Below are 144,179 nucleotides of genomic sequence, written 5' to 3'. Positions count from 1 at the left end.
GAAGTCATTCTGCTTATCATTTCTTATAACACAATAATATTCCATCACTGTCATATATCACAGTTTGTTCAGCCATTCCCCAATTGATGAGCATCCCCTCAATTTCTAATTCTTTGCTTCTACAAAAAAAAGATGTTATAAATATTTTTGTACAAGTAAGTCCTTTCCTCCTTTTTTGGATTCTTTGAGATAAGACCTAGTAATGGAAGTATAGGATCAAAGTTTTATACAGTTTTATAGCCCTTTGGGCATAGTTCCAAATTGCCCTCCAGAATGGTTGGATCATTCACAACCCTATCAGTAGTACATTAGTAACCCAGTTTTGCCACATCCCCTCCAACATTTGCCATTTTTCTTTACTGTCAAATTGGCCAATACGATAGGTGTGAGGTGGTATTTCAGTTATTTTAATTTGCATTTTTCTAATCAAGAGTGATTTAGGACATTTTTTCACATGATGGCTTTGATTTTAGCTTTGATTTCTTCATCTGAAAACTGCTTGTTCATATCCTTTGACCGTTTGTCAGTTAGGGAATGGCTAGGAATATACTTTTAATATAAACTGAAAAAGTCCTCAAACTAGATAATTTAAATGTAAATTTTCTTGGCATAATATATATATTTTTGGTTAAGCAGATAGAAGAGGTACAGGGGTAAAGTACTAGGCCTGGAGTAAGAAAGTCATGATCTGAAATTTTGCCTCAGACACTTGGTAACTAGGTGACTCTGGGCAAGTCATTAATTTATTTAAATTTAATTATTAAAAAATCCTTACCTTGTGTCATAGAATCAATATGGTGCATTGGTTCCAAGGCAGAAGAGTGGTAAGGGCCTTACCACTCACATGGCTAGGAAGTATCCCAGGTCACATTTGAACCCAGGACCTCCTGGTCTATAGGCCTGGCTTGCAATCTACTAACCCACCCAGCTGCTCCCTGGGCAAGTCATTTAAATTTTGTTTGCTTCAGTTTCTTCATCTGTCAAATGGGAATAACAGTAATCCCACCTCCCAGTATTGTTGGATCAAATTAAATAATATTTGTAAGGCTCATTATTAACCATATAAATGGTAGCTATTATATTAGCTATTATATTACCTAAATAAGTTGGCTGATTATATGTTAAATGGAGGAAATTTTTTTTTTTAATGAACAGAACATGAATTGTAACATTTTTGGGTTTTTCTTTTGTAATTAAGTTTTTATTTCTATTTTTCTCACGAATTTTGAATACTATTTATATCAGTTTAAAAATTGATGCTTAAGAGATTCACAATAATTAACAGAGGGATCTTAGAGGTCACCTTTTAGAGTGTAATCCTCCAGATAAACAGATTCTGGGAAACTGCATCTTCCCAAAGATCACAGAACTAGTCAGTGGCAGATTCAGTACTAGAACCTAACTTTTTATAATATATTGCAGTTTTGTAAATTTCATCATTCTGTAAGTTCAAGATTCATTAAAGTTGAATATCTTTGTGATTCTTGGTTGCCTTTAAAAAGTTGGGAAAGTGGTAATTTTTTAAAGCTTATAAGAACTATCTAATTTTCTTTTTTAAAGAACTCCCCCACCCCCTTTAAAAATATTTATATATATAAAATTTTATATATAAATATTATATATATTTTATAATATATATTTATATATAAAATTTTATAAATATAAAATTTTAACTGCCCAGTAACAGTCACTTGTTATAGAGCATGACCTGTAAAGAAATTTCCCAAGAAAAAGTTTTAACAAGACAACAAAAAACACACTGGCTACAATAGATATAGGAGGAGCATTGGACTTTTCTGTGACCTTTCATATGATCATCCTCTTCCATAAATTCTGCTCTTTTTTATGCCGCTACCTATATGGCTTTTTTCCTTTGTGTGCTTGGTCTGATTTCAGCCACTTGTACAGATTCTTATCTTCTTTATACTGTAATCTGGTATTAAGGTATTAGAATCCAGTATCAGTGATGAGACTGAAACATGAACAACTGATGGCAAATTATTTTGTACCTATTCGGTGTCCTTTCAGTTTTATCTTTTAGTGCTCTTGACATGATCTGATGAAGCTACTCTCTAATGCCAATCGTTTTTGAAGGCTTAGTTTTCCTTTCATTGTTTTGGGAGGCATTTTGTTTATATTCTTTTCCCACCTTTTTCCTTTACATTTTGCAGATGAGCTTGTAATCTAAACAAAAAAAAAATATTGTTTGACTAAGAGTCTGAATTATTTTGGATTCTGGATTTGGATTGGAGTTCTGGATTATTTTGGCCTTGTTGTGGCAGCTGTTTTATGTCAGTTAAATTTTTATAGGAAATTTTGATCCAAATTATTAATATATTTGCTATTTAGAAAAATTTCAGGTGAGATTTTAATCTGGAGTCTGTGAACTTGCTTTTTAAATACTCAGATAAATGTATTCAAGATAATTAGTTTCATTTGTAATCCTATATATTTTATTTTATGCATTTAGAAACTGTTCTGAGAAAGTGGTCCATGAGTTTTACTAGATGAGTCAAAGGGTCCATGACACAAAAAAAAAGATTAAGAAACTCTATCTTCAGGTTTCTTAAAAAGGTTGGTTAGGAGCTGTTATCATTTACATACAGTACCATCTCATCTTCCTCCAAATTTAGCTTTGATTTTGTTTTTGATTCAAGTTAATGGACTGAAATGTATCAAAACAGCTAATATGTAGATGACTGCTTTGTTTTTTATTTCTTTGTAATTCCTATAGCTTCTTGCATAGTGCTTATAGAGAGCATGAGCTCAACAGATATTTGTTGGCTATCGTACAACTATACTTGACTAAAGAATAAATTCATAACAATTTTCTAATCCACATTTTTTCTAACCTTTTTTGATTATCTCCATGTTCCTTGGATTAGATATATAAGCATTGATTGTACTGTGGCATTAACTTTAGACTATTCTCATTTACTAAATTGGTAGCTAAAGGGAATGTTGTAGATACAGTTTTTTTAGATTTTTGGCAAAGTTTTTTTTTTTTTAAATAAAACCCTTACCTTCTGTCTTGGAATCAATACTGTGTATTGGCTCCAAAGCAGAAGAGTGGTAAGGGCTAGGCAATGGGGGTTAAGTGACTTGCCCAGGGTCACACAGCTGGGAAGTGTCTGAGGTCAGATTTGAACCTAGGACCTCCCATCTCTAGGCCTGGCTCTCAATCCACTGAGCTACTTGCTGCTCTTTTGGCAAAGTTTTTGATAAATTGACTAAAAAATCTCTATCCAGCCTTCTTGCTTTTGACTCTCTTGAGTCTTTTAAAAAAAATATTTTTATTGTCATGCCAAACACATTTCCATATTGGTCATTGTTGTAAGAGCCAGTCATACATAACCAAAGCCCCAGAATAAAACCATATATTCACTGATGTGAAAGAACTTCAATAGTTCTTTCTCTGGAGGTAGATATCATTCTCTGATTTGTCTTTTAAGGATTGTCCCAGATCATTGCTGAGAGAGTAGCCAAGTCTTCATAGATGATCATTGTGCAATTTTACTGTAATTGTGTATAATATTCTCCCAGTTCTGCTATTTTGCTCTGCATCAGTTCCTGCAGATCTTTCCAGCTTTTTTTCTGAAATCATCTTGCTTATCATTTCTTATAGGACAATAGTATTCCATTGCCAACATATACCACAATTTGTTTGATGGAATTCGCTCATTTTCCAAATCTTTGCCACTACTGCTATAAACATTTTTGTACAAATAAGTCCTTTCTTGTTTTTATTATCTCTTTGTGCCACAGACTTAGTAGTGGTATTACTGGACCAAAGAGTATGCATAGTCTTATAACCCTTTAGGCATAATTCCAAATTGTCCTCCAGAATGGTTGGATCAGTTCAGAACTCCACCAATGTGCATTAGTGTCTCAGTTTTGCCACATCCCCTCCAACATTTTATCACTTTACTGCCATATTGTCATTTTGATAGTTGTGAGGTAGTACCACATTGTTTTAATTTGCATTTCCCTAATCAAGAGTGACTTGGAACATTTTTTTCATATGATTATTGATGGCTTTGATTTCTTCATCTGAAAATTGCTTGTCCATATCCATTGACCCTTTGTTAATTGGGGAATGGCTTGTATTCTTATAAATTTGACTTAGCTCTCTATAAATCTGAGAAATGAAACCTTTATCAGAGAAATTTGTTATAAAAATTTCTTCCCAGTTTTTTGTTTCATGATTAGTTTTGTTTGTACAAAAGCTTTTTAATTTAATATAATCATTTTTTATTATTCATTTATATATTTATATATTATTCATTTTACATTTTAGAATACTCTATCTCTTGTTTGGTTGATCTAATCTTAAATTATGAATTGCCTTCTGGACAGTTTGAGCTGACTGCCTAGGCATCTCAGACTCAGAATATCTAAATCAGTACTCATTATTGTTAGCACTTAAATCCACTTCCTTCCACACTTCCCTTTTACTATTGAGGATTCACTTATCCAGTCACCCAGGTTCAAAACCTTGTCATTCCTGACTTGTCATTCTTATTCTACATATCCAGTCAGTTGTCACATCTTGTTTCTACCTTTGTAGTATCTTTCCAATGTGTCCTCCTCTATCTAATCCTCTACCACCTTATTTTAGACACTCATTATCTCTCACCTAGATCATTACATTAACCTACTATTTTCTTTTCCTATCTCAAGTTTCTTTCCATTCTTGTTTGTCCTCTGTAAAGATACCAATGCCAGTACCACTATCCTCTATACAGTGATTTTCTTGCTTCTCAGATCTGGACTTGTCATCTCTTCCCCACTACTCAGTGAATTCCAGTAACTCCCAAGTGCTTCTAAAATCAAATGAAGGTAATATTTGTAACATGCTTGGCACAGTACTTGACATATAAGTAGTGCTTAATAGATGCTTGTTCCTTTCAATTCTCTTCTAGGATTTAATATAATCTCCTTTGGTGTTTAAAACTCTTTCCAACCTGGCACCTCATTAGATATTATTTCCCTCCATGCATTATACAGTTTAGACATATTGGTCTCCTTGCTCTTCCTCACTTATGCTATTCCATATTCCATTTCTATGCCTTTGCATTGACTTAAAATGCTTCTTTTAACCTCCATGTTTTGGAATCATTGGTTTCTCTCAAAACCTGGCACAAACTCCAGTTTCTCTATGGAGCCTTTTTGTGTCTCTTTCTAGTGACATCCATTCCAAAATTTCCTTTTGTATATATTTGAGAAATAGGTATTTTTGTAGGTGTTGTTTTCCCTGTTAGATTATAAACTCTTTAAAGGAAGGTTTCACTTTTATCTTTGTGTTTCCAGAGCTTAGCACAGAACCTGTAATATAATAATACTTGATAAATGTTGATTGTGGAAAAGATGGAGAGACTTAGGTTAGAAGATAATACTATTAGATTTATAACTATTTAAATACTCATCTCAAAGAGTAATAATTTATAGTTCCATGCCAGTTTGGAAAGAATCTTTAAGTGGAGTATCTCAGATATCTATGCTTAGGTTTATGTTAGTAAACATTTTATTGATGATTTGGATAAAGGGTTAGAGGATATTCTTAATTTCCAGATGACAAAAAGCTACAGAATGATGATCTGAAAGGTCTTAGATAGGCTTAAATTCTGGAATGAGTCTAATACAGTGAGATTTAATAGGGATTTGTCCCTGTTAAAGTGTAAAATCTTACATTTGAGTTCAAGAAATTGACTTTATTAGAACGATGGAAGAGGCATGGCTTGACAGCAATCTGAAAAAGCTCTGGACATTTTAATGAATAGCAAGCAAGTTCACTATGAGTTGATAGGCAGCCAAAAAACGCTTGCTTTTTTTTTTTAAATTTTTATTTGGTCATTTACAAACATTATTCATTGGAAACAAAGATAATTTTCTATTCTTCCCTCCCCAACCTCCCACCACCTCTCCCATAGCCCACTCCCGATTCTTGGTATCACATGTGTTCTTGATTCAAACCCATTTCCATATTGTTGGTATTTGCATTAGAGTGTTCATTCAGAGTCTCTCCTCAAGTCATATCCCCTCAACCCCTGTAAGCAAGCAGTTGCTTTTCATCGGTGTTTTTACTCCCACAGTTTATCTTCTGCTTGTGGATAGTGTTTTTTAGATCCCTACAGATTGTTCAGGGACACTGCATTGCCACTAATGGAGAAGTCCATTACCTTTGATTGTACCACAGTGTATCAGTCTCTGTGTACAATGTTTTCCTGGTTCTGCTTCTCTCGCTCTGCATCACTTCCTGGAGGTTGTTCCAGTCTCCATGGAATTCCTCCACTTTATTATTCCTTTTAGCACAATAGTATTCCATCACCAACATATACCACAATTTGTTCAGCCATTCCCCAATCGAAGGGCATCCCCTCGTTTTCCAATTTTTGGCCACCACAAAGAGTGTAGCTATGAATATTCTTGTACAAGTCTTTTTTCCTTATTATCTCTTTGGGGTACAAGCCCAGCAGTGCTATGGCTGGATCAAAGGGCAGACATTCTTTTATCGCCCTTTAGGCATAGTTCCAAATTGCCCTCCAGAATGATTGGATCAATTCACCAAAAAACCCTTGCTTAATCTTAAATCATATTTTCTAAAATATATTTTTCCATTTTCTCCATATTCGCTTCAGGACCAAAGTTACCAAGTATTTAGGTATATTTTGACTTAAGTTTGGAGTATCCTTTGTGGTTCTTCAAGGAATTTCTGTAGCTTTTCATCCTCTCTAAAAGATGTTGGCCCATAAGCAACAATTATTTTCAGGATGATTGTATTTTTTTTTAAGCCCTTACCTTCCTTCTTGGAGTCAATACTGTGTATTGGCTCCAAGGCAGAAGAGTGGTAAGGGCTAGGCAATGGGGGTCAAGTGACTTGCCCAGGGTCACACAGCTGGGAAGTGTCTGAGGCCAGATTTGAACCTACGACCTCCTGTCTCTAGGACTGGCTCTCAATCCACTGAGCTACCCAGCTGCCCCCCAGGATGATTGTATTTTAAAACCATTGGTCCTCATTATTTCAGGTGACATGAATTAAATTGAAGTAAAATATGATATTTAGGGAAATCAGAGTAATGTAACATATATTATGAAGTATTTTTCAATGACAGCTCTTTAGACTCTCCCTCCTCACTTCTGCCTCTTGGAATCTCTCATTTCCTTCAAGACTTGGCTCAAAAATTATCTTTACATTTGGCCTTTCCTAGTCTGCTGTAGCTGCAAATATTCTCCTTTCTCTCCCTAGGTTGCCGTATATCTATTTTGTGTGAATCTTCGTGTCTGTTTATTTCCCCATTAAAATGTAAACTCTTGTAAGCAAACTGTTTTGTTTTTATTTTTATGTCCCTAGTTCTTAGCTTAGTGTTTGGAACATAGTAGGTACTTAATAAATGCTTGGGTACTGATCTTTCTATCAGCATTTAACTTCAGAATGCACATATGCTTTATATAGCACATATAATGTCTTTTGAACTGTTTGCTTTGAGTGCCATGCTTATGCTTGATACTGTATACTATAGAAAATTCTGAATGTTCTGATACACTTACTGTATTCAAGTCCACAACCTCAGTGAATTTTTATTCAATTTCAATAGATATTAAGTGCTTATAGGGCCGCTATGCTAGGTATTTGGGGAAATACAAATTTTAGATACGATGTCTTCATGGAGCTTGCAGAAAAATTAAGGTATAAGACACAAACTTAGATAACTATAATAATGTACAATATTGCCTGGTATATGCATTTTAACGGTGCAAAGCAAAGTGCTGTGTGAGGACTATAGGGGAAATGGGGAGGTCACTAGTGGAGATCAGGTTGGATGGATATCAGTGGATCAAGGACAGCTTCATGAAAGATGGGTTTTGAAGGTTGTATAGTAACTCATTGTGAAGATGGGAAGGAAAAACATTGTAGGCATAAAGAACAAGGTGGGAAGGTTCTGGAAATGTTGATTAAAACTGAATCAATTTATGGAAGGCTTTAAATTCTAAGAAAAAGTTTGAATTTTACTTGCTGGACAGTAAGGGAACCCCCCCCCCTTTATGGTTTTTGAACATAGGAATAATAATAAAAGTTATTATTAGAAAGAACATTACTTTGTTATGAAAAAACTTGCTAGGAAGTTAATGTATTTGTCTAGGCAGGTGGTAATATGGTCTTAAATTAAGGTGATAGTAGAGGGATAGAAAAGGAGGGAATAGACTAAAGAGAAGGGATGGCAACAGGAAGGAGAGGTATCATAAGGACTTTATTTATTTTACTATGTTTCATTAAGAGCAGAAGTATAGGTCAGAGAAAGGGTTTCTTATTTTTATGCTGTCTCCTTTAAGAAACCACTGTAAGAGGCCTAGGTTAAAAGAGAGAGCTTGGTGAAGTTCTGGGGCCACTCTCTCTGACTTCTTTGGGAACTGTTTGCTGGGTCATTCTCTCAGAGAAAGTAAGATCTTTTAGTGACTTTTAGACCATTACTTTGAGAGTTTGAGATAAACAGACTAAGCTGAGGTGTTTTTACTGAGAGCTTTTCTCCTCAGAACCTGAGGGGGAGCCAGAGAGAACTGTTTGTGTCTAACTGAAAGAGGCAGTTGGATTTGAGTGGAGAGAGAAGGAGCAGTCAGAGGCCTTGTCTTCTCTTGACTTGGGAGAGAGAGGAGCTATATCAGTTTCTCTGTGAAGATTTTATATATTACTTTAGGAGTTCATAGCATAGTTTTAGTTAGAAAGAAATATTATTAAAGATAGCTTAAAGTAGTTTAAGGAGGTCTATCTTGGTAGACAAGAAGAGGCTGCAAAGATTGCAGCTAGTTTTGGGGGTGGTTATTTAGACATTTTAGAATAAGGTTAAGAGATTCCTGTCCTATTCCTAACTTCTAGTTTTCCTACCTCCTATATTCTTTTCCCTACATCTACTAGAAATAATAAATAAATAAGAGTTGAATTAAGCTGCTTCTGGCCTTCCATCCATCACCTCCAAGGTTAAACCCTTGACAGCTTTACTAACCAGCTATCCAATATTCAATACCTATTATCGATATGCCAATAATAGATCATTTATACTTATAACAGCATGAGTTTCAATATACCAGCTATTATTTACTTATAACAGAGGTGAAGGAGAGGGAATAGACAATAACATTGATGTTTCAAAATGAAAAACTGAGCAAATTGTAGTGCCACTGAAGTTGATGAAGTCAGAGGATGGTCAGTTTCATGGAAAAGAATAATTTCAGTTTTGAACGAGTTCCATGCCATCCAGGTGAAAATGGAGGTCTAGAATTCACAAGAGAGGTCAGGGTTAGAAATAGCAGTTTTTGGAGTCAGCTGCATAGAGGTGATAGAAACCCTGGCAGTGAATACTGAGAATATACCACCTAATTGTCCTTCTAGTAGAGGAGACAATAATTAGGTATATACAAGATACATACAGAGCAGCTATATGGTGCAGTGTATAAGAGTGCTGGGTGTATATAGTCATCTTCCTGAGTTCAGATCTAGAGCTTCAGACACTGCCTTAGTTTCTTCATCTGCAAAATGAGTTGGGAGAAGGAAATGGCAAACCACTATAGTATCTTTGACAAGAAAAAAATTCCAGATGGAATATATAGTAGGATATGTTTGTGCCCTTTTTAATTTTCTTGTTTATTTTAACTCATATGCTATTCTCATTTGAATATCTTTTTCACTACTTGTAACTTGGTGATTTAACCAGAGCTGTCTTATTACTAAGATGTTTATCTTAATTGACCAATAATTTTTTCTTGGTATAGATAGAGTTACACTTATGATTATTAGATATTTGTTATTTTAATTAAACAAAAATTTTAAAACTATATTATTTTATAAGCTATAAGCTTAAGAAAGTTAGATTGAAGATCTTACACTGTGCTTGTGTGCTATATTATTAGGTCCAGTTTATGATTCTGTAAAATTTTGGTAAAGTTAAGAATAATTATACTGTATAATTTCACTGATCCTGCCTAATAAGAAAATATAGACAGAGAAGTACCTCACTGGGTTATTGTAAGGGGGACACTTTGCAAACCTTAAAATGTTATTTATAAAAATGTGAGTTGTTCTGAAATTGTCAGGCTATTAAAGCATATGGCAATATACAGAGTGTTTAAGAAAATGTCATCTTCAAGAAAAGATGTCATAGCCATTAATACACTGATTAATTTAGTTGGCATACTTAAAATTGAATTATTTTAAGATTTTGTAATAATTGCTATTTTTAGAGCATCTACGTTTACATCTTCTTTGCATAGTCAAGAAAAGTTTGTCCCCCTCCCCAAAAGTAATTTCTCTTGAATAAGTTAGTGTGGTTTAGCATTTAAGTTTTCTTTGGGGATAGGAATTGACTAATAGTTTTGTTTCACAGTCTAATTAGATATCTATTTCATCTTTCATGTTTAATTTATTAGTACTACAATGAGATTAGTTCAGATGAAATACAGTAGTAGTACAGGCAGGTTTAGCTTTCAACCTACTTTAGAACATGAAACCTAAATACAAACAATTCAAGAGGAAGACCCCTCCCCCCCTTGTTTCTTTTGTGGGCTTTAATTTGTTTAAAGTTGCTAGGTTTTGTTAATTTTGATATAATCATTAAAGTTCTTTTTTCAGCGAAAACCATACCTTCCCTTCAAATTAATATTTCCATAGATACATTTGTTACTGGTCAGAATTTATGGAAGAACACCTTATTTGAAAGTATGAAGGATAAGGGGGTAGCACTGTTAATAAGTAATTACATCCTTTGATACTTTTGTGTAATTTTTATTGGAAGTTTGGTTTCTCCAATTCTAAGGACAGATCTTGTTGAATGATTAAATTGTTTTTAGGTGGTAAATTACATTTAGGATGTACCAAATGAGAAAAATTCTAAGGTTATAGTTATTAAACCTAATTAATTTCCAGGATATAGTTTGATTTCTCAGCATTATTTGTCTATAATCTGGAGAAATTTCCTAACAATTAGAACTGTCTAAATGTAGAATGTGTTATCTCAAGAAGTGTACCAAGTTCTACTTCCTTTAAATTCTTTAAGTAGAATGTTGATGGCCACTTGTCAGGTATGTGGGGAATCCATTCAAATATATGAGTTGAGGCCCATAGATAGCCTTTGCAAGCCCTTCCATCTTCCAAATTCTGTGATCCTTAGATTCTTTTGTGATAAATTATGAGACATTTTATTTCTGGATATACTAAAATAATATTTAAGTATATTTCCACCCTGAATTGGTGAACAAATGCATTCGTTGTGTTTTAATATTTTTCTTTAAAAATATTTTATCTTGTTTTAAATGTTATTTTTAATGTTCTTAAAAATTTTATTTTAGTTCCAAACTCTCTTCTTCCAGCCTCTCCCCTACCTATTGAGAAGGCAAACAATGTATTAGTTATACATGTAAGATCATGTAAAACATATTTCCACATTAGCTATGTTGAAAAAATGCAGGGACAATAAAGTGAAAAAGTTATACTTTGATTTGTATTCAGAGTTTATCTTAAAAATAGATTACAATATAATTGGTTTTAATGTTCTCTAAGATAAACATTTAAAAAATAATAGTACTATGGTCAGACAGTTGTTTCGCAGCATGACACTAACAAATACTGTATTTTAAGCTTTAATGAGGTTGCTCACAACTAGCTTGATTATGCAAAACATATAAAATACAGAGACTCAATAGGAGAAATGGAGGTAGGAAGTTGCTATATTTTTTGTTTTTTAAAGTATTGAGAGTGTAAGAATTGAAATAATATTTCTACCCAGATATAAAGCTTATTAGACAATCGGTTTAAATCTCATCATTCCTATAAGTAACCTGACCATGTGGTCCCTAGCCTGCAAGTCTCTTACTCCTTCCCCCTTCCCCCTCTGCTCTGTTCCTGAGTCTCTTCTCTGTTCCCTTCCCGCTTCTTCCTCTCAAGCCCAAAACCTTGACTTTTATTGTCGTACAGCACATAGAGGGATGCAAACCTGGCACAACTGTGTTATGTCAAGGAATGTTTGATGGACAGGTCAAGCTACTCAGGAGGGGGAGGGAATGAACTTCCTTGACACAATCCCCCTGTGATCCTTTGGGAGACCTGTCTCCCCAATGGATCATTTAAATATAACTATCTTATTACTCTAAATGTGTTCTAGCTAGAAGTACATACAATATTGCATTTTTCCAAGAGGAAGTTACAATAGTTAGAGGTGAGAGTAAAATACAAAAACTGATTGATAGACACATTGACAAAATGCCAATTAGGGGGCAGTCCCCTTTGGCCTAAGAGTTTACATTCAGAATAAATATGTTCAACTCCCTTCAGTTCAGTTCATTATATCCCAAAGTTCATTTTGTATCTTTTGATATGGGGTGTGTGGCTTCTTTGGGCATCTTTACAGCACCTTCTCCAAAAGGATTTGCTCTCTTGTTTCAGGATGTTGGCAAGTTTGGATTTTTAGGATAATTACACAATCCCCCCCTGAGAGGAGGGTGTTGACCAACACCAGAATCACACCAGGATATATGTCTGAGTTATGAGGTATATGAAACAATTGTCAAAAGAAAAACAAAAAAACAAACCATCCCCCCCAAAATCCCAAAATAAAAAACAAGAATTAAATTCTGTATAAAAATGATTAGTACAGGAATGATAAAAAATAAAATTTAAAAATCTTATTGCATAAAATTGAGTAAAAACTAAACCTATAACAGGTTCTTGAATCACAGCAATGCTCTGTTAAAATGATGTATGACCCACAAGCCTGTAGGACAATAGCAGCAACTCAGTACTTTACCCATTTGCAGCCCGGACTACAGAAAATTGCCAAACTATAAGAGAGAAAGGACTAAGTTTCAGCAGCAAATGGGAAAAATCATTCCCTGGTCTGATTTTACCGTCACTGTCAGAGATAGAGGGAGCCAGGATGATAGCCAACCTGAGGTACTTGACTCAGAATATTGCACATGGAGTGTGGTTTAAGGGAGTCCTGCATCTTAACATATGTCAAGTGCTGCAACCTCAATTTGCACACTAGGTTCAAGTCCTTTTGTATTGGCATAGAAGTTAAACAGCCCTCCCTGTACTGGGTTTTTTGTCTGTTTTGATTTTGTGCTACTTGGCACTATATAGTGGCTCTTTTTTCCCTTCTCTTGGAATCGGACATAATCTTTTAATGAAGTCCCATAACATTTATCATTAAATGGCAGGTTTCCACAGTCTAAAGCTTTTGGGTATGCATAGTTACTAGGGCTAATAGATACTGTAAACTTATACTGTAAACTTTATCCTTCAAGGCAAAAAAAAACATTAAAACTGATTTCATGTACTTCAAGTATCACCAAGGTTAGGAAAAAGAAAGAAAAAAATCAAATATCCTATTACAAACATAAAGAGGGAAAAAATTTTAAAAAATCATAATTTCACAGTTCACATTCCATGTGACAATGTGTTAGCCAAGCAGAGACACAGCACAAAAGGTGCTCATTCAAAAATGAAATTTAACTTGGCCAGGATCCACAGTGAGTGTACATAACTTTTTTGCCAGGTAAAAAGCCTTTTAAAAACAGTAGTACAACAACTAATACAGATTCTAAAAATTCCCAAAATTCCCAAAATTATGAGCCCATTTAATTACAATAGCAAACAAACCAGCTATCATTAGGATTCACATGAGTTGCTGTGTGACATCCAAAAAACCTATGACCATATGAATACTTGTCACAAATTCTACAGATTTAGCCAATCTTTCAACCTTGGATGAGATATTTTAACAAAGTCTATTATTACTGTAATTCTAAAATATGGTGGAAGAAAAACCCAGAAAAACCTCTGTACTGTTGATGAAAAATTACAAATATAAGAAATCCATTTCGAAGCTACTAGTCTTCATAGGAAAAATCATTCCCACCTACTGGATAAGATTATACTACATCACAGGTTAACTCAACCACTTGGGCCCCTCCCTCCCTCTTGGTATGTAACAGTGTAACAGAACTGTCTCCAATATATCCCAACAATTTTTACGTGGAGCCAAGGACTAAAAAAAGGTATGTCATCCATTACATTTACAATAAATGCAGAGATGGGAAAATACAACAATGTCAATGCACTCTACTTCAGCTACAAATGGACCCTAACCTCTTGTTACAAACAACTCAAGAGGCAGGCAAATAAATGATCATTCAGAGAGGTAGGGATGCTCCCAGATATTTGAAAATCATGCTCATTAAAATTAACTTAAATTATTAGACAATTCAATTCTTCAAAACCATTATACATGTTGAAACCAGTTTGATGAAGTCCATCCATCATCATATATGTGACAATTAGCAAAGGCAAAAAAGGAACAAAATGCTGTTCATAGGCTTTTAACAAAGATATTCTTCAGTACAATCATAGGGGAGGTACAGATAAAAATAATGTAACAGAAAATATCAATTTTGATAACTCATGAAATGGTTAGTAGTAAATTTATATACATCTTGTTTTTAGAATTGTGGTACAGAGACTTCTTCATTCTGAGAAGGGGGACAAACTGAAACAGTTAATATCTATAAGGCAATGAGGTCTGAAACGGCTTAAAAATTCATCTCCAGACTCTTTGAGGTTCCTTCCCCTCCCAAGTACCATCATTCATCACAATCCCTTTGTCCACAGCTCCGGGGTCCCCCATACTGAGGGGAGTTCTCACACTGAGTACAGATGTTTGGGTGTGAGTTTTGATTTACCTCATTTGAATACCTATTCCTCCTATCAATATTACTATTCCTGAAACTTCTATTCCTATTTTCCTGATTCCTCTTCTTACAATTCATAATTACATGACCCACTTTTCCACAAAAGTAACATGTTAATGGTTGTTCTGTGGATTCTTGTAAGGGAGTTATGATCTCTCCTTGCTTTACCTTTACAACTGTTTTTGTCAATTCTTTTATTTCCTTCCTCAATGTCTTTACTAAAGTAGCATTCTCTTTATCCTTCTCACCTTGTTTGGAAGTCAGTTTCTTTATTTCCTTCCTTAATGCTTCCACTAAATCAGTGTTATTGAAACTGATTGTCTACCTTTTCTAATAACTTTATAAAATATATATCTTGGTAGAAATATTATTTTAATTCTTACAGGAGCAAGAACAGAATATCAAATTGATGGAATTCAGATCACTGAATTCATTATTAATTTTTACCTTTGGGTTACCTTTTTAAAATAATTACAAATGTTAAATGTAGCAATGCTTTTTGTTGTTCTTCAATTTTTCAGGCCCAGAATAAAGAGACAAATGTTTTAGCAGCTGCAAAAGTGATTGACACTAAATCTGAAGAAGAACTTGAAGATTATATGGTTGAGATTGATATTTTAGCATCATGTGATCATCCAAATATAGTCAAGTTGCTAGATGCCTTCTATTATGAAAATAATCTTTGGGTAAGTATATTGTTATTTCATTGACATTTTCCTACTTAAGGCTTACAAAGTTTAAAAATAGAATTTATAGATCTTAACCTTTTTCATTGTAATTGATGTGACTGAAGGGAGAGTTGCTATAATTGTAGGGTGCTAATAAAATGTAAAATATGCATATTTTCAGAGTTAGTGTATACATTTTTTAAAAAACCAGAACTCCTAGTGAAATTTTTCAACCAGTATAAATCAAAGGTAGGATTTGAACATGTGTCCTTCTAAAACTACAGCTAGCACACTGCATTATGCTGCTTCTCAGTGTTTGTAAATTTTGGGGTTTCATAATGATTATTTTAGGTTAGACTTTTAACATGAACTTTTAGGTAAACCTGGTGCATTTAAATTTATTTTAAGTGTGGTTATGGGGAATTTTATTTATGTCTGTAAGGAAGCTTAAAACCTTTATGTTTCTACTTTCCAATTCAGGTCTTACTCTGACAAGCCTATTTATTCTTCTTTTAAAAGTAGTTTTTAAAATTACTTAAAATTCACAATAGTTTATTAAAATAAGGAATGCTATTCAGAAATTAGTTTCCATAACTCAAGAAAAGGTAAATCACTAATTACCTAATATATAATTCAATTTCAAAGTTGGATATTTACTTTGAACTTTCCTGAAAGTTGGTAATGATTTCCCATTATTTCTTGCTCTAAATTTACTTCAAATAAAACTTACTAGGAGTGTTAAAAGAGTTGTAATATTCTAACCAAACTAAATTTAATACTCGGTAAAATGGATATGTAATATTTGGATTTTTGTATGTGTAATTTTTAAGGAATAGTAGGTTTTAAATAATGATGTATAAGGTTACTTTTGACAGAAGCAGTGCTCTATTAGTGAAAAGAGTACTGGCATAGTCAGTCAGAAAATCTGGGTTGTTAACTTGGTTGTGGGTATTTCAGCAAGTCATTTCACTTTCTTTTGTAAATGTAAAATGAGAACCCTAGGTAGATGAGATGACCTTTTAATTTTTCTCCTTTAGTGCTATTACTTAGCTCTTGAAAATCCTGGTCTGAGACCAATAATTAATTTAATCAATACTATTGTTTTAAATGCAAATTCTTCTTAGAGATAGGTGCTAATGAATGAGGAAAAAGCAAGCTAGTGAGAAGAGCCCAATGCCTGGCACATAGTAAGAGCTATATAAATGTAGCAATGATGATGATGATGTATCTGAAAGACTTGAATTTCAGTCTTACCTCTGACACATAGACTTTTTGAACATTGATAATTATTTGACCTTGGTTAAGTCAGATAACTTCTCTAAGCCTATCTATATCTAAAAAAAGAGTTGGACTAAACAGTTTTTGAAATGCCTTCCAACTCTAATTGTATAATCCTATGATTTAACTGGTTCAGGGAACTCCTGTGTGGAAACTCTCCCCCCAAATTCATAATAGTAACTGTTAGAGTTGCCTGGGTCACTGGGAGGTTAAATAATTATCAGTAATCAAGCAGGTTGGGAATAGCCTAGAACCTCATATCTTTATTTGAAACTATTAGAAAGGGAATGGGATAAGAACAGGGCCTGTGATTTCATTGGTGTAAGAAACTCTTGAGTAAAGAAACTTTACCTGTCTTTACAAGTTAACATTTCCTGCAATTTATAGCCTTAAGGAGTTGCCTTGAGCTGAGAGGTTAGGTAACTTGCCTAACTGGCCATATAACTAATATGTCTTAGAGATAGGACTTGAACATGGGTCTTCCTGGCTTTGAGGTCAGTATTCTATCTACTGCACCATTCTAACTCACTAAAATAATTTTAGCAGCCATGATAAGATTAGTTTTCACATTATTAATGTTCTAGTTTCTGAGTTTTATAAATGTTAATACGCAGGTATCAAAGTTTACATGTTAATATTATTAAAAGAACAAGAAACATTTAATCAACCTAAACATGAACCATTCAGTTAAAATATCAGTTTTTTTAAACAAGATACTAGTATTTGAAAACATTTTCAAAAGTCTTGTGATTATAACTTTAATGGAAATATGTATATTACTATGTTTTCTGTATGTGCTTTCTTGAAAGTTTAGTGGAATTATAATTAAAAAAATGTTTTTGTGTTAATAAGATTGTTTTCTCTTCTAAAAGACTGATTTGGCCTTTTTGATGCCAATGATGACCATAGCAAAGTTTATGATATGAAAGTCTCATTCTAAATTTTCTTATTAATTTTTCAAAACTTAGTTTGTATTTTTTATCCAATGAAATTTCAGATCTGTATTCTTTTATTTATATCAGATTCTCATTGAATTTTGTGCTGGTGGTGCAGTAGATGCTGTGATGCTTGGTAAGTCAATTTGTTTTTTATATTTCTCATTTTTATTTGTTATCATTAAATGTTTAATTTAGAGTTAGAGAATGTACTTCACATTGGTTTTTTCCTATCATGTCTATAGGTCAATAAATATTCATTAAGCACCCACTGGGTGCCAGACAATGTACTAAGCACTGGATGGGGATACATAGAAAGGCAAAGGATATCTCTCACCTTGAGGAAATCACAATCTAATAGTGAAGACAATATGTAAAACATTATGTGCAAATAGGTGTTATGCAGGATAAATAGGAAATAATCAACAAAGGGAAATCATATGAATTAAGGGAAAGCAGGAAGCATTCCTGTGGAAAGTAGACTTTTAGCTGGGACTTAAGCCACAGGAGGCAGAGATGATACAGGACAGCAATGCAGGGATGAAGGATACCCAGTGAAAATGTTCAGAGCCATGATGAATATACTGTCTAAAAAACAAGGAGAAGGCCAGTGTCACTGATAGAAAGATTCTTGTTGGGGTGTGAAGTTTAAGAAGATTAGAAAGATAAAGAGGGATTGTGTGGTTATGAAAGGTTTTGAATTCCAAACAGATGTGGCTATTAGGAAGTTTACTAGAGTTTATTGGGTATGGGGTATGTGATATGTCCATGGTTTAGGAAAATTATATTTATATATACATGTACATTTACGTACATAATTTGAAAAATCTATCACTGTAATTACAGTATGAATTGGAATTAAGTACTAAAAAATACAAAAATGCATTTTGTACTTTTCTCTTATAGAACTTGAGAGACCATTAACAGAATCCCAGATACAAGTAGTTTGCAAGCAGACTTTAGAGGCATTGAACTATTTACATGAAAACAAAATTATCCATAGAGATTTAAAAGCAGGAAACATTCTTTTTACATTGGAAGGAGACATTAAATTAGGTAAGTAGTTCATCTAAATGTCAGTCAAGTTATATATTATATATTTTGTGCTCTGAGTGCCTTCCTCCTTAATATACTCCTTTTTATGATGTGTGCTTTTTAATTTTAGTTTTTAAATATTCAAAACTACTTAATTTTTCTTAAACTTCATTTTTTCACCTATAAATAAGGGAACAGACTAGAAGATCTGTAAAGTTCTTCTTAGGTCAAAGGAGAAAAAAGCTCTGGTTTTCTTATTCTATGATATATACAGTTTTTTACTTAATTTTTTTTCCTAACAGTTTCTTAGGCAAAAATGAAATGTTCAAAAAAGGATTAGTTTTCACAATTGTTTAGTAAGAGGAAGTGATGTGACTTTTTGAGGATTAAAAAAGAAAAGGTAAAAACTTATAAAAGAACATGTTGGGTTTTTTTGTTTGTTTGTTTGTTTTGGAGAATTTGTTCTTTATAGAAAAAATTTGTCAGAGTGAGGGAAGAAAAATTACGTTTCCTTATTTTCCTGCCTTTTTGTTTTAGGTCTTCTCCTTCTAAGTTCTTTGAACAAAATAATATTATTTATAAATCCAGTCATACATGCCTTCCCCCCCACCCCCCCAACTAGTAGAGTTGATTTTAGATCTTTTTTTAAAAATACTTTTTTCTCAAATGTGAAAACAATTTTAACATTTCTTTTTTAAAAGTTTGAATTCCCAATTCTCTCCCTCCCTGCTTTTCCTTCTTTTTTAGAAAGCAGATAAGCAATTTGATATGGATTATGAATTTGCAGTTATGCAAAACATTTTATTAGCCATGTTACAAAGAAAACATAGACCAGAAAATCTTCTAATAAAGAAATAAAGTAAAAAAGTGTGTTTCTATCAGCATTCAATTCCTATAAATCTTCCCAGGCTTTCCTGAAACCATCCTGCTCGTTATTTCTTATAGTATAATAGTATTCCTTTACAATCATACGCCACAACTTGTTCAGCCATTATCCAGTTAATGATGGACATAACCTCACTTTCCAATTCTTTGCCACCACAGAAAGAGCTATTTTTGTACATCTAAGACCTTTTTCCTTTTTCTTTAATTTCTTTGGTGGTACAAGACCTAGTAGTATTGGTCTTGCTGGATCAAAAAATAGAGACAGTTTTATAGCCTTTTTGGGCATAGTTCCAAATTCCTCTCCAGAATGGTTAGATTGGTTCCTATCTTCACTAACAGTGCATTAATGTCCCAGTTTTTCCAGATTTCCTCCAACATTTATCATTTGCCTTTGCTGTCATATTAATCAATCTGATAAGTGTGAAGTGGTACCTCAGGATTGTTTTAATTTGCATTTCTCTAATCATAGTGATTTTGAGCATTTTTTTCACACAACTCTAGGTAGCTTTGATTTCTTCTGAAAATGCCCTTTGTCAGTTCTCTATTTATTTGAGAAATGAAGCATTTATCAGACAAACCTGCTGTAAGTTTTTTTTTCTAGTTTCCTGCTTTCCTTATAATTCTGGCTGCATAGATTTTATTTGTTCAAAATCTTTTAAATTGATGTAAATTTAATCATCATAATTATTCTATTAAAATATTATGTTTAATTATTATAATTTCAAAATGATCCACTTTATATCTCATAATACACTTCCTTGTTTGGTCACAAATTCTTCCCCTATCAATAGATCTGAAAGATAAAATATTTCATGTTCCCCTAATTGCTTATGCTGTTATCCTTCATATTTAAATCATGTCTAAATCTTGGTACACAGTTTGAGATATTGGAGCTGAGAAGTTCTGGGTTCAAATTTGGCCCCAGACATTTCCTACCTATGGAACTCTGGGTAAGTCCCCAATTGCATAGCCCTTATGTTCTTCTGCCTTGAAGCCAACACTTAGTATTGATTTCAAGATGGATAATAAGGTTTTTTTTTTTAAACCCTCACCTTCCGTCTTGGAGTCAATACTGTGTATTGGCTCCAAGGCAGAAAGACTGGTAAGGGCTAGGCAATGGGGGTCAAGTGACTTGCCCAGGGTCACACAACTGGGAAGTGTCTGAGGCTAGATTTGAACCTAGGACCTCCCATCTCTAGGCCTGGCTCTCAATCCACTGAGCTACCCAGCTGCCCCCTGATGATAAGGTTTTTAAAATTTATTTAGAATTTTAAAGAAAGGATCCACAGGTTTTGTTAATCATTTGGACATTTTTTGAGCAACCTCATTGATGATCAGGTGATTTAATATTAAAACAACTTACTAGTGTTATTAACTCATATTCATCAAATTGACAAAAATAAAAACAAGGAAACTCACTGGAATAATCTATGATTTAATTAAACTTGACAAGAACAAATATAAATGAATTTAATAATCCTGAAGAACAGAATACCTAACATATGTGACCATATAAGAAGAAAAATGAATGAAACCGAATGGACAAATAGCACATAGCCTTAGAGGAGTAGATTAGAAATTATGTTTGTTAAAGTCACTTTTAGCAATTTGCATAAGCTTAGTTACATTTCTATTTAATACAAAACTTATAATTTTTGTTTCTTGGGGAGAAAGATAGTTGGGCCAGACGCATGTAGAAAACTCCCTGTATATCATATTACTCAGGTTTAGGTAGACTTGTTCAGGTTTAGGTAGACTTGTAAACATATAAATGAAAATATATGATAAAACATTAAAATATATAATAAAATTGGTCATAAACTCTAGGACCTTTTTTCCCTTTGTCTTCCTTAAAGCTTTATAGGATGTTATTATATTTTATAACTTTTTACTTGAAATCTAATTCTCATAGATTTATCACTTTAGAATTTATCACATAATTACTCATAAGAAATAAGTAAGGAAATGACTAATCAGGCCACTAAGAATGTGTTTTAAGAAAACATTTTAATAGCTTAAATGCATTATTTTTATGTTAATAAATTTTAATATACAATAAAAATTATAGTTGGAGCCCTCTGCTGGTGAAAATAAAATGGATTTATCATCAGGAGAATTTAAAAGAATATTTTCAATAGAATTTTATAATGTAATTAAACAACATTTATTAAGTACTTAACAGGTATTCTGATGGACATTGGGGACCCCAAAATAAAAGTTTCTTTTTTCCAAAGAGCTTACATTCTATTTAGGGGAAATATGTATTCAGCTGATAAGTTTGGAAGATTGGTGGGAAGTACTGAAGGAATCAGGAAAGACCTTGTTAGGAGGTAATGTTTAAGCATAGCCTTGAAAAAGTCATATAGAAGGACTTATACTAGGAACAGACATGGCTAGAAGAGAAAGTGGGTGGTAAGAAATGATGAGCAAATTAATTTTAAAGAAATATGGAAAGGCCTATATGAAATTATGAAGAATGATATGTGAAGAATTAAGAGAACATTATATACAGTCACAGAAATTTTATTTGAAGAATAACTGTGAATGTCTACCTCCAAAGAAAGAACTGATAAACAGAAACATGGTCAAATGATGCCTTCTCTAGTGGGGGGGGGCTAGGGAAGTAGGGAGATACAAGGGAACTTTAATATAACTAATAAATTAATTTTTTAAAAATTGTGAAGGACAGTCATAAAATCAGCCTAGAAAGTGTTAGGTTGGAGCCTGATTTTAAGTGGCTTCATATGTTGGTTGGAAGAATTATAAATTCTTTAAAAAAAACTGGGCTTGTCATTTTTTTTAGTCTTCAATAACTATCATTATGTCTTATATTGAGTAAATGCTTATTAAGATTTTAAAATCATTTTACATTCAGAAGTTATATGGTTTAGATGATAAAACCAGAAGCCAAAAAGGTTATTTAAATGCCAAAGAGTGAAAAAAGTCAGATCACTTGAAGTTTCTGTGTTCTGGTTTATTCATCCATGAAATACAAATAGTTCCTATTTTTGCTTATAATTTCAGTGAGCTGAAATTGTTCTTTGAGCTGCTTGGAGAAAATAGTGATACAATGTGATGATGTTATTGAGGCAAGTGTTTATCAGAATAGTTTTAGTGGAACTCACAAAGGACTTTTATGAAAATAGCTTGTATAATTGCTATTTGCTTCATTTATTATTTCTCTCATTAAGTAGCAAATAACAAAACTATATTTTGTACCATATAGTTATTAAATTCCTGATATTTTATTTGCTAATTGTTTAGCCTTCTGATTATAAGAATTATCTATAGCATACTAAAAGTTAAAGATTTATTCTTAAATATATATTTCATAATAGAGATTTTACTTTTATGCTGGATTTGACAGTTGTCTAATTTCACAGTTTAATGCAATAAGATGTAAATGTTAAGCTTATTAGACAGATTTGAAGCAGAGAATATTTTAATCTTTTTCTTTCAGCTTCATTTTAATAAAGATAACAATACATATGTTAACTCATATGAAAGGCTGTTTCAATATAATTTTGTTTTTTCAAGCTATAAGAAAAATATTTGTTATTTCAAAGCAAGTAGAAGAATCAGTTGGTATATATTGTAGTATGATGTATTATTTTTCAACTTTACATTGACTTAGCCATTTTTCGGTTCTGAAGAGAGAATAAATTTGTTTTATTCAGATATATAAAGTGTTGGAGAAAAATGTGTTTTCTGATATTTTCTTTATACTTATATTTTAGATAGAGAAAAGCACTGAGCTTGTTGAGAAAAAAATTTAACATTTAGGATGTGTTCTAAAGTTACTCAGTGTTGGCTTGGTAAACTCTTAAAATTCCTCTTCTTTTTAATTTGTGGAATACAGTGAATTATACTGGAATATCTTTAAATCAATTAGTAACATTTTGGGTATTTATTTAAAGCGGATTTCGGAGTCTCGGCCAAAAATACAAGGACTATACAAAGAAGAGATTCTTTTATTGGCACACCATATTGGTATGTATATCTATGTATTCTATCTATAAGTTTTGTAAACTTATAATATTGTATAATAAAATAATTAGTTGGTCTTGGTACAACCCTGTTTTTCAGTCATATTATAAAGTTAAATTGTGTCTTTCCTGTTAGGATGGCTCCAGAAGTGGTTATGTGCGAAACCTCTAAAGACAGACCCTATGATTATAAAGCTGATGTTTGGTCCTTAGGCATCACTTTGATAGAAATGGCTCAGATAGAACCTCCTCATCATGAGCTAAATCCAATGCGAGTACTGTTGAAAATTGCAAAGTCTGAACCTCCTACACTGGCACAACCTTCAAAATGGTAAGGTGTTTTAAATTTATAGGGTTTTTAGGGTTTAAGTTCTTCCAAAATTTAAAGGGATATTTACAGTAAAGTTCATGGGTCAGAATTTGTGTAAATTAGAAAGTAATAGTGATTTCAACTTTGTTTCTAACTCCTTAGATGTTAAATCAATTACATGGAATTGTATATTCTCTTTAAAATGTGAGAGAATTGAGCCCTATTTAAAATTTTTAATTTTTGTGTTATGAGAGAGTGAAATATGCCTCTGACACTAGAGAAAATTTTTGAAGTGATAAGATATTGGTTCTTTTGTCCACATTTGAGGTTCTAGAAGTATGTCTTAATAGGTAGCAACTTTATACCTTTCCAACATTTCTTTTATTATAGATTTTACTCTTTTAAAGAATTTTTTAATACCACTTTCTTTCTAAAATAGCTTCTCCACACTCACAGAATCTGTTCTTGTAACAACTAAGCCAAACAAAATATTTCAATAACTATATCTGATGCTATGTAAAACATTTCACAAAATTAATTTAAAAAATTCCACAAAATGTAGTTTAGCATTTCTGTAGTGAGAAAATGGAAGTGTGTAGCATCAACATCAGATATATAGAGCCAATACTGATAATTGTGTAATGCTTCATCCAAGCCTCTTTTCATTCTAGTATATTCTTGACAAAGTCGCTAAAGTGATTTTCCTAGAAAGCAAATATGACCATGTTACTTACCTACTTTAAGCTCCAATGACTCCATATTATCTCTCGGATTAAATAGAACCTCTTCTATTTTAAATTTAAAGCTTTTCACAACTTGGCTCCTATCTTAATACTCATTACTTTGCCCTAACCACTCTTTGGGCCAGCCATATTGGCCTACTTCTTGTTCCTCATACTTGACACTCCATCTTCCATGGCTATGCCTTTGTACTTCTGGCTTTTGCCCCAGGGCTACTCTGTGTTCTTTTCACTTTAACCTGTTGAAATCCTTGGTTTCGCTTGACTACATAACTCATATGCCTCTTTATGAGACTTTCTCTGATTCTTTTAGCTACTGGTGCCTTCCCCAGCAAAATCTGCTATTTAGTATTTCCCTCTCTGTCTCTGCCTCTTCTCTTTCTCTTTCACACACCCACATTGAATATACATGTGTCTACATATTTATATTTTTTACATTTATGCCTATATAGATATAAGTTGCTGTATACATATACATATACATACACACACACACACACACACACACACACACACACACACACACACACACACCCTTTGAGGGCAAGGGGACCACTTTTACTTTTGTTTTTGTATCCCCAGTGTCTCTAGCACATTGCATGACACATAGCAGGCACTTAATAGTTCCTTGACAAATTCACAGCTATACAACTGCTGTATTCTCTTCTAGCATTGAATATTTCTACTTTCTGTCAACTTTGTCTAAGTGTGAAGTGAAACCTCAGAGTTAATTTTTATTTCTTTCATTACTAGTGATTTGAAGAATTTTTTCATATTGCTACTGATTATTTGTATTTCTTTTTTTGAAAACTGACCACTTGTCTTTTTGGAAATTGCTCTTAAACTAACTAGGGAAGTAAGCCTGTAGATCTAGAACTGGAAGGGAAATCAGGGGTCATTTAGTTCAAAACCTTCATTTTACAGATTAGGAAGCCAAGGCCCAGGGAAGTTAAGGAATGTATGTGCACACACATGCTGAGTGCCAGTGGTGGGATTAGAAATTAGGTCCTCTTACTTAAGAACCAGTGTTCTTCCTTTTCTGCTTCTCATATTTATGACACTTTCCTGTATGCCTTAGATAGCAAGTTTTTTGAGACATGCAGTATGTGTAGTGGATTCATAAGTTTAAATTCCTTTTAAAGGTCTTCAAATTTTAAGGACTTCCTAAAGAAATGTTTGGAAAAGAATGTGGATGCCAGGTGGAATACTTCTCAGCTTCTGCAGGTAGGATAAAAAGTTTGGTATGAAACAGCAAATTTCATCTTGTTCATATTTCTGTGGGGGGAAAATAATTTCATTTTCTTTGAATGTACTCTTTATCACAGTTCCTTTTTATTAAGTATATAATTGTACAATACTGGAGAACTGTTAAAAAAGGCATCACTCCTGGGATGTTTTGATTTAGTTTTACTCTCTGGTAGCCTTTCAGAACTTTTAGGTTCTTCATTTATAAAATGGAGATTATAACACTGGTACTACTTACCTCATAGTGCTTTTGTGAAAATGAAATGAGATGAATAGTTAAGTACTTAACATAGAGCCTGGCACCTAGTAAGTGCTATATTAATGCTTACTCCTTTCTTGTTAAGAAAGCACTTGGTAGACCTTAAAGTGCCAACAGTTCTGAGTTGTTGTTATTATTCAAATTAGGATTTTTGGTACTGAAAGCAGTTTGAACTTAATATGTGTCTACATAATGAAATCATATGGTTCTTAAAGGTAGGAAACTTGTGGATTTGACCTCATATTACCCACTGTGTTTATTCCAACAAGAGGGGCACAGTAGATATAAGTTGAAAATGCTAATGTGTCATTGCATTCTTTGATAGACCTTCTTAAGGAATTTTTAAAAAGTATTGTATATAACTTCAAAAGTACACTAGTACTGTTTGTTGACTTGTGCTTGATTTCATCAGTGGAGGAAGCATCCTCTCCTAATATCATTCTGTAGTAGTTCTACAACTAGGGTTTCCCAGAGCACTAGAGAAGTTAAGAGACCATGCCCTGTAACAGACAGTCAGCACATGTGAATCAGAGCCAAAACTTGAGCACAGCTGATTCTGACTCCACACTGGCTCCCTGTGGGATGGTATGCTTCCTTCTTCATCTGTGCTAAAAAAAATAAAGGATAGGGAGTGAACCTGTGATTTAAAAGGAACTTTTCCTCTGGTGAGGAAATTCCCTTACTAGTATTTGGCTATACCATCTCTGTAATTTGTAGTGTTAAGAGAATTCTTAGACACTGAAAAGTTAAGTTATTTTCCCACAGATACACTGCCAATGTGTGGATAAGTGGAGGTTCTTGAACCCAGTTCTTCTTGACTCTGAGGGAGGGCATCCTGACCCCTGTTTCTTTCTTTCTTTTTTTTTTTTAACCCTTACCTTCTGTCTTGGAATCAATACTGTGCATTGGTTCTAAGGCAGAAGAGTGTTAAGGGCTAGGCAATGGGGGTTAAATGACTTGCCTAGGGTCACACAGCTTGGAAGTGTCTGAATCCAGATTTGAACCAGGACCTCCCATCTCTAGGCCTGGCTCTCCATCTACTGAGCTACCCAGCTGCCCCCCTGACCTTTATTTCTTAAGTGATATCCAGGCTCTGTGTTAAGTACTTTACAACTATTAATCTCATATCTGTTGTTCATGACTTTCCCCCTATCTATAGTAAGAAATTTAAACTTAATAAACTTTCCAAATTTTATGTGAGAGAGATTCCCCTCCCAACCCCCCATTAATTAATAGACAACACTGCTTTGAATTTTTATTGTATTTTTATATGGCTTGGATATATTTTATTTCCTAGGGAGGAATAGTGATTGATATTTTAAGAGCTTTTGGTAAATTATCAATTTTTGAATATTTAAATGTTTTATACATTTAATACAGACTTTTTTGTAGTGTTCTTTAATGTTGTTAAAAAATAGGAAAAATATCTTTTTTAGAATTATCTTGTATATTATCCTAAAAATCATTAATTATACAATATAATTTTTGTAGCAGTTAGAGCAGTACCTTTGCACTTTATAAGTACCAAATACTTATGAAATTAATGAAAACTTAATTCATAGAGAAATTATAAGAGAAATGTTGGCTTCCTATCAGACCAAACTTTTGTATAAGTGCAACATTATAATATTCTTCTTGTAATATTTTCTTTGAAGAATAAATGAAATAGTTGCCAGTGTATTTAGATTTTTAAACAGTCCTATTTAATAAACAGTTGTTTTAGATATAGTAATCAAATTATAAAACTCTTAGTAATGCTATCATGCTTTTGGTGTATAGCTAGGTGGTTCAGTGAATAGAGAACTGGGCCTAGAATCAGGAAGACCTGAATTCAAATGTGTCTTCAGATACTTAATAGCTGTGTGACCTTGGGCAATTCACTTAACTCTGTTTCCTCATCTGTAAAATGAGCTACAAAAGGAGATAGAAACCACTCTAGTATCTTTGCCAAGAAAACTCCAAATAGGGTTACAAAGAGTCAGACCAGACTGAAATGACTGAAAAACAACAAAAATGCTTTTGATGGTATTATATGATCCAGCCAAATTATTTAATTACCAGAATAGAATCATAGAATTAAAGGCTTCTTAGAATTAGGAGTAAACTTGGAGGTCATTTAGTCTGAAACTCTAATTTTGTAGATAAGATTGAAACTCTTGAGAAATTATGCAGTTTGCCTTCAGTAACACAGATCATTTATGACAGAACTAGGATCCTAGGTTTTTATTTGCAAGTACTTTAGTTGTGACTGAGGCAATTTTTTCAATGGCAAACAGCATCCTTTTGTTACTGTGACATCCAACAAACCAATCCGAGAATTGATTGCAGAAGCAAAGGCTGAAGTAACAGAAGAAGTTGAAGATGGTAAAGAAGATGATGATGATGAAGAAACAGAGAATTCCCTGGTCAGTATAATAATGTAAAATGCCATTTATTGAAGAATTTTCCATTATGCTAAATATCAACTGTAATCTTTGTTGCAAAATATCATTTTAAAATTAATTTTATGGCAATTTTGTATTGATGAAAAATCTTGTTTAAAATTTGTTTTCTTAAGGAATGATGTAAAAATTTTAAGATATTTGCTGCAGTAACAGGTGGGCATAGTTGTGCCTTTTACCTATTAAATTATTAAAGTTAAAATTTTTCTAGCAACTTGATATTCCAAGGCATGTGTGATAAGGACACCTAACAGCCAGTCATAAAAATGATTTAAAATATAAACTTGGTCAGGATTCCCAAGAGTAGTGATCTCATTGCTGCTATTTGTTATTAACTAGCTCTTACTCTTTCTTATTGGTTGAAATAAAAAGTTAGAGATGAATTAACTTTTTTTAAAGCAGGTGTTAACTGTTTATTTCCTCATATTTTAGCTGATTAACAGCAGAGGAGAGAATGAACAGTATAATATTACTTTGAAATACTGTTATTTCCTATCTTCAGACCTGATTGTGATGATAGGTTCTCTGCTTTGTTGTGTGGAGATTCCACAAAACTCATTTTTAAGTTTATTATGAAGGGAATGACTTTTCCTTTGGATATTATCACAAGTGTTATGCTTTCAAAATGTATCTAGGAAAATATCTAAGTTAAAAAAATCTAGTATCTAGTTAAAAAATACTAAGCATCTTTCACTTATTAATATCTTTTAGCCTATACCTGCTAATAAGCGTGCCTCCTCTGACCTCAGTATTGCCAGTTCTGAAGAAGATAAACTCTCACAGAATGCTTGTGTTCTGGAATCTGTATCAGAAAAAACAGAACGTAACGCTGTTGGAGACAAAGCTCAAGACAGTGTTATTAATGAGAAAACTGTTGGTGGTGAGCCTGAAAAAATTGTTGAGAGAAGTAATGAAGACATTGCTGTTGATCATCTTGAAAATGTTGTAGAGCTCCAAAATGGGACAGGATTAATTAAGGAGAATAAGATAGAAGAGAAGGACCTATTCAAGGTAGAAGAGACAGTAGAAGTGGAAGACTGTGGGGGGGAAGGAAATGCAGTGATGGAAAGAAAAGACAGTGATCCACCTATAACCTCCAAAATAAGTGCTGATCTAAAACCTGAGAAAGAACAGGATCAGAAAGAGCATCAGTTGTCTAAAAATGAGAGAATAAAAACAATTGACATTAAAGACACTGCTGATGATATAGCAGAACTGGTTTCTGAAGAGACTGGAGAGAAAGAAGAAAATGTAAGGGAAGCAGACATTCAGGGAACTGATAGTGAAGTTAGATTTAAAATAGAAGTGCAGGATAAAATAGAAGAGACTGAATTCACCAAAGGTGAGGTGGATGACACAGAAACAATGGAAACAGGGGAAGTATTAGATCTAGACCTGAAGGCAGTTGAAAACAATGCCAAGGAAGCTCAGAATGATAATGAAAATGAAATGACTGAATTAAACAAAAAACTAAAACAAATTAAGCTTGATGTTGATCCTGAGGTTAGTGGTATTGAGGAAACCCAGGTACCAAGGATAGATATTTCTGTAGAAGGTAAAAATGAGAGTATATATGTTATGAACAGAAGTGAGGACCATTTAATCAATAGTTCAGGGGACCTCTTAGTTATTGGTGAGAAGCCAATAACATATGAAATTGAAGAAATTAAGGAAACAAGTAGCACTGAAGAAATAGAGGTCCAAAACACAATAATGCATACTGGTGAAAAGTCAGTAGAAAGTAAAACTCAGGATGCTCATCAACCTCTGCTAGACATAGAGCAAACAGAATTTCCAAGTGAAATACCCACTAAAATTGAACCTCAAGTTATTGTAGCTTCACAACCCAGTGAACCTCAACCTATTCTCATACCCAGTATTAACATTAACTCTGAAGAGACAAAAGAAAAAGGGGAAATGGGCATGCCATCCCAAGTTGAAACTTCACTACATTCAGAACCTGAGAATCAAAAGGAAAATGATACTGATTCAGGCACTGGTTCCACAGCTGATAATAGCAGCATTGATTTGAATTTATCCATCTCTAGCTTCTTAAGCAAAAACAAAGACACTGGATCAATATCTTTGCAAGTAAGTACATTCAATTATCTGTTTAGCAGATATTTAGTCTTTCACAGCTAAAATTGCAATTTAATCTCTTTTTTAATGTACAGTTGATAGTTTAAAATGTTTTATTGCTGTCCTTTGCTTTCCTATCACCTTTTTTAACTGTACCCTTTGCTTGTCCCCTGCTTATTTCTGGTAATAAAGAATAAAAAAGAAAAAAGGAGTAAAAAAACACAAGTAAAATTAAACAGCTTATCAATTGAATCTGACAGTATATGCAGTGTTTTGTATCCGTAGTTTCCCAGCCATGCAAAGAAATGAGAAAATTCTTATTAGAATTGAAGTCTTCATTATTGTTGAGACATTTCAGTCATGTCCTACTCTTTGTGACTAGATTTAGGGTTTTCTTGGCAAAGATACTAGAGTGTTTTGCCATTTCCTTCTGTAGCTCATTTTACTGATAAAGAGACTAAGACAAACAGGTTTAAGTAACTTCCTCTTGCCTAGCATCACACAGCTAGTAAGTGGCTGAGGCCAGATTTGAACTCAGGTTCTCCTGACTCCAGATTCAGTGCTCTATCTACGGTACCCTTAGATGTCCTAGAAAATAGCACTTATTATATGTAGTCATATATGAACTAAAATCTTTGCTAAAAAGAAATTGAAGGATATTCTAGCTAAGTCTTTATATTTGGTGGCCAAACCTTATCTGACAATTTTTAAAAATAGTACTCTTTCTTAGCCCTAGGACACAGGACTCCCATTTTTGTACTGTCCTGTGTTCTTCCTGTGACGCCACTTTTGGCCTGGGTCTACACTATCTCCTCCAACTTAAGGAATATAGTGATAATAGGTCTTTTTTTTTTAAACTCTGTCATTGTCTCTTAGTCTAGAGAATCCTGGACCCTAAGGATTGCAGGAGGTAGATGAGGAGATAGGGAGCAGAGAGACTACTCTCTCACTCTATACATACATATATACAGACATAATTTCCTGCATCAATCTCTTCAGGTTTCTAATGGAAGGTGAAAAGTCAGGGATATGGGAGCAAATTATTTTAGGATAAGAATGATGTGTTGTGAGCACAAGAATTTTTACCTTGGGATATGTATTACATTATCTTCATTATTAATTTTATTTAATTATGATTATAACAGACTTAGATATTATTTTTAAGTAATGATACTGATTCCAAAAACCACATATACAAATTAATGTCATGTCTCTAGTTACATGGCATAGGCTAATTTTTGTAGTTTCTTACTAATGCAATCACTTAAGGAACTGAGGTTTATCATTTGTTATTCATACTAGCAACTTAAAAATATTGCAGTGAACTTTGTTCACTGCCCACCATATATGTACTATTCAGTACTTTTTAAACAATAATGAAATCTGTTATTCAGGAAACAAGAAGACATAAGAAAACATTGAAGAAAACAAGAAAATTTGTTGTTGATGGTGTAGAAGTGAGTGTGACAACTTCAAAAATAGTTACAGATAGTGATTCAAAAACTGAAGAATTGAGGTTCCTTCGGTGAGTAGAAAATGTTTTTTTTTGTATTCTTTATGAATTTCAAAAAATTTCAATTACAACAGATTTTGAATAGTGATACAAGGAAGTCAATCTTACTTTTTCTGTTTGGAAAAGCTGTTAAGTTTAATTTATTAAATTCTTGCCATTATCTTATATAAAATTGGTTTTACCCTTTATTTTATTATGTTTTTACTATTCTTTCAATCATTATTATGTTTTGATCAGACGTCAGGAGCTTCGAGAATTAAGATTTCTCCAGAAAGAGGAACAAAGAGCTCAACAGCAACTCAACAACAAATTACAGCAACAACGGGAACAAATTTTCAGGCGATTTGAACAAGAAATGATGGTGAGCCTTTGAATTTTGTAACAATTTTTAAAAAGATTCTAAAAAATACCCTTTTGGTAGAAGAGATTTAGGATTCTGCCAGTTTCTGTGATTACATATTATAACTTTTACTACATTTTGTAAAGATTAAAATTTAGGGGAGACTGAGGCAGGTAGAAATTAGTTTCTCTCTGCAAGGAGTATTATATTTTTTAGAGGTTTATTAAAAGTTAAGGATTAAAGAAAATACAGGATAAGAAAAACATGCCTAGGCCAGAGAGGCCTAGACAAGACCTCACCTACATTATGGAAAGAGCCACATCTGCTCCAAAACAGAGACAAAAGCCTTTGCAATCAGGTTAAATCCCTTCTTGATCTCGGCCCACCTGAGAATTCAGTGAGATTACAAAGCATTTTGGGGAAGTGGAGCAAGGGCTTGTGGAGATTGAAGTCTAGAGTTCAAGTCCATTTTTTTTACATTTCCCCGTGTGATCATTTTTGGAAAAATTAATTTTTTTTCCCCAAAAGGATCATAAAAACATAATCAACTTAAAAGATTACAATAATGTGAGGATGAGAGAAAAAAAACAAAAAAAGAATAAAACCAATAATTGCTGAACGCATTGACAGAAAGCCAGTTAGGGGGCAGTCCCCTTTGGCATGAAAGTATACATACAAAAAATGTTCAATTAGCCACACCCAAAGTTCATTTTTGTGCAGCTTATGGTCTGGTCTGGAGGCTTCTTCATGGTGGCTTCTTCATGGTGGCTTCTCCAACAGTTCAGTTTCTGGATTCAGAGAAGTAGCATCTTCTTTACCTAAAATTCTTCTCAAAAGGAATTTAAATTTTACAATTTAAAATAATAATTTTTTTACATTTCCCTGTGTTGTGGGTGATTGAAAAATACAGGATCACTTAGGGATGCGTGGCTGAGGTATGAGGTATATGAATCAATTGGCAAGATTTCTGGATGAAAATATAGACTATCAAAGTCTTATGGGTAAAAATTCCAAGTAAAAGAAAAATAAATCTATAACAGGTCCTTCAATCAGGGCCCAATCAAAATGATCTAAGCAATGATGCATTTACCCAGTCAATAGCCAGGACTACAGAAAGGTACCAGACTATGAAAGACAGAAAAGGGTACCAGATTATATGAGCCAAGGTTTTGGGGATACTCGTCTGTGAGTATTTTCATAGTGAGTGTGGACACAAGGAAAGCCTATGTCGTAACAACATGTCAAACACAGTAACCTCGAGTCTTCACACTAGGTTCAAGATCTTTGTATTGGCCTAGAAGTGCATCAATCCATCCTGGATTGGGTTTTCTTTGGGCCTGTGCAATGGCTCTTTGTGTATATCTTGTCCTGAAATCAGACAGAATCATTAAGCAAAGTCCCATAATTTATTTTAATAATTAGTGGCATCATTTTTATAGTCACAAGCTTTTTAGGGCATGCATTAGCAAATGTATCTTAAACTTGTAGTACTGGAAAATCAAAAAGTTAAAGAAAATGTGCTTCAAATATAAAAAAGAAAAAAATGAAAAAAATGAAAAAGTATATTGCACATGCAAGAAAAATATAATAAAAGAGCTTTTAAAAAATTCAAAAATGTAACTTATAATCATTGACACTGTGTCAGCTAAGAAAATATAAAATGCAAGGCTTTCTCACCAAAAATGAGATCCATTTCCTCTTAATATCTGGCCATGATCATTGTGAGTGAAGGCAAATGAATTGAGCAAGGTAACAATTTTTTCATTTTTTAAAAATACAGTAGTACAAATATGTAGATATCAATATCTCCAAAATTCTCAATAGCTCAATTAATTACAATAGCAAACAAACACACTATCATATTTCACATAAGTTGCTGTATGGTATTTTTCAAACCTATGAATTGATGGATATTTGTCACAATTTTTTACAATCATAGCAAATCTTTCAACCTTGGTATTTAAACATATTTTTAAACAAAGTAAATAATTTTGGGTTTAGAACATAATCAAGAAATCTATATATCATTCTGGTGGAAGTAAAATAGTGAGCTGAGGAGTATAAATAAAGGGGTGCTCCTTTTTTGGAGGCTTTTTAGGGATATATGCCCTGAGATTAACGTCCCAACTTCCATTCACATGTGGGAAGGTTGGGGTTTATAATTGTATTTCACTTCAGGTATGGGCCTTACCTTGTGGTAGGGGCAGGCAAAAATAACCAGAGATTGTTAGGAAAAGTTCCAAAAATCATATTTAAATAACCCTTAAAATCAGTTGAGATATTTAGCACATTAAATTTTCCAAAGGTTGTTATACAATTGTAACCAGTTCTGAAGTCCATCTATCCTCTATGTGACAATTTACAAAGGCAAAAATAGAAAAAGTTTTTTCATATATGGGCTTAATTAACCTATGAATTTTTTTAATATGGTTATAGGGGAAAAGAAACAGAATTTAACAGTAGTTAACTTAGTACATTAAATGAACAGTATAACAGAATAATATTGAATCCAGTAATATATGAACTTAAAATCACAAAGTTAAACCTTAAACAAAACAATCAGGGAAAATGCAATAGAATACAGAGATTTCTATAAACCATTGGAGTCTGAAATACCTCAAAATATAGCCTTTAGTCTCTTCAAAGTTCTTTGGGGTTGGTTTTTTATTTTGTTTTCATTTTGTTTTTGTTTTGCTTTTGAATTAACTCATACCCCCCCACAACTAAACCTTGCATCCTCAGCTGGACTCAGTGTTTTTTCAACACTTTCTTCAGGGGGGATTATATTTCATAAAATCCAAGATTTAAATTTTGTTCAAGATAGATCTTCAGAGAAGAAGCTTGCTATCTCCTAAGTCCAGAGAATGAACTGTTGCAGAAAGATATCTAAACCTTTTCACTACAGGAAGATCCAGAATGAGCCTTGGTGTGCGGTTGATTGAACATTTTTTTTTAATGTACACTCTTATGCCAAAGGGGACTGTCCCCTAATTGGCTTTTGTCAATGCGCCCAGCAAAACATTGGTTTACTGTCTTTCTTTCCCCTCTATTTCCCCATATCTACGACTATTATAGTTTTCCTCTTAGAGGGCAAAATTTTGTATACACTTACAGTTAGAATTTTTCAGGGTGCAGTATGCTTATGTTAGTAATCAGTTGGGGAGACTAGTTCCCCAATCGTCATCAGGGGGGATTGTGACTTTTAAAATCTCCATCTTGCTTGGTCTACCACCCAAAATTGTGCACACCCACACTACATGAGCTTGTGCTAGTCAATGACAAATCAGAAATAACTAACTGCCCACCTGGGCCGTCCTAAGCCAAGCTTGAGCCACCATTGGCACTTGTGAGGCACAGGAAGTGATGGAGAAAGCAGCCTCAGGGATTCACTCACTTCCTGTGGACAGGGCTAGAGGGGAGTTCGTGCTAGAAGTTTGAGCAAGGTGGAGGCCCGCAGACAGCTTCCCTTCAGATTGGTCGCGTGAGTCAAGGACTGATTCCTTCTCTATCTTGGCCTTTTGGGCCTAACTCCCTCCGGCTCCCTGCCAGAGGTTGAATAACCCCTTTTTCCTTTTCTCCTCTCTCCTTCTCTCCCTCTCCCTTTTCTTACTCCCATTGTGATTAAACCACCATAATTTCCATTCTGACTTGAGTGTTTCATTTTAGGAATTTCATAAGTAAATTCCTTGGGGCCATAGTTTTAATATTATAACAACCTTCAAAGGTGAAATTTTCACTACAATTTCTAGCATATTCTTCCATCATTCCCACCCCCCCCATCATTATGAGGATTCTGAACTTTACCTCTTGTTTTGTCTTTGGCATTTTGATTTTGACTTCTGCTCAGAGTTGCTTTGCATGTAATTAAGTCACACTTGTGCTTTATAATATTGAAGCCAATGTCTCTAAAGAAGTTTTCACTGTTACAATGCTAGAGTTCATTGTTCTAAAATAAGATTTTTGCTGTTAATCTAGAGAAAAAACACTGAGAAATACATTGATTTCCATTATGTTTAATTAATTTTTGTGTTTTCTCTAAAATTGCAAAATTATTAATGTATGATAAAATTCAGTTTTCTAGTATTGAATGTATTCGTTTGGAGTTAGAAACATTTTTATTTGGGGTGTTATATCTCTTTAAAAATATTCTCTAATTGTGGTTTTTAAGATCTAATCCTTTTGCTGGAACTATGAGATAAAGTCCTATGTTTTCTAGTCATTCTTTTCTTTAGATAAGGATTCAAATCCATGTAGAAATTTGCTTTGTTTTGGTTGTAATATCAGAGTAAAGTTAAAATATTTTCTTACTGCTCTTTCACTTAATATTTGTAACCTTCTAGAAATATGCTGAGGGTTTTGAGGGGGTTAAGTAAGCATCAAAATTTACATTTATGAAGTCACCAGGCATTTTTTGGTGTTAAGCATAATTTAATTTCCTAGAGTTTTTTATATGAAAATTTATGACACAAATTACCACTGTTAATATATGACTTATTTCACTTAGTATCTTATTTTCATAATTTGACAAATGTGCAATTTTCCTTTTTTCTAAATGTGTTCTTTTCTAATCTCTATTTCTTTGAGAAGAAATTTTATCATAATGCTTTTTCCAATTACTTTTATGCCTAATTCCATAATTACTTGTTTAATTTGCAGTCATATTTTCTTAAGAGTTGTAACTTTATCATCTTTAATTCAAAGAGTAAACTACAAGATATTTCAGAGAACTTGGGCCTATGTTTGAGCATTTAGTCACTTTAGAAGTAAATAGAAAAGTTATAATTATTGTATTATTTTAAAATAGACTGTCTAGGGGCAGCTAGGTAGCTCAGTGGTTGAGAGCCAGTCCTAGAGATGGGAAGTCTTAGGTTCAGCTCTGGCCTCAGACACTTCCCAGCTGTGTGACCCTGGGCAAGTCACCTGACCCCTATTGCCTAGCCTTTACCACTCTTCTGCCTTGGAGCCAATACACAGTATTGACTCCAAGACGGAAGGTAAGGGTTTTAAAAAAAAAAAATAGACTGTGTCTAGGTGAATTCTGTCTTAAAAATTTTATTGACTAATAATTTACATTTCCAACTTTCCTTTAATACTTATCATTGGCTTTTTTTTTTGTTTTAGTACATTGCTATTTTAGCTATTTGTTTACATCAAATTTGTACATCTTATAAAAAAGTTTCATAATAAATTGCAAAGTTAAGGACCTGGTTCTGGACAACTGAACTGTTTAATTTCATAAAGCAGTAGCCAGGGTTACTGCTTAGGCCTTTGCCTGATTGCCATGTATTCTTGGTGAAATGTTCAAAACAGCAAAGATATAATTAAAAAAAAAGAAGTTATTTAAAAGTGTTATAATTATCCACGGGATTCAATATTTTGTAGAGTAAGAAGCGACAATATGATCAAGAGATTGAAAATCTAGAAAAACAACAGAAGCAGACAATAGAACGCCTAGAACAAGAACATACAAATCGCTTGCGTGATGAAGCCAAACGTATTAAAGGAGAACAAGAGAAGGAACTGTCCAAATTTCAGAACATGTTGAAAAACCGAAAGAAAGAGGTAACAATTCAAGTGTTTTGATTTGCTAATGCAATTATTTGGAAACTCTTCACATAATAGAGTCATGCATAGAATTTGAACCATATTTGGAAACTTTTGAAGAAATTAATTTTTAAAATTAAAGTATTTGACTACGATGACAGTCTTCATAGGTTTGGTGTAATGGCTATGAATATTCTGTCTTGTTTTTTTTTTTCTCTTGATTAATTTGATTCCTTTTCTTTCTTGAAAGGAAATCTATAGATGCTAATATTCCTAGATACTCTCAGATGCTTTTATTTTTCATTGAGGTGTTCATTATGTAATTTCATGCCAGAAGATTTCACCTTTATGGCAATAGTTCTGCAGATTTGAATGAAAAAAATTTTAATTGACTTAAGTTAAATATTTTTGCTAAAGTACCTAGTTGATCTACTTTTTCTTTTTGATAAAATGATGAAGAAAATTTTCATATTGCTGAATATTAAAGACTTGATTTTAAACTGAACAAAGCCAGATAGCTTGGATAAAATTTTGTCAATTTTGTGTTCAAAACATTAGCTTATATTATTGTGTATCAAAGAAATTGTTATATACTGAGTGATGTATATGTACATTTTTGGGTACATAATATCTTCTTACAAAATTCATGTATTTTAAGTTATTTTAATTGAGACTTTTAAAATCTAAAATATTATTTCTACATTGATGCTTGCTTATTTTACTTAAGCCTGTTTATAAAAATCAATGTATTACTGTGGGGTTTATGAGCTATTGAAAATATTTGGTTCAACATTGTATTCATTTTTTAACAATTTTGTTATATGTATTTTTCCTTTTTCTTGTTGCTAAACTTCTTGCATTTGGGGAGTTTCTTCCTTTTGTTGGTGATTGGGTCTTAGGGAAAAATGTTTGGAAATTTAAAATATGCCTTTGTTAAATCAGTAGCATGTGGTGATTTAGAGTCTGTTTTCTGTGGGTGCTTTTATATATGATCATTTAGTTTTCAAAGTGATATAGCAGATTTATGGTCAGAAGGCGTACACATCTCGGACTCTGAAATGATTACATGAAGGGGCTAAAAATATACAGAATCAATTAATAATTATTAACCTACTGGTATACTGAATCACATGTCTTAACAATCTTGTCAATTTCTTAAATGGTGCTAATATTTAGTAGTTTTTCATTTGCCCATTTTGTTATGTTTGGCTTGAGTGTATAGCATCAAAATTATTTTAAATGATAGAATATTGGTATTTGCACAAAAATCATCTGCTGTGCTGATTTGTAAAGCACTTGTTATAAAAATGAAATACATCACTCTTAAGATTTTGATATCTTTTGGATTTGCTAAATGAGTGTGTTAGAAATTATTCCTTTGTAATTCTCAAGCCAGACATGACATTTAATATTTTTATAAATAGCAACATATCTTTCTTTTAATTTTCCAAATTGTGGTAAGAAACATACTTCATATTTTCTGACTATTTCAAGAGAATCAGTTGAAATTAACACTTTCAGTGTAGCTTCAATGCTGAAGTTGATAATTTTATCAACTGATTGTCTTTGAAACATAATCAAGAAAGAAAATGGTATATAGGAATGGCTGAGCACTTAGTTAACTTTTATTTGGTATAAAGTTCCTCTTTGCATTCAGGTGAAGCATGCTCTCTATCCTTTCCTTTTTTTTTCCCGCCAAACTAACCTCTTTGCTAATGCATGCCGAAAGGGAACTTTGTGTAACTACTTTGATAATTGACTTTTAGCTTATATGCTCACATAACTGCTTGCTGTGGAGAAAGTATTATTTCCCCACCTCCTGCATGCTTATACACTGTAGGTTATAAATGAAGTGGAGAAAGCACCCAAAGAGCTGAGAAAAGAGCTCATGAAACGCAGGAAAGAGGAGCTTGCACAAACCCAGCATGCTCAGGTAACAGCAGCAGCTTAATGCTACTAAAAACAGAAAGCAGTGTTATTCTCACAGCCTAATGAAATTGTTTGTGAAGGGATACATTTTAACTGCCACTAATATTTTATATTGATTTGTCCCCAGGATATTTTATTATGCAAAAGTTGATGCTGATATTTAGATTTAAGTTGATAATGTGAAATTATGATTTAATAGTTGGAATATCACTAAGAAAAGACAATTTTTAGAAATTTGCAAGCTGCCAAATAATTACACATATGTGATCTGCATATTAAATATCCCAGAAACTTAATATTCAGTCAGTAATTCTTTCAAAGAATACTTATGGTTATACAATAGAAAATATGTATGAAGCTTGAATCTTTGAAATTATATCTATAAAAATGTCTTTGTTTCTCTACAGTTTTCTCAAAATCCAAGCAATATTAGAAAGTGTATCAAGTTTCTGTTTTCAGCTTGACCAAGCAAGCAGTTCTTAAGCTTAGACTAAATCTCAATATGCTGTTCCTCTGTTATGCCGAATATAAAGTGTAAGTAATCTTGTAGTCAAGAAGAGAAACACTGCTTTCTCTGCAAAAAGTGAAGAAATTAAGACCTCTTCCTCTAGGTTTTACCTAGTGATAAGACTGGGCTGATTTAGATAGGTCATTTCTTTAATTATGCCTGCCTTCTGTTTAGACGTAATGGTAGAGAAATTAGTCCTAGAGTCATAGACTCCTAGAGTTGGAAGGGCCTTATTGGCCATCGTTTGCCTAATAGATAAATTCCCAAGATTGAGAATAGTCATTTTTCAGTTTTCAGAGATATTCAAAGAAAGAAGAGGTATATAATTTAATAATCATTTAAATGTGTCTTTGGAATCTGATCTGAGTCATACAATCATAAGCAAACATTTCTTCCTTTGCCCAGCAATAGTTAGTAGTCACAGAAGTATAAAAATCATAGAGTGGAAAGGATTTGAAGGATCAAGATGTTGAACTCCCTCATTTTTACTGATGAGGGAACTGAGATATAGTGAAGTTTAAATAATTTTCCCAAGGCCACATGAAATCCTTCATTTGTATTGCTGATACATTTTCAGGAGATTGTCTTCTTTAATATTCTCACATAGGAGTTGCATTGTATTCTGATTCACAGGGTGTTGCTCAGGTTATGATTCAGTCTTTTCAGTTGTCATCTTGTACACTCTTCAACGCCCAAATGCAAGATGTAAGTCCCAAAAACCAGCAGGGTGACTTCACCTTAATTTTTTTACCCCTTTTTCTTTGACTCACATGTGCTTTCAACTGATTTCACTGTTGGTTTCCATAGTGAAAATCAAGAAGAATTATATTCAATAATATTTATATTAGTAATTGGTTTTTTAGAATGCTTTGATAACATTTGAGCTTTATAATAACCTTATATCAGGGAAGTGTTCATTATTCCTATTTTAAAGTTGAACAAACTGAGGCATAGTCAGTCAATAAACATTAATTGCCCACTCTGTGTCAGGCACTGTTCTCAATGCTAGATACAAAAACCCTTAAAATCATGTAAAAAATAAGTCCCTGAGCCTGAGACTTGAAAATAGTCCCCCTGATTCCTACTTCCTTGTGCTTGACACTATTCCATTCTGCCTCAGGTTTATCTGCTTATTAATGATTTGTCTGTAAAAAAAAAAGAAAACTATGTACATGTTAAAGATATGAATTATGCACATGTGAGCAGTTGGGTGCTGTGGCTATTTTTTCTTTGTGTGAAGTGACATTTTGTGTTCTATATTTTAAAAATATGAGTGTGGTCAGAAAAGCCAGTGAAAAATGGCAAATTTAATCCATTTATTTCTACTTCCTATTTGTTTAATCATACAGTAGTCCAGATTATAACTTATCCATATGACAAATGCAAATTAGCTGTGCAATAACATCTATTTTTTCTCACAGCCTCCAGAGAAAACTTATCAATTAATTTGGCCCTACTGTATTTTTTTTAATGTTTGATTTTTGTAATAAAAGGGGAAAGAATGAAATTTAATTTTTCAGAAACCAAAGTTGATCTTTTAGTTTTCAGTTTTAGGGCTCCTATTTAGAATTCTTCAACAGAATAAGTAAAGTATGGATGCTTTTAAGAGAGAGGAAGGGGGCAGCTGGGTGGCTCAGTGGATTGAGAGCCAGGCCCAGGTTCAAATATGACCTCAGACACTTTCTAGCTGTGTGACTCTGGGCAAGTCACTTGACCCCCATTGCCTAGCCCTTACTACTCTTCTGCCTTAGAACCAATACACAGTATTGATTCTAAGATGGAAGGTAAGGGTTTAAAAAAAAAAGAGAGGGAAAATTGTGAATCTCTATTACTTTTCTGATCATAACCATATATTTTATTCTTGTGCTTCAGTACAAAATGCTTGGAAAAATTTGTTAAAATTTCCCTTTTTGTCAATATATGAGTATCTTGTATTTTTTAATTTCTTAGCCTTTTTCAATGTAAGGAAAAATAATATTATTAAGGGCAGCCCCAATTTTTTGTACAAGATTATTTTTAAACAAATTTATTTTTCAGTTTTAGTGTATCAATACTTCTCTTTTCTTCATTGGTATTATATGTAAGTCACTTAACTTAGATTCTTTAGTTGCCGTCTTTCTTGTGATTCCCTATTCTTAATAAAATCCATCTGCCTTCAAAAATTAACCTATGCTTAGACTCTGTAGAGATTGTTTCTTTGTTATATAAGAAACAGTTCTCTTTCAGTTATTATTAAGAGTAGTGGTTAAATTATATATTCTGTTTAAAATTACATTGATTCCTTCTTCCTTTCTATCTTCTTTGTTTTCAAAGTTGTCTTTACATTTGAGAACCAACTTGGGGTACTTCATTAAACTAATTCCTCTATAATACTATATTTTTATCTTTCTTGATTCCCAGAAGAACCTTTCAGAGTTGGATGAATTATCCCTCAGGGTTTTAATCTAGATAAATAAGTTTGTAAATAGATAAAAACTGCTGTTTTGCATTTTATTGAATAGTTACATGCTTAATAATTAACTTGCATTCCTAATCCAAGGATCCAAATGTACATTATAAATATTAATTTATTTCTGAGAAATTTATTGGTAAGGGACTAAATCCCCATTTTTACTGATAAAACTTGAATAACAGATAAGTCAGGTGAGCTATTGTGGATAATTCAGTGAGTCCCCACAGTGGAGAATATGACTCATGATTCCTTACTTATGGTAAAGTTTGAAATTATTTTTGTTAAGAATTACATGTGTAAAATATTTTATTTTACATTCTTATTTTATTACAAAGAGAGAAAAACTGCATTGTTATTTACCATACTCTTATTATTAGTAATTGACTTTATAAATTAATTTTTTCAAAGAATTTCCTAACCAAAGTAAAATTTTAGTTTCTCCTATGGGTAGGATGAATGTTAATCATCATGTCTCTTAGTGCAATAATATTTTTTGTAACTTATCTTCTCTTTAGACACTTCAATTGTTAGAAGTCCACTTTGGAAGGCAGAGTGTTATATTATTGGGAATCTCTTAATCAGAAAACCCTTTCTTTTATTAAAGTTATATTATTTCATTTCTTTGGTCTAAAATCTTTATTTCCTCAATTTTTCTCCATGGGGCATCATCCCTATATCCTTTAGCATGTTGATTGCCTTTCCCTAGACACTGTAGTTTTTAAATTTCCCTTCTAAAATATGGTACTTAGAACTGAATATAATAACTATAGTTTAACACTGAATAAAGAGGAACTATCATCTCCTTTGGGCTGCTATGTAGAGCAGGGGATAGGTTGCTGGGCCTGGAGTCAGGAAGACTCTCTGAGATCAAGTCTAGCCTCAGACACTAGCTGTATGACCCTGAGCAAGTCACTAAACCTGATTACTTCAATTTCCTCACCTGGAAAATAACCTGGAAAAGGAAATGGCAAACCACTCCATTATATTTGCAAAGAAAACCCCAAATAGGGACACAAAGAGATAGACATGACTAAAATAGTTAAACAACAACAATAATTTCCTTTGATTTAGACATGTTTGTGAAGCTTAAGCTAGAATTCATTAAAAAAAATTTTTTAAGTAGCTATGATGCACTATGTATTCTAGTGTATTGTGCCATTCATTATACTACCCAACACCTTTGCCTAGTTTTATGTTGTTGGTAATTTTGATAGGTTTGCCTTCTGTCTGTCCAAAACATTGATGAAAATGTTCAACAGAAGGCCAAAAAGTGGCCATTGGCCTGCCCATAGAGAATCCCTCCATGTTGACAGTAATTCTGTTAATAAGCATGTCTACATGGAGACCTAAATACAAACAGATAAAGCAGAGGGACAACTTACTTTCTTGTCTGTAAGTAGTTGATCATATGAGTTTTTCCATAATTTAAAAAGCTAAAAGGGTTTATTTCAGTTAGTAAACATCTATGTGCCAGGCACTCTGCTAAGCACCGAGGACACAAACATGAAAAAAAGAAAACAGGCCCTACCTTCAATGAGCTTGCAATGTAAAAGGGGAGGAAACCCCTCCAAAAGAAGCTGAAAAGTGGGAGTAAATAGTAGAGAAGATACCTAAATCAGGGGCAGGGGGAAGTCAGAGAATTCCCAAAGTAGTGCAGCCAAGTAAGTAATAAGGAGATATTGGAGCTGAGTTTCTTTCCTTAAATGGAGGTTTTAGAGTTCATGGCCCTAGTTAGTCTCCAGTTAGAGAGGTAGAAGATGGTGATGAGATTAAGTATACAAAGGCTGATGGGATCTTGAAGAATTATTCTAGGTAATTTGAAAATTAGACAGATTCTGTTTTCTGCCTAATACAAGACTGTGACATTAATCATATGAGAAAAATTGAGTTGATTTACAAGCTTTTACTTTTTACTGATATGATTGTAAATGTATTTTATGTTAATGCCAATTATACAGTTGAGGTAAGAGCAAAAATAACTTTTCTGCTCCCCTCCTTTTAAAAAATCCTTACCTTCTGTCTTAGAATGAATATTAAGTATTGCTTCCAATTGGGATTAAGTGACTTGCCCAGTGTAACACATCTAAGAAGTATCAGGTCAAATTTGAACCCAGGATCTCCCATCACCAGCCATGGCTCTCTAACTACCACGCCACCTAGCTGTCCCCATTTCCTGCTACTTTAGCTTTTTAAAAAATTATATGTAATCTTAAGTCATTTAAAAAAAGTTAAATATTTAAAAATTATTTATTTTAAAACACAGACTTTTTTATTCTTTTTTTTTCAGCTCCAAATTCTTTCCTTCCTCTCCTCCTCATTTCATTGAGAAGGCAAAAAAAACAAAAATTTGTTACAAATACATTTAGTCATAGAAAACAAATTTCTACAGTAGCCATGTCTGCATCCCACAGCCCCCCAAAAAAGGCAAGAAGGAAATATACCTCATTTTACACTCTTAAGTCAATTTTCTGTCTGGAGGTGGCTAGCATGTTTATCATGGGTCCTTTGGAATTATGGTAGGCCATTGTGTTGATCAGAGTTAAGTTTTTCACAGTTTGCAGTATTGCTGTAACTGTAGATTGTTCTCAGAGTTCTGCTCACTTCACTTTGTGTCAGTTCATATCTCTCCAGATTTACCTGAACCATCCTTTTAATTTCTTATTGCAAAATACTGTTTGATGTCCTTCATTTACTTTAACATCTTCAGCCATTCCCCAGTTGATGGGCACCTATTAAGAGCTGCTATCAGTGCTTTTGTACTAATGGGTACTTTTCCTCTTTGATTTCTTTGGGGATATACACCTAATAGTAGTATTATTGGATCAAAAGGTATGTACAGTTTAATAGTTTTTTTGGTCAGACTTCCAAATTTCTTTCCAGCATGGTTAGATTAGTTCACAGTTCCAGCAGAGTGCATTAGTGTCCCAATTTTTCCAACCCCCCCCCCAATTATTTGTCATTTTTTTGTCATCTTAGCCAATCTGATGGGTGTGTGAGGTGGTAACTAATGAGGTTTGTTTTTTTTAAACTTATACCTTCTGTCTTAAAATCAATACTGTGTATTGTTTATAAGCAGAAGAGCTGTAAGGGCTAGGCAATGGAGGTTATGACTTGCCCAGGGTTGCACAGCTAGGGAGTGTCTGAAGCCAGATTTGAATGCAGGACCTCCTGTCTCTAAGCCTGGTGCTCTATCCACTGATCTACCTACTTGCCTCCTAAGAGTTGTTTTAATATACATTTCTCTATTATTGATTTAGACCATTTTTTAAATCTGACTTTTCTCTGAAAGCTGCCTATTCATCTTTTTTTGATCATTTATCAATTAGAGAATAACTTCTATTCTTGTAAAATTGACTCAATTTTCTGTGTATTTTAGAAATCAGACCTTTGGCAGAAAACTTGCTGTAAGACTCCCCTTCTCCTGGTTCCTGCTTTTCTTTTTAATTTCAGGTGTATAGGTTGTGTTTATACAAATACTTTTTAATTTTATGGAATCAAAATTACCCATTTTGCCTCCTGTAAATCTCTCTTATCTCTTGTTTGTTCGGGAATTCTTATTCTGTCCATACATCTGACAAATAATTTTCCCTCTGTTCCACTAATTTGCTTATGATATTACCCTTTATTTTTAAATTATGGACTCATTTTGAGTTTATTTTAATATACAGTGTAAAATGTTGGTACATGCTTAGTTTCTGCCAGTCTCCTTTACAGTTTTTCTAACAGTTTTTGTTGCATAGTGAATTATTGCTCTAAAAGGTGGTTTTATCAGTCCTAAGGCATTTTTTAAAAATTCCTCTTAACAGTTTCATTAAGTTAAAAAGAGGGAATTTTCTGCCTCATAATCTCCATAGAAAGGCAGATTTCTATAGTGAACTTTCTCTTGACTTTCTTTCCTCAGGGCTGGTATAGTTTTGATTGAAATTCAGTGAATTTAATTGCAGGTCATGTCAGAGATTTAGTGGTTCATATCTGTTCTCATGTGGACATGTGTGTGTGTGTGTGTGTGTATGTGTATGTGTGTGTGTGTGTGTTAAAGGATCATTGGCTGACTTAATTTATCCCAACTTTTCATTTTTCATTTGTTAGTCAGCCTAACAGATCTCTAAATCTACATAATACTGTAATTTAGCACAACTTGCTTAAGAATAAGTCTAGGCATTTAGAGCCCTCCTAAGAGCCAAAGCCTGTAGTAATATGGTTACAATGCTTTTCTTTGTTGGTTGAGGGCTAGTAACCCTTTAATCTTAATCCTTCATAATTCTTTAGGAATGATGTGGTGGGCCTCAAATCATCATCCTTGGCACATATCTAAATGACATCTCCATCAATAAAAGACTCATCTCTTAACATAATTATTTTCTTGCTAACTGTTGCTTTCTCAGGGAAAAGTTGAAAATTAGGTCTTTTAAAAAAATTAGATATGTAAAACAACTTAACTAAGAGGCTAAATTACATCTTTTAAAAAAATTTTTATAGTATACTCTGGATGCTTCATTTCTGGAAGCAAGGTATTAGTGTAATAGTACAGTCTGTGTAATTATTGGTGTGTTTGTATATTTCTAGTGTGTGCATTGGTCTTAGTTTTGAGTTTAGAATGCTATATGCATTATATTACCATTTTATTTTTCTTTCTGATTATCCAAAAATTGGATAATAAGCACATTTTTAAATGTTGAGCATATGATTTTGGGGGATTTGTATAATAATGATCTGGATCTCTTGTTAAAACATTAAAATACACAGATGTACTGTTATATTCACAAAATACTTGTTAATAGACTTTTGTATCTGATAGGAACAAGAATTTGTTCAGAAGCAACAACAGGAATTAGATGGATCATTGAAAAAAATCATCCAGCAGCAGAAAGCAGAATTAGCTAATATTGAGCGAGAATGCCTCAATAACAAACAGCAGCTCATGAGAGGTATGTAGAAATATGCAGCTTCTCTATGTAAAAATAGAAGCAATAACTATTGAAAATAATTTGTGGAGTAGTGGAGTTTTTCTTTTCAGAGAGAAGAAAGGATAAAAAAGAAAAAGTAGTAGAGAGGAGTAGAGAATCTTTTTTAAAAGAAATATTGCTAAATTTAGAATTTTTATACAAATTGAAAATTTAAGATGAAAAATTAGCTCCTTAAAGCTTCTTTTATCTGTTCATCAGCTAAGTACAGCCAGAAGCTCTCTTTAGTAGTGTCAGATTCTCTTAACATCTTATATCTTTGAATATACTTCATGACTATATAATGGGATGGAAATTAAAAAAAATACTTATTTTCTCCAAATATTAGCTATTATACTTCTTTCTCATTGCTATCTAGATGGAATTTTGGAGGGTGTTATTAGTTAACTGTTCATATAAAATTAGAATAGGATGGAAAGAAGTAATCAATTGCTAATATCTATACAACTTTGGTAATTTTTCATTTTTTTGTACTTTCAAATTTAAGTACATATAAACTATTGGATACAGAATACACATTTTAGGTGGATATTAAAACTAGAAAGTAAGAATGTTATAAAAGAACAAAAGGATTTTTAAAATTAAATGCTTATATTATGTTTTATAAAGGACAACAGTCAATAAATTCACTAATGTAAAGAGATTACAGTCTCCCACACTGACATATGAACGCACACATACATTCTCTAAATAAAAACACATCTTAAATTCACAAATGCCTCTTTTTCCTTAAGACTAAAGTTCTATTAAAAACCATAATGGGAATTTAAATATTTGGTGCAACCACTAATCTAGTATTTTTCCAACAAAACCCAAGTATTTATATCACAGAACCCAGTTTATAGTAGACATCCATTAATATACAACTGAACATTACATCAAAAAAGGTACTGAATACAAAATTTCTTTTAATTTTGGTGGTTTCTAATTTCATGGCTCATTACAAAATTTTAAAAAATAAAAACGGCTTTTAAATATTAGAAAGAAATGGTAAAAATTATTTAATAAAACTATTGAATTTTCATGTAGGGCTGAAGCACTTAAAACTGACCCCCACCATCAAAATATTTACAAGTATTAGCTTAAATTTCAAGGGAACTAGAGAATTCCTTTCTTTCCAAAAGAATATTTTTGAAAATTGTTTTCCTTTTCCAGCTCGTGAAGCTGCTATTTGGGAACTTGAAGAACGACATTTACAAGAAAAACATCAGTTGCTTAAACAGCAGCTGAAGGATCAGTACTTCATGCAAAGACATCAGCTACTTAAGCGCCATGAAAAGGTTAATGAAAAGACACTTGTCCCCTTTCTTTTTTTTGCATTATGGTATTTGAAGGGCTTTTGAATATAACTAAAGGGAAAAGGGAAAGGAGCAAGCATTTATTAAGTCCCTACTATGGACCAGGTACTGTGCTAAATGTATTATAAATATTGGCTCATTTGATCCTCACAATAAATTTGAGAGGTAAGTGCTATTGTTATAACCCCATTTTATAATTGAGGAAATTCTCTAGGGTCACAAAGTTAATAAATATGTGAGACTGGATTCAACTTGGGTTCAAATTCAGCTGAAAGTGTTCTTTATTTTTTGTTTGGGGTGAGGGTAAGGATTTTGTTTTTTACATTTATATTGATATCTTTTGTTTTCATATCACCTTAATTTCCAACTATAACAACCTTTCCTCCTTCTCTAACTATTGAGCTTGTAACAAGCCTTGTAACAAAGAGTGAGGAAAAAAAGTCAACAAAACCAAGTAGCATATTGGTACCAGGTTTTATCATTATGATTACATAATAACTGTTTTAGCTTTTTCTTTTTGTTTTGACTATTTTTGTAATTTCTAATTCTGCTTACTTCATACTTCATGATTTCTTAAACATTCTTTTGAGTGCTTTGAATTGCTTATTATTATATGTACCTGCTTAGGCTTTCTAAATGCCACATTTTAGGTTGCCTTTTTGTTCTTACTATCTTTTATCCTAAAAATTTTTTTTAAGAATTGTGGAGTAGTAAATATATCCTAATCTTGGTTGTAAAATTAATATAAGCAGGTAATTGAAATATATAATTGCATTTATGAAATATAATCTTCATTTTGCTTCCTCATAGTAGCTTCTTAGACCCTATGTTTCAAGTATTAAAAATGAAGATTTTTACTTAGATCTTATAAAGAGAATTTCAAAAATTAGTTTATTATTCACTTAATTTTAAACAATTGAAAGACAAAATAAATATCCATTCATGATTTTACTTAAAGCACCGTAACTACATTTTTGTAGTAAATTAAATTATTTTTTGTCTGATTTTTGATGGTCATTATTCAGGTTGACAAAAGGAGGAAAACAGAAACTTGTCTTTAAAGACTTTTCAGTTTGGTGAGAAAAAACATTTTTTGAATGTTTAAGTTACAAGGAAAGCAAGGGCAGGTTGGTAAAGAAATGAAGGAAAATTCAAGTATTATTTTCATTTCATTCTAAAAGATACAAGATTTTATAGAAGAAAAACCTGGCCGTTCATGTTTCTTAAGCATCTATTACATTTAAGACTTTTAGTTAAGTTAGCAGATTTTCTGATATTATATTAAAATGTAGATTTTATATTTGTATGTAGTGGAAAATTTCCCCAAATGGTTTTTTAAAAATTAAGTACACAAAAGTCTAAAAGCAAATAAAAATTATTTGACTGAGATTTGTTGTTGTTATTTAACTCCTACCTTCCATCTTAGAATCAGTACTGTGTATTGGTACTAAGACGGAAGGAGGGGTAAAAGCTAGTCAACGTGGTTTAAGCTAGGAAGTGTCTGAGGTCAAATTTGAACCCAGGTTCTCTTGTCTCTAGGCCTGGCTCTCAATCTACTAAGCCACCTGGCTGACCCTTCACATTTACTTTTGAAATCTTTCAATATTTTTTCCCAATTACATGTAAAAAGAATTTTTAACATTAGTTTCCTAAAATTTAGAGTTCCAAATTCTCTCCCTTCCTCCTTTCCCTTATTAAATAAGCATTTTGATATGTGACATCATGTAAAACACATTTCCATATTGGTTATGTTGTAGAAGCCAACATAAAAAAATATTATGAAGGAAAATAAAGTGAAAAATGTATGCTTCAGACTCCATCAGTTCTTTCTTTGGAGGTAGATATCATTTCTCATCCTAAGCCTTCAGAATTATCGTGGATCATTTGTATTGCTGAGAATAGCCAAGTTATTCACAGTTTTATCATCATACAATATTGCCTTTTCTGCAATATTGCCACAATATTCTCCCTGTTCTGCTCTTCTCACTTTGCATAAGTTCATGTCAGTCTTTCCAGGTTTTTCTGAAAGAATAATGTTCATCATTTCGTGTATCATAATAGTATTCCATTCTAATTATCTAATTATTTTTAATTTATTTTTATTTATTTAATTATTCCATTTTAATCAAATGCCATAACTTCTTTAGCTATTCCCTGTTTGATGGACATCCCCTTACTTTTTATTTCTTTGCCACTATAAAAAGAGCTGTTGTATACAAATATTGTATAAATAGGTCCTTCTTCTCACCACCCTTGCCCCCTTTAAAAAATATCTTTGAGAGACAAACCTAGTAATGTAAAGCATCTATTTTCACAGCACTATGTTAAGACCTTGGTGGGATGAGGGGGGTTAAAAATGCATATGGTTCTGCTCTTAAGAAGTATAGTTTGGCAATAAACAATATGGAAGTTTTGCATAATAATAAATGTATTACACAGATAAAATTGCTTACCATCTCCAAATGGGGAGAGGGAAGGGAGGAAAGGAGAGTTTGGATCCTGTACTTTTGGGAAATGTTTGTTGAAAATTATTATTCTATATAATTGGGAAAATAAAATATCTTTGAATTAAAAAATATAGTTTGAGAAGAGAAATTATATTAGACATACATTACATGCTGATGTGCAGTTTCAGCCCTCTGTAGCATATAGCCTACTATTTAAAACTTAAACACAGTATCATTCAAGGACAACTCTCAATTCTTCCCTTTTTTATATTTCAAATTCCTTTAATATCTTCTGTCACCTTTTCCACCTTTGTTTTCTAAACTTTGACCAGAAGTATTTCTTTTCTTTGCCAAGGCCAACTCATTTCTTTGTGGATTTGATGTAATCCTCCCACCCCATTCACCCCTATGTCTCATTTTCAGTCATTCTTTTAGCTCCTCAGTTACCTACAAACATGCCCAAGGCTACTCCATCCTTAAACAATTCCCTTGAATCTATCATCCCCTCAACTTGTCATCCTTTATCTTCTCTCCCTTTTATAGCCAAATCCCTTTAAAAAATGAAATTTATGCTTATTATTTCCAATTCTCTTATTTCTCAGCCCTTGAAGTCTTAGTTTTCTAACTGAAACTACTTTCTTGAAGGTTACCAATGTTCATTTAATTACTAAATAGAATAGTCTTTTCTCAGTTCTCTCTCTTTTTTTTTTACCTTTCCTGTAGTATTTGAAACATTTGACTTTTCTCCATTGGGTTTTTATGTCACATGGAACATTCTCACACATTTTCGGCTATTCTTTTCAGTTTGCTGGATCATTAGCCATATTTGGTTTTGATCTCTGTGCAGATAACTCTCAGATTTGTATATTCAGCTCTATCTATTCTTTCCCCTCAACTCTAGTCCTACATCACCTATTGAACATTTTCAGCTGAATTTCTGAAAGAAAATTTAAACTTTATGTCCAAAGCAGTAATTAAGTTTATTCACCCCCAACATCACAATTTCTATCAAAGGACCTCCTAGCCTACCCTTTGAAGTTTGTAGCCTCTCTCTCTCACTCTTTACATCCAATCAGTTGTCGAGTCCTTTTAATTCTTTTTGCACAGCATCTCTTATATCTATTACATTCTGACTCCTCACATAGTCATCACTTCTCACCAGGACTATTGCAGGAGCCTTCTCATTAGTGTCTAAGTTTCTAGCCTTTCTTGCCCATATTCTGCACAACTGCTAAAGTGATATTCAAGGTTCAGCTTAAGTGCTACCTTGTGTCTGACATCTGTTCTCTCCTCTTGCTCCCTTAATTGCTAGCGGGAGCGGCCTTGCTCCCTCTGAAATTATTTTATTTTTTTAAATTTGATTTAGTCAATTTAGAACATTATTCTTTGGTTACAAGAATCATATTCTTTCCGTCCCCTCTCTCCAGCCTTCTCATAGCTGATGTGCATTTCCACTGGGTATTACATATGTGTCCTTGATCAAAATCTACCTCTGAAATTATTTTAAATTTACTTTGAATATGTTTTGAAATTACTTATCTGTGTTCATTTTCTACCTTTTGTCCTTCCAGAAAGTTAGGTACTTGAGGGCAGAGACATTTCTTTCTGTCTTTTAATATTTTTCCTAGGCCTCTAGCATACTAGGCATTTAATGCATGTTGAATGAATAGATTATTTGTCCTATGAGTTGCACAAAGTGCTATAAAGTGAGTAGCTCAGAGGGGAGAAGGGAAGGCAATAATCATTTATATATTTATATAGCACCTACTATGTGCCAGGCACTATGCTAAATACTTCAAAAATATCTCATTTAATCCTCATAATGTGAAGTAGGTGCTGTTAATAACCCTATATTGTGGAGAAAACTGAGGCAAACAGAAGATAAATGACTTGCCTAGGGTCACATAATTAGTTGGTATTGGGGATCACATTTGAGCTCACTGCTGTATCCATTGTACTGTATAGCTACATTTAGGGAATGAAGTGAAGTGGGGATGAATAAGAAGAGACTCCATGGACAAATTTCTGTTCAGTCAAGGATCTTGAAGGATGGTTTGGATTTTGATAGTGTTCTAGTGAGGAGAGCATTCTTGATGGGGTGAGAAGACAGAAAACTGAAGGTGGAGATGACAGCATGATTCATCAAATGTTTGCAGAATGCCAGATAGATTACTTTGGCTGTAGCCTAGTGTATAGAGGAATAGTGAGAGAGGAGGCTATAAAGATGCCATAAGAGTAGATTGTGGAGCATCTTGAATGCCAGGTTAACAAATTTTGAATTTTATTCTGTAGATGACAGGGAACCATTAAAGGTTATAGTTGGGAGAGTGACGTGATTCTTTAGAAATATTAATCTGTTGGTAGACTGCATGATAGATTGGAAAAGGAGGAAAATCTCAGATGTTATTTGTTTGGTATAATTCATTAAACTAACAGTTGTGAGACAAATGGCACAGATGTAACTCTGACATATTCTAAGAGCCATTCAATAGAAATATAAGGAATAGCCAAGTTTTAATATGTCAATAGAATTATAGTTATATTATTTTTGACTAATGTATTTAAGGATATGTCTTCTAGAAGATAGTATGTGACAGTGCCTAAAATTAAAGTTGGTATAATATATTATTTCAACATCAGTAGATTGCATTTGAAACTTTTGTAGGAAACAGAACAAATGCAGCGATATAATCAACGGCTAATTGAAGAGTTAAAAAACAGACAGACTCAAGAAAGAGCAAGACTACCCAAGATCCAGCGGAGTGAAGCCAAGACTCGGATGGCTATGTTCAAGAAGAGTTTGAGAATCAATTCAACAGGCACTCCAGACCAAGACCGTGACAAAATTAAACAGGCAAGGAGCTAAATTACTTGCTTCAAATACTTAGGTATTTAAAAAATTAAATTAGCTTTGAAAGACAAACCATATAGTATTTATTGATACATATTTAACACCACCTTCAGCCTAATGAGACACAATCCAAATCAGTATAGATGTATAGCCATAATCAACTTCTTAGGGCTGGTGCTGTTTAAAGAAGGGTTCCTCTACCTGACCCCCACCCCCCACCTCAAGACTTTTAAATATATTGATTTCAGAAATTAGATTGGAACTATACTAATCTGGGGAATCGTGATAAAGCTATACTAAATTGCTCAAATTTAAATTGTTATATTGGCTCACTGTAACACTACTGATAGAACTTCTTATTGCATTTTCATCCATATACCACCTGGGTTCCATAGCAATTAGGAGGGTATGGGAAATATAATCAGAAGATATCAAAAGCCTTGATGTATAGGAATAAGTTGTGGAGGGTGTTTCCCATCTGAATCCAACTTTGCAGCTTCATTATTCTTCATTATTCTCATAGCTTGAAGCTGTGATAAAAGGTATTAGTCAATCAGAATAACCTGATAGTGCTCATTTAGTGAAGACTCACAAGCTATTAAATTAAATTTAGTCTGCATTTCCCAGATATTCTGATCACAGGGCAAAGTAAGGCCATTCTCCTTAGGCCTTATGTGTGAAAAGAACCAGAAATTTTTAAGCATGACTTTTCTTTTCTTCCTCCTTTATTTAGAGGAAGAAGCTTGGAAAAAATTTTCAGCTTATTTTTTAACACATAGGCATATTGATAAAGTAGTTTTTTATAAGTTTGAAAATAAATTACTGCTATAACTTTATTGTAACTTAAAATTTCCAGCTTAATTTATTAAGTTAAAATCCTTAAATGGACATACAATAAAGTAAGATGCTTATGATTCTGTTTTGCTTCCTGGCTTGTTTGTCAGTTTGCTGCTCAAGAAGAAAAGAGACAGAAAAATGAAAGGATGGCTCAGCACCAAAAGCATGAAAATCAGATGCGAGACCTTCAGTTGCAGTGTGAAGCTAATGTCCGAGAATTACATCAACTACAGGTTAGCTTTATAAGCATCAAAACAATGGGAGCTCACATAATTTAATCACTCATTTCTACAGATCTAAATGAGAAGCATATTGCCTAGTAGTAAAATAATAATATAAAGAATTCTTAAAATAACTACCTACCTCCTCTTTTCATTAGCTTTGTAGTTTTAATATTTTGTATCTCAGAGAAAACATAAATATATTTAAAATTGAACTAGCTATGACGATTGTTCTTTTAAATACGAATTTTCTGTTAAGTCAGTATAAGTTGGAATTCATTTATTACCATGTCCTTGAAAACTGTGCTCAGAAATATTCTTAGGGATATAGTTTCTCAGATTTATAAGGGGAACTTTAGAGAAGATTTTCTTTGTTTCTTACCTAGAATATACAGCTCCCATTGCCTGACTGTTGTAGTTTTTGTAGTTGTTAATGCCATTTTAGGCATCCAGTAAAAAAAAAAATATATATATATATATATACACACACACATATATATACATATATATAAATATTTTAATTAATTTAATTAAATTAATAATAATGATATATATATATATAATTGAATTGTTTTCCAATGGTTACTAAATTTTAGCATCTAGTATTGGTGATAAAGTATAAACAAAACTGCCTTCTAATTTCTTTGACAGGTTTGTAAGTTTGTTTCCTAATAGAAAAAAGTGAGAGAAGAAGTAGAATTTATTCATTCTACTTAACCTTTTTTTATATACAGTAAATGACAAATCTGACTTTTTAAGCCAGGAAAAAAAGCTTTTATTTAGGCCAGGTTTCATTTTCTGAATCTTGACCATTGTTTCTTTTTTTTTTTAAACCCATACCTTCTGTCTTGGAGTCAATACTCTGTGTATTGGCTCCAAGGCAGAAGAGTGGTAAGGGCTAGGCAATGGGGGTCAGGTGACTTGCCCAGGGTCACACAGCTAGGAAGTGGCTGAGGCCAGATTTGAACCTAGGACCTCCTGTCTCTAGGCCTGGTTCTCAATCCACTGAGCAACCCAGCTGCCCTCTTGACCATTGTTTCTTAAGAAAATTTTAACTATCTATCATTGTGCGATGTCTAATATCAAGCCAGTAATCAAATTTTGAAAACACAATAGTGGAAAATCACCTATTTGTTAAAAAATATTCTTAAGTCCTCTTTTTGAAAAAGCAAAAAAAATTGGAAACAACCTATTGGCCTAGAATATGGCTGAATAGATTCTGACATATTAACATGATAGAACATTATTGCATTATATAGAAAGATAAGTATAAGGCATACAAAGAATTTGGCAAAACCTATATGAAGTAATTGTATCAGTTGATTACAGTTGCATTTTTTTAAAAGAAGGAAAAAGGAAGGAAAGCCAATAAGTAAAAATTTCAAACAGACAGAAAAGGATAATGAACAAGCATTTTTTTTCCACTTGTTTGTCAATTCTTTTGATTCTACTTTAATAAGTGTTAATGATTGTATATTGGATTTACTTGTTACTGATTATGCTTTTAATGATTACTAAGTTTTAAAAGAAATGATTTTGTTCCCATAAAAGTTTATTGAGTTGATTAGTGTTACCTACAGCTATGCTTTTTTTTTTTTCTATATTTTCAGAATGAAAAATGCCATCTCTTGGTTGAACACGAGACTCAGAAACTAAAGGAGTTAGATGAAGAACATGGCCAAGAATTAAAGGAATGGAGAGAAAAATTAAGACCCAGGAAAAAGGTGACTTAAAAAAATAGATAAAAAGCCAGTATCCCAATTCTGTATAATTTAGTGCAACACATTTGAAGCTGAATTGGTAGCAGTTTGATAGTCATCTCACAAAATAAGAATCTCAAAAGGGAGCTCATAAAAATTTTTGTTTACTTTGATATCAAATCACAATTTTTAAAATATATGTCAATTTCACTAGCAGATTTTTGGCAAGTAGTTGTCTGCTCTTCATTCAAATATACTTAAGAATTTAATAATTTTTTGTTACTTCAGAATTTTCAATATATATTTCCTCAGCTATTTATTTAGAACAGTCTTGAATTAAAAGTGTATAATTTTGTGGTTGGAAAATGGTTTTCTACTTTAGGATTATGATGCTACATAATATTAGGTGGACTAGAATTAAGTCACTGTGGGAAACTTTCAGATATCCAAGGATGCCTGCCAGCCAATTCAGTTTTTTTCTAGAGCCAATTTAGGTGTAGGTAAACTGGTCAAACTTAGTTTGCCAGAATGAATGGTTACTTGCTATAATTCTGAGTTCGAAATCCAGAGCAAGAAAGCAGTAATATTTGTATATTCTCTAGAGATTCCAAAGTGACAGATGTTTCTTTTATCTTCCACCTGAGGCAGTGGTGAAGAGCAGCAGAAGGCTTAAGGATGTAGAGGAATGGGACTGGAAATATTCTAGGGCTGAGACTATTTCATTATTATTTAGAACAAATTCTATAAAATCACATTATATGACAACTTTTTTTTCTCCTCTGTATTCTTCCCCATATCCTCTTATTCTATACCCTCTTCCTCTCAGACACTTGAAGAAGAGTTTGCCAGGAAGCTTCAGGAACAAGAAGTGTTCTTTAAAATGACTGGGGAGTCTGAATGCCTTAACCCTTCAACCCAGAGTCGTATCTCCAAATTCTACCCAATTCCTAGCCTGCACTCCACTGGATCATAACTCCAGAAAGTATGCTTGTGTTGGTCTTTTTTAAATTTGCTATTCTCTTCATCTTTTGCCACACTAAACTACAACTTCATTGGAGAGTTCATGAAGACAATCACCTGCATCACTGTTTAAGTGGGGTTTTTTGGTTTGCTTTACTCAGAATGTTATGGTAGAGATGGAGAAGGTAACTAGGGCAGACATCATTTGCTCTGTGTTAGACAGTGTGGTGTCTTAGTTATTTCTTAAGGTTTTTTTTTTATATTAAACTAAAAACATCTTTATTCTTTAAACATTAAATTACTCATAAGTGTTAAGAGAAATAATGTTTGACATCGCAAAAAACCTGTCATGTAAAACATTGCTAATAAGTATCTTTTTAACCGAGCTTAGTTCTCAATGATGACTAAATTCCATAGTTGAAACACCACTATATAGAGTTTGGAATTTTGTGTGGTGAATCAGCTTTCATGAAAAAAGACATATAAATTACTCAATATGTTTATTTAGTAAAAGAATTTATTATGTTTTATTCTTAAATTCAGTAACAAACCCTTTTAAAAGAGAATTTTTCAACAGTTTGTGTGAAATAACTATATTACAAGTGTTCAGTCTGATAAATGAAGGTGCTTTCATTAATATAGTGCCTGACATATAAATTTGTTCACTTCTATAATAGGATTTTCTTTACTAGGTTGAGGGAGGAGAGAGAAAAGTACTCTTAGCATTAGTGTTACCATTTAAAAAATCTTGCTGCTACTAACCTTGTCAAAATTCTCACTCAAAAATATTTTGCACTAAATTGCATAAAGGTGAAAGAAAATCCTATTAAGAGTTAGTTATTCTTACAAATTTGGAAGTTCTACAAACTGAAATAAATATAGATTTAATGGTTACAGTTTAGCTTAACAGGGATAACCCATTTTCTTCAATATACTTGGGCTAATTAAGTGGCTTCTCCCTCATCTTACCAAAGTCTTCACTTAAAATACTTTTAGAGTCCAGAGACCTTGAATTATATTTATAAACACAGTGAACAAAATTAAAAAGAAATATTTTGAAGACTTTCAGAATACTCAAAAAGATTTAAGTTAAATATTTAGACCTATGTTTTTGGAATTGTATTTGGTTTCTTACATGTTACAATTTTACTTTGTTTTAACTTGTTTTAAGTTGATGTATTTTAAATTATTTGATTTGCAGTGGCTAAAATCAAACTTTCATCATGTCATTTGTGAGAAGTATAGCTATTAAAGAATTATTCAGTTACTTGCTCTTTTGAGGGTTAGATTCTCAAGTATGAGGCATATCAAGACAGTGTTATAAACTGTTCTATGGTATGTGAAAGACAAGTATGTATATGATACTTGCTTTCTGTCATTTAAAACACACTATCTTATAAGAGTCCTTGGTACCCAGTTTTAAAAGATCTATTTTCTATCTTGCTGGTTTGTATTAAATAGGAGGCTAGTAGAACTCCCAAGAGTGTAATTTCCTTTAAACATTGTTGAGATAAGGAAAAGAAATGTAAATAACAATTTCATTCTCTTGCAGTTCACTGAAAAAACTTTGGATGCAGAAGCTTACTCTGTCAGTTGTTTAAGTGATTGGAAAATGCATGTTGAATTTTAATTTTGTAATTAGTGTTTTTGATAAGCATAATTTACTTGGACTACTTTATAGCTAGCCTTAATTTCTGGCCAACTTTTTTTTAAATATATATATATATATATATATACACATATATATAAAAATATATCATGTACTGGTTGTAAATTCACACATCATTTTCATTCAAATGTGTTATTGTATGCAGAACTCTTAAATAGCTTATTCTCAAATGCTGAGATGAAAGATGTTCTGGAAGGCCTTTTTAAGCTACATCTTTATAAAAGTAATTAATATTCAGTATGAAAATGGAAATTGTTTATATTGTTATCATAAAAATATTACAGTATCATGATGTCCGATGTATTCAATGATTTATTTGAATTGGGGGATGGTGAGAGAGGAGGAAAATAGATGTGTTCACATACCACTTTTTCCTTGGAAAATATCAGTTCATTGGCTTTTTGTATTCACTCTTTTCTCAACAGAGGATATTGGTGTTCTCATTCTTTAATTGATAGTTCATACGCTAATAGTATGTTGGGAACCTAACTACTTTCCTCTGAATATTTTATATCTTCTACTCTTATTGAAGTTGCATGTTCACATTACTGATTAAGGAGATCAGCCCAAGATTATGATGGCTGACCCTTTAGGTAAGTTTGATTGTTAGAAAGCTCTATCCTGGTTGTAATGCCCTCGTTTTGTATCTCCCTTTCCACTAGATTCAGTGTTCAAGAATGAATTCTGCCTTAAAGAATGATCATTTTTCAAAAGGTTAGGAAAAGAATAGAGATTTACATGTTGGAATCAAAAGATAAGTCCAACATGAAAACTGATAAAGATCCTTTTAAAAATATTTTATTGTGTTAAGTTATAATTGAATACTTGTTTGCTTACCCATTGTTAGCCTCAACTATAAAGGTTCATTTTTACATTCAGATAAAAGATAGGGATTTTTTTTCCTCTGAGGAAAGTAGTTCTTTGAAGGCTCGGTGTGTAGTCATAACCACTTTTGGCTTGTTTTCTATGTTAATGTGGCAGAACATGCAATGAAGCCCATTAAAGAAAACCTCATCCTTATATTTTTTCCTGTATTATATAGATGCACACTTCTAATGTTCCCAAGCGGATATAACTCAGCCAATTGTGCTGAATATCTGTTTCTTAGCCCTTTAATCAATAGCTGGGGTGCAAATTGCTAAGTTAAGTTAAGCTCATGTGAATTTATGAATAAGCTTTTCTTACCCTTTTCCTTGGGGCCTGGGGAGGCCACAGGTTGGGTAAGCAGAAAATTCAGCTTTTTGCCATTTAGCTAATATGATAATCTCCCTGTAACCTGTGATGGGTTAAGCTGAGTTTTAAGTAAGACAAAAACCAGAACCACAGCTACCTCTAAGAAGTAGTGTTTTCCTCAAGCACAAAAACGCTCAGGCATACTAGGCCCAATTCATTGTAGGGTCTCCAATTTTATAAGCATCAGCAAGTTTTAGAACTGCCTTTTGTAATCTCTAAAACCCAGTTTAGCTAATAGCTCTCTCCCATACCATTCAGTGCTTAGAAGAGAAGGTTATTCAGAAAGAGCCAAATTCAGTCAAATTATTAGGTAGACATGGATATATGATTAAAGGAAAATCCAGAACTGAGAGAGGAAGTTATTTCTAGTTCTAAGAGTGGAAATCGGTTCTTTTCGAGAAAAAGGTATTTTACAGGAAATAGTATAATCTTATGAAAAGCATTTCTGATGAAGGCCCAATAACCCAACACCTGTCTTGTTGCCATGGTGATAGTGGTTTTGCTCTAGCTTTAAAGTTCTGCTCCTGAACTTAAGGCAGAACATTCCTGTAAGTTTCCATGTAGACTGCTGCTGTAGGTGATGCTGTTCTGACTTGTGATGCCATGGCTCCACAAATTTTTCAGAAAGAACTCTTGTTCCAGTTTGTGCCTCTTGTCTACTGGAGAGCAAATGTCTTTGCAGTTGTGGAATTGACACACTAAAATAAAGTCATTTCTTAATCTATTTGGGGAAGCAGTGTTTTGTTAAGAATCTCGTTAAATGGATCGTCCTATTTAAAAACTGGCTGCTTTGTTCTTTTTTCACAACTATTAGTGAACTTCTGTTCCATTGAGTTTTTTCTCCTTTGCTTATTGGCTTTCTGGGCATCATACCTATTACCCTTGTAGCTAATGCTAAGCCTTCTCTGTACTGTTATAACAGTATGTGCATACAGGCATGTGCATATACACTCTTAAGGGCCAGAATGTAAGGGGTTAAAATTAAAGGGTTGGACTAAATTTATCAGAGTGTGGTCGCCAGGAATTAATTAATTCCAAATGATTTTTTTATGGTAATTTATTTACAAAAGGAGAAAGTAAAAGTAAGAAAATCAAAGAGAGGATAGGGTAAGATATCTAACATAACACACTAAATATTTTGCTCAACTCAGACAGGGTTAATTAGTCCTTAGCTAGAGGGGCCTCAGCCTTGAGCTAAGGGCCCGGTGGTGAATAAAAGCAAGGGCTTCAGCCAGGAAACCTCTCTCAAGAGGGGAGACCTCTCCTGAGGCTAGTCCCTTCAGAAAATCTAGTAAAGGAGTCAGCCTTTCTTATTCACCCTCGTGGTGGTTCTAATAGAAGCAGTCCTCAGCCAGAGCTCCTCCAAGATCAAGTTGAAGGCAAAAGACCTTGTCACAGGAAGTTCTTGGCATTTTTAAAGACCATTTCTTTTATCACTGTTTTTTTTTGTGTCATTTTAATTTCCCACTCTATCTCACATCTATTCAGAGAATCATCTTTGATAGCAAAGGATAAGAAAGAGGGAAAAAAAGTTCAGTAAAATTAACTTGTTCATCAACCCAGTCCAACAATATATGTAGTATTCCAAACCCATACTCTCCCACCTCTGCAAAGAAGAGGGATTCTGCATGTAATTTAAACATAGAATGACTAAATCTATTTCTGCTAAAGTAATTTTATGTATATCATGACTGTTCATTGGGGAAAATCCATCACTGAGTAATTAACATCATTTTTCTTTAGCCTTGAAGATTGATTAAAAGAACTTAACATTTTGCTTCGGGAGGGAAAGGGACATATGGAAGAGGGCATAATGGGTGCTTCCAAACCTTCAAGCAAAGACTATATTACTACATGTTGGAAGAATTTTTTTCAGGTATGGTTTGGACTATGTGGTTACTGAATTTATTTTCAACTCTGAGACTACATGACAGTTTTCAGTGATTACTGGGGGCATACCTCTTTTCTTTCAGAATTTAGGACTTCTGTCTACAATTGAAAAACCAGTAACTTCTTGATGGGAATAAAGCTTCATCTTAGTGGACATCATCTAGTTTTCATCCTAATTAATGCTCACTACAGTGGGAAGAGTCCTAGATTTGGATTTCATGATTCAAGTGTGAATTCTGGCTCTGCAACTTTAATCTCACTGGACCTCATCTACAGAATGAGGGAGAAGATTGAATTAGATGATTTCCAAAGTTCTAAATCTAGGATACTTTTAAACCCAATCATTTACTGAACACTGTGTAGATAGAAACTACTCCTTAAATTTGTCCTACCCTGCATCCCCTTTTGCGTGCCTACTTTGGGTGACGGAGGGGGACAGAAGTAAAAAGGTGTGAATGAGAGGAGGTCGCTTTCTCTGGGTTGGCGCTGTGGTGGAAGATAGTCTTGAGTGGGAGCTCTGGTCCCTGCTGTGTACTTGAGAGTTTTTTTGCAGACTTTGGTGGCTTGGCAGGCTTCCTGATTTGGTTTAGGGTAATTTAGCTAGGTGATATTTTCTTTCTCCTTCCTACATTTCTCTCTTTTTACTTTATCTCCATTTTGATTAAGGTTTAATTGTTAAGAGCTACTAACAGATTCCTGATTTGAGAGTTAATTATATAAATGGTGACCACAATCTTTTAAAAAAATGAATATTACATTTAATATTTTACTTTCATTATTACAACACCAACTACAAGCAAGGGCCTTTGCAGGTCTGAATTTCTGTCTTATATTTTATTTTTCCCCAATTATACATAAAAACAATTTTAAACATATTTTCAAAATTTTTGTATATGTGATAGGTCTTCTCTTATGGCATTAAGCAAAATGGAAATATGTATTACATGAAAGCACTGGTATAACCTATATAAGACTACTACCTGGGGCAAGGGGAGTGAGAATCTGAATCCTAAATTGTCAGAAAACAATTGTCAAATATTGTTTCTACATGTAATTGGGAAAATAAAAAAGTTAAACACTATAATGGAGGAAAACCCCTCTTTAAAAAAAATTGAGTTCCAAACCTCCCTCCTACCTTTTCCTCCTCCCTGAGATGGTAAGCAATCTAGTATAGATTTTATATGTACAGTCATGTAATACATTTTTCTAAGCATTTTTTCATTTTATGGAAGAGATCTTGAACAAAAAGAAGAAAGTGAATTATAGTATGTTTTGGTCCACGAATAAGACTCCATCAGTTCTTCCTCTGGAGACAGTATTTCCATCACAAGCCTCTGGGATAGTCTTAGATCACTGAATTGCTAAAAATAACTAGGTTATTCACAGTTCATCCAAAATGTTGATATTGTGTAAGATATTTTGGTTCTGCTCATTTCTTTTTTGCATCGTGAACTTCTATCCTAAGCAAATTTTGAACTGGATTCTAGGTACTCCACTTTGGGATGTTCTACCAATTCAGTGGTTAGGACAGATGTCAGCAGTCTGATAAAACCTGGTGAAAGTTGTCAGGTCCTTAGCTACAGTACTTGTTAACACTATTAGGGAAATTGGCTCACAAAATATATTTTGAAAGGCAAGAGTGTATCCCATCTAGAAACAAAGCTTTCTTTCATAGTTAAACCCAAGTTAGAACTCCTGTTTTATACCTCTTATAGAAAATAATTTGTAATATTCAACATTCATTTTGGTCAGTGTTACTGGGATATGAGAAAGTAGATTAGCAGACCATAAACTAGATGGTGTGCTGAATTGTCTTATGTCATATAACTTCATGGACTGGTTTTTACTTAATGGATCTTAGTAATGATGCTTTTCCAGGAGATTCTTGAATTAATCTGAGACAAAAAGCAGATTATATAGCATACAATCCAGTTTACCAGAGAGAGAGGGCTTAATACCATCCATGTTTAGCCTAGTGATGGGGAAGGGAAGAATCGGCATAAAAGCTGGTAGGTTTTGATGCTCAAGTGAGACAAAATGCAAAGTTAATATATAGTGTTGGATCTGAGCATCCAACTTTTTAATTTGTATTTTAAAAAATTATTTAATTAAGAAAATGTTTACATGGTTACATGATTCATGTTCTCTCTCTCTCTCCTCTTCTCTCACCCCCCTCCCATAGCCCACATGCAGTTCCACTGGGTTTTACATGTGTATCAAGACCTATTTCCGTATTATTGATATTTGCACTAAGGTTTAAAGTCTATATCCCCAATCATATCCCCATCGACTTATGTGATCATGCATCAACTTTTAATTTCAATGATACTATTGATGTGTAGTTTTCTTGAACTAAACCTGCCTTCCAGCCCTAATTCCTTCTCACCCACTTGTCTCAAAGTAAATTAACATAGTAATTACAAGAGATCTAATTGCTCCCTTGTCATGTCCATGCTAATTCCCAACCTCATTAAAGCTCCCTGACAACTTAAAGATGGATTTGTAGTATGCCCAGGTAAGAGGAGAGTTCCAAGTGATTATTTTAAATTACATTTTAAATTTTAAATTAATAAAATTTTTCAGTTTAAATTTTTTTTAAAAAATTAAAATTTAAAGATCACAAATTACTTGTAATGCTATGGTAGATAGTTACTCCTAAAGAGCATGTTTGGACTCAGTTGACACATAGAACATTATCTGTGTTTCTTCCTGTTTACCAATAAGATTCACTAAATAGACTGCATATTATTAATAAACTTTAATTGGAAATTAACAAAACAACTTCAACTTGACCACATACAGATGTTTAAAAAAATTAAAAAAAAATTTAAAAGTGCTTAAATTCATCTGATCCTGATAGCCTCCCCCCCCCAATATCTCCTTATAGTCAGAAATAGGCATTTCAGAACTGAAACAATTCGTCCAATATCTAGTACCACTAGTCCCAACCCCCATGAGTTCTTGGATCACCTCTCTTTGTAGTTTATCAATAGCCTACCATTAGCTATTAAAAATGAAGATAGACATTTGGTGCTTGGTGATAGTTAAATATGTTCCTTTTTTGTTGTTCAAGTAAAAAGCTAATGTATTCAAAAAAATTATAAAAATTGGAAACCCTGCTAAACTGAGTATCTCCTCCTAGAGGAAAATTTAATTCTGTGGCTTTCTATTCTTCCCAGTAACTTAAATGGATCAGTTTTCCTTAGCTAGCTTTCTTCTCTATGACTAGCTTGAGCAGATAGAAATTCAGGTAGAGAACAACTAAAAGCACCTTGGACATGTTAACCAAGGCAGAGCAGTGAAGCCATCCATCACCAAGAACTACTTCAAGGAAGAAAGCTCCCCATCTTTGGAGTTCAATTTAAAACCAGTTAAAGTTAAGCCACAGTAAAGGTAAAGATTCCCTGGAATTATGACTGAAAGTCATAGGAAAAGTTGAGTACAGGACTTCCCTCAGGTGGTACCTGAGAAGCATTTGTTGCAAACTCCCAAGTGGCTTTGAAATGTGAACTCTACTAAGGAACAGATCAATCCCCAAAACATTACTTGAAGTTTATCCAGCCTGAGGAATTACCCACGTGTTGTTATATGGGAGCTAAAGCCAGCATCACTTAGGCCATTTCAAATTATGAGACACATTTCTTGACCCAAAGTAGTTGTTTGGCTAAGATGTCCCAAAAGGAAGTCAGTAAGACTTAGAACTTTTAGCCCAACCCCATTCCAGGAATGAGCTCAGCATGGCTTAATCCTTATGGTTTTGCAGCAATGCTTCTCCTCCTCCTGCCAACATAGACTTGTTCACCTGGAAATTAGGAAGAGAAAAACATGGGAAGATTAGCTTGAGAACACTTGACATTTCTCATCATTGTCACACCCACAAAGATGGTTAAACTTTTTTTTAAAACTGGATTTGTGATATCATTGTTTTAGGGAATTCCAGGTAAAGTGAGGACCTGTAGATAGCTAACTGATGGCCCTGAAAGGTTAAATGACTTTGCCAGAATCAAACAGTCACTAAGTGTCAGGGAAGAAGTTTAAACCCAGGTCTAACCAACTTAAGCCAGTTCTGTATCCATTAACACCACATTGCCTCTGAGCTCCTTTTGAGAATAGTGGTTGTGTGGTGCTTACTATTCTTTTGTCAGAACAGAGTTCTTTCTGCATTGGGTCAGCCTCTTTAATTTTCTTTTATGAAACTTTTCTTGGTTCTCTCAGCTGAAAATGTTCCCTCCTCAAATGTTTGAAATTCCTTTCCCTTGCCAATTGCATCATACGTGAGTGAGTATATGTATACGCCCACATCCCCTTTATTATACTCTAAGTTCCATTTGTTATACCAAAAATTATACACTCCTCATCTTGACTTCCTTGCCAGGGAGCTTTTTTGAAACTTGCCATTGAAATTTCAAGACCATTCTTAATTCAGCCTCAGCAAAGGTCTCTTTAATCAGAAAGATGCATTTCTAAATATTGGGCCAAAGCTAGAAGGATTCTGACTGTAGAGTATGTTCAGGGTAAAATAAAGCATCTCCAAAATCAATCTTGAAAGGAAAGAACACTTTTTGATAAAAGAGTTTGGCTGCCTTTCACTGGATCCAAAGTCTTATTTCCAGATGGAATTTACCTTTGTCTCCTTTGTCTCCTTTGTGTCCTCTGGGGCCTGGAGGTCCAGGTCTACCCGGATTTCCAGCTGGTCCCCTTTCACCTGGAGGGATAAATGGATCCTTGTATCTGTGCTAGAGTGGCCAAGGGCAAGTAACAGAGTAATTTCACTGAGTTAACTGAAGCCCTCTTGTAATAAGCAGTCAGTGAATGCAAAGAAGCATTTGCCTTGTATTAGTAAATACGTCTGTCTCATAATGGCCAAAAAAGATGACCAAAATCCCAGGATAGTCACCAAAAGTGGTAGCTGTTTTGCCATTTTTTTTAACGGGAAGGGGAGTGGCCATTCCCACTCCTGATACTTACCTCTGGGTCCTGGAAAGCCTGTGTCTCCCTTTGGTCCTGGAATTGTCCCATAAGCTACAGAAGAGATGGGAGTCGGGTCAGTAAGTACTTTGCTACATTCTGCTGAGAGATCTACAGGAATGGAGTCCCTGGGCATAAGCAAGGGTGTCTGTGTGGGATGATCCCACAGCCTGGAGTAGATCTCTACCGAGAGAAGTCCTGGGCTGTGTTTTTTGGGGAGCGCTTACTCCGGAAGAAGTCCATGAGGTCCTCGGTCACGTTGCTGTAGGTTGCGAATACCTTGCTGACACCAGGAGGACCCTGGGGCCCAGGCTGGCCTGGCGGGCCTTGCACGGTGTAAGCCATGCCTTGGAGCAGACCCTGACCTGCAAAACAAATCCTTGGGCCAATGAAAGCACATCTGCGGGTCCCTCAGAAGAAATTCACATCACTTTGTAGGCTGAAGACTGGAATACTCTTCTCCCATCCCTCCTTCCCAACGTTCCGACTCCTCCAAAGCCAGGAAACACACTACTTGCCCTTGGAAGCCCCAAGCCCTGGAAGAAGCTAAAGCAGTTCTCTAAACTTTCTAAGGGAATGAGCCGAGCCTTCTCTTTCTTTTCCTCAGGAAGAAGCTCTTAACCCCCCCCCCCCCCCCCCGTTATTTTGTTTGTACATTCAGAGAATTGGAGAACCCCAGAATTTAGGGCGAGAAGGAACACGGGCGATCATCTAACCCCATCTCCTTGTTTTATCGAAAGGGACTCTTCACTAGGCGCTATTGGAGCAGAGCCTCCACCTTTGGTTTTCTGATGTCAAATCCAGGGTGTACTTTAAGTACTTTAAGTTAAGTACCTCCCTCCTTTTAGCTATGGCTAGGGATTCAGTCTGCGGGGACTCTGGGTCGGCTTTGTCTCTGGGGAGCCGGCAGTTAAGCCAGGGGCCACAGCCGCCTCCGTCTTCAGGCTCGGGCTGGCGTCTCCAAAGCGAAGACAAAGGAGGCGCGGAAGGGACCGGCTCCGAGCCTAGGGGGTTCTTACTCACGGTGCAAGGTCTCCGACACCCGAACAGCCAGTTCACTGTAATCCAGGTCCGCGGCGAAGCCTGCACCGAAAGCTCTGCCCTCAGGGCCATACATGCCCCCTTCTCCCGCTGCCGTCCCGTAGCCTCCACCAACATCTGTGCCGTAGGGGCCACCATCTCCCAGAGTTGCGCCGTAGGCTCCCCCTCCACCCAGGGACGCTCCTCCGTTGGCTCCTCCCAATCCCAGCGAGGAGCTGTAGGAAGTACTGCGGCTGGTCGAAGAGCCGTAGGAGTTACTGCTTCCCCGGCTGTAGGAGCCGTCCGCTTCCCGTAGCCGGCCATCTCCCGGCGGACCCTGAGGCCCCGGGGGGCCCGGAGGTCCCACGATGAAGCTTCGGACATCAGGACCTGTTAAACAGAACTCGATGGGAATGGCAGCCCTCGCGTCCCGCCTTTCTCTCAAGACCTCAAGGCGCCTTTCCGATTGGTTCTTGTTCGGGACATCCCAGGTGGTCCTTTTTCACGCGATAGGAGATTGTTGGGTTGGAGGGGACGGCGGGGGAGAGAGAGGAGTTGAGCTGCCTTCCGATTTCCCTTGGGCACGGCTTGCTGTGTAAATAAGGGAAGCTTCGCCGGATGGCCTCGTGGGAATGGGGCTGGACCGAGGAGAGGGCAGGGCAGGAAACGCACGACCCTGCCAGGCACCTACTTGTAAGGTAGCTAATCAGCTCACTCCGGAAACTGTCGCTGTTTTCAGCCGCATAGGTTGCCAAAGCTGCCGAAACCCCAGGGGGGCCGCGGGGGCCTGGAGGCCCTGGGGGACCGGGAGGACCCGAGACCGAAGAGAAGCCTGCACCTAGAGGTGGAGTTCAGGAGAGGGAGGTTAGGCAGTTGTCCTGAAGAGAAAGCACAAGTCTTTTCTTGATTGGTTTATGGATTGCACCCAACTCAAATCCTTGGGAGAGAAAGGACAAAGCCTGGTGAAATGGATGGGGGATGGGGGATGGGCAGCTAGTGGCTCTAGTGTATTGAGTCAGGCCTGGTGACAGGAGGTTCTGAGTTCAAATCAGGACTCAGACACTCTAGCTGTGTGACCCTGGGCAAGTCACACAACACCCATTGCTTAGCCCTTACTGCTCTTCTGTCTTGGAACCAATACACGGTATTCTAAAAACTCTTACTTTCTATCTTGTAAGAGTTTTTAGAGAAAAAGAAAAAAGAAATGAAGAGGAGGAAGGGACAGTCAGGAACACAGGTGGATCATGGGGTCAAGAACAGGACTGGATATGATATAGGGACAGGAGCAACTAATGTGCCTCTCTTCAAGGCATCAACTGAAATTCCCTGAACCATCTTCAACTGAAATTCCCTGAACCATCTTGTACCTTCCCATATACTACAGCCGGCCCCACCCCCAACTCCCCAGGTTCCTACAACCCATATCAGGTTCCCCACAACCTCCCCCCTCAATCCTGTGGACATTTAGGAGCCCTGGAAAAGCTGAGCGTTTCCTTATACTCCATCTCATATTGCTTTCTGTGTCTTTGTGTGAGTTTTTTCTCTTCTACAAACAACTGTTTAAGTTTCTGGGAAGCAAAGACTATTTCTCAGTGGCTCCCTGTATATCTGAGCACCGTGTTTGGTGCACAGACATGCAATGAATGCTCGATGATTGGAGGGTTGGTTTTGGCATTCTCTATCCTGCTGAAATAGAGGGAAATCTGGCTAGAGGCTAGAGTGATGTTTTTAAAAAAATGTACTGGGTCTAAGGAGAGTTCAGGAATCAGTTTCTTCATTACGTTTTAATTATGTTATCCTGGGCGAATCACTTAACCTTTCTAGACTCAGTTTTCCCTCTGAAAAGTGAGATGATAAAACATGTCCCGCCTAACTCAATAAGCTTATTGTGAGGAACAGATTAGATAATAGATAAGAAGGTACATTATGAGCTGTATGTCTCTAGACCCTGTATTCTGCTATTCTTAATTCTGTCCCTTCCTCTCACACACTGAGGCCCTTACTTTGAAGGTAAGATGAAAGTTCCTCCATACTGAGGCTAGACCAGGAGCTGCCTGAAGGCCCTGGAGGTCCAGGGGGTCCAGGAGGCCCAACGATGCCACTGTATTCAGACCCTAGAATGAAAAGGAAGAATGGGGAGTCATGATTTAGGGGTGCCATTCTCCATCCCGTGTCAGAATGATTCTGCATTCCAGGTCTAATCTTACCTTGGAGCAAAGACAACAGGTCCTGGTAGGATGTTCCTGGCAGACCTGGGGGACCAGGGGGACCAGGGGAACCAACACTGATCCCAGAACCTAGGAAAAGGAAACCAGAGACAGAGTGAACATTGATCAGACAAGGAGAGGGAAGTGGGAGTCGCCGGGATGGGAATGTAAAAGAGGGAGGAGAATCACCAAACAATCATCAAGGGAAAATAGGAAAGAATAATTTCAATTCATTCTGGAGTGTTGTTAAGTTTTCAAAACACTTTCCTCAAAACCGCATGAGGCAGGTAATACACTTATTATTATCTTCATTTTGCACTTAAGGAAACTGAGGCTCACAGGCTCATGGGGTTAAGAGGAATTCCCACAGCTAGTAACGTATTAGATCCAATATTCAAACTCACTTCTGGCTCCAGGACCCATGCTAATGGAAACATTTTACTATGCTGTCTTCCAAGGATAAGGAAGTCAAAAGAGAGTAAAGCAGTAAGAGTAAAACTTTTTTATTTTTTTGGGTATCATGGACCCCTTTATCAATCTAGTGAAGCCTAATGTATCCCTTCAAAGAATGTTTTTTTAAATGCATAAAATATTATTATTTTATTTTTATTAAATATTATTTTATTTATTATTATATTAATATACTTATATATTTTATTAAATATTAAAAAATAAAAAAGACAAACTATTATAAAAGAAACCAGTTATATTGAAATATATTTAAGAATCATTGGAGTGGAATCACAACCAGTGTGACAACCAGAATCGAACGTGGTGTGTGGATTAGAAATTCTCCTCTATTATGTGTCTATTTATGAAGGTGTATTTCTAAGTGTGACAGCTGAAAGGGTGCTGGATTTAGAATCAGTGGCCTGGGTCGAAATCCCCGTTTTGCTACCTGGGTGATTGTGGACAAGTGACTTAACTTCTCTGGGGATCCTGATGGGGTTGAACTAGATGACTTTAGGGCTCTCTCCAACTCTGAGTTTGGGAACCTGTGAGCCTGCGCTGTCTTCAGAACCTTATCCTCTACTCTGCTCCAGAATTTGGAGGTGGTGGTAGTTGAATTGTCAAAAGGCCAAGCTCCTCCACTTTTCAGAATACCTTCCATTCAATCCTAGAGTGATGGGCTCACGCTGTTCCTTAGAGGTGCTCAGAAGGGAAACCACTCCCCGTTCTCTGCCTCCCAGAGGACACTCACTTCTCATGTAGCTTAGGATGCGGTTGGTCAACTCTTCATAGTCCAGAGTCAGCATGGACCCATCCCCGCTGGCTCCTGGTGGCCCAGGCGGTCCTCGAGGACCCATCAGATATTGCCGGAGATATTGGCGCACTTCTTCCCCTAAAACAAACCCCCGATGAAGACACGTCAGAGTGGAGCATCCTATCTATGAAATGGGATCAGATTAAGCAGCCCAGCAGCCACATTCCATCTCCCACAGGTACAATAGTGAATAAACCTGCCCCTTCGCCAGATGCACAAACTGAGACCATGGTCCAGGAGTGAAACGAGAACGTACTCCGTTCTCACGCTTGCACCCCCACTTTCCTGGGACTATTTTGTCCAGATATCTGGAAAGAAACTTTGTCCTGTTTGCTGGAAATCGGGGAGATTGATGAGCACCTTTCTAAGCAGGTTTTCTAATTTGGCAGAGAAATGCCACGGACTGGTGACATTTCTGAGACTCGTAAATCACATCTTGCTAGCTAACTGCTGCCACTGCAAGGCTTCTCAAGCCCTTTCTGTGGATATCTCCAAGGAATAGGTCCTTGGTCATAGTTAATGAGCAAGGGCAAGAGGCAATAGTACTAAGGGACCATAATGTCCAGGCAGTTAATACACATTTATTAAGTGCTACTATGTGCCAGGTACTATATTAAACACTGGCTGGTCTCACCCCCCATCCTGGTCTAGGTACTCACTTTGCAGAACAAGTAGGATGTCTTCAGAAGAAATCGAGGAAAAGGAGCCCACATTGTACCCAGAAGCTGTGAGGGACATATAAAATTTTTTTCTTAATGGAATTAAGTTATATTTTCTAAACTGTACAATATACAAACTCCTTCCAGAGTAAGGAAAAACCAGATAGACCTGCTTTAATATACAGATAAGAATCCCTGGTATTTAGCATATATTTTGCACCTAATGATGGCTGCTAAAGTACAGGATTTCTTAGGTTGGCTAAACATGAGTTTTGCAATTTTACTTTATGGCATCCATTTTTGCCCAGCAAATTCTATAAAGAAATTTATGACCTAAAGGTATACCTTAGTGTCTATAAGTGCACATTCTGAGTGAATGACGTTTTTCTGTATTTGTCTCTCTATATATCCATCTGAATAGGAGGGGGTAGGGGAAGGCAGGAAATCATAGATGGGACTCGTTGAAAGAACACAGAGCTTTTTGCCAAATAGGTTAGTCTCTATGGGATATAGAAAGGAAAGCACCTGGATGTGGAGTTAGGAAATGCATGTGAATATGTAGGTGGGCTGCGGGGGGACCAGAGACTTACTCCGTAAGTAGCTCATGACTCGGCTCGCCAGCTCAGTGTAGTCGAAAGTTTCCCCACCAATGGTGGTGACAGGTCCTGGAGGCCCTGGGGGGCCAGGGGGACCCTGAACTCCAGAGAGGTGACTTCTGATGCTGTCACCTAAACACCAGGAAACACAAGTAGAATGGAGCCCATGTCAGGAAGGGAGCATTGCTTTCAAAGGTCCCCTTCTCTCCAAAAGGGAGCTCAAAATTCCTGAGGAAATGCACTTTCCTAGCCGTAGCTATTCTCACTGAATCCTATTAGAGGGAGAATTGAGGTATAGGAAGGTTCAGGTCAGAGATGTGCTCTGGGCCACATGGCTCATGATGGGTGGTACTGTGGATAGATACTTCTCTTTGAGCTGCTTCAATCATGTCTGACTCTGGGACGTATGTCTGTTGTTTGAGGATTGACCTAACTGAATTCTCAGAGGGTCTTCGTCAGAGTGATGGCCACCAGTGCTGGGCTTTTTCAGCTACAGCATCTCATGGAACCATTTCCAAGGCACAAAGGATGGTGCTGGAGAAAGGACGCAGACCAGTGAATCCACAGGTTGACGGAGCTCTGAAGGAGATGCCTGTGCAAGTCAATGTTTTGCTTTCCCTGTCTTCCAACTATGCCAACCCCTTGGGGCTGTGTCTAACACTCAGAGATTCAGAGTTTGGAGGACCAAATGGTCCCTGGCTAGTGCTCCTGTGGCCTCAGTGGGTTAGGGCAGCACTCACTCTGCATGTAATCAGAGATGTACTGTTGAATCTCCCGTCTGGAGCTGCTGATGGAGCCAGGAGGACCAGGAGGGCCAGGTGGTCCTGGGGGTCCTCGAGAACTTGATGAGCCTCCTGTAGAAAACAGAAATGTTCAGCCTCTCCATATTGGGCACAGGGAGACAGGGAGTGGATACTGCCTTTGATGAGTTTCTGTCTTCCCTTTCCTAAGGGAGAAATGGGTCAAGATCCACAAAGGAACATGGAGGGGATTAGGCTTGAGTTACCAGTGGAGCCTGTGTGCAAGAAGGTCCCAGAGATGAGCAGTTCTCCCCTCTTCAAATCCAGTAGTGCCTTGAAGGATCAGTTCCAGAGTCCCATTTGCTCCATGAAGTGTTCTTTAGCTATTCTAGCTCATGTTGCTCTCTCCCTCACATAAACTGCTAACGCTCCTATTCCCTGTTCCACTAATTTAGCACTCAATGACCTATGTTATTAGTTTTTAGTTATTATTTATTGGTTTTTATATTTGTGGATCTTGTCCCCTAGCCAAATTGTAAAATTCCTAAAGATAATTTCCTTTGTCTTCCCCACAGGTCTGGCACACTCAAGCGTGGGCACATGTGTACACACACACACACACACACACACACACACACACACACAGTAGATATCCAGTAAATGCTTGTTGAATGAATTTCCTCAAAGAAATGGTCTGTTGGGACTAAGGCAAATGAGGAGGACTTCTCTCCAAATCCCTCAGTGAGAAACATTTTTTTTTTAAAAAGAGGGACTAGGTTCTCTCAAGAAGAGATAGTCTTACCTCGAGAGGGGCTCCCAGGGATTCCAGGAGCACCAGGGACACCAGGATCACCTAGAAGCAAAAGGAGAGAAAGCAGTCTGCTGAAAAAGCCTCATCTTCCAGGAATCCTTCTCTAATGATCTAGCAGCCAGTTCCTGATCTTTGGCTTTACCCCTCCCACACCCCATTCACAGGGTTCCTCATTGGCATGTTCTTCTGACTGTTGTTCTCAATGGTGACCCAACTTCTCTCAAGAGAGAGTGAGTGAACTTCTGAGGACCAGGTTTGTCTCCCTAGCTCAATGCTGGCTGCATGGCAAAGGCTCATCGAATGATTAAGGATCTGAAGGGGGCCTCTTGGATGCTTGAAGTCCCTAAGTTCCACAGATTGTGAGAACATTCCATCCCAATAACTCCCCTTTCTTACCAACACCTACCTTTGTCACCTTTGGGTCCTGGAAGTCCCTGATCACCAGGTGGGCCAGGTGGACCTCGTAGGGTGACTCCCAGCGTGTCCGAACCTAGAAGTCAAGGATTTAATTGTCACAAGTCATCAGCCAGATTTAGAAGTGGGATGGAGAGAGGTCAATAGGAGGAAATGGCCCAGTACTAACCTGAAACAGAGAGTCCTGGGAGGCCAGGGTCTCCTGAGAGGCAAAAGAGGGTCCAAATGGTTAGATCTCCTTTTCATGATATCTCCCAGATAGAGCCTCTATCCACTTCCTCTCTTTGCTTGTCCTTTACAAATCCCCATGTAATGCTGCTTTACACACCCACCTAACTAAACACCTATACATGTACTCAGTTTTTTTAAATGAAGTTGTTTCCAAGAAGTTCAAGGATCCCCACAGTCTCTCTCTTCTTCCGTCTCCCTAGCAATGAACCTTGCCATGATACCCTCTCCAAGGCATCCCTACCCTCTCCATTTACCTTGGTATCCTCGGGGTCCCGGAGAGCCTGTTGGAGATAAAACAGAAAGGTTGTGAGATTGATACATAACACGAATCAGAGGGATTTTTAGGACAGGGCCATTGTGATGAGTCTAGTATTGAAAGGAATAGGGATCTTGGGGGGAAATAGGCTAAAAAACCCAGAAAGAACCTTTTAACCTCCTTTGTATCCAGATATTCAGTTGCTCAGGAAGAGAAGGGCTTTGGGGGAGCCTTCTTTGTGGCTTATGGCATCTCTTCCCCTCTTTCCCATTGGAGCTCAGAGCAGGAGTATGGGAGATCAAGGAAACTTTTCAGCTCAGCTGGTTCCCCTCAACTCTGTGCCCTGTTTGCCAAGGTACCATTGGAATTAAGCTCTACAAAGTTCTCATCCCATGGGCTTTTCCTAAGGTGGGAAGGTGGGAAGGATAGACAAATTCCCAGAAGACCCTGTAAACAGAAAGGCAATGCGCTCACCTTGATCTCCTTTGGGGCCAGGAGGTCCAGGTGGGCCAGGGGGACCAGAGAAGAATGTTTCTGTGGAAGAGATGAGTGGACTATAAGAGGTCCAGTTGACGTGTGTTCCCTGTCATGGCTTTATGCCTTGAAATTCATGCCATGGATTGTATTTTCAGCCCAAAGCTGCCTGGACCCATTTCACCTTAATTAATTAATGCTAATTAATTAATTAATAATAAATTAAAAATTTATATCAATTTCCATTTGTTGTCATGTTATTCTGTCTCTATACCATCACCTGCCTCTAAGGCCTGGTGAACCCCAAGGATGAAGATGGTATTTCATAGTTTATCTTTCCTCCAAAGTGCTTTGTTTAAGTTTCCTCCTTTACTACCACATGGAGTCTCAAAGCTCACAGAGTCTCCTATGAGACGCTTATTGTGTTTTCAGTGAGAGAGAGAGATAGGCTTACCTGAGTTTGTAAGGAAACTTCCAGGTGGTCCAGGAGGTCCTGGTAGGCCTTCCCCTGTGCAAGAAAAATCCCGATCTAGGTTAAGACTGAAAGCCTACCCATATCGGACAGTTTGCTTCCTTTCTACCCAATGACATTTAAAGAAAACTTGGTGAGTAGGATTGGTCAGGGGTGTGCTAGAAAGGAAGTCTGAGTATGTTGAACAGCTTATAAGTTCCTGGGAGATGAATCTGGCTTCAACCTCCTTTCCTATCCACCCTCTAGGCCTGAATGCTTACCTGCTGGGCCTCGGGGTCCTGGAGGGCCTGTGATGGAAGCTCCTAGAGGAAGAAACACACAAAGCCAAGGTTTGAGATACAGAGGGGTGGGTGTGGGGGGGAGCCCTGGTTCTAAGCAGGGCAAGGCTACAAATTCATGTGACAAATGTATTCATTCCCTTCTTTGGTACTTAGTTTTCTTATCTACAAAATTAGAAATCTCTCCTAGCTCTGACTCTAGGATTCTTTATCTGATTGTAGATTTTGGAAACAGAGTGTTTCTGAGCTTCTTTACAAGTCTTTCCTATCCTTTGATTTTCTAAGGCTCTCCTGGGATACTCACCTGGTGGTCCTGGTGGTCCTGGTGGTCCAGGGGGGCCTTGCAATTGAGCAGTGTCTACAAAAGAAAAGAAAATAGACTATTTTCTCGCATGGACTCCTTCTATCACCACCTTTTTTCTTTCCTAATCCTTGAATCCCGAAAGGGCCACAGAGTAATTCAGGTTACTTTATCAAGCCCTGACCAGTTTAGGGAAGTTCATGACTCCTATGTTCCTTGCACCCTGACTCCATCGGACTCTAGGCTTCTCCCCATCTTACTTTAGGCCTGCTTTTGCACAAACCAAACAGAACAAAGCTACTTACGAGGAGCAGAATTGAGCCCAGCAGAAGAGCTGCTTCCAATAATCGATTCCCCTGCGATGCCTCTCTCCCCTCGGGGACCTGTTGGCCAGGAAAAAAGATGGGGTTTTCTTTTCATCCATTGGTATTGCTTTTATTCTTTTGTCTCAGGGGGCAGAGTTGATCCCCAAATCTGGACTGCTGAAAATCCCTGGGGAGAATGAAATCTGGCAGAGGAAAGGACTAATAGGCTCTTTGGGGTCATGCCTTATTTCTAGCCCATTTCTCAGAAAAGGGGCCCTTGAAGCCTCCTGAGCTTTTGGTGACATACTGTCATGGCTAGCAGCATAACTTCTGCTAATGAGAAACCAAATAATCATACATACTATTTGGGAACCCATAATCATTTCTCATGTTACCAGGCATAGCATACCTTGTTGTCCTGGAAGACCAGCTGGGCCGGCAGGTCCTGCAGAATGGGAAAAAGAAGGGACGAATCTTATTTCTTTAGTCATAGTTTGCAGAATGAAAGGAAGGGACAAGGGCTTAGATGCTTGACCTCAATATGCCCAAGAGAAATAAACTAAAAAATATATGCTGTGTTGGAAATTTGCCATAATATAGAAGAGTTGGTGAGTTTACCTCTGATTAATTGATTTCCCCTCAGCCTCATTAATGAAATCATAGAAAGGGTAGGTATTAGAGCTGACAAGTTGTTAATGTGTTAAACAAAATGGTGTGCCTATTCCTTTTTAACCCTTTCCCAACATGTGAATATATTTTTGGTGATAGAATTGGAGGATATCTTGCAAAAAAGTTTGGGAACTCCCCAGGTAACCTCAAAAAAGTTAATTTTCCAGCTCTAGTGTCAGTTGGGACATTAAGTAGCTTTAAGGAGTTTTGAGCACTGGCAGTCCAGAAGAGAGCTATGCTGGAAGAACTCAGCGTTTGAGAAGCTTTCACTCTGCCTTTTTCCCCCTTGAGTTTTGATCAGAAAACAGTGAAGGTTGAGGGAATGAAGGATTTTTTTTCTTCTTCCTTCCCCCATTGGCATTTTGCTCTGGGGCTGCTTGCTCAGTAGGAGACACTATACTCAGCAGAGAAGAGAGCAGGCTAAAACAGAAAGTCACTTGGCCACAGAGAAAACAGCTAATTGGATTCAAGAGAGAATTAGCCATGGTAATCAGGAGTCAGGTTGTGAAGAGAGAAAGACCAAGGGAAGTCAACTGAAAGATGTGACTGGAAGAGAAACTATCCAGAAGGAAAAGCATGAAAATAGTGCAAACTTTTCTTATGTACAAGTGGTAAGGCTGATTCACTGCAAGGGAAATCCTCATGACATCCAAAGATAAGCGAGGTCTGTAGTTAATTTCTGGCAAAACCACAAAAATGTTTTCCAACCTGGAATGCCTGGTGGTCCTGGGGGCCCCATGGCTCCTGGTGGTCCTGGAGGTCCTGGTACAGTCACTGTTGATGTTCCCTCTGTAAAAAGATGAAGCAATGAATAAACAAAACCAACAATTGGATGCTTTAAGGCCAAAGTTATCATCATAACTCTTATTTTAATGTCATGCTCTCCCATAGCATAAGAACAGTTAGGAAGGAAAACCAACTTTGCTCTCTCCTTGGTCCTGAACCAAAGAGCCCATAGTTTCATCTCATCTAACACAATTGCCCTAGAGCCAAGCATTTCTTAAAATGTATTAACATAGAGAAATGTGTACAAACACACACTGTAAATGAGATGAAGAAACAGAAACCAGGACAACCCCAAGCTCTCCTTACCTGAAGTTACAATCCTGCCTGGAGTTCCAGTGTCACCTATGGGAGGGAGAAGGGTGTAGGAGGAAGAAGAAGAAGCAAGGATGAGAGTGTTGGATTTCTGTATGAATTAATGGATCAGTGAATCATTTTCAGTGTCTTCCCATTACACCAGAGGAACTGATCTCCCACCTAAGCCCCGAGCCTTCTTGCTAAAGGCATTATAATAAGCAGAGAGAGAGAGAACATGTACTGTATTACATCAAGTACCAATCTCCCAGCTGATGACTCAGAAAGCCTCAATCGTTGACTTCTGGCCTCAAGTGACTTGTGGGAGGAGGAGGGCTGGGGATTTAGGGCAAAGGCTTTGTCCTGATAGCTTCCCAATGTACCTTTAGGGGAAACTAATGGATGGTTGGTTATATTCAGATCTTTAATCACCAAACTATTTTCTTTCCAGATTGTGAAGAGGAGGGAGGGAAAAGGGGATGAGAGGGACTTTCTTACTGGGTATGTATATTCTTGGTTTACAAAATTACAGAGAGGTTAAGGGTAAGAGAAGGTAAGTTTGCTTGGCAGTCTAGATTGAAGGGAGAAGAGGCTTGAGAATGGGGAGGTGGTGAAGAGGTGGGCTGCTTAGAGAGGGACACTTTTTGCTTGGTATCCGAGAGAATGCTCTAGGGTGGATTCATGTGGATATAGGGTTCATGGAGCTGTCCTAGGTCAGTGGAGAGAGTTTGAGGATGTCCTATCTTGTTGAACTGTACAATAGGGACCCTAGTCTGGTGTGTGCATGTCTATATCTCTAGAGATCTGTGGCGATGCTGTCAAGAGAGGAAATTTGTTCGCAAGGCTCTAATTGGTCAGGAAAAAGCTTCTTCCTTGTAGACACTAGGTGTCACTGTTGCTCCAGGTCCTGATGAGAGATGTGGCCCCAGCAAAACCTTGACAATCTCAGGAGGCAGAAAATGAATATTTAATTTAGAGACTCACTTACCTTTAACCCCCTGTCTGCCTGGAGTCCCAGGAAGTCCTGATGGGATTAAAAAATAAATAAATCAGTAGGATGAATGTCAAATAAATAAATCACAGTATTAATTCCTGCTGTACTGAAGCTTAATGAACAAACCACCTAACTGAGGTCAGAAGTCCCAGCCTAACTTCCACCTTTGCAAAGATCTCTCTTTCCCTTCCTGGGCTGAGAAGGAAATAACCCAGCCTCAAAGAAAGCTTTGTTCGAAGCTCAGCACAGTAGAAGGTGGGGAGGACCAGTGATAGTTCTCCTAGAAACAGAAGCTAGAGTGGTAAAGATTACAAAACATCCCTCAGCCTGTAACACTCTCATTAATACACTTTCATCATCCTCACATGATCCAGTGAGGTCCTCTTTTTTTCAAACCTTCCTCAAGGGGACAGCTAGATGACTCAATGTATTGAGAACCATGCTTAGAGGTCCTGGGTTCAAATCTCATCCGGGACACTTCCTCGCTGTGTGACCCCGGGCAAGTCATTTAACTCCCATTGTCTAGCCCTTAGTGCTCTTCTGCTTTGGAACCAATAAAATACACAGTATTGATTCTAAGGGAGTAGGTAAGTAGTTTTTTTTTAAAGAATATAGTCTACTTTTGATTATCAATGCAACAAAAGGAACAGAGGCCCAGTTAATACCAAATGGTGGATAATCCAAAAGGCACTTTGCACCATTTCATTCATTCATTCATGATATACTGTTGAACAGATTTTACTTCCTCATTACTTATTATCTAAGATCACACAAACAGGAGAGACTTGGACTGATGTGGCTATAAGAGGTAGATGGATGGTCCAGGTAGGCTGGCTGACACAGGTGATACACCTGGATAGGTGGGGAATTGGTATAGACCCTTAGTTACCCAAAGTGGCTAACTGACAGTTGAAGCAAACTAATAAGGAACTTCAGTATCTCACCTGGAGGTCCTTGGGGTCCTGTGAGGCCTAAAGAGAAGGAAAGACAAATGAGAGAGTTCAAAGGCATGTTTCAAAGAGAGCAATTCTGAACTACAGGCTTGGCATCAACACATATCAGAAACGTTATCACATGTGGACCAAAGGGGGCATACTTCTTTTTAAATTGACATTTGACAGATTAAATTTGTTTGAATCAAATGAATTGTTCCTTTCAAAAGAAAATCTAGTGACCCTAGAACCGTCCTTTGGTTTCATAAAAATGTGATTTTTTGGCATAAGGAATTCTTGGGTGTGGAAACTCCCTTCGCCCATGCAGGTCAATATCTTCCCTGCAAGAGTAGAGAATTGCCTACAGCCCTGAGAATTTCAGTTCCTTGCACCTGGCCACACAGTAAAAGGTGGGGCCAAACTTCTGTTTTCCTGGCTTCAAGGCTTCTTCTCTATCCATTATGCCTGCTGCCTGTCCATAGGACTGAGACTAAGACTAAGAGAAAAATAGGATTCATATTCCCATTCCTTTAAAGTTTACAAAACACTTTCTTCATAACAATCCTTTCTAAATTTTGTCATTCTTTTACAAATGAGGAAACTGAGGATTGGACAAGTTAAATGACATTCATAAGGTTAGATAGTTTCTAAAGTTAGACAATTAGAGCCCTAGAACTCAAACCCTGAACTTTGGAGTCCAAGAATAGCATTCTTCCATTATGTCATTCTGTACTATAGTATACAAGCTTTGGACCCAGGAAACATACCTGAGTCACAGTTCCTTGCCTAGAAAATGGTAATTTAAAAAGTATGTATATTATTTATATATATAATATAAAAAGTATATATATATTATATAAAACACATATATAATATATATATTAACTCACAAAGTTAATGTGGGAATTAAGCTCAGGTGTGACTTCTGCCTAAAACTCTTATACGATCTCTCTCAGTTCCTACTCCTTCCCTTAATTTATTTTGTATGATTCTTAGAATGTAAGTTCTTTGAGGGCAGGAACTCATTTTTTTTCCATCTCTGATTCCTCATAGCCTATCAGAATGCCAGGCATAGAATATATGCTTAATAAATGTTTATTGAATTGAGATGTATTAATTTTGTAATATAATAAAATGACATAAATGCTAAATTGTTGTTTTTTATTATGTCACACATCTGTTTCCCTAAATGTCACAAACCATGGAAGTCCCGACCCAACATCCTCCTTATCCAACTTTTTGCTCTTCTTTGCAAAGCTGATACATAAGATGGGGAAACTGGTCCCAAACATAGCATTGCCAGCAGCCACTCACTCATCTTTGTTCTATTACCTGGTTTCCCTCCTTCTCCTGCAGGTCCTGGTGGGCCACGGATTCCAGGCATCCCTGTAAGACCTTGTTCACCTAGAGAGATCAGGTTGTCAATTTGAGAGTGTTTCTACTTCAAGAAAAAGCAAAGTGACCATTCTGTTCCTACCAAGTGACAATCTGCCCTGAGTTCATGATCTTGTATAGGGTTCGTGGACTGGATGTGCAAGATGGTAGGTGGAAGGCAAGAAAGATTTGGACACTAATGATAATGCTCCCCAAGGCATATTTCACCTTGGGACTATTTGTTGTTTGTAATAGACTTGCGTACTTCTGTTTGGAATACCTAAAGGTGATCATGGGTTTCTTGGGAAGAAAGCAATGAAAAAAGGTGACCAACCTCTTGGGCCTTGGTGTCCATCTGGACCAGCTGGACCTGTTTAAAACAACCAAAGTCCATGTTAATTCCAAAGAGATCCCATTTGACTCCTTCCCTTTACTATCCCTAAAAGGATCAGAAAGAATACTTGTCAGCAGTTTCAGGAAAAAAGAGCAATGATCACACATTTTGTTCAAGTGTCCTTGTAGCCCTTTTCTAGATAGCAAAATGATTATAATAAAAGTCCCCTCCCCCTCTTCTTGGGCTATCACTATCCCCCATCACTCTAGTTCTAAATGATGCCTTGCAAAACAGCCATCGATGACTTCCCAAGATCCTTCAAGATCCTTCTGAATTTAGACGCAGTCCATCTTTCCACCTTGGTTTCTTAAGCATTTTACAATTTGGCAAAAATGCACAGTCACTATTTCCAAAACACAGCTTGTCCATTCCACCTCTGCATCTTTCCTTATGGTATTCTCTCTGTCTCTGTCGGTCTCTCTCCTCTCCCACTTTTTCTCTCTCTTCTCTCTTTCTGCATTTGTCTCGATCTTTCTCCTCTGCTTGTCTTTTTCTCTTTCTCTCTTTCTCCCCTTTTCATAATTGCCTCTCTCCCCCTCTACCAATAAAATTTTTAACCTTCCCCCTTTAAGCATTTGCTCTAAAGCCACAGCCCCATAAAGCTTTCCATGGCCTTTACACATCTATTGCCACCCACAATCCCTGATCTGTTCCATTTTTCCAGCCTGTTCCCACAATTCTCCTCCATGCATCCCAGAACATAGTCCGATGCATAGCACACTTTTTAGTGCTTTAAGGATCTCTGATTTCCATGGTCAGAATTTTCCATCTACCTATGTGGATCACAAGGCCTCTGAAACTGTGACCTTTGAGACCTTCTATGACCAAAAATTTCATTACCCTGCAATCAGTGAGATGTCAGAGCACACACAAAATGCTTACTAAATGTTGATTTGAGCCCAATGTGATCTCTCCCCTTTTCTGAACTCTTCTGACATTCTGTCATGGCATTTATCACAGCCTTATGTATATTAATTATCTATTTCTGTAAGTGTCTGATCTTTGCCATTAGACTGTGAACTCCCTAAAGGAAGGAGCCACATCTTGTGTGCCCTCACACTTTCCTCAGTGAAGCTTGGTGCACTACTAGTATGTACTTGATAGATATTTGTTGCATGAGTGAATATTCTATATTCCTTTCCTTCTTGGTCTTTTTATCATTCATCCACTCAAAGTACTATCAGAATCTATGGCTGAACACTGCCGATACCCAAGGGTACTTGGCTCCCCCCTCCTTGCCCTTTGGCCAGTCAGGACAGCTCAGGAATATAAATAAAGATATTAAAGCAGGGGAAGCTGGAGAAGATATCCCAGGGGACCTTCTTTCTTTGCTGGATGGAGGCATCAAAGGTTCCAAGGGGTTCCTCCATCTTTCCCCTTTTTCTTTCAGAAGCAGAGAGCTCAGAGGCAAGATTTCAGTGGCTGGTTAAGAACAATCACAGCACAGAAGATTTCTGACCTTATCTCCGGTGCCCAGTGATGTGTTATGAGAAGGTTCCCCCCCCCCCCACACCCCCATCACCAGCATACAGAGCTCTGGTCCATGAGAAAACAGACTCTTAAGAGACAGTCAAAAATAAACCATCTGTAACCTGGAACCAGGCCAGGAAATTCAGAACCAGAGACAAAGGTAGACTGGAGATTAAGGAGCTGAAACTCAGTAAAGAAATATAAACATACATGCCAGGAAGCAGCTATGTGCTCATGGACACAGATGCAGGTCTGCACACGCATGAAGACATAGACACTGGAGAGAAATATGAATCTCTCCTGACACTCACCCACAGCTCCTTTAGCACCAGGTTCACCAGTTGGACCAGGAAGACCTCTTGATCCAGGTTCTCCTACAATGGAAATTCACATTAAAAAGGAAAAGGGAATAAATTGGTCATATACTTCTAGGGCTCCCAAGCTGGTAGGATCATACTCTTTGCTTCCTAGAAGGGAGGCTGAGGATGTCAATGAACTTCCTGTATTATCTATGGAAAAGCATTTTCAGGACTGAGTCCTTCGGTGAACCAATGAGCCAGGTCCAGAGAGGGGATATCCTGGATTCAATCCAGCCTTAGATTCTGCCTAGCTGTGTGACCTTGAGCAAGTCACTAAACCCCCATTGCCTAGCCCTGACTGCTCTTCTACCTTGGACCCAATAGAGAGTATTGATTCTAAGACAAAGGTAAGGGTTAAAAAAAAGAAGCCTCTCTGAGCAGCAGACCCCATCCTCATCCACAGGTGCACATAGGTGAGTTTTAGCTCCTTGGAAGCCAAGAGATGCCATTTATAGCCAAAGCAGCCACTATGCCTCTCCCTTTTGAATCACACTCATTGCAGGATGCAAGCTCTGGAGAGGCAGCATTCAATGCTAGGCAGAGTTCTCCCCAGCTGCACCCTCCCGACACTTACAGCAGTGTGGCTTAGGGACCAGCCTTTACTAAATGCTTACTATGTGCCAGGCCCTGGGGAGGCAAAGAAAGCCAAATACGTGGTCGCTGACTTGAAGGAGCTCTCAGCGTCAATCAAGGAGGCAACACACACATAACTATGCATATGCAAGATACGCAAGGTGCTCTGGGATAGAAAACCCTGGGAGGGGGAAATCTGGACTATCCCTTAGATAGATTAGGGCACAGGTCTTAGGGTCCTGGGGTGTTAGATGGTATAGTAGATGGAGTACTGGGGCTGGACTCGGGGAGATTCTTCCTGAGTTCACATCTGGCCTCTGACACCTACTAGCTGGGCTTCTCTGGACAAGTCACCTTTTTTTGCCTCAGTTTCCTCATATGTAAAATAAGCTGGGGAAGGAAATGGCAAACTACTCTAGTATCTTTGCCAAGAAAACCCCAAAAGTTGTCACTAAAGAGTTAGAGATGGCTGAAGATGACCAAACAACTACATAGGTTGGTAGAATGAGGCAGGTAGCAAAGAGGATGGAAGAAAATGTGTTCCTCCATCATCTCTACGCAAGGATTGCTTTCCTGCTCCCTACCTTTCTCTGTTTAATGTCTCCATCCCTTCAGAGACCTCATATACTTGATCAAATCAGTCTAATTCTCAGGGACAGACTGTCTTGGTTTGCTTTTAAGGGTTTTGTATGTGACAGCAAAATGAGGAACTTCTTAAGGTAGAGAGCTTGTATTTGTTTTGGGATCTCCAATGCAGCCTAGCAGTTATTTTATTTAAGAGTTATTGACATTATTAAATTTGTTTATTATTCTTTTTTACTATTTATTATTATAAATTATTAAAAGCTCATTTGCCAGGCAGCACTGACCTGTAAGACCTCGAGGTCCTTTCTCACCCGCATCACCTAAAATGGACATAAAAGAGAAGAGTCAGTCCTTTGCAGAAAGAAGTGCTACCCTGTTACGCCTGTGTGCAGAGGACAGCCTATTCCATAAAATGTAGTGACCATTGCGCCATCTCACGGAGTATCTTACCTTTGGGTCCTGGGGGTCCCATTGGTCCTTTCTCCCCTAAGGAAGAAAAAACACACTTTTAGGTGGAGTTATTCTCCAACAAAAGAATTGAAAGATTGTTCCAGGGACAGATGAAGATGGGCTCCTGCACCTGTGCAGACATTATCCACCTCCACCTTGACCTCACCTTTTATTCCCTGTAGGACTCATCCGCTTGCCTGACTGGCTAATAGTCTCCACCACCTCCCTTGCCTTCCAATTACCGCTAAATTCATACTCAAAAGATCAAAGATTTAGAACTAGAAGGGACCTGAGAGTCATCTTGTTTAACTCCCTCATGTGACACCCCATCCCAGACAACACTTGTGTACGGTTACTCGGGTAAAGTAGCAGAGCCAAAATTTGAACCACATCATCCGAGTATATTTCCTGTGATACAGACACATCTCTTTTATTGGGCTTTGTAGATATTGATTTTTTTTAAACCCTTACCTTCCTTCTTGGAGTCAATACTGTGTATTGGCTTCAAGGCAGAAGAGTGGTAAGGGCTAGGCAAGGGGGGTCAAGTGACTTGCCCAGGGTCACACAGCTGGGAAGTGTCTGAGGCCAGATTTGAACCTAGGACCTCCCATCTCTCAATCCACTGAGCTACCCCAGCTGCCCCCTTAGATATTGATTATTTAAAAAACAAATGTAAGGTTTGTGGCATCCCTGCATTGAGCAAGTTTACGGCACTATTTTTCCAACACCATTTGCTCACATCGTGTCTCTGTGTCACATTTTGGTAATGCTTGTAATATTTCAAACTTTTTCATTATTATTTTATCCATTGTGGTGATCTGTGATCAGTGATCTTTGATGCTATTATTGTGTTGATTGTTTTGGGGCCAATAAACATGACCATAGAAGATGGCAAACGTAATTGATAGATGTTGTATGTGTTCTGACTGCTCCCCTGACCAGATGTTCGCCTGTTTCTCTTCCTTTCCTTGGGCTTCCTGATTCTATGAGCCACTTCAATATTGAAATCAGGCCAATTAATAACTCTATAATGGCCTCTAAGTGTTCAAGCGAAAGGAAGAGTCAATCCTGGCAGCAAACTTCATTGTTATCTTATTTTAAGAAGCTGCCCGTCTTCAGTAATCACCACCCTGCTCAGTTGCAGCAACACTGAGGCAAGACCACCTCCCAGCAAAAAGTTGTGACTCACTGAAGGCTCAGATCGTGGTTAGAATTTTTTTAGCAGTATAGTATTTTTAGATGAAGGTATGTACATTTTTAAAAGACTTAGACCATTGCATACTTAATATACTACGGCATATTACAAACATAACTTTTATATACACTGGGAAACCAGAAAATATATATGACTTGCTTTCTTGTGATATTCACTTTATTGTAGTAGTCTGGAACCTAACTTAAAATATGCCCAAACTATGCCTATAGGGGGGCAGCTGGGTGGCTCAATGGATTGAGAGCCAGGAGATCTCAGGTTCAAATCTGGCCTCAGACACTTCCCAGCTGTGTGACCCTGGGCAAGTCACTTAACCCCCATTGCCTAGCCCTTTACCACTCTTCTGCCTTGGAACCAATATACAGTTCCAAGATGGAAGGCAAGGGTTAAAAATATAATTAAAAAAAATGTCCAAGCTATGCCTATACAAGGATGTTTAACTCTAGCCTTAATAAATAACTCTACTGGACTTGAGCTCCCCCTTCCCTAATTCTTCACCACTTACCTTTGGGACCAGGGGAACCAGCTTCACCTCTGAAGCCTTGGAGGCCAGAAGGACCTGGAGGACCAGAGAAAACCAGACAGATATGTGATGGAAATGGATGGAGTAAGTATGAGGGAAAAGTGGAGGATGACCCTGAGGGTGGGAGCATTGGTGCCTGGGAGATTGGTGGTGCCTCTAATAGTAACGGTAACAGAGAACCCTGGAAGAAGGGAACTCTGTTTTAGAAGGTTGACTTTGAGATGATCACAGAACATTTAGTTTGAGATGTCCAGAAGGCAGCTAGTGAGGCGAGTTGGAAGCTCAGGAGGGACATTGGGGCTGGATATATGGAGCTAAGGGGAACCATCTAGATAAAGATGATAATTGAATCTATGGGAGCTGATGCTATCAGCAAGTAAGATAGTGGAGAGGACATTGAGAAGAAGGCACAGGACAGAGCTTTGGGGTGGTATCCATGATTAATGGACTTGATCTGGATAAAGAGTTAGCATAGGAGACTGAGGACTTTTTAAACTAGAAAGCATTATACAAGCTGTCCCAAAAGTCTTGGTGCATTAACAAAAAGCTCCCAATGCTTAAACTCTGCACCAAGTCTTTTGGAGTATCCTGCATGAAGGAATGCTTTCATTTGTTGGCAGGTGCCCTGTTCAGATGGATGGGTGGATAGTTTTCATTGTTGAAGATTTATGGAGGTAGATCATATATGAAATGCTCTGGACACCTGGCAAAATAAGGACAATCCAGAGGAGAATCGGAAGAGATAAGTCAGTGCTTGCAAAGACAGTGTGAGGCAACCCCCCCCCCCAAATAACTCATTGAAACGTGGTTTAAAGACTAGAAATCACTATCAATGCCAGTGTTGTTTTGTGTGTGTGTTTTAAGTATTTTTCCCCTCTTTAATTCAATTTCCTTTGCCTCAAGAGATCCAGAAACAACCACATTGCAAAGAACATTTTCCTCACCTGAGGGGCCCTGGGGTCCTGGGGAACCAACAGAACCTGGGGAAAAAAGGGAGAGGGAGATCAATGTAAGCAAGGAATTGGATCCTAATTCAAGGCATCAGATATCAAAGAACCTCTGGGGGCTGTGGAGGAAGGTCTCCCACTGCTTAATGGCTTGGTTTTTTGGTGTGTGTGTGTGTGTGTGTGTGTGTGTGTGTGTGTGTGCTCATGTTATCACTTTTGTGTACCAGAAAGGCTCAGATTCTTCCTCAAATCTCTAAAGACAACAGGATGTAGAAGTGAATTACTTCTCTTCTCTGGAGAAGGAGCCCATTTGTTTGAGCAAGTTGCTCTGGGAATATACAGTTGGCCCAAAGTACATGCTGAACAAATGAATGGTTAAATGAATGAAGATTACCCTTTTCTCTCATAGCCTGGACACAGAACAGTTTGGCTTCAAGAGAGAGGAGGAGGAAAAAGAGAGGTGTAATAGAGCTGCACCCCTTATCTGTAAGTGGGACCTATTCCCACTTGATGTGCCCAGGCAAATCAACCAATTAATGCTAGTATGCCAGCGTGGGATTGTTTTAATCTCATTAATTTCCTGGTTTAACCATCAAGAGGCAACAAAGACATGGCATCCACAGGCTCAGATGGCCCCACAGAGACTGATGAGGAAGGGTCTCAGCTGTGCCACTTTAGGTTGGGAGCTTTCCTTCTCTGGGCCTCAGTTTTTTCCTCTATCAAACAAGATGATTGAACTAAATAATCTCTAAGGTCCCTTCTAGGTCTATAATTCTTTTGATGTATAGGCAAAAGCAAGAAAAACATCTGATAAAGTCTTTATAATCATTAGATCCAAGAGACAATTATTAGTTCTTCTTGCCTCATCCTTCATCTTTGGAGAATTGTAGTTGGCTAATTCTTTTTTTTTTTTGGTCATGGTTCTCAGGATTATTACTTTAGTCTGTAAGGATTGATCAGGACACCTGGCCCCTGTGGCATTGTTCCCTGGACACTGCCATCTCTCTAAATGACTCAGACACAATCAGGGATCCCGTGCTTACCTTTGGGACCAACAGAACCAGGGACACCAGGGGGGCCTTGAGGACCTGGATCTCCAGCAGCACCTGAGGAATAAATCAACCGAATGAATGCCTTGGTGATTTTTTCCCTTGGTTTTCCCTCAAAGTCTCATTCTGTCATTTGGAAAAGATGTTTCTACTTGTCAGAATCCTCTAGGGCCCTTAAGGTGGGAGCAGAGGAAAGATTTAGTGGTTTGAAAAGTCTAATGGATACCATGAGGGCACCCAGCAGTAGAACCCAGCTCTGGTGTTGGAGGAAGGAGTCCCTTGTAGGACAGCTGGCTATTTGGTGGTGGGTGGAGCAGTGGATAAAACACTGGACATCAAATTAGGAAGATGACATCAAATCCTGCTTCAGACATGTATAAGCTGTCTGGGCAAGTCATTTAGCCTCAGTTTTCTCATCTATAACATGGGAATGATAATAGGATCTCTCCTATAGGGCTATTAATAAGGATCAAATGATATAAATGATGACGTAAAACATTTTGCCAGCTTTAAAACAATTAATTGTTAGCTATTATTATTTAGCTGTTGACTCTATGCACTTATCTTCTTTTGCTATATCTCAGTTCCCTCCCCAGAAGGGGCAAAACCAAACCAAAACAAAATAAAACTCTTCTAACTACCTCCTTCCCTCCAAGCTTTGAAACACTTGAAGTTTTTCTTATTGTTCTTTGAGTCATGTGGGGGACTGAACTATGGAATCCTTAACTGAGGGAGTAGCATAGTTCTCTGGACTCTGATTGGCTAATTCATCAAAGCCAAGCATTGGTCTTCCCTCACCCCAGCCTGTGGAGATACTACAATATATAATGAGCACTGAATTCCTCTCCTGATCACAAACCTCTGAGGCACAACAACCAGGAAGCTTTTAGGTATTTTTGCTGTTTTCAATCCTATCAATCAATTAGTCAGTTAGCATTTATTAAGTGCCTAGTACCAGACACTATGCTAAGTCCTGGGGATGTAAAAAAAAAAAGTAGAATATAGTTTCTACTCTCAAGGAGTTCATGATCTATTTGGGGAGTCCAAAAAGGCTGGAGATACAAGTTAGACGACTAATTCCAATTCATAGAGGTCTGCCTAGAATTTCCAGTGCTTCCCCCCTCACCCCACCCCCAAGGAAATTGCCTCAAAGTTGATGGGCTGGTTTGCTTTTAATCACAAAATGCTGAAATATTCCAATGTTAGATTTATGTTCCTGGAGGCTTAATGAGCTGATTTTGCACCCTCCAGACAAATTCCAAGAAACGTACCCCTTTCTACCTTCTGAGTCATCACCACTCCTTTTCCCCCTCTTGAAAATCTCATTACCTCTCTCTACTTTATTGCCCTCCCAGAATCCTTTATTCATGGAGGTTGGAGCAGAGGAAAATGTCTTAGAATTTCATACTTTGTCCTGGGTTAACGGGAGGGTAGTGAGGGAAAGGAGAAGTGAGAACATCTTATCCTGCTCTTCAGCCCACTGTAGTTACACCACTGCATCTCCAGCTTTCTTGGGGTAGGATGGTCCCATCTTACCTCTGTCTCCCTTCTCTCCAAAACCAGGGGGGCCCGGTTCACCGCGAGGCCCTGTGGGGCCTTCTCGTCCTCTCTGACCCATGGGTCCCTCTGGACCAGATTCTCCTACAAACAACAAGGATGTTCGTCCATAAAACCATCAATTCAGAGCTACAATATTGCTGTATTTGAAGACAAGAATTAGAGAGTGTGAGAGCTGGGAGGGATTTCAGCAGCCGAGTTTGTCCATCTCAGAAATCCAACAAGTGATCTATTTGAAGACCTCCAGGAAAGAGGACCCCACCACTTCTTAATTCCATTTTTGGACTACTCAGCGTGTTAGGAAGTTATTGTTATTTTTATGACATCAGGCCTAGTTTGCTTTTTGCATCTTCCACTCAGTTCTTCTTCTTCTGTCCTCTGGGGCCAAACAGAAAAAAATCTGATCCCTCTTCCATAACATAGTCCTTTAAATAATGGGGGAGAGGTATTGTGTTCTTCTGTCTACACTTTTCCAAGCTAAACAGTCCAGTTCCTTCAACTGAGCCTCATTTGACATAGACTCAAGGCCCTTTATTATATTGGTTACCCTTCTTTGGGACCTCTCAAGTTTATCAATTTCTTTCTTAATCTGTGGTGCTCTGAACTAAATGAGGATGGATGAAAGCAGATTATGGAGGGACTTTCCTTACTCCTGGGAACAGCCTTTTCCAACTGGGCTAAACCCAAGATTGTATTATCTCTTTAAGCTGTTGACTCAAACTGAGACCTAGGTCCAAATCCAGTGTCTAACACTTAATGATCTGTGTTACCCTCAGCAGGTTAATTAACCCCTCTGAGCCTCAGTTTCTTCATCTGTAAAAGGGGGTAATACTTGTACTCATTTTACAGATTTGTCATGAGGTTCAAATGAGATAATGCGTCTAATATGCTTTGTAGACTTTAATGCATTCTATTTGTCAAGTTGTGGACAGGTTTGGTGAACATGTTGGAGTTAGGAGGTCTCATCATCTTGAGTTCAAATCTGGCCTCAAACCCTTACTAGTTGTGTGACCCTGGGCAAGTCACTTAACCCTGTTTGCCTCTGTTTCCTCATCTATAAAAGGAGCTGGTCAACTACTCCAGTATCTTTGCCCAAAACACCAAATGGGATTACAAAGATACATCTGAAAACAACTGAATGACAACAAGAACAGCAACCTGTCAAGTTATTTTTATCACTAGTTCTTTCGAGGGCAGAGAAATGTTTGAAAGGAAAAGAAAATCAGGTCTTACCCAAACTGCCTTTCTGTCCCTTTGGTCCTTCTGGGCCTGGATGGCCCATAGTCCCTGGAACACCTGTGGATACATAAGAATGATTATATCCCTATTTGTTTCACTAGTGACTAGAAGCTGGAATTGAGCAGCGCCAAACTCCAGTCATAACATTACTGAGGTTTGGCAAAAAGGTGACCATTGTTTACACACCTGGAACTCCAATAAACCCTCTTTCTCCTGAAAAGCAGAGAGAAAAAAGAAAAGTATTAACTGAGGATTAAGGCTCAGATTCCATTCTAAGAGAGACAGAGAGTGCTCTGAGCCTCATTGAAACACATCTCCCTCTACAGTTCTAGCTAGAGTTTTTCAGTGGGATCTTAGGTGCTGCCCTCTGGAAACCAAAATTTCAATGGGAACCAGCGTCCATAAAGAAGGCCCTGAAAAGCAGAAGATTACCATCTCATTGTCCTCAAGCTGGGGACTAGTAAGGATCCTGAAAAAGCATTGGAGCCAAGGATATCTTAGCAATGGGACGTCGCAGCTTTTCATCTCTTTCCCCATCCCCACCCTCCCTTATTCTCTGAGTTCCAAAGTTGCTGGCAACAATGCCTTAATAAAAAAGGATCCTGATGCCAAAACTGAGATTCAATGGTCTAAGCCACTGACTCTTCCTTCAGAAAATCTCAGTTAATGTTGAATAATGACAAATGAATACGGTATTATGTACATTTCTTAGGAATGACCTTCTGATGAAGCCATGGGTTCCCATTAAAACAATAGAAATGCCTCTCACTCACCTTTTGGACCTTGAATTCCCATATCACCTAAAAGACACAAAAATACCAGCATTCTGAGATCAGGTCATAGAAGAGTGGTATCCATTTAGTATGTTAATACCAAATCTCTTAGGCATAAAAATCTGATTTTTAAAGGAAGAGATTTGAGTTCTATTCCCAGCTCTACCATTAATCAATGGGTGATTTTGGCCACTGTCTCCCTTTACTTGTCTGTAAAACAAAGGGACTAAATTATCTAGTCATTTCTGCCTAATAGTCTAGATTCTAGAAAATAGTTTCCCTCAAAAAGATTTATTAAACTCTCCAAACTTAGTTCTGAAATGAAAAAAGAGAGGGGGAAAAAGAGTAAAGGAGGGAAAAGGGTTTGAGAAAGGAGGGGAGAGGAGGGAAAGGGTGGGGGAGTTTTCCAAATGACCCAGAAAAACAAGCACCAATCCCAGATAGCATTTCCCCATAAAAAGGAGTCAAGGGAAGGAAGAAATGATTTGTTTGTAAAACCTTTTGGTCCAGGATTTCCTCGTAGATTTCCTAAAATAGAAAGCAAAGTCTGGGTTAATTTTGCATCTTTTTCTGCTTTGTTAGCCCTAGAATAAAAGGGAAACATTGAGTTACAATGGAGAAACCACAAAATTAGATGTGGGGTCTAGTCTGATGCTGTCACTAATGAGCTATATAACCTTGAACAAATCATTTCCCCTCTGTGTCCTATCTATCTGAGGTACAAATGAGATAATGCATGTATAGATATAGTCATAAAGTTCTGTATAAATATGAATTACTATCCTATAGAATGTAAGATCCTTGAAGGCAGGGATTATTTCATTTTTGTCTTTGTATCTTTAGTACTTAACCTAATGCCTGTACATAGTACATAGTAGGTACATTATAAATTATTGATTGATTAATAGCTAATAGAGTCTAATAACTAGCATAGAACAAATGGGGCTTTGCCTGTAGGCACCAACACTTGGGGTATTAGATACACTTCCTTTAAGGTTTCCAGAGAAGAGCATGAGGAGGCAACAGAACCTAGTTGCAAATCCCAAAGTCCCATTATGGGACCTTGTCCCATCTCCTGATGGTCTTGAGGCTCTTTGTGTATGGGTCATACCACATCATTAACATTATACTCATGGTGGAACTCTCCTTTCTACTACCAGCCATCCTCTTCACCCCTAATTCACCACCAGTTCAATTTTGATTAATTAACAACTCTAATGACAGTGACTTATATTTGGCTCTGAGGGGTTTGACTCCTACTCCCATTAGGCTCCCCATGGGATCTCCTCACCCTTTTCCTGTTCTATCAGCAGCCTGTTTTTCACAAATAACCAGAGAGCCTCTTGACTGTGGCTGTCAAGTTCACTGGTCCCTCCACCAACATGGGAGACAGCAATGGCTCGATCTTTGTAGATCTTCTCCCTGTCCTGTAACATACTAGTGTTGATTTGCTCCAGGTCATCCACACGAGCTCTCAGCTTCCTCACCTCCTCCGCTGCATGGAAAGCAGAAAACAAGAATCATAGGAAGCAAGAGGACAGGGTTATTGTGAACATCAAATCTATGTAAAGTACTCTCAAAGTATCTCATAGAAATGCAAGCTGGTCTGTTATTACTAGTAGGATGATCTTGGGACAAACTTTTACTAGTAAGGATTCTATTCTGAGCAAGCCTTGAACAGGAGACCTCACTCATAGTGGCAGGGTCACTGGGTAGCAAACCTCCACGCTCTGCCCTAGCTCTTGTCTTTTAGCTGGGATGGATTTTATTAAACCAGAGAGGCAGCAAGGAAAGACAACTGGGATGGAAGTTCAGTGAATGACATGCTACCTTTCTGGGTCTTGGTCTCTCCAACTAATAAATGGGTATCATAACTGTTTGGTAAATTTCAAAGGATCCACTTAGAACATGGAAAGAAAAACATTTTGAAAAGATACAACTTTTTTAAAAGGACTGAAGATGCTTAACCTTGCTTACTACTGTTACTTTTATTGTGGTTACTGCTTTTTCTACTACTGCTGCTGCTGCTACTACTACACTTGTTATGGTTGCTACTATTATTGCTGCTGCTGCTGCTGCTGCTACTACTAATGCTGTTGCTATTGCTACTACTACTGCCACTGCTGTTGCTAAAGCTACTACATCTATTAATGCTATTGCTCCTCCTCCTCTTCTTCACTCTCCTCCTTTATTCTCTTCTGGGTACTCTCTGCAGAATCTTCCTCTTTGTCACTTTTACACATTGCTTCCCTTGTAGGAAGCTCCCAACCTCAATTTTCCAGTTTCCCACATGAGTTATTTTCCTCCTTTAGAATGAGAGCTCCTTAAGGGTGGGTACCATCTTGCTGTCTTCTAATTGTATGCCTAGCCCTTAGCAGAATGTCTGGCACATAGTGAGCCAGGCTTAACAAATGTCTTATCTATGTACCATCAACAGTAAAAGGGATCAAATGTTAGGGCAAACAGCAGTGGTTTGGGAGTCAAGAATTCTGGGTTATAAACTCTGCTCTTCACTAATTAATCCTATGACCCTGAGCAAATTCCAAAGTCCTTCCAAGTCCTAAGATGTGATTTCTTTTGGGTTCTAGTTATAAGTGAGCAACACATGACTATTGCTCATACAGCACATGTGAAGCCTTTCCCACAGCAGGGTCTTCCTGCTGCCAGTAGATCCAGAGATCTTGCAGTTGTCATTTCTTACCCAAAGCAATGAGTCCGAAAAGCAATCCAAGAAGCAACAGCCAGGCCAGGAGCAGACCTAAAAGCCACTTCCACCAACTACAGCAGGAGCCACAGGGACACCAGGCGGGGGCAGCCCCAAAACCTGCACCGCCGCCACCTCCACCTCCTCCTCCTCCTGCACCACCGACACCACGGTCATCTCCTTGTATTTCTAAGGAAGAGAAGGATGCAAGCCTAGTGAATCCAGAAGGTTGGTGTCCTCTTTTAAACTTTTAAGTAATTGACTTTCCAACTGCCTCCCCCCGCAATGAAACTAGATGGATGGGGGAAAGGGAAGGACAGAGAGCCATTCAGAGAGTTTAGAGATGTGTTGGCATTATGTCTTTCAAAGAGGCAAGTGCTGTGGTAGAAATAATATAAAACTGAGAATATGGAGACCTTATTTGAGTTCCTTGTCTGCAATTTATTAGCTCTATAATCTTAGTTGAGCCCTTTAACTGTTCTGGGGCTCAAGTTCTTTGTCTTTAAAATGGAGCTAACCAAACTTTCTTTGCCTTCCTCATAAACTTGGTATGAGACTCAATGATTATGCACAAGCCTGTGAGGTAGATGGGCCAAGTATTATCATTGACATTTTATAAATGAGGAAACTGAGGCAAAGAAAACCTTAAATAACTTGCCAGGGATCAAGCAGGGAGCAAGTAAACTGAGACCTCCTTAAACCAGGTCTAGTGCTTGGACTTCATTACTACCATGTGGCCTCGCTTGTGGCGAAAATGAGATAATTGATGTGCCAGTGCCTTTTAAACTTCAAAATACTTCTGAATCTACTTTAAAGTTATCATCTATTTTAACTAAGGGCAACTAGGTGGCACATTGGATAGAATGCTAGCCTGGAGTCAAGAAGACTCATATTCCTGAGTTCAAATCTGACATTTACTAGCTGTGTGACCCTGGGCAAGTCATGTATAAAACGAATTGGAGAAGGAAATGGCAAAACACTTCAGTGTCTTTACCAAGAAAACCCCAAATGGGATCATGAAGAGTCAGAACCGACTGAAAATGACCCAACAACAAAGTAGTTGGCATTTTACGTAGGGTATCTCATTTGAAGCTTGTAATACCCATATAATATAGGTGCTAGATTATTCCCATTTTACAGATGGGAGAATAAAGACTTCAGGGGGGCAAGTGACTTTTCAAATGCCACAGTTCTTCTCACAAAGCTGGGACTGGCTGCTGTCCAAGGGGGCCTGGACCCTAAAGACCCTGGGTAGCCAGGTGCCTCAGTGAATAGAAAGCCAGACCTGGAGAAAGGCGGTTCCAGGTTCAAATCTGACCTCAGCTACTTCCTAGCTGTGTGACCCTGAGCAAAAGTCATGTAATCCCAGTTGCCTGGCCCTTACTTCTCTTCTGTCAATTCTTAGTATTGATTCTAAGACAGAATATAAAAAAAATCAATAAGAGTGCTCCCCTGTCCCAATCTAGGAAGAAATATAACTCTTAGGCTTTAGCTATTCAGGCCCCTTTGCAAGGCAGTCAATCCCATCTTTGCTAGGACTGTGACAGGAGTATTGTATTCGAGGCTGCTCTGTGGTACAGTGGATAGTGCTCTGGGCTTATACTCAGGAAGACCTGAATTCAAATGTTACTCAGGTGCCAGCTATATGACTTTGGACAAGTCATTTCATCTCCGTCTGCCTTAGTTTCTCTCAACTGAAAAATGGGCACTTATAGTTGCACCTTCTGAGAATCAAGTGATTGTAAAAGTGCTTAGCAGAGTGCTTGTCACATAGTAGGTGCTAAATAAATGCTTATTCTCTCCTTTCCCATATTAGATAATGATTCATGGGAATTGCACCCAGGCCTTCCACATTTAGCTGTTAATCACACACTGCCTCTGAACAAAATGAATTCAACAAATATTTATGATACATCTCTACGGAAAACAGGAAAGTGCCAGAAACTGGGGGAAGGGGACAAACATCCAAAAAAGAAAGTATCTGCCCTCAAGGAGCTTACATCTACATGCTTTCCATATTTCTATTGCAAAACTCACTTCAGAAAGCTTTTTCATCCCCCAATACTTATGGGGGAGGTTAACCCCCCCCCCCAAATACAGCATGATTTTTTTTCCTTAGAAGGGATTGGCTGGGTGAGCTTTGTATGGGGAGCTTGGGGAGGGTCATCAGCTGGTCCTCCTGAGGAGTCACGGGGTAGACCATGCTCTTCCTCTATGGCCACTACTTTCCCCCCAGCCCAACTCTGGGACCTGCAGAGTTATCTGCATATAAAACTATGTCCTTGTTCAAGTAACCATTTAAAAATAACTTGGATTACCTGATAAAAAAATAGAATAATATATAATATAAAATAATGAAAACAAGAATAATATGGAATTAGGTATCAAGTGATAACACACGTATACTCCAGTGGAATTGCTTCTCAGCTCCAGGAGGGGGGGGGGAGGGAAGAGGGAGGGAGAAAACATGAAGCATGTAACCATGGAAAAATATTTAAAAATAAAAAATTTTAATGCTAATAAAAAATAACGGCCATTTTCAGAGCATTCGAAGACTCTGAGGGTCTGTCTTAGCAGTAAGTTTTCATTGAAATACTAGACGTTGAATTTTTCTATGCTGCTTGTTTCTTTGAGATGGCAGCATCAGTTACTCATTATGAAATAACCAAAGTTCATGTGAAATAAGCACTAGCGTTAGGAAAAAATTCTTGATTTTGCATCAGGTAATTAATAAATATTAACTTTAAAATGTTGAGGTGTGTGTTTAGAAAAAACAACATTATATTCCTTTTATTGTTATCCTGTATTCAAATATACTATCCCAAATAAATTATTTTCATGAAATATTGGGAAAAAACGGATAAGGGTCATTGTCTAGTTCCTTAACAGTCAAGTGGGTTCATCATGGCCGCTTCACTAAAGAACCAACATGAAAGATAATTTCCCCCCTACCTGCATAGGTGGCTTTGTCCTTCATGGATGCAACCTTCAGACCTCCTGAAAGGAAAAACACCGAGAGACAATCATTTCATTCTTTCCAAGAACTGGAGAAGTGCTCACGGGGCACAGACATAAGCAGATCTGGAAATACTTGTCAGTTGGGCATGGAAACTGGACCTTGGAATTTGTAAAAATATGAATGAGGTGGGCTGATTCATCTGTCGTTATACCATCATTGAAGTAAGGGGTTTGCTAAAGCAATGAATAATGTAAAAAAGAGGAATGTTGGGGGCAGCTAGGTAGCACAGCAGACAGAGCACCAGGCCTGGGGCTGGGAGGACTTGGGTTCAAATATAACCACAGACATTTCCAGCCATATGACTCTGGGCAAGTCACCTAACCCCAATAATTGCCTAGCCCTTACTCTCTTCTGCTTTAGAACTGATTCATTATATTGATTCTAGGACAGAAGGTCAGGTTGAAAAAATAAAAAGGAAGGTGTAGACTTTACTCTAGTGTAAAGGACCAATCATTTCTCCAGTACCATTTTAATAGAAGCATTTGAACTCGGAAAATGAAAATTGCAAATGATGCTTATAAATTGATTAAACTAATTGGAAGAGGTTCTAGGACTTATATAGCTCAAATCCTCCACCCTGGTCCCATTATTGGTACTAAAAGAAGCTATGCTCTCCTCCTCCTCATCCTTTTTCTTCTACCTTTACCTTCAGTCTTAGAATCAATACTGTGTATTACTTCCAAGGCAGAAGAGTGGTAACAGCTAGGCAATGGGGGTCAAGTGACTTGCCCAGGGTCACACAACTGGGAAGTGTCTGAGGCCAGATTTGAATTTAGGACCTCCCATCTCTAAGCCTGACTCTCAATCCACTGAGCCACCCACTAGGCTTCTTTTGAAATATTTCATAACTTTAGACTATTTAGAACCACATGGTCCTTTTTCACAATCAAGGTGACTTGATGACATGTTATCTTCTGAAGTTTTTTTTTTTCCCCTTGGCCTGGACCTGTGACTTCATCAGTGTGGGGGAAATCCTGGTGTGAAAACTTCCCCAAATAATTCATGTTCATGTTAGAAACTCTTCTGCAACTTATAAAAAGCTGCTTGTGTCTCTTGAGAGGACTCTAGTATAGGACAAACTGGACCTTGAAGCCTCTCTCAATGCCCAAACTGGATGTCTAACCACTCTGCCCTGCTTCCTCTCTACCTACTATATGCACATCTTACCCTTTATATATGCAGAAACTCAATTATCCAAATTGTCACCCAAGTGGAAACCAGTTTACTGCTGGAAAACCTACCAGTGGAAAATGGGTTTTGCCATCAGGTTTGAAAATGTGACCCTTCCTCTTTTGCAGAGACAGAGGGCTATGGGGTAGGAGACATTGCATAAATGCCAAACTCAGTTAAAATATTCATTCCTTATAATGGATTGCTTTCTTCCCTCTGTCTTTTTTATTCTGTTAACAATGGATGGCTAGCTGGGGAGTGGAGAAGAAAGGGATAGATTTGGAAATAAGATGGTATAAATCAAAAGAGATCAATAAGAAACTTTTTAAAAAAGAAAGAAAATGATCAATCGACAAAAGATACAGATCATTCGAGATTGGAGAAGAGGGAGAAAAGAGACTTGTTCTAAAGCAATAAGACTGGGGCTAGGAGTCAGGCAGGTAGAATGCTACCTGACCCAAGTAATGGTGGCCAGCAAACAGATCTGTTCTTACCGTTAGCTTCAGATTTGAGACAGGAGTCAGAGACGTAGGAGGAAGACATCGCTTGCTTGTCTTTTTTCAGAGTGTCTTCTGAGAATGAAGCTGGAAGAAGATAGAATGTTGACCATCAAACATAGGAATATCTGAAGTGCCTGCAGTTTGGGCAGCATAGGAAACTCCTTCTGTTAGTGAAGCTTGTAGGCAAGCTATGACTTATCTGTGTCAAGGGCACTGTTGGAGGAACTGAGGGGTTGGGTGATTTGTCCAGGACCCCCGAAACAGAGCCAGTCAGCATTTGAACTTCCTAATTCCAGAACTTCCTAATTCCAAGCCTGGTACTGTATCTATTCTGCCAGGGTGCCTCAATGATGGCCAAACAAATACGTTCTATTTCCATTTTCTCAGACTTGCCCTTCCCTTGGCTACTGTGTCTTGGTCTTGGTCATAGGAAGGCAGATGCTACAGAGGAATGGTGAGACCTTAAAGGTGGGCATGTTTGCTTAAGAGTGCTTGAATATTTGCCTGCCCTTATTTTCCCTTAAAAGAATGATCTAACTAAAGTTCAAGGATCTTATTCATTGGTTCTAAACCCTTTGTGTCTGTCTTAGTATTGATTCTAAATCAGAAGAGTGGCAAAGGTTAGGCAATCTATACTCACATATATGCACACATATATACAGCCTAGCTGCTCCCCATTCATTGCTTCTTAAGGTTACTGATCCTCCCAATTGACTTAAAGGGCAACTAGTGGATAGAATGACTAAGCATGTAGATAGTAGGACCCAAGTTCAAATCTTGTCTCAGATACTAACTAGTTGTGTGACTCTGGGCAAGTCACTTAACCCTCTTGCTTTAGTTTCCTAATCTCTAAAATGAGTTGGAGAAGGAAAAGGCAAACCACTCCAGTATCTTGGTCAAGGAAACCCAAAATGGGGTCACAAAGAATCAGATATGACTGAAATTAACAATTGACTTAAAGATGTGTTCCCCAATGGGATCTCTGGGGAGCTATAGAGTTTTTCCAAGGGGTTGGTGAATTAATATATGAATCTATAAATAAACATGACTTCTGTAGAATGACTAAATAATATGCCTTATATATGTATGTAGTATGTTAAAACATCAAAGACTTATGATTGGGGGGAACTAGGTGGTGCAGTGGATATAGTGCTGGGCCTGGAGGCAGGAAGAAAGACCTGAGATCAAATCAGGCCTGAGACACTTGTTATCTGTATGACTTTGGGCATGTCACCTCTATTTGCCTCAGTTTCCTCTTCTGTAAAATTATTTTTATAATAGTCCCTAACTCCCAAGGTTGTTGGAAGGATCAAAAAAGAAAACTGTAAAATACTTAGCCAAGTGCCAGGCACATAGTAAGTACTATAGAAACATTAGCCATTGTTATTATTGTTATTTTATCAGTGTAAAGACTCTTTATACTGAATAGAACTTGCCTCTAGTTTATGGTCTTAGAGAAGTTCCTGAGGATCAAGAGCTTCTATGACTTCCCCAAGGTTACATAGCTAGTAAGTATCAGAGACACACAATAGCATTTGAACCATGAGGTCACACCACCTGTCATGCATATATATATAAATAATAGATATGTCTGTATTTCTGCTGTTTTTCAAAAGATACTATTGTGATTAATAAAATGCAGATTTATCTGAAAGTTACCAAATGTATAGTAGCTTTGTGTTATAAATTTTCATAACTGAGAGATGTCAATAGTATCATGTAATGGATCCACAAAAAATTTTACATAAAAAGAGGCATTCGCATTTGAAAAAGTTGAAAATGATAATAGTTCATATTTGTATGACACGTCAAGGTTTGCAAAACTCGTTACCTCCATGGGTTTATTTGATTCTTATAATCATTCTGTGAGGTGGATGCTATTATTATTCTCATTTTAAAAATGAGGAAACTGAGGCTCAGGCTGGTTAAGGAATTCCCCCTCTCCCCCAGAGTCACACAGGCAATATATGTATGGGAAGGAATGGAATCCAGGACTTTCTGGCTCCGTGATATCCATTTTGTCATGCAGCTTTTTTGGAGCTCCAAAGTCACACCATTAGCAGCTGACCACACTGGGATCAGTCGTTGAAGTTTTTACCCTGACTTTATCTAGTTTTTGCATTCAAGTCAAACCCTGTGACTGTCTCTAAGCTGACACTTTTCTGATGAATGGAACTGTAGTAGCTTTATCATTAGAGTGCCCACAATGGCCAATATCTCTGGGACTTCTATCTCTCTGATGGTTTGTGCTGTCTCTTCTCTCCCAAACCCCAGCCTCAAGTGACCTACACTTACTTGTACTGAGCCCAGTGGTGGAAGCGGTGAAGACCTTCCCACTGTCCTTGGTCATGATCAACAGCTCCATCTCTTTCTTGGCTGGAACATTCTCCTTCTCCAACAGCAAGAACTTACAGTCCTTGCGCAGCAGATCATCAGTGTGGGAACTGGTGGTGCCTGCAGGGAAAGAGGCAGCTAAGGGTGAAGATGAAGGGAATGAAGCAGAGAGGTTAATGTATCAACAAACACTTATGAAGTTAGCCTGTTCCAGGCACTGTGAGGTTTATATTTTAGCACAAGAGACAATACATGTGTTTGTTTGTATATACATATATAAGATACACACAAAGTGGATACAAAGGAATCCTTGAAGGGAAGGGACTGTCTATCAGCTGAGGGCCCAGTGAAAAGTCACTTTTAAAAGGTGATCCCCCAGGAACCAGGGGTTTTAAGAGGAGAAGATGAGGAGGAAGACTCTTCTAGGGATGGAGACAGCCAATAAACAGGCATGGAAATGGCAGATGGATTATTTTGTTTGAAGAAAAGCAAGTATGCCACTAAAACCAGGTTGTAGAGTGAACTTGGGGAATGATGGACAGGAGGGTTAGGAGGACAGGAAGGGGCCAGATTGGTGAGAGCTTTAAATATAAAACAAAGGAGTTTATATTTGTTCCTAGAGGTAATAGGGAGAAGAGAAAGGAGCCAGAAAAAGAGAAGCCAAAAGGAGAAATAGGAGAAAGGAGAAATGATGGTCAGGGTGGTCATTGAGAGATTACTTGACTCCCTGCCCAAGGGTTAAATTAAAGGAATTTTATTTCCATTTTATGGATGAGAAAACTATGGTTGAGGAAAGTTAAGAGATTTACCCATGATCACCCAGCTAGTAAATCAGAGACAGAATTTGAACCCATGTCTCCTTGATTCCAATGTTAGCATTCTATGCACAATAACTTGTTTTCTATTCAGTCTACATGGAATTAGGTTATGGAGTGAGAGAGTGACTATCTCTCCCCTGAAGTGGAACCATTGTCTCCCACCATAAGTCTGTCTTCTGGGGACACTCACCTGCAGAGGTGCTCACGCCTGTACTGACAACAGTGGGGGCCTGGACGTTTTTCTTTACACCATATACTGTAAGAGATGAACCAATAGAGTAAAAGAGAATGGTGTGTGGGCAGGTAGCTATTCCAATCCACCAAGCCCAGCAGAGAAATTAGCTCAAAACACAAAGTAGATGAAAAGTGCATAAAGAAATCACTTCTCAGATACTCGCCGTTATGAGACGGGGCTAATGGCAGTGTACTCAGGACCCTTGACTTAAATTTTCTCCTTTCATCACAGCCCTATGCTTTAAACTCAATTCAAGGCCAACCTGTTTCATGAAACCTTTGACTATTCCATCCCCATCTGATATACATAACTGAGAATGAATTTAGTAAAACACTCCTTATAAGCTGCGTTTAACCTTTAATTGTGTGCTGTCTTATATTCTTATTTTTAATTGCTTCCTACATCTGAATCTTGTCTCTCTGGCTAGACTCTAAACTCTCTGAGGGCAAGAATTCATTCTCCTACTTTTCTCTATTCTCCAGAGTGCCCAGAATAGGGCTCAGTACCTAGGAAGTACTCACAATAAAATACTTTTTGACTTTGGCCATTGTTTAAATAAGGATCCGGGGCTAATGAGACCACTGGTCTGACTTGTTTGTCTGCAGGCTTACAGTGCTGGCAAACACTGTGCTGCCAGGGACCTTCATGCTTCTGGATACGGACTGTACAGCTTCTAGCTCTCCTTTGCACAGAACCCCTTTCTGAACTCCTCACATATATCCTGGCATATAAGGCAAGAATACGTAGAAATGTTTCCTCAATTGCCTTCAGGTACACAAAGTTTGTTGTGGAGAAATGGAGAAATTTCAGTGGATGTTTGGGTGGGTCAGTGGAGGTGCTGAAGCTGGGACACAAATGTGGACTCTGTATGGGTTGAATCTCCTGCCACTGAACTCCAACTCAAGGCAACTAACCTGTGGATGTGGTGGTGGTGGTTGTGCCATGAGCCAGGGTGGAAGAGCTGGGAGCCAAGTTGTTTTGGACGCCAAAAACTGTGAAAGGAATTTAGAAGGATGAGTCAAGAAGAGGTAGAGTGATTAAGAGAGGCTCTTTGGTGTGTCCTGTGTCCTGAGAGGAGATTGGAGAGTCAGAGATGTCTGTGATAAAAATTAGCAGGTGGTTGACAAGTAGGAAGAGAACACACCAGTTTGGAAGGAAAAGGGATATGGTGTGATCATATCGTCTCCTTATCGAAATCGGCGCAACGTAGCAAACCCTGCTGAAATCAAAAGTCAGAAACTGATCTGGATTGTCGATTTAGAGGCAAAAGGGACTGCAGATGAAGAAACTAAGGTCCAAGCTCACACAAATAACAAATGACAGAGCTAGGATCAGAACTCAGGTCCTCTGACTCCAGGACCATCTCTTTTCCCAGTACGCTGTGATATCTCTTCATGGAAAGTCATGCAGGGGTTGGCTTGAACATCATTTTCCCAAACTAGAGATTTCAGAAACCAACATATTCTTTTTGAACAATGAATCTCCTTTATCTCTTTTAACCTTTCTTCACCTTCTTGGAAGCAGATTCCCTTTGTGTCTCTCTATTTGCCTTCTCTCTTCCTCATAGACCTGGGTTAAGGTTTAGTGACTACCCTGCTTCCATGTTAGGGTTTTAGTGTCACAGATTTAAAGCTGGCAAAGCCCTTACATGTCATATAATCCAACACACTCATTTTTCTAATGAGCTCTGAGAGTGATTGACAACACAGGGAAGAGGTATGCGTGTGAGGTGCGTCTGCGTATGTGGTCAGTCTAGAAACCACTGTGAGATCCTCAATCAGGACAGAGTTCACTTATATGTTGAGCATTTTCCTCTGAAAGTCATAGTTAAAAAAGACGAACACTGACCTGAGGAGCAGGTGCTGAGCCCAGGGTGTAGGGTAGGTGAGCAGGAAGCCATATTGTTGGGAACACCAAACACTGAAAGAAGAAGCATTGATTAAAATTATTGGCTGGTCAAGTTAGAGCCTGACCTAGTGTGGGACAAGTGTCAAGTCTCAGAGGAGACAAGGGGAAGAAGCTTCAGTCTCCTCATCTGTCAAATGGGGACAATTAACAGTAGAAGTTGGATGATCATTTATCAAGGACATTTCCAGGGGGAGGTTCTATGCTTCATGTGGGAGGTTGGGTTAGATAACCTTTAAGACCTCTTCAAATCCTCCAAAACTGACTGATTCCATTAGTCTGTAAGCCTATCATCATGAAAGAAAGGAGCAAATGTGTGTGTGTGTGTGTGTGTGTGTGTGTGTGTGTGTATGTGTGTCTTATTCTGGAACATGACTACAGAACCTTATCTCTGGAAGGGACCTCAATGGAACATCTAGTCTAGCTTCCTGCTGTTGACAGGTAAACGATGAGCATCCCCATTTTATAGATGAGGAGACTGAAGCTTGGGGAGGCTATGGGCTTGCCCAAGATCTCATGGTTCAGAAGTAATGGAGAGGGAATGAGGTATCATCCTGGGCTTTTGCTTAGTTTTCATTCAGATATATCTCTCCCCTGCAATGTCTTTTCTATGCCTAGTAGCAATGTAATGAGTACTCAATGAGGACTTCTTAAATGAGAATTCATCCATGTGCAGAAACTAAATTTCCTTTGGAAATGTCAAACAAGCATATCACGAGGCTGAGAGAGTTGGGGAAGTTTGACTAAAAAAGCAATTCTGGTATGCCCAGGAGGCATGTGGAAAATTGCTCAGGGAGCCAATCTATCTTCAAAATAAAAGGAACCCTTGGAGATGGTGGATGGGAGTAGATCTTATTACTGTACCCGATCCCGTTGAGTAAGCATTGGTATTGAGAAGGGATGAGCTCTGGGCTGCCATGTTGTTGTGATAAGCTCCCATAGATGAACCAGCAGGCAAGGTAGAGGACCACATGTAGGAGGGGAGGTTAGCATCTACGATGGTTGTGTCGTAAGTACCTGATACTGAGAAATACACAATAAACGTATATCAGTATTAACAGACTCAAAACTCAGCTAGATCCCTTTGGCAATCTGGTAAAGCCTACGGACTCCTTCTGAGAATGTTTTTAAAGACACCAAATAAATAGGGTTACAAAGGAAACCAAATAAAATAGAGTTACAAAGGAAACCAGTTATATTGAAACAAAGTTAACAAAATATATAAATATAAATAAAGTATAAAAAATTTCACAAATTCCAGATTAAGAATTATTGACCTAGACCTATGATTTCATCACTATGGGGAATTTTTAGTTTTAAAACTCCTTCAACTATAATTTAAAACATTAGAGATCTGCCTGAGGCAGAGGTTGAGTGACTTGCCCATGGTAACACATCAAAATATTATCTGAGGAAGAATTTGAACTCAGGTCTTCCTGCCTCCAAGGGCATCTCTTTTTCCACTTTACCTCATTGTCTTGCCAAAAAGTAGATATTTAATACATTTTTGCTAATCTGAAACTGCTTAAATAAATCCCTTGTCTGTGAAGGGCACAATCAGACCAAGCAGAGACAGAATTGGCCCTTGGCAGAATTACAAGCAGGAAAACCTTGACTTTAACCTTCCTGTCTCCTGGGTCCTCATATCCCCCCTGGCTTGTCCCATGAATCTCACTCTTGTAGGATTTTGCTGAGGACTTTGAGGATTTTGCTGATGCCCCCAGGCATCATTATTCCTTTGATATCTAAGGGGAGAATACATCTGGGAGCAGGAGGATCTATGTCAATCAATCCCTTCTGTATATTGTGGCTATTCTGGAACATTCCCACATGACAACCCATTTCCCCATCTCCCAAAATGGTGGCACAGTGCATCTTTCCCTTGCCTTCCCTTCTCTTCCCTTTGCATCCCTGCCCTTCTCTGCTTTTCTGTTCCTTTCTCTGCTTTCCCCCTCTCTCCCTTGCCCTCACCCTCATTTGACATAATGCTGCCTGTGATTTGCATAATGACTTACCTGCACAGTGTCACAGACAAGAGCAGTCTCTTACAGTAGGTGGGACTTAACCAATAGCAATTGCCTCTGTAAGCCCTGACACATATTTACTTTTTATTTAATATTTTGTTTTTCCCAGTTACGTGTAAAATTTTTTAACATTCATTTTTCAAAAATTTGTGTTCTAAATTCTCTCCTTCCCTCCTCTCCTCTCAGAGATGGCAAGCAATTTGGTATAGGTTATACCTGATATACCTTTAGAAGAAACAACAAGTCCTATGCTTCCTAGTAGCTCCTTTTTGCAGCCTGCTTTCTCAAGAGGTAGAGTTGTCCCCGCTTGCCCAGGTGGCATGGTGTCAAAAGGAAAACAAACCTAATCTTGTTCCGGATAGTCTGTGATGATGGGGTCTGGTGGATAATTCTTCCTTCAAGAAATTAATCTTTAGGCATTAGGAGATGGGCCAGGGAACTAAGGGGGCTGTTTGGCCAAATATGTTTACAAAGGACATAGCTTGCATTTTTTGAACATTGCAGAAAAAAGAAGACATTTAATACTCTTCAAGGAATGAACCACATTTTGAAATTCATGGCAAGACCCCAGGGAGTTTTCCTGGGCTAAGATAAACCTGATTCTTTTGCTAACAGCCCTTCCACCTCCACTTCTCTGACACTCACCTGACTGAGAACTCTCTGTCACCATCTTGGTTTCCACAGTAGCCTTCTTGGGGATGGGGAGTGTGTTGGAAGAGTTCCGGGTAGGACTTGCACTGGCTGATCTGCTCCCCTTGAGCAAACGTTTCACATCATCTAATTCTGTCCCTGGACAAGAATCCAGACACTTCATTAGTCCCAAGGCTCTTCCCTAACTCCAGCTGCCACAGGGAATATTTGGTATATGCTGACTGGGAAGAAGGCAGTTGGGGATCCACAGGACCACTTTTGGAAGGTCTGCTGAGTTCTGCATAGGTGGGGTCTAGATTGTGATTTCATTGGTATAGGCAGCACCCCTTTAGTAAACTCCTGTTACCAATCCACCCTCAATATTGCAGTGTCTCTTGGGCTGATTTGAAGTTGATCAAGAAAATGCCCAAGAAGCAGAGGCCCAAGTTTCTTAGGTTTTCTCTCATTATTTTCCTTCTCTCATTCTTTCTTTCTTCTCTCTCTTCCCTCTCATTTTCCTCTACTCTTTCATTCTCTCTTCTATATTATTCTCTCCTCTCTAATTTTCTCTCTCATTCTCTCACTTGTTCTCTCTCCCCTCCAATTCTCTCATTATTTTTTGTTCTCTCCTTTTTCATTCTCTCTCTTCTCTTTCTCATTCTCTCTTTCCTTCTCCCTCTCTGTTATTCTTTCTCATTCTCTTATGTTTCTATTTTTAACTCTTTTCTTTTTTCTTTTTTATCCACTCTCATTCTCTCTTACCTCTCATTTTTTCCTCTATTCTTTCATTCTTTTATTCCCTCTCTCCTTTATTTTCCATGTTCTTGTTTTTTCCATTATCTCACTTGTCTTTCTTTCTTTCTTTCTTTCTTTCTTTCTTTCTTTCTTTCTTTCTTTCTTTCTTTCTTTCTTTCTTTCTTTCTTTCTTTCTTTCTTTCTTTCTTTCTTTCTTTCTTTCTTTCTTTCTTTCTTTCTTTCTTTCTTTCTTTCTTTCTTTCTTTCTTTCTTTCTTTCTTTCTCTCTTTCTCTCTTTCTCTCTTTCTCTCTCTCTCTCTCTCTCTCTCTCTCTCTCTCTCTCTCCCTCCCTCCCTTCCTTCCTTCCTTCCTTCCTTCCTTCCTTCCTTCCTTCCTTCCTTCCTTCCTTCCTTCCTTCCTTCCTTCCTTCCTGGGTAGCTCAATGGATTGAGAGCCAGCCCTAGAGATGGGAGGTCCTAGGTTCAAATCTGGCCTCAGCCACTTCCTAGCTGTGTGACCCTGGGCAAGTCACTTGACCCGCATTGCCTAGCCCTTACCACTCTTCTGCCTTGGAGCCAATACACAATATTGACTCCAAGAAGGAAGATAAGGGTTTCAAAATAAAATAAAATAAAATAAAAACCCTTACCTTCCTTCTTGGAGTCAATACTATGTATTGGTTCCAAGGCAGAAGTGTGGTAAGGGCTAGGTAATGGGGGTCAAGTGACTTGCCCAGGGTCACACAGCTGGGAAGTGGCTGAGGCCAGATTTGAACCTAGGACCTCCCATCTCTAGGCCTGGTTCTTAATCCATTGAGCTACCTAGCTGCCCTCTCTTGTTCTCTCCTCTCTCATTCTCTCCTTTCTTCCCTTTCTCTCTTATTCTCACTCTTCCCCTGTCCCTCTCTGTTATTCTCTCTGATTCTCCTATTCTCCCTTTCTTATTCTCCCTCTTCTTTTTTTCTCTCATTCTCTCTCCAGTATGAAGACAGGCAACTTACATCGGGTAGATGGGGAAGCACTCTGTAGACGAACACGAATTTCACTCTCTGTGAAAGAGAAGAGAAGGAGAGAAGACCAATAAGGGAAGGAATACGATGAATCTGTCTTGTACGGGAATTGGTGCCCTGAGAAGCTCAGTTTCCCATGTCACATGAACGTGAAGTGGCCATTAGAAGTAAGTAGTTCACAAAGTTCTTGATTCAGCAAGAAGAAAATCTTTGTTTATTGATATTCACAAGAATTCAGGGTTCAGGGGATATCCCAAGGCCATAGGGCCAGACTCTACTAAAATTCCCAGTGGGCAAACCGCCCTGGGAGAAGAGATCAATCAGGACCCTATTTGAAAAGGATTAAAGAAAAAGAAACTTTTTAGAGCTTGAAGAAGAATTTACCCTCCTGCCTCTCTAATATCCCATGTGTTGGAGAACACTAAAAATGGTTTTGTTCACAAAATATCTTTGCCTTAATATAGTAAAGAAGCAAAGCTATATAATTTCTTGTGATATCATCTCGTTATTAACAGGCTCATTACATTTGGGAAATTTGGATATCTGGAGCATTCACCCAAACTTTTGGACTCCAAAAAACTTATAATATATTAGGGTTACTTACGGTAGTTGAGACACCATAACAAATTTGTCTCAGGTCTTAGGAGGACATAGGGAAAGCCAATGGTGTATGTACTTTAGTAGCTTTGTTAAATAACTATGTTTAATGCTTTAAACTTTGCAAAGTGCTCTATAGAATCTTATTTGAGACTCATAACTCGATAATAATAATAGATATTATAATCCCCATTTTACAGATGAGAAAACTGAGTCTCAGAGGGGAGAAGTGATTTGCATGTGGTCATACAACTGCTAAGTCTCAGATGTGAGATTCAACCCCAGACCTTCCCAGCACTCTGTCTACTGTACCATGAGGCCCCTTGTCTGAAGCCTGAAAAGGATTGTATTATCATCATTCTTTTTGTGCTGCTTGTCAAGAGCAGTTTTGACCAGATGATTTAATGACTATATTTCCTTCTGATGTACTTGCTTCTTAGGAGGTGGAGAGATTGATAAATTATCATAGAATGCCCTTCTCATCTGACTAATGGGAATAAAACGGGACCATTTTTCATCATCTGAAGCATGGAAATACAATTAAACGAGATACCAGGAATAAGAATAATCACAGCTCACATTTATATAGTCACTTACAGGTTACAAAAGGGTATTTAATGAAGAATAGTAACCCTGATTTGGTGTGCAACCCAGCAACATTTGATTCTAAGGTCCTTGAAGACAAGCTCTCTATTATAATTTCTTCTTTGTATCTTTTGCCATTTGCAGAATGCCTTGAATATAGTGCTAAATTAATGTTTGTTAAATCAAACTGAATCTTGAGATTTTATCCAAGGCAAAGCAAACTCTTTATCTGGATGTTTGCTATTTGTCTAAAGCCTGTCCCACAATTCCTGCTGAATCATTGTTAAATTTCAGCTTATCATAGAGCAAACACACACACAAAAGAAGCTCAGAAGATTTCAAAATGTTTCAAAGACAGGGATTGTGCCTTGCTTTACTTCTGCATATCCAAAATTCCCTAGAAGAGACCTGGACACATAGTAAGAGCTTCATTGAATGGTACAATTAAACCCCACCATTTTAGCCTACCTCGAGTCTGGCTCCGTCCTCTGGTGGAAGAAGATCCTGTGGGGGAAAGGAAAGCAGTCTCAGATATGCTGAATAGATGCCATGGTCAAAATTGAACAGTGAGGATGCAGCATATTAGAGGGTGCTGACTTGTCTCGGTAGGAGTCTTGTGTAATACAATGTATACAGTGAGTAATAATAGTTGTCGTCTACATAGCTCTTTATGGGTCACAAAACACCTTATGTACATTTGGTATATGTATGTTGACATATATATGTTTACATGTATGTTTTCATACACACACTCATTTAATCCTCATAAGTTTGTCTATTACTTATAGTCTCAGGGAGATCCCTGAATCTCAGAGAAGTTAAGTGATGAATAAAATGATCTTACCTCTAGCTAAGAGCCAGAGTCAAGATTTGAACCCCATTCTTCTTAATTATGAGTCCTATATTCTATCCAATATAATACATTGTCTTCTGGTACTTAATAAAAGCCGTTCACATGCAAAGGTGATGGGGAAAGTTAGCATTTACCCCTCTAATTTAGTTTGTCTAAAAGATGGACAAATGTAAATTATGGTTTAAAAAGTCCATTAAAAGACTTGAATTATACAGATTGATAGACTACAAGGATTTAATTAATCTAATAATAATTGCCAAATTTTTTCCTTTGCTTTTTTCTGTTATTTGGACTTTTTTCTATGGTAAGAAGACATATGAATCTTCTAGCATCATAAAAGCATTTATATGTGGGGATAAAAATGCATCAAAGTATAGAAAGATAGTTAAGATTATGTTGACTTCTGGAAATAGTATAGGATTTTCCAAACCAGAAAAAATGTGGCAAAATTTCAATCAAGGTCATTTAAAAGAAAAGCAAGGGCAATGGATAGGATTTACATTATTTGGGGACTGAATGGCATAACCCATTATATCTCATTACTAGAACTGTTCTACTTATCCTATTCTGGAAAAAAAAATCCCCACTTTTTAGTTTGTCCTTGGGGATGCTCTTGTCCAAACCTTTTGTAAATGCTTCACTTCATTATGGCAAGTGAATGTGATTGACTATCCCTTGAAGATGCTTCAGGGAACATGACATTTAGAATAGGTTATTTTATTTCCAGAACATATTGATGGCAGAGTAGGGTCAGGGTGCTTCAGAAAGGACTGTTTAACATGTGATGTTTCCTCCTATGGTAACTTCCCATGACCATGACCTCCCATTTCCACTAGAAATAATGAAAGAACATACCAAATTCCTTCCGAGGGTATTCTGGAGAAGAATTCCCACTTGAGCTCCCTGAAGAAGAATCAAACATTTAGCATAAACATGAGTGTGGACAAGAGGACTTCTGAGAGGCTTTATCAACACAGGATGGTGCATTTTGAGAAGAAATTGAGATACATTTTTTTTACCACTAGTTCTTAAAAGGAAAACTAAGCGATAGCTAGCCTTATATCTCCCATGGCTAATATCTCCCTTTGAATTTGGTTGGAGCTCTCCATTCCAGTTTCTAGTCTAAAATTGGTTCTAACATTGAGAGGAGCTTCAGGTCAAGAGGTCTTTATCTTTGTGATGGATTTCCAAGGAAGAAGTCATTAATTCCATATGTCCTCCCACAATTCCCTTTCATGCTAGTTCCTTCTTTCTTTCATCCCTACTGCAATCACACCAGTATGGGCTCCAAATGCATGTTAGGAGATAAATGTGCCCTCAGTTGGAGGGATGCCTATGACTGTGATTGAGAATTTGTCCAGATGTACTGACCCAGGCAATTGTTATATCTTGCTTGTAACTTCCTATGCTGTACATAGTATATGGCTAACACTGAATTTGTTATGTCAGTCTTCTCTACACAAGGAATCAACATTCCTAATAAATCACATCCAATTGGATGAGTCCATAAAATATTTGAGAGAATGGAGAAAAAAGGAAGAGGGAAGAAGTTTGAAGGGAAATGCAGATGACTGGAATTCCACATGTGGAAAATGCATGAGGTTGATAGCAAAAGGGACAGGCTAACTCTAAATGCTCTAGCACCGATACCTTCATATGTTGCATGGCGGGTGACATGACTTTTCCTTTCAAAGGTTGAGCCTGGTGAATTGGGGAGAGTAGAAGCAGGAGACTGGGCCCTCCTATAACTGGAGGTGGAGGCATTTCCTCTTAAACTTCCACCTATTAATATAAAAAAGATAGACTTTTATAGAATTCCTACAGAAATAAATTTAACAGTTAATGAGTTTTCAACCAGACTCAATAATCTAATAAGAAATCATAATAGAAGTACAGAAAAGGAGTCAGTAAGTGCTTTTGATTATTTCATAAAGAGTGGAAAGACATTTTTGTCCTCAAAGAGTTTGTGTTCTCATGCCATTGCACTGATGCCTGGATTTCTGGAGCAAGCAATAACCCAGAGTAGGGGTAGGAGATCAAGATTTGGAAAAATTTCTCTTAGGGATCTGGAATTTAAACTTAGGCCATGATTCAGTTGTGCTCCAATACATGTAGATATGAATGTCATGTTTGTTAATTAAATAGGACTTCCTTCTCCCTACTAAAGGAAGAAGGATTTGGCCTAGGTTATTTCCAGGGCACAGAGTTTCTTAACTAGTTTCATTTCAGTATTCTTGTGGCTTACTTTTCTTGCCTGAAGAAAATTGTTTCCCCAGGAACAATGGTTTCTTATGGGAAACTTGACTAGTAGAGTCTTGCAAAATGCTGTATTCTGATAGCCCACCGTGAACCCAAAACTGAAGGTTCTTTTGTTGTTGCAGATGGTGAAATTAGAAATTTTTTTTTTAAAGTGATACATTTACTTGAAAGGAGATGGCTTAGAGTTGGGGGAGAAGGAAGTGATGTGAGTTAAGTGGGCAGATAAATACTTTCTCCAAGTCTTATTGATTAATTATTAATATTTACATTGAGATTTTAATGTGACTGATCACAAATGCTGATTATTTTTAAGCCACATTGACTTGGGGTTATGTATTCTTTTAATGTTCCCTTCTCTTGAGAATTTGGGTATGTGGATAAAGGTGTTATCGATCTTTCTGAACACATTGCTTAGGTGTGCCCTCTCTCCAACTTTTTTTGGCTTGGATTTCTATCTCTGCACCTCTTGCCCCTCCACCAATATTGTACTTACTGGAGTTTATGTAGCCACTGCTGCCATGGGTTAAACTCTGCTTCTCCAGCCGGCTCCCTCCACTGAGAGATGATGTTTTGGCATATCCATTACTTGTCCCTCCTTCTGCCAGAAGCAAGAACCAGTTTAGAATTTGGCAGGGAGGGAGAGGGAATAGGGTAGAACCTGTCTTCTCTGAGGATGTCCTTAGAAATTCTTGGCCCATACTCATCATCCCCTTTGCTTTGCAGACCCTTCTTTATGCTTTTGTCTTTGTATCTCTAGTCCAGGGATTCTTAACCTTTAAGATCTTAATCTTAAAAAAAAAAATCTTAACGGATCCTTTCCACCTATAGAATAGGTTATTCCAGAATAATGTTTTAAATTGTATAAAATAAGATACATAGAATATTCAAAAGTAACCATTATATTGAAATATAGTTATTTAAATATTAGAAAATATGTACACAGATCCTCAGGTTAAGAACCTCTATTCTAATACCTAGTGTAGTGTTGGAACATATTAGGTGCTTCATAAATAGTTCTAAAAATACTATATGAATGTATTATAATTTGTTATAATTGCATAATTACATAATAAAATTGTATAATCTTGTGGTTTTAGAACTGGAACATATTTTGGTGATCATTCAATCTCATTTAGTAGCTGAAAAACTGAGGCCAAGAGAGGGGAGTGGTTGCTGCTATCCTCTTATTGTTTCATGACTCTATATACAATTTTCTAACTAGACTGTAAATCCTGTGTGTAGAAGAGTTATGTCATTTCCCTCTTGTATTTCCCACATCGAAGACTGAAGCACTCTGTGAAAACTCAATAAATTGGTGCTACTATTAGTCTCACCTTTGGCTTTAGAGCTAACTAGCCTACTGGGCTTAGCTGGTTTTTAAATTTTAAACCAGAGGGCTTGAGGACTGCCTATATACATTTTAAGTTATTCCCATTAAGCTCATAATTCAACAAACATTTAAAATATTGAATTTAATGTGCCAAGACCTCTGGATTTTGAGTCACAGGATCTGGTTTTGCGTGACCTTGAATTATTATATTCTCATATTCTCACAAGTCAGTTCATCTCTACTGACCTCACTTTCCTTATTTCCAGAAATGAAGAGGTTGGACTAAATGATCTCTAAAGTCCCTTTCCTTTTTAAGTCCGATGGGACTATGATCTCACTTTAATCAAAATGATGAAAATGCCGTAGTATGAGTCTTTCCAATGAGACATAGTAAAAGCATGCATTAATATTGTATCCTTCCCCAAAGACAGTTGTACCAGGATGTTGTGGCTGTCTAGGGCAATTGGTCATTCTGAACTCTGAAGCATATTTCCGACACTGTCTCTGCGTCATAACTCAGCATACCTCAACTTCCAGCTTAATTCAAAGCATCAGTGATCATGTCTTAATCATATTTGCATTCTACACAGTATTTGGCATAGAGTCCTCAATAGAATAAATAGCTTAAAATTGGATAAATACTTGCTTAATTGAATTAAACTGAGTTGAATGCTTATTGTTATTCGGATTATTGCTGGCTACTTAAAGGAAAAACCATCAGAGTCTTTCCCTACTGTCTTTTCTACCCTTAACTCCTTTAATTGGAACAAATCCCCATTTTTCTTATGGCAGGTAGAGACAGAGGCACTTAGCAGATGCTCACACATGTCAATAGTGTCATGAATCCTTTTTTTTGGTTGGCAAGTAACAGTCCTACAGAGTTTTATGTTTTTTGGTTTTAAATGAGTATTCTCAAGTGCCAAATTTATCCATTTTAAGCCATTAACATAAAATTATCAAGCAAGCAATTGGGGCTTCACAATTCAGATCTCTTTCTTGCCAGAATTTAACCCCAAATGCTCCCATGTGCTCTTGGACAAAAAGCTTGCCTCTGACTATGTATAAATAGATGTAAAAGTCATTCAGGACATCCATGATAGTGATGATTTTAGATATGCTAAATCTGGACTTAAATTCTCATAAAATTGTGTGAATATAAACATACATAATATAAACCATATCACAGGCTTGATTTCTGGTGGAGAGTATATGGTAAAATAGCTACTTACTTGGTGGCAAGGATGTAAGTCTTGTGGTTACTGTTTCAGTGATAACTAGGGAAAGAAAAAGAAAGAGATGAGATGGTGTGTCCGCAGACATCGCCTTCTAACCCTGGGCAAGGAAGGGGTCAAGTAGGACTACTGCCTGCCTTTGTCTAGCTATATTACATTACTCTCTCACATAACTATTTGATAGAGTTCAAAGATGTAATTAGGAATTCTGGCACTTGAGGCAAATGTGTGTGTGTGCATGTGCATATGTGTGTGTGTACGTGCATGTGTGTGTGTGTGTGTGTGTGTGTGTGTGTGTGTGTGTGAGTGTGTGAGTGTGTGTGTGTGTCCCAGTTAGGTACATTCAGTCCCTAGGGAATCCATTTCAAGTCTCTGTTCTAGCCCCAACCTTCTAGGATAAGGAGAAACAGGAAAGATGCTAGAGGAAGATGGGCCATAAGTAAGGGATACTGTGCTGATGACATCTTTGATGCTGGTGGCTCCTTGAAGGAGAGGGAGGGGGAGGCAGTAACCCTGCATTTTGCAGGACTGACAAACCAGAGGACAAGTGCAAAGAGGAAGTAGTATTGGTACCCTGGGAATAAGTCCTGGCTCATCCACCCTAGTTATGGCTATGTAGAGGACACGATTGGAGCAGCAGCATAACGGAATCTGTGTCCTCATGCATCACGCCACGTTAGGGTCCTGCTGTTTCGGGTACCCGTGCTTTGTACTCCTTGGATGCTCGGCAATATGACTCATAGCAGCCAGCAAAACCGAACATTTCCAAGTGAGGTGTTTAAAGCCCCTTATTCCACAATGGAAGCCTGTGCTATGCTAGGTTTGGCATCGGAAAAGGCTTTAAACCTCTTGCCATGACTCATTCTGTCTCTCCAGACTGCCCTGAGCTGCCTCAGCTGGGGCAGGAGGTTGGCACGAAGCCTATTGTTACTTGTGCTTCCTTGAGACTTGGGGGCATGGACAGGACGCAGCATGTTTCGGCCACAAACAGGGATGCTCTTAGGGCACATAAATCCCTGTGTGCCCTGCTCCCAACGTCTCTCCAGGGGAAATCAGGGCAAAATGAATAAATGGCGTAACCCTGAAGGAGTCCCAAGAGGAGAATGTACACAATGAGGAGGGGCCCCGGAAAGTGGACGCTGGGAGTCTGAGTCTCAAATTTGTCTCTCTCAGAGATGGCTGGGGGGGGGGGGAGGTTGTCAACAGTCTGATTGCCCCTATCTTGGTCTTTATAAAACTGCCAGGCATTTGAAGCGATTTCTTTCTCCATAATAATAATGATAACAATAATGATAAGTAGGTAGCGTTTATACAGTACTTTAGGACTTGCAAAACACATAATGTACATAATGTAACCTCATTTGATTCTGACAACAGCCCTGTGACATAGATACTGTTACTTATAGATGAGGAAACAGAGGTTGATAGAGATTATGAGCCTTGCCAAGGCTCCTACATCTAGTAACTAGCAGAGTCATGCTGCCTCAGTTGTTCCAACAGGAGCATGAGATTACCCAAGTAATAGAGTCAAGACAGCTTTCACAGATGGTGTGGAGATCAGAAAAGAATTGGAGTTCTTTGGGATTTCTTGATACAGATCCCACTTCGAACTTAAGGATTCCAGGTAAAAAGTGTAAAGAGTGACAGACCTGTATTGAGGAAGACCTGAGTTCAAATCTTGTCTCAGACCTTTAACTATAATACCCTTGGCAGTGTTTAATTTCTTTCCATCTCAGTTTCTTCATCTATAAAATGAGAATATTAATATTACCTACTTCACAACAGCTGTAAGGATCAATTGGGATAATATGCAGAAAACACTATAACTCTTAAAACATAAATGGAAACTATTTTTATATATTTTCATGTAGTGATATTGGAAGATCATAGAAAAACATTAGTTTTCTATCTGAGTTACTAAAAGGGAACAGTTGAAAACAACCCAGAACATTTCCCTCATTCATTTTTGTGGCATTTTCTATTTTTGTTTAAAAAAAATTTAGCGTAGAATTGGATGATGATGTTTTTGGTACGATCATTATTTTCTGAGCAGGACTTTAACCATTAGAGTGCAAGCTTGGAATCTGCTGGTCTTACCTCTTTCTGTGACTTCAGAGCCTTCTCTCCTGCCTTTCTTGGTACCATCCATATCATAGCCACCTAAAAGGGAAATCAAGAAACCAGGAAAAGTCATTTTTTTTATTGTTACCATCTGCTCAAGAACAGTTGAGGCTCCCTATTGCCTCTAGGCTAAAACTCAAACTTCTTAGTTTGGTAATGAAAATCCTTCACCATCCAGCTCCCACTGAATGATTTGACATTATTCACTTTCTTGCACTCTGGCTAAACTGGCCTGATTATTTCTTAAATTTAGAATTCCATCTCCTATCTCAGTAACTTTGTATGGGCTATCCACCCCTATGCTTGCCCTGCACGACTTCCACACTTCCTTTTAGAATATGTTTCAGTCTACAGGATTTAGTTTATATGCCACCTCTCGAGGAAAACCCCTTATCTCACTCCATCCCAAAGAATTTAAAGTCTTTAGGGAAGGGATTGATTTTTGTTTTGTTTTGTTTTTCTATCCTCAGTGCCTAATATAGTGCCTGGCACACAGTAGGCATTTAACAAATGGTTGTTGCTTGGATAGGACTAGATCTCTCTAAGAGAGGAGAATCCCAAAGCTTTTATGGCACAATCACTTAATTACTTCTCTGTCTCCTAACTCCTACTTGGAATGTGCTCCTTCTCCATCTCCTCTTCTTGACTTCCTTCAAGGTTCAGCTAAAGAGCTACCTTTTACAAGAAGCCTTTCTTGGTCTTCTTTAATACTAATGCCTTCCAGGGTTCAGTGGATAGAGATCCAGACTTTGAAATGGGAGGACCTGGGTTCAAATATTATCTCAGATATTGCCTGTGTGACCTTGGGCAAGTCGTTTTAATTCCAGCTGCTTCGCCTTTACCACTTTTCTGCCTTGGAACCAATATTTAGCATTGATTTTATGAGTAAGGTAAGAGTTTAAAAAACACTAATGCCTTCCCTGTGAGAGTCCCTCTAGTTTACCTCGTACAACATATTTTATATCTATCTAGTAGCTTGCATGTTGTCTCCCCATTAGAATGTGAGCTCCCAGGGGCTAGGGTGGTTTTTGCCTTGTTTTCTATCCCTATCTTATAGCCCGGGTTCTGATGCACAGCAAACATTTCATAAATGCTTGTTTGGTTACATATTGTGAGGGGTTTTCAACCACCATATGCAATTCTTATATGAGAAAAGAAGATTTTTCAACTTTAGGTCTTTGATATAATTCTTAGGATTCCATCCAAAGTAATATCCATGCTGTATAATAAGATGAGAATAATACAATATAATATGGTAGCACTCAGAATTCTGTTCCTTTGGGCCAGAGCCTTTCATTCAGGCAGTGGAGAACTTTGAATGCTTATCACAAAGTTATTTCTCTAGTGCAAAAACATATCCTGCTGGAGAAAATATAATTTTTGAAATGGATGTATATCTACCAATGACCTTTGAATGACTATAAGAGACATCCATCAAAGGAATCGCCCAGAGGTTCTTTTGAAAAGCATATTGGATGGTTCATGATTATTATTGGGCCCAGTAATATTGCTTGTAATATTCTATATGGATCTGTAAGGATCATTACTTAGTTAATGGCCTGATTTTATTTATCAACACAGTAAGCCTCTTATTTTTCCCTTCTTTTCCATTTTCTCTGCCATCAGCCTAGTTTAGGACCATATTATTTTTCATCTGAACTCCTTTAGTAGCTTCCTAAGTGGTCTCCCTGCCTCAAGTATCTTCCTGACTCCAACTCTTTCCATATTCTCAATTTGTCATTGTTCAGTTGTTTCAGTCGTGTATGACCCTTTATGACTCCATTTGGGTTTTTCTTGGCAGATATACCGTATTGGTTTCTCAATAAATATAGTTTCCAATTTTTTCTCTAGCTCATTTTATAGATGAAGAAACTGAAGGGTTAAGTTACTTGCTCAGTCATACAGAGTCATACAAGTGATAAGTGTCTGAGACCAGATTTGAACTCATGGAGATGAATCTTCTTAACTTCAATCCTATTGCTCTATCCAATGTGCCCACCTACCTGTCCTTCATTCTCAATTACTCAGCTGGATCTATGATCTCATTGACATAGGTATTCCCTCCAGTAATGTGGGCCACAACCCATTCACACATGTCCTTACTGGATGGCTCTTGCCCATTTCCTCCCTTTCTGTTAAATTAATCTGTCCAAAACTCATCTCTAATTGAGTCACTCCTCAAAAACTTCAATAACTCCACTCCTTACTGAATCAAGTCCTAATGCCTTGATCTTAATACAGGTCTCCTTTTGCCCATCCCTTCAGCCTTATCTCATGCTGCTTCTTTTTCAAGGACACTTATCAAATAGTGTTTTATATATATATATGATATATAATATATATATATATACGTATATATTTGCAGTCATTTTAGTAATGTCTGGTGCTTTGTGACTCCATTTGGGGTTTTGGTGCTAAAGATAATAGAGTGGTTTGCCATTTCCTTTTCCAGTTCATTTAACAAGTGAAGTAACTGAGGCAAACAGGATTAGCTAGTAAGTGCTTGAGAATAGATTTGAACTCAGGTCTTCCTGTCTGCTCTATCCACTATACCATCTAGCTGCCCCACCTATCAAATAGCTCCAGATAAACTCATTGTCCTCTATTCACACTTGGCCTTTTATTGTTGCCATTCCCCCCACTTACAATACTGTTCTCCAACTCTCTCCACCTTTCTATACCTAATGGAATCTTGCTTTTCCTTCAAGATCAAATGACCTTGAACTCATCTCCATGAAGTCAAGATCAAATGCCACCTTTTCTTTGGTAGCTTTCTCTGACCTCCAAATCCCAGTACACCTAATGACCTTTCTACCTCCTCCAAACTCTCACAGCACTTGTTTATGTTGTCTTTGGGCATCAATCACCATATACTTTGTTTTGTAGGAAGTCCTTTCTCCCCTTCTGGATTGCAAGCTCCTTGAGGGTAGAGACTATGTCTTATTTAATTTCTGTATCTGCCATAGTTTGGTGTCAGAAAGCCCAGTATGAACTGAATTTTGTAATAATTGACCAATACAACATAAAGGAATATATAATGTTAAATTAAGTGATGATTTTTGTTATAAACAAGATCAAGGAAAAGATAAGATCCATACTTGGCAAAATTGGAAAGATGGCATTTTGCCACCTGTTTTCTTTATTCAGAGTGAGAAGAATAGAACAAAATAGTTAACTAGGAGTTGCAACCCAAATAAGTAAAGAAGTATGTAAAGAGCACCCACATGCTCTCAGCTAGTTCAATTGATCTAGTTTGAAGGAATTCTATCTAATATAGTGGATTCTTTTGGTAATTTCTGAGGAATCATGGTGAATGAGAGAGGTGTTACGGGTTAGGAGGTGGCCGAATGTTGCCTCATTTTCCAAAAAAGTTAAGAAGTTATGCACTTCAAACTATAGGCAGCAAGTTTGCTATTGATTTCTGGGAAAGTTCTAGAACAGATTAGGAAAGACATTTATAAAGAAGTGATCCTAAAAGAATTAATGTGGATTCATTAAGAATAAATTATGTCTGAATAAGCTCATTAACGGTTTTGAAAAGGTTACTAGATGAGTAAGTTGTAGAAATCCTCTGAAAAGAGTACATCTCAGTTTTAGAAAGGCATCTGGGGTAGTCTCACATGATTTCCTTGAGTACAATATGGAGAGGCATAGTCTCAATTCAGTTAAGTGGGCTCAAGACCAATGGGTTGACTGGATCCAAAGAGGGTTGATTAATGAGAACATTTTCAGTGGAATGTCACAGGCATCTATCTTCCTCCTGTCCTACTGGATGAAGGCATAACTGGCATGTTAATCTATTCTGAGGAGGACAGGAAGCCCAGAAGGGTAGCTAATGCAATGAATGATAGAATTGGGATCTGGAAAGAGCTCCACAGGTTGAAATGATGGGCTGAACCTAGCAAGATGAGGTTTAACTGGAATAAATATATGGTCTTGTATTTAGATTTTTAAAAACCTCTCTGCATAAGTATAAGCTAGGGAAGGCATGGCCAAAAGGCAGTTTATATGAAAAAGCAAACAAAAGGACCAACCTCGGGTGCTGTAAGCTCAATATGAGCACAGTGAATTATTGAAAAGAGTCAATAGCATCCAGAATGGACAATTGAGGTAATAGTTCTGCTGCACTCTGCTCTAATCAGAACCCAGCTAGAATGATGGAGTTCAATTCAGGGCACCACATTTTAAAGGAATCACTTGATAAGGAGGAGTATAGAGTGAAAGGCAATAAGCAAGGGAAGAGAACTGAACACAATGTCATATAAGACTGGTTGAAAGAATTACAGCTGGGTGATATAGTGGCTAGTGCACTGTACTTGGTGTCAGGAAGACATGAGTTCAAATATGACTCCAGACATTTATTAGCTGTGTGAACCTAGGCAAGTCATTTATTCCCTATTTGCCTCAGTTTCCTCATCTGTAAAATGGAGATAATAATAACACCTTCCTTGAAAGGCTGTTATGACAATAAAGTGAGATAGTATTTGTAAAGTATTAGCAAACTGGAATGTGCTATATAAATACTATTATTATCTTTAATCTAGAGAAGGGATGTTGCAGGAAAGAGATGTCACACTTATTCCTGGAGGCAACAAAGAGAATATTAGACCATCCAATATGCTGGGAGTGTTCAGGACAGGATTTATCAATGCTTTGAGTAGGATTTGGACAGGGCTCCAAGGTTCCTCCAGTTCCAAGATTCCATGACTCTACAACATCCTCCCTTTACTCATTTCAGGCTATCTCTTGGCTCTTGAACCATGGAATAAGTTCCGTTTCGAAAGCCCTTTCCTCAGAAAAATCCTTCTCTCTCTCTCTCTCTCTCTCTCTCTCTGTCTGTCTGTCTGTCTGTCTGTCTGTCTGTCTGTCTGTCTGTCTCCTCTCTCTCTGTTTCTCTCTCCCTCAGGTAACATTAGGCTCATGGAAAAATAGGCATCAGAAGAATTCCATTCAACCTGTACAATATAGATCCTGGCCAACTAACTGCACCAACTCTCACTGTTTTTTTCAGAGACAGCTTAGCTGTGGGCTGAGAATGAGGCACTACAGAGCAGATTCTGGCTGAATCTGAAATGCCACAGAAAGTATGTATCCCAGGGCCAAGAGGAGGAGCTCAATAAACAGGATCATTGATGCTAGTCTAATTAAAATGTTATCCTTGACTTGTGATTTGAACTGATTTCTAGAAATATCATGTATAATTTATATCACACAAACTTAAATGGAATGTAACATCTTTCCCAGAATCCTTCATGTGGGCACTAATTGAAGGCACTTTTAAAATAAAATAAAATAAATAAAAAATACTGAATGATGGATTAATGACTTTTCCAGAGATAATAATTTCATTGCTCTTAGAGACTGCTGGGGGCAAACAACTGGTTATTTATGGGCACCTTTAATTGATGTCAAATGAGGTCACAAAATGGAGGGTTCCTGGTATAATGGAAAGAGTTCTGGATCTAGTCAGATACTTGGGTCCAAATTCCAGGTCTGACGTTTATTAGCATCATGATCTTGGGCAAGGCACTTAGCCTCAATGTGTATCAGTAAACTCCCTAGGGTCAAAGAACCAAAAATTGTAAAGGACATTAAAGACTTATTTGCTATAATCTCCTTATTTTACCGATGAGGAAACTGAGTTACAAAGATGTTACAGAGAGTTACAAAGGAGTTACAAAAAAGCAATTTGCTCGAGGTCACAGGGGAGGTTTCATTGGAAGAACTTATCTATTAAGTCCCAAATGATATCTTTTGGAGGAAAGTGAGAGAGAGACAGAGAGAGAGAGAGAGAGAGAGAGAGAGAGAGAGAGAGAGACAGAGACAGAGACAGAGACAGAGAGAGACAGAGAGAGACAGAGACAGAGACAGAGACAGAGACAGAGACAGAGATAGAGTGTATGTGTTTGTATGAAAAAGAGAGTATATGTATGTGTGTGTGAAAGAGACACAGAAAGAATATGTGTATATGTGTGTGTGAAAGAGAGAGAGAGAGAGAGAGAGAGAGAGAGAGAGAGAGAGAGAGAGAGAGAGAGAGATCTTAGGCATGGTGCTAAATACAAAGAACCAAGACAATTCAAAGCATGTATATATATGTATATATATATATATATATATATATATATATATATATATATATATATATATATATATATATATATATATATGGAGAGAGAGAGAGAGAGAGAGAGTGTGTGAGCACTTTGGTCCCCAATGTTTCTTTTCATTCACTATTTGCCACAGTATTGGAATTTTTGAGACAAGCCAAGGGTGAGATTGTGGGAAGCTTATGTGCCCTCAAAGGAGCTGAACCAGTCAGTTTCTGACCAATGCCCATAACATTGGCTATATAGGGATAGCTGAATAGAAAATTTGCAATTGGAACTATTTCTCTGCCCTGTACTTTGGAGACTTCATGCTTTTGGTAAGACAGTGCCAAGTTCTGGTTTCAAGGCTTGGGTAGAGACCACGTACACATCTTCCCTTCTCTTTACCCGGCTCCCATCTCGAGATGCTGTTGTTCATGTCTTTATAAGGCACTGTCTCAGAAGGAATATTTTTAAACTGACATACTGTCAGACCTTAGAAATCAAGTTATGAGAAATACTGGGATGAAAGAATGAGCCTATTCACCAGGTCCAAGATGGATATTCTAGTTCCACCAGGATATGCTAAGTCAAAGTACTGGGGATGCCAAAAAAAAAAAAAAAAAGCCCTAATCCTGAAATCCCAGCTTTTTCTTTTACTGACTGTGAGACGCTGGTTAAGTGATTTAACCTATCCGAGCCTAAGTTTCTACATTTAAAAAACGAGGATAGTAATATTTGCATTGGCTACCCAGAGTTGCTATGTGAAAAGTACTTTGCAAACTTTTGAAGTGACATATAAAATGAGCGATTATTATTATTTTATTAGAAACGAGTGTCATTGAGCTGCTCTATAGCTATTTCTTATGGGAAGATGCATTTTATACATAAGGTATGTTTTTAAGATTTGACAACACCCAGTAAGCCAGCTAGGTAGCACAATGAATAGAATGCCAGGCCTGGAGTAGGGAAGACCTGAGTTCAAATTTAACTTCAGACACTTCCTAACTGTTTGATTCTGGGCAAGTTACACTATCCCCATTGTCTAGCCCTTTCTTCTCTTCTGTCTTAGAATGGATACTAAGACAGAAAGTAAAAGTCATTTTAAAAAAAAGAAAGAGAGAAAAGGGGCATTTCTCTGCAATATAATATTATTGCAATCATTTGGGTCCATTTCTAAGGACTGCCACCTACTGTTTTGTGGAAATAAAATCATTTTAGGGAAATCACTATAAAACTTCTCTCATAAGTGATCTTTTTTAATACAAAGACAGCTGGGTGATTTTTATAGATAATAAGCCATCTTAATGATAGGACCTGAGAGGCAATGGAGGAAGGAGAGAGCAGAGTTCATAGTTAACCTCTGCCATTTACCGGTGTCTAACCACAAGCAAGTAATTCATCCTCTCTGAGGCTCATATTCCTTATCTTTAAGAGGAAATTGGGTCAGTTAGGTGGTGCTCTGGATAGAGTGCAGGACCTGGAATCAGGAAGGCTCATTTTCTGATGTCTGCCACTTATTAATTGTGTGACCCTGGGCAAGTCACTTAACTCTGTTTGCCTCAGTTTCCTCATCTGTAAAATGGGCTGGAGAAGGAAATGACAAACTGCTCTAGCATCCTTACCAAGAAAACCCCAAATGGTGTCATGAAGAGTGGGACACAACTGCACAACAAGACGGAGTTGAGTGACTATTTGATAGGGATGACATGAGGACTAAATCATCTAATATACCTACACAATATTTGCAACCCATAAAGGGCTATGTAAATGCAATTTTGTTCCTGTGACTGCTAACAGTCAACTTTTGATGCCAGAAAGAGGAGAATCTATATATTTTTTAGTTATTATTTTTAGAAACAAATGTATATTTTTTTTGCTAAAGGCTTACAAAGAATGTGTGCCTTTTGTTTTCCTTCTATTCCTCCATGATCGATAAATTGCTAAAGTTTAAAAACAATATACACAGATGTGTGCTGGAAAATGTTTTAACATTTTTTGAAAAAAAAAGAATACATGACAGACTTTTAACTTTGGTATGTCTTATTAACAATTATCTAGAGATAACTAAGTGGCTTAGTGGATAGAGTGACCGGCCTGATGATAGAAGGTCTTGGGTTCAAATCTGATTTCAGATATTTTCCCAACTGTGATCCTAGGCAAGTCACTTAACCTCAATTGTCAAGTCCCTATCTTTCTTCTGTCTTAGAACTGGTACTTAGGGTCCATTCTAAGACAAAAGGTAAAGGTTTCAAAACGGACAAACTCCCCCAATTATCCACCACTTTCTTTTGTCCAGACAATCAACAAAACAATAAATCAAGCCTTGATTTTCGCATTTGCTTATTTCTAGGGTATGATTGCTTACACAAAAACTTGTAGAACTTGTGAACTTGTAGAAGTAGGCTCTTATATTTCTGTATTTCTACGTACACACACTCACACACACACATATAACTAAATAACTTAAGGAATGAATAATAATAACTAACACTTAAGGTTTATAAAATGTTTTCCATTATTTTATTTGTTGTTCACAACTTTGTGAAGTAGGTGCTGCTATCAACCCCATTTTACAGATGAGGAAATTGAGATTCAGAGAGGCAAAGTGATTTGCCAAGTCTTAGCAAAGATGGAATCTGAACTCAGATCTTTCTCACTCTTCATACCAAGAAACTATTTTGCTGTTAGACTACATTGACTGACCCCTTCTATTTGAGAGGATTAAACATTTCAGAGACACATGAACTTAAAAAGGTTGTCAAGTCTGGATTAAATGGGCTACTTTATCAAAAATTGGGTTCTCTTTACTTGGAAGTCATCAAGGAAAGACCAGGTCACCACTTGTCAGAGATGTTATTAAGGATTTTTTTTTCATATATATTTTGGATTAGGTGACTACTGAAATCCTTTTCAACTCTGATTGAAGAAGCAATTCAAATTCATTAATCTTTTAGAGGCAATCCAATAGCACAGAACATATTAATTGGATTGGCTGAAAGTGATAATAATTGTGACAAAGGTCATTTTAAAAAGATGCAGTCATGAAGGCAGTTCAATGGTTCATGGATTGAGAACCAGGTCTAGAGATGGAGAAGATTTAAGTTTAAATCTGACCTCAGTCCCTTCCTAGCTGTATGACCTTGGATGAGTCACTTAATCTCTATTGCCTAGCCCTTAGTGTTCTTCTGCCTCAAAACCAATTGGTGATATTGATTCTAAGACTGAAGGTAGGGGTTTAAAAAAAATCCCATCACACCCAAACTGTTGGCTCTTCAGCAGTAAATGATGCCTGACTACCCTGAATCTAGGGGACAATGAAAGCTTTCTGGCCTTTTTTTCTCTTTGATTTTTAAGTCCATGGTATTTCAAAGAAGGGGATTGGAGAAAGGGGAGCAAGAAACTTGTATTAGGTAGATCAGTGCCAGACCAGAAATAGATCTCACTGAATCAGGGGTAGTATTTTCCAAAAGAATTAAAGCAAGGAACCCCTTGGGGCTTTGAAATCCATTGGCAGAGATTTGGGCATGGATATGAAGCATCCTCAAAGATAAAGAGAGGATTAGAAAAAATTTAAAGCAGAATAGAGAAGAACATAAATTATTGTTATAGTCTCAATACTTTGAATATTATCTTGCAAATGGTCAAACGACATTTGTTGACTTGTATTTACTAGATGCTTCTGCTTGTCTGAAAGCCATAGCAAATGCCATAGCAAATGAATTTCTACAACCCGAGGCCAAATTTAGCACTAGACATAAGATACAGCTTTAAAGAAAATCACTGGTTGTTTCTTGTTTCAGTGTAATTGTATCCTTCCAAGGATGGTAAACTCCCGTTTGAAACAGGTCTACTTGTTTTTATTGTCCCCATTTAAAATCTCATCTTTTTCTCTGGTAGCCTCTGCTGTGACTGGTGTCTCTGAAGCATATTCCTCAAGAAATGTACATCCATCATGGTGAAATTCTGAATCTAACTTGCATTTTGTTTCTAAGGCGGAACATTCTATCATAGAAGGAATGACTTTGTCTTTCAAAGGAACCTTTTATTTTCTATTTTGGATGCTTTCTGAATCAATGAATACAACCAGTGCAATTATTTCTTAAGCTTGTGCTTAAGAAAAATGGAAAGTCCAAAGAGAAGTTAGAGATTTGGCAATTATCAGCTTAATTTGATCCAAGACAGGCAGGGTGAGGAGAGCACTGGATTTAGAGGCAGAAGGCTTAGGTGCCTATCCTGCTGTGCTAATTAGCTGAAGGACCTTGGAGAAGTCATCTAACATCTTTTCCCTCCCCTATAAAAGAGTGGGGAGAATAATACCTGCCCAGCTTGCCTTTTAGTATTCTCAGTGGAAGAAGAGCTCCTAGCTAGGGCATTTAATTTAATCTAAACAGAGGACCCTGGCTACAGTCCTCATGATGGGACTCAGAGTTTGTTCTGGATAATAGTGTGAGTCAAGACCATTCCAACAAGTCACAGTTATGTTAGGATCTCCAGACTGGCCTTTAGCATTTCATGTGCTCCCTGTGCCTTCTGAGATAGTCCAGAGAGAGGGATAGTCAAGGCCTCAAAGATCATAGATTTAAAGATGGAAGAGACCTTAAAAGTCATCTAGTCCAACTATATGGTATCATTTTACAAATGGAGAAACTGAGACCCAAAAATGTAAAATGACTTCCTGGAGAACATACAAGCTGGGAGGGGTTATTCCTATCCAGGTCCTCTGACATAAATCAGTACTCTGTTGATTTACAAAGCTAGTTTCCAACTAAAAGGGGAAATTTTATGCTGTGGAAAGTTATACCAAGAAAATCGGGCTCTCAGAGCCCTTCCTGACCTCTGCTTTAGCATTAGTGATTCGTTCTCCCGTTCTATCTGCCTTTCTCCCTCATCTGAATATCCTAGCGATGTGCCTTTGCCAGATCAGGCTCAGATTTAGAGCTGAAAGAGACCTCACAGGTCATCTCATTCACTCCCCTCATTTTGAAAATTGGGAAATTTGAGGTCAGTACAGGCTACCGTAGCAGAGGTCAGACTCCAGCGTAGGCTTTTACACTCCACAGCAGCAGTCTCTCTACCGGACCACGTTACTTTCTAATACTTAAACAACAAAGAAACAAACTGTCCCTGGAGGAGCTCCATCCCGTGCCAGCATTAGTAGCCCCTGCTGATAATAACCCCAGTTTCCGCTTAATGTAAGAGCCTTAAGGTTTACTAAGCACTATATGCATTGGGAGAATCTCCAATCAAATTGTCCAAACAAAAGACTTACCTAGATTGCTTTCCTGAAGGAATGGTGAATGAACCGCTTTAGATGAAACCCCCCTCTCGCCTCCCCTGATGTTTTCTACTAAAAATCTGCAGCGAACACTTTTTATCCCGCCCCAGCAAAGGTGTGTTATGGCTGAGTGATCTTTCAAATATGCTGGCTTCTCTCTCCCGCCCCCTTTTCTCTTTTCGTAGCTCTGCTCCCAAACATGCCCTGACAAAGGTGTGGCGTGGTTTACAGCTTCACTCCACCCTTCCAATTATCTGACACTTGCTGGATACAACTGGAGAAAAAATCTGCCTCCAGGAATCAAACTTTATAATGCTCCTTCCTCACTGCCTAGGCAGATTAATCTTTTATAGGTTTACAGAAAAAAGGAACAAAGGTTCAGTAGAAAGGAACTGACTAGGAGTAGCCCTCTTTCCTCTAAGATAGTCTACCTTAAATACCACTACAGGTTGGGAGCTTACATCCTATGGCTAGGTTTACCCCACGTTCTAGCCTATGGCATCAGGGGTGGGCTCAGGTTGGCAGGGGACAGGTACAAAAGGTCCCAGACAAATTGTGAGATATGAGATGTTGTAGTTAAGACTTGCCTCCTCTTTCCATGTCTCTATTCCACTCCTCCACTTTTGATGCCTCCCTCCTATCTTGGCCCAGGTCCTCTCCGGCTGCCCCAGATCTGCCAGTCAGGAAGGAAAGCATCTTGCTAAATTCATTAACACTTGGGGACTAGACACTTAATAAGTTAATTAAATCTCCCAGGAAGATTTAGAGTTTCTTTGCTTTTCCTTCTTTCCTTCCTTCCTTCCTTCCTTTTTCTCTTTCTTTCTTTCTTTCTTTCTTTCTTTCTTTCTTTCTTTCTTTCTTTTTCTTTCTTTCTTTCTTCCTCTCTTTCTTTCTCTAGTTTTCTTTCTTTCTCCCTTTCTTTCTTTCTCTTTTTTCTTTTCCTTCCTTCCTTCCTTCCTTCCTTCCTTCCTTCCTTCCTTCCTTCCTTCCTTCCTTCCTTCCTTCCTTCCTTCCTTCCTTCCTTCCTTCCTTCCTTCCTTCCTTCCTTCCTTCCTTCCTTCCTTCCTTCCTTCCTCCCTCCCTCCCTCCCTCCCTCCCTCCCTCCCTCCCTCCCTTCTTTCTTTCTTTCTTTCTTTCTTTCTTTCTTTCTTTCTTTCTTTCTTTCTTTCTTTCTTTCTTTCTTTCTTTCTTTCTTTCTTTCTTTCTTTCTTTCTAGAAATGTAGCTCTATTGGTGGGACTTTAAATATTTTGGCAACTGGCTGGAGGGAGATTTTGGGATGAAGTGGGTTTCTTGGAAGTCTGAAGATCATAGTGCTAGCTGCTCTAGCAATATCAAAGTACATGCTCTAGCAATAACAAAGTACAAAGTACAAAGTACATAGTTATTGACAGACCCTTCAATACTGGAGGTTTCTATTGGGGTAGAGAGGACTAGTTATGGGGATGGATTCCAGGTAGTTCCCAGAAAGGTATAGATTAGAGGTTCTTAGCTTGGGGTCTTACAGACATCTTGGAATGGGAAAAAATTATATCTTTTTTTTATGGACCTCCAATGGAAATTTCATATTTCCTCCAATTTATTTAAAGTTTTATTTAAAAACATGATTCTGAGAAGGGGTCCATAGGCTTCATCAGACTGCCAGAGGGATCTGTGAGACAAAAGGTCAAGAGCCTTTGGTTCAGATAGAAACAGGTCTTATAAGATCCTTCCCTTTCCTCAACACACATATACACAGAGTTCAGAACTATTCGAGGATGGTGAAGGCTAAGCTTGGAAGTAGCTATGACTAGCTCCCTAACATATTTATTACACATTTGTAGTTTAGATTTACAAATGTATAAGACTGAGATATTCTAGAGTCATTTGGGGATCCTGAAAGGGTGTAAATAATGTGCTTTCAACTGTCTGACACTAATGCAAAGGTCTGCTCTGTGTCATAGTGGGCATATTTGTTTGGTCATTTTCAGTCGAATTTGACTCTTTGTGACCTCTTTTGGGGTTTTCTTGGCAAAGATACTGGATTGATTTGCCATTTCCTTCTCTAGTTCATTTTACAGATGAAGAAACTGAGGCAAACTGGGTTAAGTGACTTGTCCAGGGTGTCTGAGACTACATTTTAACTCAAGAAGATGTCTTCCTAACTCCAGGTGCAGCACTTTCTCTACCATTCCTCTAGCAGACACTTCATAGCAACCCATCTTGGCATAGGGAAAAGTAGGCAGCCACTATGTGCCTCCCTTCTACCCCATATCTTCCCTTCCCCCCTCCCCAAACCATAGTTGTCTTATTTTCAAAAAGGAGATAATACTTTTTGCACATAGCTGTTGTGAATATTAAATGAGAAAATGTAGAAGTGCATTTCCAAACTTTTTAACACTATGTAAAAGAAAGCTATTATTATTATTATTATTATTAATTTCCATGATTATCCCTGGTATTAGACAATGGACCCATAGCTTTCAGAAAAAATTCCCTATAGACTCTAGACTCTTGGATTTATAGAACCACAGAATCTCAGAACTGGAAGGGACCCCAGAGATCATCTAATTCAACTGTTACCTTGACAAGAACCTTCTGTACAACCTCACCAAAAAATGGGCATCTGACCTTTACTAAAAGAGCACACTGCCTTCTGAGGCAATCCATTGTACTTTGGGACAGTGCTTATTATTAAAAAGGTTTCCATTCATTAAATCTAAATCTGCCTCTTTGTAACCACTGCCCATTGCTTCTATTCTGTCCTCTGGAACCAAGTAGATCCAATCTAATACCTCTTTTACATGATGGTTTTTCAAATACTTGAAGGCAGCTCATCATTTCCCATCTTCTCTCCCCAATGTTCAATTCTTTAGACTAAACAGAATTGGATAATCATCGAATTTAGGAGTTAGAAGGATCCTCAGCATCCATCTTTTCCAACCAGATATCAAAAGGAATAGCCATGAAAACTTACCAAGTAAGTGGTCACCTCGTCTCCTCTTGAAGACCTCAATGAGGAAAGGGAACCCGTCGCTTTATAAGGCACCACATTCCATTTCTCAACAGCTCTAATGATTAAGATGTTTTTCCTGGAATTGAGCCTAAATAACTCTCTTTACAACTTTCAGTAATTGCTTCTTGTTCTGCTGTCTGGGGTCAAAGAGAAGTCTAATCCCTCTTTCATATGATAACTGTTCAAATACTCTTAGACAGTTATTATGTTCCTCTGGAATATTTTCGTTTCTAAGCTAAACATCCTCAGGTTCTTCAAATGTCAATTTTCTGAGTCCCTAGGGATATATTAGGGCAGCTAGGTGGTACAATAAATAGAGTATTAGGACTGGAATCAGGAAAACCTGAGTTCAAATCCAACTTCAAATGCTGAATGATAAAGCATTTATTAAACACTAACTGTGTGGCAGGCACTGTATTTTAAGAGTTAAATTAATGTCCAATACTTCAAGTATTATTTTTATAAAGTTTATTATCTGATAAAACAGAATCACGTGACTAAGTTTTCTACCCGTTCAAAATGCCCACTCTACCAAAACCACCAACAAGAAGGAAAGAGAGCTGGACTCCAAACTCCTGTCTATGTCAGCACATAACACCAGGAAGTGAGGGGGCTCCTGGGAATCATAGTTTTGCTGGGGGTCATAGTTTTTAGGGTAACAGATTCAAATTACACAGTATCAAAAGCTAGGGAAGCAAATACAAGAAAATTAGACAATATCTGTCCTAAAGGAGCTTACATTCTAATGGAGTAACACACATAAGGGGGAGCCAGAAAAGGGTCAGGATACATGTTCTGGCAGAATGATTTGAAAATGGCTGCAAATTGATGTAGGGACTTGGTGCCAGACAAGATAAGACAAAAAACTTACATACTAGAGATCAGGCAGAGTCCAACATTCTGGTGTGAAAAGGCAGATGAGGAGGGAAGCTGGAGTTTGGAAATGGCCAGAAGTAGTGGACAATAAGTCCAGATTCTGACCTGGGACCTGGAAGAAGCCAACAGGTTCCCACAATATGACACCAATGTATCTACTCTGTGCTGCAGTGAGGATGATAATAACAATGGGCATTTCTATAGCACTTTGAAGTTTGAGGAGTATTTTTACCTACATAATATTATTTGATCCTAATGACCTGGTAAGGCAGGAACGGAGTGGCCACTTGCTCCTACCCTGGCATCATTTACCAAAGGAAAGAGCACAGAACACATACTTCCTTTTGTTGTTTAGTCATTTTAAGCCATATCCAACTTTTCATGGCCCCATTTGGATTTTTCTTGGCAAAGATACTGGAATGGTTTATCATTTCCTTTTCCAGTTGATTTTACAGATGAGGAGACTGAGGCAAATAGAATTAAATGACTCGCTTGGGGTCACATGGCTAGTAAGTATCTGAGGTTGGATCTGAACTCAGGTTTTCCTGATTCCAGGCTGAGTATTCTATTTACTGGGCCACCTAGCTGCCCTAATATATCCCTAGGGACTCAGAAAAGAGATTTTATAAGTTAAATTATGGTCTCATTGATAGCTACCATTGCCCTTTGGGATGAGTCCTCTTTGTGGATGTGGATGTATTCAAAGTTGAACAACTACTGTGATCTCCTTTCCTTTCTTCTGCCTAACCTCTTGAGATGTGATTCATTCATGGACTCTTCCGACTTCATCTCATTTATATATTCCAATCACAATGTAGACCATTTCGTCTATGAGGAACCACAGTAGAGTGGTAAGAATGTTGGTTCTGGAGTCAAAGGAACTGGGTTCAAATCCTGCCTCTGAAGCTTCGTCCAGAGGAAGTTGGATTAGATGGCCTCTGAGGTCCCTTTCAGTTTAGTAATGTAAATCTACAATCCTAAAATCTCAAGAAAGCTGAAACTTGTTGACTAACTATGATTTGTACCCAAGAAACTATACAAAGAATAATCCTTACTTTTATTAGATGACTGTGAAGCTTACGAAGAACTTTATAGACTGACATAAAAATGGACAGCCTAAACAGTATCTTGGCACTTTGTGATCCTAAAAGAATCGCAGGAGGACTTTCATCATGTTGGACATGTCTTCTTAGAGGAATATATGGAAAAACACAGATGGGAGTCTCATTGTATGAGATGGTTAGAAAGGTTACAATCTCTATCTATGGAGGGAGCATGCTCATTGATGAAATTACAAATCTATCAATGATCTCTTTTCTTAACTCAGCTTTCTTTGGTCAGAGCATCTCTGCTCCATTGCTTAAGATTTGCTGCAGCCCCACAGACAGGTCTTTCCTCTCCTCATAACTCTTTTCTAGAACCTGAGGATGTTTAGTTCTGGACTCAGATTACTGTCCATCTGTAGTGATGATCCTTGATCAACATACTAATATGCTAAGTTAATGGGCTCCCTATCTAGCTGCTTGGCATAGTTTGAGGCATACACTTTTCATTACATTTAGTTTAACTGATGTTATCTGGTCTATTTGTTTTGAAGGATTGTAGGTTCTTTCTTCTTCTTCAAGAAGGCTTGAGAATATTTTGGGTCTTGGTGCCATCACTGCAATGTCATCTAATAACAAGCACACAGGGCAGCTGAGTGGTTCAGTGGATTGAGAGCCAGAACCAGAGATAGGAAGTCCTGGGTTCAAATATGGCCTCAGATACTTCCTAGCTGTGTGACCTTGGGCAAGTCACTTACGTCCCATTGTCTAGCCCTTACCTCTTTTCTGCCTTAGAACCAATACATAGTATTGATTCCAAGATGGAAAGTAAAGGTTAAAAATAAATAAATAAAAGGAAGAACATCAGTAGATCCTCAGAGAAACTTTTCTATTTGGAATCTGAGCAGGAGGTCTTACCTGATGACACTTAGCATCTCTGATGAGCATTCTCTGTTTTATTCCTCCTTTGACATTGATAACCTGAGGGCAGTGAAATGAAATTATCTCTGTGACTGCACTTATAAAACGTTGAGTATGATAGCATGCATGAAGGAAAGCCCTAAAGGCTGTGTTTTATTCTATCAAATGGAATGTTTTTCTTAAATCAACATTCCATAAACATAGCAGGATCTTGTATTTTTCTATACTTGTCAGTCAATCACATGACTCTAAAGATGTAATCTATGGTAGAAAATTCATTTGTCAGAGCTTGAGTATTTCATTCTCAAATTTTTGTCAAAGGTACCCTCAATATCTATTGTCTTTGTCATAGAGATTTTATGAAGAAGCAGGCACATGAGCTTGTCAGTGATTGACTTCCTTTCACATATCCCCTTTGGGTAGTAATATTTTCCATGGTATTTTCTCATCCTTTCATCATTTTCTCCTCTCTGAACTATTTTAGAAACACAACCATTAGTGTTTTCAAAATTTTATCACTTCCAAATGAGCTTCCTCTGTTTGCACTTGATCAGGACTGAGTATGGTTCCTGGTACATAGTGAGCTGCGAATAAATGCTTTTATTTCATTCATTTATCCATTCACAATTTTCTCTTTAACACATTCATCTGGTTCAGTCTCTCTTCCCGTGAATTATGGGCACTAAGATATTAGAGTTCAATTATGGGATCTCATAGTCACGAATGATAAAAACAGGTCATTATTCAAATGCTCATGAATGTTTCATTCTTTGGCTTTTTTGTTCTTCTAGTTTCATCCCTAACCTGTGGCCCACTCCTAAAACTCTGAGCTCATACTGACCAGAATCAAACTGTGGAAGCTCAATGATAATTCTAAAACTCATTTTACTCATACCCAGAAATTTCCTTGAGAATAACAGAATCTTGCTGGCATTTTTCAAAGCTGCAGACCTCTGTAAGAAAATGAGATTACTAAACTTTGCACTAAACCTAGGATTTCATTGATATTGGAAATCTCATATGCAGATTGGTACCTGCCCTATAATTTATAGTCTTAAAGAATTACCTTGGGCACTGATAAGTTAAATGTCCTGGACCTCAACCTGAGTGCCAGAGTCAATTTGTGTTAGCGTTGGGATTTGAACTCAGACATTTCTGATTCTGAAACCTGCACTCTTGCCACTATTCCTACACATGCCTCTCAAGCATTGAAATCATGAGTGTTTATGAAAAGGTATATAAAGAAAAGAGAAAGGACTACTAGTTTATCTTTGTTGGCAATGGAACAGTTTTAACCTACTTTTTAGTTCATTTACTGTTTGTCTCTTCTACTGATTAGTCTATAAAACAGACAACATAAACAAGACAAATCTTTGTTATGTGCAGGAGTGTTGCACTGCCCAAAGGGATGGCTCCATCTCAGCTACACACTCCCTTTCTTTGTGGTCCAGGTTTCTCTTGCCCTTTATTCACTGCCTTAATCCTTGCTCTAGTACCATCACTGCCTTTGCTATGTTCAAGCACAGTTCTTTAACACTTTGCAAGTGGAAAGGAGCTTTCCATAAGAGCTAAGTAGCCCCCGCCTATGTTCAGTTTGACCAACTCAACATCCATCTTCCACATGACTTTCTCTTTATTCATTCAGAATCTTCTTCAGATGATTTATGTTCTCTCAATAGGAGTCCTCTCTAAGCTTGTTCTTCTCTGCTCAGGTCTCAAAGAGGCTACATAGCATCAGTGTTTTCAAACCCAATTGGAGACTGTAGTCCTGGGGACCCCGAATGCGAACAGTGTAAAAACCTACTTTGGGAAGAACTTGAGATAAACTAATATGAAGAAGGGAATATATTTCTTTAGATTTGGCAAACTGTTCATTTCCCTTTCTTCTTTGACCTTGTGCTTTAATAACAGGGACTGAACACTTCACCTATAGATATTATTAAAAAGTCTCATATAACTTTGCTTAATGCGTGTTTATATTTTTTAATGGGGGAGGGCTTGTGCTCTAAGAAGGGTCTCCTGTGTAGAGGACACTAAGAGATTGCTTTCAAGAGACTAAAAGACCTGATCATATGCGGACATTCTATGATAGCCTACCACATGGTTGGGAACAGCTTTTTCTCATTGGCTACATAGCCATCACCATCATCTTTAAAAAGACTTGAGTTAGAATCAAAAGGGACTTTAGCTGCAGTTAGTCTGACTCCTTTACTTATACCACATTGTAAAGGAGGAAGGTCCTAGGGTCTTTCCCCCTTCAATCCTGTGACAACAAGACTCCAAATAATGGACCTGGATCTTTGGCCTTTTTTGTTTTCTTTCTTTTTTTGGGGGGTGCAAAGGAGGGTTTTCAATCTTGTCTAGGAGCCTGAGCCATGGAAATCTGGGAGTCCAGGAGTCCAGGTCAGATGCCAGTCTGGCAATGATACTTTGAGAAGCAAGAATCTAAGATCTCAATCCCAGAAGAAGCTGGCACTTCTGACTTTAGATTTGAGCTTGGAAGGGCTAAAGATATGTAGGAACAGAGAGACACGATGAGCCTCATTTCCCCCTTTCTACCTTCCCCACTTCCCAATGAAGATTCTCCACGTGGTGGGGTGAGGATTAATCCACCTCATTTTTTGGGGGGAAAATGTTTGTATATATAACAAGGTTGATTGTGGCTCCACTCTCAGGGCCAGGCTTGTTACATTTGATCACTTTGTTCACATTTGTATGTTTGTTCTTGCTTTACCTTGAAGGAAATATCCCTTTGAAAAAGCTAATCCAATGTCAAGTGGTTAAATAGAAATGGAGTGGTAGTCACTGGGCCCCTAAAATTTGAGGGTTGCAGTTGGTAGGGGTTCAAGCCAATGGCAGAGAACAGAAATCCTCAAGTCCTGAGGGTACCTGCCCTTTCAAAGGTTGCCAGTGAGCTCTTAACTGCTATAAACCAATGATATTTTCATAGTTCTAATCCTCCTTGTCTTCTGCATGACTTCTGACATTGGTCACCGTTATGTCCAAGATGATCTTTCTTCCCTTGGATTCTGTGACACTGCTCTCTCCTGGCTCTTCCCTACTTGCCCGACAGCACTCCTTAGTCTACTTTGTGTGCCCATGAGGCATTTGTAGATTCAGTTCTGGAATCTAGGTAGACTTCCTTCTTGGGAGATCTCATCTGCTTCCATGATTTTAATGACCATTTCTTTATAGATGACTCCAAAATAGGTATCTTAACCTAACCTACCTTTTAAACTCAGTTCATCATCAACGTTACTAACTACCCCCTGTCATTTCCACCTGGATATCTTGTAGGTATCTCAAATTTAACATGTCCAAAATGGAGCTTATCATCTTCTCCCCAAGATCTGCTCTTCTTTTAAAGTGTACTATTTTTTAAACCCTTATCTTTTGCCTTAGAATCAATACTGTGTATTGGTTCCAAGACAGAAGAGCAGACAAAAGAGCAATAATACTTAGGCAATGGGAGTTAAATGATTTGCCCAGAGTTACCTAGCTAGAGAGAATCTGAAACCATATTTGAACCCAGAACCTCCCATCTCTAGATCTGGCTCTCAGTCCAGTAAGCCAACTAATTGTCCCTTGTAAGGACTAGAGACTTGGAGTTAAGTAACTTGCTCAGAGTCACACAGTTAGGAAGTGTCTGGGGCCATATTTGAACCCAGGACCTCCCATCTCTAGTCCTGGCTCTTTACCTGTTGAGTCACCTAACTGCCCCCAAAAGTGTACTGTTTTGGTTGAAGGTATCATCCTCCTCCCAGTTATTTAGTTCCATAACTTTAGAGTCATCCATAATTATTCCTTCTTCTTGTCTCTCCATTGTTAATCATTTGTCCAGTTCTGTAGATTCTACTTTTACCTCCTTCTCTCCATTCACAGAGCCACAATACTGGTTTACAATCTCATCACCTTTCTTCTTGAAATGTAATAGTAACTTTCTTGGTTCCCTTGATTTCATTCTTTCCCCTCTCTCCTCCATCTTCCACACAGATATCAAAATAATGTTCTTAAGGCATAGGTCTGACCCTGTCAATGCTCTACTCAAAAATCTTCAGTGGCTCCCCATTGCCTCTTGGATAAAGTCTTGGCATTTTGGACTCTTCAGAATCTGCCTCCCACCTTGCCTTGTTAGGCTATCACTCCTTTTCATTGCTCTGTGTTCAAGCCAAATGGACTCACTAGATTTTCTTTCTGCTTGACATTCTTGTCTTTGACTCTAAACTAGCAAAGTCCATATCTGAAATGCCTTCCTTCTTCAGTTCTACTCTTTGAAATCATTGCCCTCTTAGAAGGCACAGATCAGGTGTCTTATCATCTGTGAAACCTTATCTGACCCTCCCCACCCAGGTCTTAGCACACTTTCCCTCCCTTTTCTGTGTACGTGTGGTATAACCCCTCAATAGAATGAAAATTTCTTGAGGGAAGGGACTGCCTTAATTTTGTTTTTGAATATCCAACCATAGCACAGCAGAAGGAATGACATTGTGGTTCAATGGAAAAGAACACTGACTTTGTAGTCTGAGGAGCTGGGTTACAATCTAATCTCTTTCAGTTACTATTTGTGTGACCTCGGACAAGTCACTTAAGTCCTCTGCACTTCAGTTTCCTCCTTTATAAAATAAAGTTCTTCTGAATTTCTCTGAGGTTCCTTCCAGCTCTGAATCTATGACTTTCAGTTTCATACTCAAGGATTTTTTTCATTTATATGGCATGACCATCAAATCCTAGTAGTCAGATATAAAGTTTGAACAGGCTCACATGATCTTCTTCCTGAATCACAATGGTCATGGAATTTTTATTTAATTAATTAATATCTTGGCAACTATTAATAACTATTCAAATACACAAAAAAGAAAAAAGTCAACTGTGAAATGAATTCATCTTTTGAGAGTATATTTTGAGAATTAAAATTAATGTATAATAACTTAAGTATTATATTTATAAGATTTATTAAAATAAAAAACTAGAGTTAAAAAGGAGCTAACTAACTTGAGCTGTGAGAAAGAAAGAGAGAAGAGAGGGCAGAGATACTGAACTTATAACCAACCATGTAACCACACAAACATGAGGATGCAGGGAAAGGGATGCTGGGAGATGCAAAAGGAATTTTGAGGAACATAGTTCAAAGGTTCAAGATTTTCCAACTATACAATATAGTAATAAGATAGTGCCTAAATATCCAATTGCTTAAACCTCTTTCTGAATTTTTTGGTCTGTGAGATCTTCCAGATTTTGTTGCTCATTATGTTTTTTTTTAACATAATTATATTCACTATGTATTTTCTATTTCTGCTTTCTTGTCTTGCCACCATCCCATATATTTTTCTTCTTTCTTTATATTGTTTATGATTGTCATTTCTTATGGTATAATGTTATTCTATTATATATATTATATATGATTGTCATTTCTTATGGTATAATGCTATTTTATTATATATATTATATATGCTTGCCATTTCTTATGGTATAATGCTATTTTATTATACTCATATGCCACAATTTGTTCAGTTATCTATTCTCATACTATTGGACACATAAGTTGTGGTTAGATTGTTGCAATGATTTTTTTTTGTATTGATAAGTCTTTTAAATACACACATTGTTGGTATCAGAATTCTAGTAGCCGAATCACGTCAAAGCATAGGAATGATTTTGGCCACACGATTTTTTGCTGAGCCCCACATGCATGTTTTCTTAGGCTCATATTCAGTTTAATTATTTACACATACACATGCACAACTACTGTTTTATTGGTACAAATGGGATTGGAATAGATGATCTCAAATACTCTTTTGAGCTTTAACTCTCTGGTTCTATGTTCCTGTTTAAGTGAAGATCATCTGTATTCTTTTTGTTAAATAAATAAGGAAAACTACTGCATTGCTTTACAAACCCGAGAATAACATACCGCTGAATAAATCAAGGTTCTTCATAACTAAGGAAATAAGAAATAGGCTCATAGGTAAAATGAGACTCCCAAAGAAGTACAAATGATGGCAAACATATAAGAAAGGTATAGTTTTTATTATATAGCAGAGGAGAGTGATCTCTCTCTCCCTGCAACATGAGGTTAGTTATACCTTTCATGTCTACCTAGGAGGGTTAAGATAAGGAATGTGCCTTAGAAACCTTAAAAGAGTATAGATGTGATTTGCCATTATGAATACATTTTAAGGTCCTCCCTGTTGTAATGGAATGACTAGAATGTTCCATTTGTGTTCATAAGAATTTGGGAAATAAAGAGCCCAGAAAAAAATAGCAAACTCTGTCTTGGCTAAATTGAAGACGCAAAGAGATAGATTTGGGCAGTGGCGATGACTAAGGTACCGGAAAGGTGGTTCTTACTTTTGAATGAAGAGCTGTGCCGATGAGTCATATTCATCAGCTTTTGACTGGTGCCCCGGAAGGAAGATTTCTTTAAAAGGCAACCTGGAGGAAGATATCCAATGGGGTGTCTGCATTAATGTGGGGATGGCTTTAGGGAAGGGATGTCTGTGGGAATCGGTGAGCCAGCTTCAGAGTCTTTGCCTGCAAGGTATTTGCTCACGTGGCGTTCAGCTTTGTAGCATGTGACTAAAAGTTTTACTTATTTACGTAGCAAAGTGAACATTCGTGGACTTCACTTGACACAAAAGAAGCACGGAAGCAGAGAATTAGAGCTGGAGAGATCATCTAATCCAATAATCCAACCCCTTCATTTTCTAGCTGAGGAAATAGAGGCATAGAGAGGGGAGATGGTTATGCTCAAGATTACATGGAGGGGGCAGCTCAGTGAATTGAGAGTCAGGCCCAGA

The 144,179-nt window shown here is 37.4% G+C and overlaps 2 protein-coding genes across 3 annotated transcripts in view; one reads left to right on the top strand and one right to left on the bottom strand.

Moving 5' to 3' along the window:
- Positions 1-61,784, top strand: part of SLK (STE20 like kinase) — a 71,938-nt gene extending 10,154 nt beyond the window's left edge. The window contains exons 2-19 of one of the 2 annotated variants that reach the window (XM_056804423.1): positions 15,255-15,419; positions 17,702-17,750; positions 18,521-18,670; positions 23,452-23,524; positions 23,657-23,851; positions 25,713-25,794; positions 28,351-28,479; positions 29,227-30,606; positions 31,989-32,119; positions 32,345-32,468; positions 37,830-38,009; positions 39,832-39,924; positions 47,679-47,808; positions 49,000-49,124; positions 54,255-54,443; positions 55,385-55,510; positions 57,109-57,222; positions 58,025-61,784. In XM_056804423.1, the coding sequence (XP_056660401.1) occupies positions 15,255-15,419; positions 17,702-17,750; positions 18,521-18,670; positions 23,452-23,524; positions 23,657-23,851; positions 25,713-25,794; positions 28,351-28,479; positions 29,227-30,606; positions 31,989-32,119; positions 32,345-32,468; positions 37,830-38,009; positions 39,832-39,924; positions 47,679-47,808; positions 49,000-49,124; positions 54,255-54,443; positions 55,385-55,510; positions 57,109-57,222; positions 58,025-58,171 (3,582 nt within the window). In that variant the 3' untranslated portion in view covers positions 58,172-61,784. The remainder of the gene's footprint in view (positions 1-15,254; positions 15,420-17,701; positions 17,751-18,520; positions 18,671-23,451; positions 23,525-23,656; positions 23,852-25,712; positions 25,795-28,350; positions 28,480-29,226; positions 30,607-31,988; positions 32,120-32,344; positions 32,469-37,829; positions 38,010-39,831; positions 39,925-47,678; positions 47,809-48,999; positions 49,125-54,254; positions 54,444-55,384; positions 55,511-57,108; positions 57,223-58,024) is intronic. The other variant, XM_007479076.3, reaches the window with a different exon arrangement.
- A 3,909-nt stretch (positions 61,785-65,693) lies between these two features.
- Positions 65,694-131,708, bottom strand: COL17A1 (collagen type XVII alpha 1 chain). Its single transcript, XM_007479075.3, has 57 exons — positions 131,543-131,708; positions 120,161-120,223; positions 118,061-118,105; positions 115,995-116,099; positions 114,893-115,024; positions 114,098-114,145; positions 112,858-112,893; positions 111,199-111,246; positions 109,479-109,622; positions 107,674-107,832; positions 106,753-106,824; positions 105,819-105,896; positions 104,860-104,925; positions 103,813-103,971; positions 101,512-101,601; positions 99,781-99,825; positions 96,826-97,017; positions 95,416-95,619; positions 94,623-94,652; positions 94,125-94,151; positions 93,538-93,564; positions 93,346-93,408; positions 92,092-92,196; positions 90,550-90,612; positions 89,504-89,539; positions 88,542-88,595; positions 86,824-86,859; positions 86,658-86,693; positions 85,168-85,230; positions 83,327-83,362; positions 82,951-83,022; positions 81,631-81,657; positions 80,681-80,716; positions 79,708-79,743; positions 79,324-79,404; positions 78,356-78,391; positions 77,947-78,024; positions 77,645-77,698; positions 77,323-77,364; positions 77,045-77,098; positions 76,591-76,650; positions 76,115-76,141; positions 75,799-75,831; positions 75,622-75,705; positions 75,207-75,257; positions 74,405-74,518; positions 73,659-73,796; positions 73,069-73,134; positions 72,347-72,487; positions 71,146-71,235; positions 70,942-71,052; positions 69,630-69,776; positions 68,942-69,328; positions 68,146-68,283; positions 67,919-67,972; positions 67,575-67,655; positions 65,694-66,752 (listed from the first exon to the last, which is right to left on the bottom strand). The coding sequence occupies exons 2-57, from the start codon at positions 120,210-120,212 to the stop codon at positions 66,700-66,702; spliced, it is 4,542 nt and encodes a 1,513-aa protein (XP_007479137.1). The 5' UTR covers positions 120,213-120,223; positions 131,543-131,708; the 3' UTR covers positions 65,694-66,699.
- Between the last annotated feature and the right edge of the window lie 12,471 nt (positions 131,709-144,179).

Source organism: Monodelphis domestica, chromosome 1, assembly GCF_027887165.1.
Source record: "Monodelphis domestica isolate mMonDom1 chromosome 1, mMonDom1.pri, whole genome shotgun sequence".
Classification (NCBI taxonomy): Eukaryota; Metazoa; Chordata; class Mammalia; order Didelphimorphia; family Didelphidae; genus Monodelphis; species Monodelphis domestica.
This window is presented reverse-complemented; position numbering and strand designations above follow the sequence as displayed.

Excerpts from the sequence above, each read along its gene's own strand:
- COL17A1 (XM_007479075.3), bottom strand. The coding sequence starts at position 120,212 with ATGGATGGTACCAAGAAAGGCAGGAGAGAAGGCTCTGAAGTCACAGAA. Across the intron at positions 90,613-92,091 it reads TGGAGAGAAGGGAGACAGAG|GTGCTGCTGGAGATCCAGGT; the intron begins GTAAGATGGGAC and ends TTTATTCCTCAG. Across the intron at positions 74,519-75,206 it reads CCCTGGGAGCCCCTCTCGAG|GAGGCTCATCAAGTTCTCGA; the intron begins GTAAGACTATCT and ends TGTTTTCTACAG.